This window comes from Lagopus muta, chromosome 1 (assembly GCF_023343835.1).
Source record: "Lagopus muta isolate bLagMut1 chromosome 1, bLagMut1 primary, whole genome shotgun sequence".
In the NCBI taxonomy this organism is placed as follows: domain Eukaryota; kingdom Metazoa; phylum Chordata; class Aves; order Galliformes; family Phasianidae; genus Lagopus; species Lagopus muta.
In genome coordinates this window covers 163,515,903-163,660,081 of record NC_064433.1, presented here as the reverse complement: position 1 = coordinate 163,660,081, position 144,179 = coordinate 163,515,903, and the positions used below count along the sequence as shown (strand labels likewise).

The following is a 144,179-nucleotide window of genomic DNA, read 5'->3' as shown; positions in this document are numbered from 1 at the left end:
AAGGCGCTTCAGGTCTGTCTGCAGCATCAGATTCTGCCCTACTTGATGCGCTTTGCTTCTTGCCTTGCCTGCTCACAGCAGTCGTGAACCAGAGTCTTTCAGGTTGTGGCTAAATTGAAAGAGGTGGCTGAGGATCTGTCTGTTGCATTACAGAAGAGCATTCAGTCTACTGGACCAGAATAGAGCTATTACAAAGTTAAATACTTAGAAATGTGTTTACCAGGATGTCAGCACCTCTGCACCAACTGCTAAGATCTGCAGACAAGTTTCTAGTGGTCCAACACAAATGGAAAGACCCTCAGGCCTCAATTACAAGCTTTGTCTATGGGGAAACCACATTCTCCTCTGTCTGGCTGTTGAGGTTTAACCCAGAAGGCAGCTCAGCACCACTCGCCCCTACAATGGGATGGGGGAAAGGTAGAAGTGTGAGAAACTGTGAGTTGAGATAAACACAGTTTAATAGGGAAAGAGAAAGCTGTGTGCACAAGTAAAGAATAACATGGAATTTATTCATCGCTTCCCATTGGCAGGCAGGTGTTCAGCCATTTCCAGGAAAGCAAACTTGTCGTATCTAGAGGTTTCTTGGAAGACAAATTCCATCTCCCTGTGTGTGTCCCACCCCCATCTTCAGCCTTCTTTCCTCCAGCTTTTATTGTTGAGCATGACTCCATATCATATGGAAAAATCCCTTCGGCCATTTTAGGTCAGCTGCCATGACTGTGTCCTTCCCCTCTCCTTGTGCATCCCTAGTGCATCACTGATAGTATAGCATGAGAATCTGAAGAGCCCCTGACTTTTTAAAAGCCCTGCTCAGCAGCAACTAAGCAACCAACATATTGATGTGACATTGACTCTATTTTCATCATAAATCCAAAACACAGCACCATGCTACTGTGAAGCTATCCCAGCCAACAGTATCCCAGTATGACACTGGTACTTATGCAATGTGGGTGCAAAATGTGTCCAGATCAGAATATCACAATATTACACAGAATATTACACAGAATATTACACAAAATATTACACAAAATATTACACAAAAACCTTCAGTAATAAAAATACTTCTGATACAGCAAGTAGTGGTGAGCCAAGCTTCATTTTTCCGTTGAGTCTCTAGACTGAGTTTTCCCTGACTGTGTTAACTTGCTATATTCATTCAAGCTGTCGGAGCCAACAGACTCATAGAAGATCCTGAGTTGGAAAGGACCCACAAGGATCATAAAATCATAGAATAGCTTGGGTTGGAATGGACTTTGAAGTCCATTCAGTTCTAACCCCCTGCAGTGGGCAGGCTTGCCACCCACCAATCAGGCTACCCAGGACCTGATCCAACCTGGCCTTGCTGTTTGTTAGGGCCTGACTGTGAAGCCATGCATTGCATGTCTCTCCAGATTATTTCAAAGGTATGATATTTTAACACTGCCTTCATACTTGACCTAAATTCCTCTTTTGTAAAACTGAAACAGTAAAACTGTTCTTCCCCTGCACTTTGTGCGCCAGGTCTACCTCAGTGGTAAGTGCTCCGTGACATGAGAAAAATAAAATCATCAGCCAATCTGTTCCTTTGGGATTATATACACCTGGGAAACAGTGACCCTCTGGGAATACATCCAGTTTGACAGGATGTCTGACAAGTTTTGTACACAAAGAGGAACAGCAAATTGGAAGAGAACTTTCCATAGGAAATGTAAAGATGGATAAACAAAAGAGGGAAGGAAAGAAAAGGAAAAGGAAAACAAAACGTTTTTGAGAATTCTTCATTTAATCTTTTGAACTGTGTGTTATCAGGTTTTTCCTCCTTTTTCACCAGTTCCACAAAGTCACAGTGGAGCTGGAAGAAAGAATAGAGGGTCAGCGCATGCTAAAATGCTACAGAAGTATACAGGCCCTAAAAGTAGTATCATTTACTGCATCCAATAAATGGTTCATTCAGAAAGAACTGTGGCTGACAGCATCTAGTTCTTCAAATTTATTACCTGTTTGCATAGCAAGAACAATCCAAATTGAAACCCTTTTGAGACATACAGGAATGTTTGCAAACTCCTCCTCTCTTCTTCCCGTCAGTGTTTCCTTCCTCTGTTAAATCAAAACCAAAATAATTCCCTTAGAATAGATATATATTTTAGTTTTCTCTGACAGCCTAAGCAGTCATAAAGGGCTGGGTCACTTATCATTACATACATGAAATACATTACTTCCTCATCTCCATATTTTAGAGTTGTTTAAAAATGTTGGTTTCTGGGATGCAGGAACCGATTTCTAACCTGGAAAGGACACAGTAAGGAAAACCAAACTGAAGAAAAGTTTTGTTAAGAAGGGTTGTTTATTTTTCGGGAGAGTGTAGGGGAACGCTTTGTTTTGTTAGTTTGTTTATAGGTTCTAAAAAATCAAATGGATTAAAATACATCAAAAAATCCCCAGGAACCAGGCTGAAAGTGAACAGGAATTTAATCTTTCTTCATTGCTGTCAACTGAAATTCTTTCCTCCTGATAAATGTAAGTAGATGCTGTTGCTGCTTCTTTATTGATGCTGGCGACCTCAATCCAATAGTACAGAAGAAAGAGGAAGATTAAGATGTATAGTAAAGCAGGACTGCAAGATTATTGCAATAAAATGGAAAAATTGTCAGTCCCACATTGCCTTAAGATGGAATGTTACGATGCTTTTTTTTTTTTTTTTTTTTTTTTTTTTTTTTTTGTTAGGAAAGGTTAAAACTCTTCCAAGAATATCTTTCTTACTGATAGACTTTCCCTGGAGAAGACCTTGTAGTCATTTCAGTCCTTAGTGACCTGACTGTAAATCTGATAATATCAAAACCCCCAAAATAAATTGTCTTGCTTAAGGACCTTCAGCTGTTCAAATTGTACTTGCTGTGAGTTGCATAAAAGAGGAAATTAGAATCTAGCTGAAAGCCAAAGTCCATGGTTAAAGCAGCATTCCAAAAACGTTCAATTAACAGGATGGGAAGAGAGGATGAAGAACAGGATCCATGTGTTCACCAAGAAAGCCAGCTGGAGGTCAGTGAACATTAACATAAGCCAATGTCCCAGTGAGAAGCTAGGTTATTCACACTGATCATTGGTGCACCTAATTTTAGTAAGGCCCAATAAGTATTTGGAACCTGCTCCGTGGAAATTTCACTTGTAAAATGGTAAAGATAAAAGCAGAATAGAAGGAGGCTGTGGTAATGCGGACACTCAGGTTGCCACCTGGACAGAGAGTGGGCTGTGATCACTGCAACCTGCATTTTCTGGTCAAGGAGTGAAGTAGCAGCCCAGAGTTGGAAATACGCTGCATGCACAGGGAAATCTCTTTATCACCATGGGAGAACTGAAGCGAAGCTCCTTCCCAGCACAGAATGTAGCTAGCTAGGATCTAGCACAAAAACCTTACCAGTAATATCAAGCTTGCCCACGTTTCACTGCCTATCTTTTGATTTTTTCCACACACTCTCTCCTTGGATGATTGTACTGTGAAAAGAGCTAGACATCCTTTGACACTGAGTTCAAAATATTTAAGCCTGCAGGGAGATTGCTAAGTGACCCTTCTGAATATGTTTTTATCTAAATCTTTGGTCACATGGGTAGGAAAGGAAAGAAGTCCTGACAATGTTGCATGGCATATGTCTTAACTTTTCTTAGATACAGAGAAAAAAGTAACCAAAGACAATGTTAGTCCAATGGCCTCGTATGTCAAAGCATTTCCAAAATGCCTGCACTCCCTATTTACACCCTGCTATTTACATATGAAAAGGCTGTATTTGCAGATGTCAAGATTTCACTGAGGGTCAGACTGAGCTGAAACCCTGAGTTTCAGACATTTCAGAAGGCCTGGGAAGGCTTGTTTTCACGGCTCTGGTTTATGTCATTGTTGGAGATAAGAAAGTGAGATGATTCAGTTCAGAAATAAATCCCTCCAGGGTTGGTCTGTGCTTTGGTTTTGGCCCCTTCTGTCAGATGTCATTGTTTGCTTGTCTGGTAGGGAAAGCTTCAAGTGCACACATTTGAAATAGAGCTTTCTCTACCTACATACTTCAAGGTAATTCAGATTGCTAGAGAGCTATTCTACAGATCTGCTCTGGGGCACTTCTCAGCATGATCTGCTGTGGAAAGGAATGGCAGCAGAAAAAAATTGTGCCAGGAGAGAAAGGTAAGCAAAAGAGGGACATTCTTGGTGTCACAGTGGCTAAAGCAGTGCTGAAGTTGGCTTATACTTGCTCACCCAAACCAGTAAAAATACTTTCTTATGCATAGTCCTTTCTGAACCACTGGGGATGCAGTGGCAAGTAGAGATCTGTGTCCCTTCCAGTGGGTAGCCACGATCCCATTGATTGCATAGACATCCCTATCATAAACTCCTCACTGCAACGACTCACTTGTGGCCAGCAGGCATCATCAGAAATGGGGTGGTAGGGATGGAGCATCAGAGTGCTCCTAAGAAACGGCATTTTCCTATCCAGCAATGAGGCTGTAAGAATTTGTCCTTATTCCTGGGACAGTGAAATTTGATTTTGTCTATGCTGATGTGAATCCTTGATCATTCCCTAAGGACTGTTCTTACAGAGCTTAGAATGAGACTATTATTACATTACCATTCAGAGCAGGCCTGCCGACGTAATTATTTCCTATTAGAAGTGCCTGCATCAATGCAGTTTCAGAGTATTGAATTTGCATTACGCTAAACTGTAGGTCAAGATCTTAGTTGATGTATCCCTCATAACTTTGCTGAAAACAACAGCATTGTAAGCATTTGCAATAGTTAAGAGCTCTGCCTGCATATCTATACTTATGTACATAGATCTATGCACAAAAATGTTAGAAAATACTGATGTTTGTAGGGAAAACCCTGCCACGATAAGGATAATGTATGGAGAAAAAGGTTGATTTTTCTTATAAAAAGTGGAAATTGGTCAGTTTTGCATTTTAGTAGAACTATAACCTTGAACTAGGTACCAAAAGTCTTCAAACAAATGTCTGCAATTACCTATCTATTCACTTTTCTGTTGAGAGTCTTTGAGTCAAGGAGTGCATATACAGAATGAGAAGGAAAATAATGATCAGATTTAAGCTAAGCTAAAAGGCATTTTCTCAGCTGGAGGTTAGAAAAAGGAGATTACATAAATGTAGAATTTTGTGAGGGGTCCTTGATGGTGTGTAGAAAAAACCTACATACAGTATAACATAATAATGGAAAGGGAAAATGAAAAAAAAAACAAAACAAAAACCCAACACGCCCTGCTTTAAACTTAGTTGATTCAATGCAGGTACATCTTTCATTTTGGTGGTGTTTCTATTTTACACAAAGTGTATCTTCAGGAGAACTTAGATGTTTAACTGCATTGAGATTGTGCATTATACTCTTTGTCCTTTACAGAAGAAAGTATACCTGCCAGCAGCACATAACTTAATAAAGAAAATATCATTATAACTAGATTTTGGTGACACTAGAATCATGAAACTGAGGCGAGAGGTCAGCCAGCCCGATTGTTTCTACTGGGTATTTGAAAATTGTAGGATGCTGTTATTTTCAGCTACACCATAATTTTATTTTAGTGTGGGGAATAAATCAAAGATTTAAAAGGAGGCTATTCTTTTGCTATCTAAAATCTGCGATGTTGGCGCAGAATTGCTTGTTGCCAAAACTAGCTGGGAGTATATTTAGTCTGAGAAAATGATTGGCTTGATAGCTCAGTGACACTCTGCGACAAATATGTTCAGCTTAGCATCAGTGTAGGGTTTTCTGTGCTGTCCTGTCCTCGTGCCTTCATTCTCCATTATGGCATTTTCCTGTTATTGTGTCCTTTAGGGAATTGCTTCTGCGTGCTGTTCAGTCCGTGAATGGGTTCAATCCTTGGCTTCTGCGGGGACTGCTGGGAAGGGTGTCACTTGTGAAGGCAGTTTTGTGAGGAGACAACTCCTTACTAAGACCCATACTCAGACAACTGGCCTCATGTAGGTCTCCGAACAGCTATCAGGAGCTAATTGTGATGCTTATTAAAGACAGCTTAGCAGGGATGTGAAAATGGCAGGCAGAGCTCTGCTATTATCTGCACCAGCTCCCTGTCCTCTCACTAAGCAGTGCTGCTATCCAGGTCTATTCATGGACAGAGATGCTGATTTTCTAAAGGGGGGAAAAAATAAAGGGAAAAAAAGAAAAAAAAGAGGTCCCTAACCAATGTAACTTGGCAGTTCTGTAAAAACAGCCCATCCCAGAAAGGCCGACAAAAAGCTCTTTATATTTCATTTGCATCACATGCCAGATTTTTGGTGTGGCTATAGGACCACTAAAGAGGCAGTGCATTCTGCACAGTCTGCAGGTGAGCATCACATAGATGTTCCAGAGGAAAACCCTTGGCACAGATGTGCCTTAGATCCTTTATTACCGGTGTCAACAAAGTAAAGAGAACTTCAGAGAAGAGCAGCTTAGCTCAAATATCCCAGTTTAAGAGATTCAGCGTCATCTCTTATCATTTGCAATGTCTCCTTCCCACCTCCACCCACCTCCTCCAATTTTTCCTGTGAAAACTGAGTGAATGTGGTATGGAAATCAGGCACACAAGGAATGTCAACCCAACATGCCATCTCCATAAAGTCCTTGTCACAGTAAAAACAGTTGGAGGTTTGCATCCTGTTATTCCTCATGCAAACTGCCACTGCAGACAAGCACTTTGCCTGTGGTAAATGCTCTTGTTCAGAGCAGATGTTTCCTTCAATTAGCATTTTTTTCAACTATTTAGCAAGTGCATTCTATTAAAATATTTTAATTTATGCAGAAATTATGTTATTAAATTTACAAATTCTTTTTATAGGGCACATCCTGTAGTTTCAAGCTAATAATTTTCTGTCAGTAATAGTTACCATGGGCCGGAGAGTATTCCTCTAATAAGAGATATCTGCATTCTTTTTTTTTTTTTTTTTTTTTTTTTTCAGAAGAGGCATTTGCTTCTTTCATGTATTTCTCATAAGTATGATGATTGCATTTTTTATATCCTCCATATAAAAGAGGATGCTTAACATTTAAGACACTTGACAGTCTTTTGAAAACATGGGGATATAGATTTTAGTCTTGAAAGTTTTGCATGTATTTACTAACTCTTTTGTGCTTTATTCTCTTCTACTAACTTTTTTTCCTTCCAAACCCAGAGCCTTAAAGTTTGCTAAGACAGTCTTTCTTTCCTTATCTTTCCATCTGTTCAGACCATTTTCACACACCCTGCAGATGCAGTTCTGCCCCTGGTGTTACTTTTCCCCTGAATGCTGACGGAAATGGACAGCATAGCTCAAGAAATCCATATATAGGTCAGTGTTAATTCTGACAGCTCTTTCATCTATCAATTAAAATTAGCTATCGCAAAGCCCGATGCAGTTTTCCCGTGGGAGGCTGAGTAGCTCATGTGGTTGATAACAAAATGCTGAATTTTACATGGAGGTTGTCGGCAGGAATCCAGCTCAGGTTACGAGTGACCGACAGTTGCTACCATCTACTGGTTGTTTGCAATCCTGTGAGAAACAACGGGGTATTGACACTCTTTCCTCATCCTATTGCAGGGGAAAAGGCTTCCTGTCTTGTTGGCAAGGTGACCAAAAACTTCTTGATCTTGACACCCGGCAAGAGGGTAGTCCTGTCCTTTGAGTGGGTCTTTGGCTCGTATTTCATGTATTTTTCTCCTGCTATCCAACATAGTGCTGCTTGTTTACTTTAGATGAGCACTGCTGTGTTTAGGTCTGTGCCAGCTAATCACTGCTGAAACTGATTGTATGCAAAGCAGTCCACGTCTGGCTTCAATAGGAAAATCCAGTACCCCATTAGTTAACCTGTGTTTAGCTGTCTCTTGGTAATGGCCTTTCACAGTGCTGGCAAACCCACTTAAAGACCCATTGGATTAAAAAAAACTGCATCTTTTGTAAAGGTTAGACCATAAAGACACCAAGATAACTCTGAAGACCCTAAAATGACTAGGGAGTAAGGCAGAAAATCTTTTTTAATAAACAGTGAACATATTCACTTTAAAATGAACAGAGTAAAAAGGTCTAGTGTCGTAACACTATCTGTGTTTCAGGATTTTCAGAAGACTTGGTATAATTTAATTGATTTTTGTTGTTGTTACTTTGTATAATGGGTACAGCTTAACTAAGGGGAAAAAAAAGCACAAAAATCCTATGTACGTTTATTCTTTGTACTTATAATTCTGAGGATAATTACTGGTGATGAACTGTAATTATCAGGAATTGTTTGTTTCAGTTAACTCTAGCTTTTCCTTATTGCTGGCTTTCCTAACTTAGTTTATGCCAGAGGAATAAGGAAGACAATGCAATTTGGCTTTTCCTTTCACATCTCCTGTATGTAGCTCTCCTGGACCCCAAAGTGGAGTGGCTTTGATTAGTTGCCCAATCCTTGTCAGCTGCAGTCAAATGAGAGGTTTCAAAAGTAGACTAGCAAGTGACAGTAAGCTGGCAGTGTATTTGCAAAATGTGATAGATTATAGATCTACCCATCACCTAAAGGGAAGGCAAAGAGGCAGCAATGACAGAATGACAGGAGAGTTTGCAAATGCCAGGATTCCATGTAGCAGTGAAACATTTAATGTTACCAAAAAGAGTGAACTCCAGCAAGATGGAAAGTAACCTCAGAGTTCTCATAAATTTAGGTCACAAACAAGAACAACATGAAACTTTTAGATAACCAGGGTACTCCTGTTGATTTGATGTTATGAATGATGATATTACATGGTGCTTACCCAGTCATGGGCAGTTATCTTAATAACGTAGGGACTCCAAACCAGCTGTAGTGCTCTCCTATCCAAAACACTGATAATATTCACTGCCACAACAGAAAAAGTAATTACTTCTTGACAAAAAGGACTAGGTGGAATTCTGTCTTCTTCTCTGCAAGAGGTCAGACTAAACATCTGACATATTCTTTGACTTGTTCCACGAACAAAGTTCAGGAAAACTAAGCAGACCTAGCATCCTTTCTGATTAGTCTGTTCCAACCCTCCATGCTTAAATAAAAACATACAAGCTACAGTGGAAACTGTTGTAGAGCTGAAATATTTGTTAGACATATAGTGACTTCCAACTTACGGAGTTCAATAATAAAATAATAAGGTAAGCTATGTCCTTCTGACACTTCAGCCATAAACCGATTTTATTTTTTAACCAATTTAAGATGAAAAATTATAGTGAGCCAGTCACTTTGGGCAAGCAAAAGGATTTCCTTCATTAGTTTCTCTTAGCTAAGTCGTCAGATAACCCTTCAAGTGGCTAGCCTTGTGTAGTCCCTAGGGTGATTTTCATTAGTAGTTCTGAAAAGAGCTGTCCAAGCAACTGGACATTTAGGGACTGTATTTATATCACTCTGACAGAGCTGATCTGAGGAGTGTATAGTCCTATTCTTCCCTTTCAAAGGACACCCTACATTCTAGCTTTTCAGGTATGCTGATCTCTGTAGTAGCCCGGAAGCTCTCATGAGACATGCAGACTTGCTGTTAAATGGCAGATAAGATTTGATCCTGTATCTGTTATGATTGCATCTATCTGATAAGTAAGATGAGTTTCTGCTCCAAGGAAAGATGACTAAATGTAGGTATCTAAATGAAGGTGTTGGGTACAATGCTATAGTCTTAATGCAGATATTTTCGTTAGCATTATTTGAGTTCTAGACACTACTGAATGGGATTTGGAAACTAAATTCAGATGCACGCACACACGGACACACTGATGGTTTTTTCCCTGGTTTTCAGGTACCAATATGGAAAATTATTGCTCTATTGTGGGTCCTCTGTCATATCTGTCATCTCCACGTGTCATCCACAAAATAGGGCATGTTAACTTCTTGTGTATGTGTGTGTGTAACTGCAGTGAGTCGAGATCTCTGCTGCTTGTGTTTGGAACTTAAACATACAAATCACAGGTATATATCTTAGGTATTTAAATGTAAGAGTCTATTGCCATTTGAGTTGCCTTAGGATCTGTCCTGGATACTGTCATCTGCCTCAAATGTAGTGTATTTTTGTTTAGTCAATTGCATCCTGGTCCAAAATGTAGGTGTTTTAGTCTCAAATTGAGTCGTACCTCAAAGGAGTGAAGCAGATGCCTTAAACACAGTTTTTTTTCCATGTTAGATGTCCCATACACCTGACATCTGCAGAAGTATAACAGATATTACACAGGATTTTCAGATACAAGGAATTTTGAAGCGACAGCTGGAATGATACCTTCAGTGTCTCATAGGACACCGTAAAGCTATGTTCACACGATTGAACTGAGTATTAAGTAACCAGGAACTGGGTTCTCACTGGAAAAAGTTATCAGTGGCTCCACCAGCACTATTCTCTATTCCACCACCATTTTTTTCTATTTCCCCAATGCATTAGTCATCTAATTCTCTTCTCATCCTTTTTCCATCAGAGTCTGGAAAAATAAAGAGTTCACCACCCAGAAGGAAAATAAGGCTATTGCAGCAATACTGGGTACTGCTGGGATGGCTTCCAAGCAGGCTAGTTTAAATGTGCATCCTACCTGTTTTCCAGGCAGAACCAGGATGGCTGGTGCCCCATGAAATTCTTCTTGTGTTTTATCTGGGTCACCTGTTCCATTTCAAAGGGAATATTTTGCTACTTAGACTTTTGAAGGTCAGATCTGTTTAACTCTCTTCACAGACTGAGCTGGTCCATTGGGTTAGGCAATGAACCATCAGGGATGCCAGCACTCTTATTAGAAGTGCTGCTTGGTTTTTGTATTCCTTTGATGAATTTCAATTTTCCTGAAACTGACTGACTGGGGTGAGCAAAGCAGGTAAGTCAGAAATAGGTATGGAAGTATCAGGAGAACTGGATAATGACAGTGCCTGAATCATCTGTTGGAGGCATTCTCTTCCTATTTACTGTATGGTCATCAGTTAAAAGCCGTACTTAATCTGTCATTCTGTGTCCATTTACAGATAATATTGGTAGCTCATGGTGCCTTTTGAAATCTATTTGGACAGAGGACTGAAGCATTTTTTCTTTGACAAGGGGCTTGTCACACTTATTTATGTCTTTGCAGTTCCAAGCAACATGTTCTGGGATTTATAAGTGTCTGCAAGAAAGGAAGGTCAGCAGCTCATCTTTTTGGAGTCATCACTGAATACCATTTACATAAAGCATTGCTCTCCCATGATTTCCTTCTGGCTCCCTTTTAGCATCCTGCAATACAAAAAGTTAGTCACAACTTTTAAAGCCTTGTGTATACAATAGCTCAAGAGAGAAATCTTTTTCCTTGGAGAAATCTTGATTAAAAAAAGGTTGTAACCAAAACCAGGTTTAATTTTGAAGAGAAAAATTACAGCTTTTGCTTTTCTGATGAAAATCACAGTTTTGGTGGTATTGGGGCCTGTAAGACAGGGATATTTTCCCATATGAATAATTTTGTGACACTGGAGTCATTCTCTCTACATACAAATGCAAAGTCAGCTCGATAATAAGAATTTGCTATGTGCACAAATATTTGGCTACAAAATATATTGTAGAGATATTCTAATCTCTGATGTGCTTTCTTCTTGTGAGAGAAATCCAAAGGTAGTCATAGGGAGAATTCTTGATTCTAGTTTATGAAAACAGTGCTATGTCAAACTTGAATGTCTGCCAATAAGGCAGAACATCACTGAACAACAATAACAACAAAATTCTGCACATCAGTGAGAGGTAATCAAGTGATGTGTTACTGGGTGATGCAGAGCAAATGATTTTCACCCCATGAAATTCAGGGGTAAGTTTTCCAACAAAGTTGATTTCAGAAGGAATGATCAAAAAAAAAAAAAAAAAGTTTGTGATAAGGTAAAGGAATTGGGAAGGGGAAGACGTGCTTCTTAGTGTGGAAGAAGAAATTTGGCTGTGGGAGAAACTCTACCTGGGAGAGGGAAATGTACAGTTCCGAGCAGATGTGAAGCTGTGCTTTCGAAGATCCAGACTTCAGAGGGAGAAAAATGCATACAAACAAGATTTGTCTATCTGAAGCAACCTTTTCCTTTTGGAAAATCATGTTGATGGGACATTTTGAACAAGCTCTGCCTGGTTAATTTAAGAGAGAGGAACATCAGCACCTTCTGTGCCTGCTGTTATGATACTTCTACTAGGAAGTCACAAGGAAATCATGCCAGAAATGCCTGCTCAGAAACACACATATTTCTTTCCTCTATACATCTTGAGTATGAACGATGCATTTGGAATTACTTTTACTGGAACATTTCTGGCAGAAGTTACTCTCCCTATGACACAGATATAATCTGCTCTGTCCAGGATACTATGCAGCTACTCTGGCACTCTCTGGAAACTGCTTTATACACTCCTCCATTGCAGCAATATTGTGTTCAGGCAGTATGATGCTGTGTGTCATGCTGACTGTATGTAAAAACATACAAATAGGCAATTTAATTATCCTTGGTTGTTCCCAAATTCTGCCTTTAGTTCTCCACCATTGGGGAAAAAAAAAATAGAAAAGGTTTACAGAGTTCTTTACAGAGTAAAAAATGTCCATATATTTTATGAGAAAACATTTTCCACTTCGAAAACATAAAAAAACCACACACTTGCATTAAACCTGGCTTAAGGTTTATAACATATGACAGTCTTTAAAATAGGAATATATCTGGAGGTTTTCGTGACTTCATAAAAATACCTATTACACATGCTGAAAGTGCTGCACATTAGATACTCTTGTCTTGGAATGTAATTGCCTTAAAGGTATAAAGGAAGCTGAGTCTAATAATTCCCCCAGCGTGTCTATTCTCCATTTCTGTTCCACAGAAGAAGCTAGAAGGATGTGGTATCATCAAAGAGGCATGTGTTGGGAGAGGGGAGAGCTAATCCTTTAATAGTTGTGCACTGCATCTCAACTAAGGAATGAAAACCTTGTGAAAGGATTTCCTGACATCCTACATACACTGTAGCCCTCAACCTATTAATGCTATAATTGTTGCACTAAGATAAGGGATGCCTCCAAAGTAATCCATGCTGGGTGGCCCTAGGTAAGAAATTATTTATTAATATCCCAGAGTTGTGCCATGCAGTGATAGTGATGGAAATTTGGCAAACCAACTCTGCTTCTGTCAGATGAGTGAAACAGCCACTTCACTCAAGCCTGGATGACAGATAGATGTGGAGATCACTTGGGAAAATATGAAGAGATTCCTTTTGATAAGGGTGGTGGCTGAAAGAGACAACAAAGCAAAGACAAGAGGGTGATGCAGTGTTAAAGATATAAATAAGTCTGATACGTCTTTTTCTTGCAATCCATATTCCCCTTTATATAACTGCAAAATGTTTTTAGTTCAGTTTATAAATATTTGGTGCTTGTTTAGAACTTATCTAAGTGATTTGGATTGGTGAATTTGTTTCAAAAAATCACTCCAATCTTTTTTTACATGGGCTGGTATGATTTTCCATAAAAATAGGAGAAGTATGAGTAAGAACTGAAATAACTTGCTCAAGTGGAACAAGTTGAAATTTTATATGATAAGTGGTAATTATTTTTTGTGTCTATTTAATTTTAATTTTTATTTTTGGTAAATGATGGTGTTAATTGTCCTGGCTTGGAGGAAAATGGTGCAGGAGACTCTTAGCACCTGGTGTTAAGAGTGCTGAGTGGAGATAAGACAGTTCAGGACTGTTTGCCCCTTTTGTACTCTACAGTCTGCAGGTGGATAAGTAGGCTCCCCTGTTTGTGCATGAGCGAAGCAAAATGTCTCAGGCTGGGGTACAAACCCACCCATGGAATGAGTGAAGAAACATTAAACTAAGTGATATAAATGAACTTGTGCCCTTCCCGATGCTTCCACAGCAGAGCTGCAGATTTCAGGGGATTACCCTGTGCTCACCTTGCAGTGAATGGAGCTGGAATCCCTACAGCTATAAAAACCTTATTTTTGCATTGAAAGTTAAAAAAAAAAGCCAAAAAATGTATTATCTTTTCCAATTTTCTGTGTAATAATGTAGCTGTTAGAAAACTCTCCATTTGGAGAAAGGGATATTTTCAGAGCTTGCCTCAGCATGAAAGAGTCCTACCCACATCCTCATCGATGTGGAGAGTGCAACCTGAACTGCTGATTGTTATGAATTACATCCAGGAATGATTGGGAATTCACAGTCAGTGAATAAACACCATCTAAACACATCTTGGTTGTATATGAAGAAGGAAGTCATACTGAAAACAAGGTACAATCTAGACTTGATTCTGGGTGCAAGTGAGCTGTCTACCACCTGGGTTAGAGCTCATGTCTCATTTTCCTCCCTGTTCCTTTCTCCCACCCTTCTTGAAGATTTAATTTCTTTATGAATTCAGCAGAGAAAGGAGATTTTGTGACACCTTCCCAGTGATGAGCTCATATTCTGGATCTAGAGTATTTGAAGGACGGCAGGAGACAAAGCATTGCCACTTACTTCTACACTGAATTCTTTGCTTTTATGAAGTCCCCCTGTGAGTGCTTTTCCTGCTGTTTGGAGGCAGTGCCCACTCAGGACTATAGCAGAGCATGGTAGGAGACAACTGAAACAGGCTCTAAGAATCAGCCATCCACTCTATGTCCCAGTGACTGTGCGATCCTCACCAGGGATTTGAGGGTGACATGAGCTGGTGATCGCTCTTTGAGAAGAAAGAGAGGAGACAAATCCCTGCTTCCTATTGTCTGCTGCTGTTGTCTATGAAGCAAGTGAAGGGATTTATCTTTCCCTGTCTCTCTCCACAGGCTTACTTTATCCTCAGCACTGGCTGTGCAGACCCAGCTGTGGCAGGGTAAGACAGGCTCCTTCATTTAGGCCATGGGGCAACTAGGAAGTGTAACACTTTCTATTCATGGTGTAGCAGCATGCTGTGGATCCCACAGTATACATCCAAAGAATTGGACATTACTCACTTTTGTATAGAAGTATTTACTTCATTATACATCGTGTCCTGTGCTTTCTTAATGATCCTTTCTCATGACTCTATCCTGATTCTTGTAATCAGTTCATTAGTTTAGCCCTGTGCTCAGCATACACTCAAGTGCCAGTCATTACCAGCACCATGTGTTCAGTTCAAGCTGTGTATCCTTGAGCACTCTATTTGGTTGTTTTCTGGTCTCCACATGTTGTTTGCAGAGCCCTCTGATGAAATGCAGACATACTGCTTGTTAGGCTATTGTCTAGCTGCTAATCAGTAGCAATTCCCAGGTGCCCTTCAGTGGCAGAGTTGCAATAATTGGGCTTCCAGGTCTTCAGGTTTGTGTAGTTTATAACTTCATCCTTCACTGATGCTGGCCCTTAGCCTCCTGAGGGTAACAGAACCCATGAACAAAAATTAGGGGTGAGGTTGCAAGAGACTGTTTAATGATTGTACTCTTCAGTAAAGGTTTTATACATTGACTAATGCTTCACAAGGATGAAATAAATGCTCTAATGAATAGAAACCAAATATTTATGGGAGACAAGTAATTAAATCTAGAGAACAAAAGAGCCTATTAAACCATCTGGACAGTTCAAAGGGTGTTATAAGCTTTGAAGAGTTAAGGACACCAGTTAACATCTGACTCTTGGTAATGGTGTTATTGTCACCTGACTGCTACCTGGGAAGCCAAGGTGAAATGAGTGAATGATTCTGTTTGGGTTTATGGCTAATTTTGCAGAAGAGATTTTCGATTCTTGTAATCTTTCAAATATATTCCAGCAGAAAGATGAAATTTTAGATTTTTTTTCTCTCTATCAATGTTCATTTAAATTTAAATTGGAATGTATTATATGTGAGAAAGCTTGTGTTTCTGTGGCAAGTTATACGAGGCTTCCAATGATTGAAAAGAAAGTTGAGATTCTGAAGTGGATGATTTTAAAGGAAAGGAGAAAAATCCAATGAAAAAATCACTCTGAAATCCACAGTGTTTTATATGGAGTGCAGATATAGGAGATTTTAAAAAAGAACAGAACATTAGCTGAAACCTACTTATGAGGAATCTTTAGCAACAGAAAAAAAAAAGCCTTCAAATATTTGAACTACCAGCAATTAAGAAACCAAGCACTCAAACAAGTAAGAATCTCAGAAGAAGGCAGACATTATACAATCAAATTTTATCTGAATTAGAAAGAAATAAAATTAAAGTGAGTGGAGGTTGACTCTTGCTTTGCAAAAGCTGCTGCTTACAGCTGTCATAGCTGAGAATAGATTTAAAAGCCAAAACAAGCTACATTCAGCCAGTCAAAAAGTTGCTAATATATCCAGCAGCTAAAAAAGTTCTGTATTTTGTGAGCCAATATTACACTTTGCAGAAAGTTACCCAAGCCGAGAAACGCAGAGTGCTTCTGGGTGGAATCATTCTCTTCTCTTTTTGAAGCTCTGCCATTGGTTCAGCAGGGATGTAATTAAGTAAAGGAAGTAGGTAGCACTGGGTTGCTAGAGTCTACTTTGATTTCTTGCTTTATGAAGACTGGATTTCAACTTTGAACTTCTGACAGAGTGAGATGGATGCAAAACTTCTCAGAGCAGAGTCTTTCTGCTACGTTTACCAGTGTAACACCACATATGCAGAATATTCTGAAATGTGGGGCAAAAGATGAATTAGCCTATTTTAGCTTCTTTATGGAATAGTATGTCATTTGATCTTTTATTGGACCACGTGGTTTTGGCTTACAGCCTTGTTCTGACATGAGGTATTTAAACTGGATATCCAAGAACGGAGTCCAAAGAAGACAGAAAGTTCGGTGAGGAGATGCCTGAGAGAATCACTAGGAGAGGGTTTCAGCTGGAAGGAGACTAGTTTTTCACTCCATCACATAGTGGTAAACCCCTTCCTATAATTAACTCCCTTATCCTTGATGACATTTCACTGGAAAAGAAAGCAGCAGTCTGATACGTGATAGTTAATCATCTGGAGATCTGGAGCCAGTTCATGCCTGATTTGGAAGGTCTTCAGCCCAAGCTCATTTATCTTTCTGATGAATTCTGTAACCAGGGTTCTGCAGGTACTGGCAGTTTAGTGTCTCCTCTTGAAGCTGTTCTGTTTGATACAGACTATTTAAATATTCATTGGAGCAGAGACTGCCTCAGTGCAGGTCTCCCAGGTGAGTCTTCCAACCATCAACCTACAGCATTTCTCTCTTGCTCCTGCTATGGCCTAATGAATATTTAAGATATGATAGTGATGACAGCTATAAAAAAGCCCACGAGAAAATTAATTCTGTCTTCATAGCAGAGTTTGAATAGCGTGCCGTAAATAAAGCACTGGGGCCACACACTGAATGTGGAGGATAAAAGAAAACGTTGAATAGCTCACTCGTTAAGTGAGAACCATCCAGCAAAAACACAGAATGAGGCAAAAACTGGGTAGAAAAATAGTATGTCATCAAGTAATTAAAGACTGTGGCACAATGCATATGCATAAGGGACTGAATTAATGTTTTCAGGAAATCTTAATTTTGGCATTTGCTGGTATTGGAGTGCTTGACTTTGCAATCTGGGCAATATTCTTTTAATGTATCTTTTTGTGTGGATAAGTCTGACATAAAAAAGAACTGAGGGAGCCTCACAAAGACCTTAAAAAGCCTATTCCTTTTTCCTCTACCACAATTGCCTCTGAATGAGAAATTATGGTAGCTGGCTGAGAATCATAATCAAAGAGTGAAAACTAAGCATAGTTGATAATTATTACCACTGCATTTCCTCTGAAGAAATTATTTTCCTCATTTCCATTCCAAGCATTTACTTCCTAACTTTGCAGACTAACATATAATGAATGTTACCAACAGGAGGTTTTTACAGAATCCTCTACTACAACAGTTGAAGAGGGAGGGGGCATTTTAAGGGGGAGATTTGGAAGAGACAGCTAGAATAGATGACTAAATAATAAAAAGTAATGAAGACGGCAAAATTTGCCTGCTGTTCTGCTGATGGATTTGCCCAGGAGCAGATTGAAATATTTTAAAAACATATTCGTTATTCAAAATCATTTGTCAAGGGTCAAATTCTTTCCTGTCTACTCACAGCGAAGCAAGCAAAACCTGTCTATGAAACAAGCTGCTGGTGTGTGCGAATAGATGTGGGGAAATCTGTTCCCAATTAATTTATGGAAATAATTATCAATTTTATAAGCAAGACGTGGTGTGTTTGTTATTCAGACTGTGAATAGTTTTGACTGATCTTGTAAGTAATGTGTTGTGTTGCAACATGCTACAACATATTGAAATAGATTTCTAGTACAAATATTCAGCTATATTCTATTATAATATGGTTTTTATGACTACTTTCTGATATTTAGAAGTAGTTGCCCATCTCAACATCTCTGCCTTCTTTTTCCTTTCCTGGAAACATTTCCACTACAGTAATCAGGGAAAGTAAACACAATAGGAGATAAAGTGATATGTTTTTTGGCAGTATTAGCCTAGCACCAGTGATTAATGACTGAGAAAAGGATTACATTTACGAAAACACATGAGACTAGTCAGACAAGAAAACACACACATGATATTGCTAAATTCTCTCATGGTTTTGTAGTGAAAAGATAAAGGACATATAAAAACTGTGCTTTGTAGCTAGCTAAGAAATATACTATGCTGTGTAAAACACTTTCTAGATTCATTCATTAAAAGTCTTATCTTTTGGTAGCTTGTGGAACAATATTTTTTTTAGTCTGCAATATATGTTTGCTTCCACTTTAGCAAAAGTACTTTTAAACATGATATTTGGGTGACTTGAGACACCCAATCCAATATTGCTATGAATTTTTGCTGTCCTGCAAGTGTTCTGAGAGTCTTTTGAAGTCTTTTTGAAATAGAAGAACAAAAGAGATTAAAACTGGGTACTTGTTTCATCTCACACTGAAAAGATTTACTCTAGAAGAGCAAAAACATGTCCAGTCTGTATAACGCATGGACCCTACAAGGAATCCATGACCATATTTTGTTTATTGGCTGAGTACTAGATTTCTCCTTATTTCTTTCTCAGCTGACTTTATAAAGGGGATTGCCACTCAGCAATTTTTCTTTTTTCTTTTTATTTTTTGGAAAGCAGTTGTGGGTTTAGTAGTACTATTGACTACATAAAGATGTTTTGCATGTTGAACAGTAAAATAGTTTTTGGTAGTTTTGGGATTTCAGGGCAAATTATGTTACGTGCTTGGACTTACCATTAGTGAGGAAAAAGGCAGTGAAACCCTTTTATGCCAGATCTGTCAGAACCAGCCCAGTGGTGTTGACTTTGGGCCCTTTTGATCTGTTCATCAGAGTAGTGACAGTGATGATCCTGCTGACTGAATATCTACATGGTTACTGACAGTTCTTCAGGTCAGAATGACCTGTACTTTGAAATCACTTAGGTTTTTCTGAACTATGATACATCCTCTGAAATGCCAAATCCTAAGTATCTTTTGGGGATTTATTGGCTGTGATTTTGTCTTTGTACTAGAAATCTGTTGCCGTACATATTAGCTGATGTGATAAGCTTTGCAGAGCTGGAAGTCTGGGTCTCTGTAAGTGCTTTTTTGTTCAGTTTTGAGTTTTTATTTAATTTAGAATGTTCTCTGAGTGGCTATTGTGTTTTAATAGAGAATAAAGATGCCATTTTTTTCATTCTAGAAGGCTGTTTATGACTGTCTACCTTGCTGTAGAAAGGCAACTAGAAATCAATCTATAGCCCAAGACTGATGTGCCACCATGTTCATATGGGATGAGGGGCTGTCCTTTCTCTAGTTTCTGTTTTGCTCTGTTTTCAGAGCAGCTCAGATCTGAACCAGGATGTATAAAAACCACAGGCTTCTCCATTCAAACTCATTTCCTGATTCTCTGATACTAGCAATATATATATTTACTTGTTTTGGAACTTACAATGTAAAAGGCATAGACAATGTATATTAACACCCATGAATTCAGCTTGCATAGTTGAGTCAGGCAGTAGGTTGTGTTGCCTCTCATCTCCTTTGCATCCCTGGTTTGTATAAAGAGGGTTCAAGAACTAGGCTTGTTGCTTTCACATTCATAAAAAATACAGATCAGTATTTAAGCACTGAGTCACAAATATGCTGCATTAATTAATGAACTGAAGTGTGAAATGAATAATATCCTTCTTTATTGCAATAAGTGGTTCCAGTAGAAACAGGCACCTTATCTTTATTCAGGGGGTAGGTGGAGTACAAGCAACGGAAATTCAATTTTCTCCTACAACAGTGATAACCGTAACAAAAGGAGAATATCTTTGTTGGGAAAAGATAACAGAATGGTTGAAGTTGTCAAAAAGCTCTGGGAGTTATATGTGCTCAGACAGGAACACCTAGCCACAGTTGCCCACCACTATGTCCAGATGGTTTTTGGAGATCTCCAAGGAGAGAGACTGCACAATATTTCTGGGGAACCTGTTCCAGTACTCTCTCACCTGCAAAGTACAAAGCATTTATTGATATTTAAATGGAGCATGTTTCAGCTGGTGTCCATTGCTTCTTGTCCAGTCTCTGAGCAACACAGACAAGTGCCTCTCCTATCTTCTTTGCATCCTTACCTCAGGTCTGTATATGCATCACGCTCCTTGAACCTTCTTTTCTCCACACTAAAGAGACCTAGCTCTCTCAGCCTTTTCTCATAGGACAAATGATACAGTCCCTTAATTATCTTTGGGCCCCTTAGCCAGTCTCTCTCCAGTATGTCCAGCTCTCTTGTACTAGAGAGCCCAAAACTGGACACAGTACTTCCAGGTGTGGCCTCGCCAGAGATGAGTAGAGGGGAGGTACCACTTTCCTTATTATGCTTCGCTTAATGCATCTCAGGATACCAGTCGCCTTCTTTGTGGCAAGGATACAGTGCTGGCTCACGTTCAGCTTGGTATCCATCAGGACTTAGAACTTGCCAGCTGAGTGTCCTACAGCATTTACTGATGCCTATGGCTGTTTTCCCCACGTAGAAGACTTTCCCTTCATTGAAAGGGAGCAGGATGTTCCCAATAAACCTATTTCTTCAGCCTGTCAAGGTCCCTCTGGATGGTAGCACAGCCTTCTCGTATATCTGTCAATCCTCCTGGCTTTGTGTCATCTTCAAACTGGATCAGGATATATTCAGTATCTTGCCCCAATGTCCAGAGTTTATTAATGAAGGAATAGAACTTGTTGCAATACTGACTCCAACATACACTGTTGTTGACTAGACTTCATGCCACTGATGACCATCATCTGGGCCTGGACATTCAGGCAGCTTCTTCAGTTTCTCTATGAAGATTTTATGACATATACTGTCAAAAAATCTTTCTGAATTCTAGGTTGACACTATCCAATGCTCTTCTCCTGCCTCTTAGGCCAGTCACTTCATCTTAGGAGACTGAGGTTGCTCAAGTATGTATATCAAGCATATTCACCTTTGGTGAATCCATGATGAGTATTCTTGATCTTCCTGTCACGCATGTGCTTGGAAATGGTTTCCAAGATTAGCAGTTCCATCACCTTCCAAGAGATTGATATGAAACTGACTGGCCTGTGGTTCACTAGGTCATCCTACTCTTTTGAAATATGGGAATAACTTTTTTTGCTTTCTTCTAGTCCTCTTCTAGTCCTCAGGCTCCTCTCCCATTCACCATTATCATTCAAAAATAATTAGGAATGGCCTTGCAATGACATCAGCCAGCTCCTCAAGTGCATGGGTGCATTCTGTCTGGACCTATGGATTTATGTATGCCTAGTTTGCTTATGCATTTCCTGATCTGGTGCTCTTCCACCAAGGGTGGGTACCTCTTCCTTGCTCCAGCCTTTGCTCCTGATCTCTGGAACTTGTCATTCTTGAAGGTTGGTCTTGATAGTGGAGGCACTTTCTACCTCAACCTTTTCCATGATCTTCATCACCAGCACCCATGCCTCATTCAGCAGCATGTCCATATTCTCCCTAAACTTCCTTTTGTAACCTATGTTCTTACAGAAACCTCTCTTTTCTCTGACATCCCTCATCAGATTCAATTCCACTTGGACTTTGGCTTTCCTAACTGCAGCTCTGCAGGCTTGGACAATGTCTCTGTATTTCTCCCAAGTTACACACTCACAGAATCACAGAATCACAGAATGGTGCGGGTTGGAAGGGACCTCAAGGATCATGAATCTCCAAACTCTGCATTTAATGCTAGACTAGGCTGCCCAGGTCCCCGTCCAGTCTGTGTACTCTTATTTTTACGCTTGACTTTTGCAAGGAGCTCCCTGTTCATCCATGTAGGACTTGCTGGGACAAGATTGGTCTTGAGACTGAAGATACGATTCTTAAAATATCAATTAGCTGTCTTGAGCCACATTCCCTAAGGGCCTTATGAGATCTTTTCAAGCAGGTCCTTGAATATACACTAGTATCCATGCAAGGACTAGCCTGCCTTTTAAATCATTTCTATTTAACCAAATGCAAGAATTTTCCATCATGCAATCCTCCCTGTGGTAGGGTGTGAGTGACATTTGGCACTGTTTTGCCATTCACTAAAACGTCTCCCAGCTTTCCTTACTCCAAACACTGATGTCCCAGATGTATATGTTTCTCTTTCACAGACTAATTAGCTAAATCTGCACCTGTGAATGGAACGGAACAGTGACCAGCCTTTGGCCCTACAGATGTCACATTTTGTACCCAGACAGCTAAAATTATCCTTGAGATCAAATTGGTGGTGCCCAGTTATCTATTGGGAATGGTTTTGGAGTGGTGTTAATTTCTTAATAGCTTTGCGAAAGAAAAGCTTCTCTGAGACAAAAGTGTGCCAGAGAAACTGCTTCTGGTTTAATATACTCCAGTCACTTGCCCAAGTCCACTTTATTATACATATATTTTTTCCTGGTGTTGATGTATCTGTGAAGTCCGTTGCTCTCTCCACAGAAGAGTTTCATACAAGTTTCTGCTATGTGATTTTGTATTTTGCTCCTGGCTTCATAAAAGCATTTAGGACTGTGTAACACAACACAGTAGTTAGTGCAGACAAGCATAGTTTTAAACCTTGCTCTTCCGGTGCCCCCAAGTCTGTTAATGCTGGAAGCTGCTCTAGGAATGGAGTCTGATGATATTTCTCATAGAACAAGAACAACAGTACTTAATTTTTAATTTATAAAAGAAGTGACTGTTTACTCAGGAAGAGATTTTAAGCCTTTTGTACGCTTTTTATTTTTTATTTTATGCTAGATAAAGACAGACCAGGCTGTTGTTCTTAAGCTAAGTAGTTTTACAAGCAAGATCTCACTGGAATGAAGAGTTACTCCCTGATGCTTAAGCATTATTCTGTATAATTATGAATATTTTTTCTTTCCAAAAATATATTTTTTTGAGAAGCTGACATTTCAAAGGCTTTCAATTCTATGTGTCACTATCAAATAATCTTTTTTGTACTTGGCTGTTTATTATTGGATTGCAACAACGATAAAGCTCTAGGGGTTTTGTCTCCTTTGGTATGTTAATTAGCTATTTTGCCTTTGATCTTTTACTTACTGAAAAGAGTGAAAAGCTATCTCGGTAGGGAATCTTACTGATGTACATTCATCCCCTCATCTCCATAATCTGAGGATCAGAGGGAGACAACAAATTTCACTGCTGAGTGAGGTTGCTATAGGCCTTAGTTATAATGTACTCCACTTCTAAATAATCCCACCACCATTTATATTTGGAATATTGAAGAGGAACCTCTGAGAAAAAGAAATGCAAAAATAATTAATTTTAAACTGTGAACTACCTTCATTAATTTAACTTTTTTCTTGAAGTTTTAAGCTCATGCATATGCCATAAGCTCTTTTTTTTTCTCATATGCCTCTACACATCTTAGACATTTTTTCTTTTTTTTTTTTTTATCTCCTTTTTTACCACTGGCTTCTGTTACATTTTCATTTCCCACAGAAATAGAATGCAGGCTAGGTAAAAAATAACTACTGATTGAAATTTTTAAGCATTATTGTTAGGACAGCTTTCCTATGGAAATGATGAAAATCCTGTAACCTGGGACCATTGCAGTGATGGGGCAGAACTGTGGTGTGGTAGGGAATGCACACGCAAGCCTTATGCCTGTACACATTGCAAATGTCTGTCTCTAAATTTCTGTCATCAAAAGCTGCCATCCTCATGCTGTGTTTCTTGAAAAGTCTGAATAAAAACCTATCAATGAGAGACAGATGGACTTGCTTCTTTGGACAACCCAGAGGTGATGGAAAAGTCGACAAATTCATCTACTAAAGACTTTCCAGGGTTTCTCTGAGTAACTTTATCCATTTCAACAGAAGATGCACAACGCACTTGGCAGTCTTGCTGTTGAGTTTCTTGCCTGGTGTCCCGCAGTAAGGTGAAGGACCTTGACATTCACAATCAAGTCATCTCCAGCTCAGCTAGTCATGTGGACAACCTCAACAGTTCATGGAGAGAGATTGCCGTCTGTTAGGTAAGACTGATATTCATTTTAAAGAAGCAGCTCAATATGCATCAGGTAAATTATGCCCAGATTTTCTCCATTACTCTCTAGTAACCAACTCCAATTGTTACTGGTATTTTTTGAAGACGGTCTCTTCCTTTCCCATGTGACCCTGACTGGAAAGCTACAGAGGATGGTTGAAGAGGATGTAGTCAGAGCACCCAAGATAGTCTTGCCAGTACCTACTCTACTGCTCCAGCTCTCTGTAACAATGGTTCACCTTTGTACATATGCAAGAGAAGGGGCCAGGCTGTTCATGTTCACACTGTATGTCACTTACTTGGGGATGCACAGCAGTATCGGCGCTACGCTGGTGTGAACTCTGGGGTTGGAAATTGTTCTGCAAGCTGGCAACAAGCAGCTCCGTTTACAAAACAGAGTTATGTAATGCCATCCAAGGTGCCCTGAGCATTATCAGACAACCATATGGGGCTGACTTGGTACATAAATTATGAAAGGCACATGTTTTTCTGGAGCAGCTGGAGGTGCTGTGGCATCTTTTATGGCATTTTGGCACTTCTATCTGGGCAGCTAAATCTCCCTCTAGGAGAAGTATTTAATGCCATGTTTGGACACTGAAATTTATGTGCCTACATGTGAGCAAGGTCTAATAGGCATCTATAGTCTGGACCTGACTTCCACTCCTGCTGTGTAAAAATCTGTAATTCTTTCAATGCAGTCAAGTGAATACAACTTTTGGTTTCCTGGGTTCATGTCTCTCAAAGACCTCTGGGAATCATGTTATTCCCAAGGAAGCAGTACATTGCTTGTTTTCTTAGAGTTCTTGCATGTTGTAGTCTAAACTCTGGTGCTTCCAGAGCTAAAACAAAAGAAAATAATCTTGGAGAAACTCTAGAGAAATTTCAGTGCTTATGTCTTCCTGCATGTTCCAGAACAACAGGATGTGGCTTGTCTCTGATGCAAGGTAGTGCTGTGATATCAAGAAACAGAGATACTTTCTGCCATAGTGAGATCTGTGCTGTTAATTCTCCACATCCACTGCTTGCACAGCAACATTTCCCCTCAAGCTTTTTTTCCAGTGTCTCTAAGGCTTAATCTTTTAAAACAGTGCCTGTCAACCAAAGGCAATAAGAAAAACCAGGCAGGAAGATTTATATCCTATTACTGTTTTATGCAATGAAATTCTTGTTCCCACAAGGATCAGCTGTTCTGAGCAAGGTTCAGGTGGTGTCCCCGATGGTCTGTGTAATTACAGGAGGAAGGATTACTGTTTTCTGCCTTGAGTTAAGAATCTAAGTCTGAGGTAGACTCATGACCTTCCTTTATAGTCAATGAAGAGAAATCAAAGTCTCCAGAGGAGATTCAGCATTTAAGGCCTCTCTAATAAATCACTCTCTGGATGTGCTGATTCCTGTCTATTGGCTGTAATAGGAGCCTCAAATGGTGAGCTTACCTCAACTTAGACATTTATAAAGTTAGCTAGATAAAAGCTCATATGGACCTGGGACCAGTGAAGGGTTTATTCCTGCTTTTCAGGGTGAAATGTTTTGTCAGCCCCTCCATGCATATATTGCTGTTGTATATACAACTATTATTCTCATTTTTAGAAATATTTTACAGTTATATTGCTTTTTAAATACTTGAAAAATATGGAAAGCCACCATTGTCTTTAGGAAAATTTAAAAAAATCTTCTTTCCAATCATATCTACTTTTAAGCCACAGTGACAGACAAATCAGCACTAAGTTAATGCTAACTGAATCAGATACAGTGTGAAACCCTGTGGGCATGCTGAGTGGGTTTCTATTTGTGCTGGCTGATTATCTTTTCAGGTACAGACTCTGTTGCTTTATTTATGATTTCTTATCAATCTTAAGTTTGGCCTCCTCACTCTTAAATTTGACTGTTGTTCCTCCTCTGCATTTTCCTTTTCCTCTTTTAATTTTAATGAAATTGAGATTTAACTTTCCTATTTTTTTTTCTTTTCTTTCCCCCTTGTTCTTTGTTTTACTTCTTTTCTTGGCATTTTGTTGTCAGTCAACCTGAGTTCTTCAGGCTGGGGATTATTCAAGAGATTCTAGGAGTTTCTTGACATTTTGACTCTCTTGTGTATTACTAGATCTGTAGTGGGATCAATCCTCTTCCTGAGACGTGACATCTTTATCAAAGACTTCGAGGAGGTGATAGACTTATCAAGTCTGCAGGTCACACCAGGCTAGGAGGCACTGGTCAATGCAGTTAATAAGGGTGGAGGATAGAATAATTGGCTGACAAAAAAAATTCGTGAAATTTGACTAGGACAAATGCAAAGCCCTACACTTGAGAAAAAAACAAAACAGCAACATCGACCCTTGTCATGACATAGGCTGTGCAACCAGGCTGCAGAAGCTTTATGGAGAGGACCAGGAGAAACCAGAAGACAGCAAGCCAAGAGAAGACAGAGCCAAGCTCTCCATAGTAATGTGTTGGGACAGAATGAAGGACAACAGCTGTATGATGAAACAAGGTAAGATCAGAGTAGATCTAAATAAAAACCTTTTTCCCCATAAGGACAGCTCAGCCTTGGAATAGTACGCCTGAGAAATTGTGTAGTTGCCATCCCTGGAAGTTTTCAAGAAAAAGAAACTATTAAACTAACTCCTGAGGTCTTTTCCAAACTGAATCAACCTGTAGCTCTGTAATTGAAGCTCAGTCCTTGCACTGTATTATGCCTGAGCTAAACTGTAGTTCTTATATTTTGATGATAATTATTTTTCATCTTCTGACCTTATGTTGCTGACTTGACTTCTTGGCTTGACCTTGAACTCAGCTTCATGGACTTGATGTGCAATTGCTAAACCTAGGGCAGAACTAGTCACTGTCACTAGCCTGACTCCCTTCTTCTTCCTTGGTTACTAAGGAACATTGCCTCTGGATGGTGAGGACACTGCCGACTTCCGTCATCTTTGGTTCTGGACTTGCCTTCCATATATACCTGAAACTCTGTTGATTGCAGTTTCTTCTGCATCCCTCTAGACTCAGATGTTGCAGGTTGTGTGGTCAAAGTAGGAGAAAATTTATGAAGGAGATGGAGGCTTTGTGTGTGACAAAATGTTTTGTATAGTTGAGCTGGATTTGTTCAATGTGGATACTACTGCAAAATTATGTGCTGGAAATTAACAGGAGCTTTTGTAATCAGAAAAGCTGTCTCAGGCTTTCATGTATGCAATGCTCAGTAAGCTGCAATGAGTCTTCTGATTAATCATAGAATCACAGAATGGCTCAGGTTAGAAGGGACCTTAAAGCCCAACCATTTCCAATCCCCTACCAAGTGTATGTAGGATTGCCACGCAGCATCTCAGGCTGCCCAGGGCTTCATCCAGCCTGGCCTTGAACACCTCCAGGGATGGGGCATCCACAGCTTCTCTGAGCAGCCTGTGCCAGTGTCTCAGTGCTCTCTGAGTAAAAATATATTCCTAGCATCTAGTATAAATATAAACTCTCCAGTTCAAGAGCACCATGGAGAACCTGCCCCCATGTTATTCTTCAAACTCTTGACAGCATAGACTTCTCACAAATTGTACTGCTGCAAGCTTATCTTGTTCCTTACTTGCTACCTTTTACTGTCTGCTTATCCTTGTTAAACAGTGCTATCCTTCCCATCCCTCTGCAGAGCCATAGCCCTTATGCTTTATGTGGGATGGCAAGGAAAGTGGGCTACTCCTTTTGTTTCTGACATCCCCTGAGGGTTTGGAGGCATTCATTAGGAATTTCTTCTCCTCACACTGACACAGTGTAGGAGACATTTGCAAAGTGATGACTTTCTATTGGGCTGGGTCCTGCTTTCAAGAGTACCACGGAACAAACTGTGGGTGGTGTCATAGTAGGATTTCATGCCAAATTCATTAGGTAGGAATATGATAAAAATTATAGATACACTTGGCTCCTCAAGAGAGGTTCTCAAGAGATTACTTACTGCCACTGCAGCAAGGCATGATAGGTGTACTTAAATCCGTGGTAACAGTGCATTGTCTACTCAGCCACTGTAAATCCTCAGTTGCTCAACTGTTCTACACAATGGATTTCACAGCCACTCCACACTGAAAACTCCAGTGTGGAACTGGTCTTTTGACAACCTTCTTCTGTATCCTTTAGGACTGATTAGCAAATTTCTCATTAGGAGTGGGCCCATTTTTCCAAGCCATACAAAGACACAGCAGACAGCCCCATAGTTAGCAGTATGAGGATTCTTCCCTACTCAGCTCCAGTGCGATGCTAAAGGTGACAGTGTTAGAAATGCGAAGATTAACTCTTCCTACAAAGGTTTGGTTTTCAGTAGTAAATACCAAAGTTTCAAAGTACTTTGGATTATTAATGGTTTGGCATTTTCAGTGTAGCAGATAACAGGAATAGAATCATAGAATCATAGAATCACCAAGGTTGGAAAAGACCTAAAAGATCATCCAGTCCAACCGTTCACCTATTACCAATAGCTCCCACTAAACCATGTCCCTCAACACAACATCCAGCCTTTCCTTGAACACCCCAAAATCTTTTAGTTGCAATGCCTTCTCAAACAGCTACATTAAATCACTGTTTCAAATTAAAAGTCCTTCTTTTAATTCTTGCCTTTGTGGACAAGGAGAACTGTTGTTTGGTAAGCTGCAGAAAAGACTGGCCCATTAAACAGGATGATCAGTCTCAAGAGGCTTTGTTTCTGTTTATTGTAGCACCTTGCTTGCTTTCCTTGCTTGAAGGGCAACACATCTCAGATCTCTGCTGCTCATCTGGGTTGGCTAACAAAAATGTGTCAGCAGGAGAGAGGGGTATTACCTAGTATGGCAATAAATTCTAACACGTATTTTTTTGAGGGGCAGAAACAGCAAACTTTTAAATGCAAATATCTAGTGTTGCAGACAATGTCTAGAGCATGGTAGTGCATGAGGTCTGATCACAGAATCACAGAATCACAAGGTTGGAAACGACCTGCAAGATCATCTAGTCCAACCACCCTCCCATTCCTATCAGTACCACAAGCTACTAAACCATCTCTCGTAGCTCCTCATCCAGGCGCCTCTTGAACACTGCCAGGGATGGCGACTCCACCACCTCCCTGGGCAGCCATTCCAGTGCCTGATCACCCTCTGAGAGAAAAAGTTTCTCCTAATATCCAACCTAAACCTTCTCTGGTATAACTTCTTGCCATTTCCTCGGAGAATCCTCCTTCTTGCCATTTCCTCGGATCCTGCAGAGAAAAGAGGATCTGGTTATGGCTGTAGTATTCACGCAGATGCCCTGTGTCTGGTTCAGTGTCATCATGTGAATTGAACTGGTGAGGTGGGAAAAGCAGTTTTGAGCCCCCATGTCAAGGTGTTAATGCAGTCACCTCTCCCAGATACTTCCTGACTGTATTGGTTGCACCAAATGCCATTCCATTTGTTCAGAGGCAAGCAGGCAGGAGGCTGCCAAACGTTGCAGGAGCTTCATGAGGCTGCTAATTATGAAGGCTGCCTGGAGTGGATGTGGTAAATAAATATACCACATCTGAGTCCAAATGGATGTGCTGGTGTTTATTTTTGCCTTGCAGGAGCAAACTGAGCAGGAGGGCTTGATAACATCTGATCCAAGTGTTCAGCATACAGCATCCCGTGTGATGAGCAGCGTGTCAGATGGACCATTTGGATAACAAAAGTGACCCAAACTCTCCCACAGATCATGTTTAGGCAATTTAGGGTCTATACTTAAATAAAAAACACACCCTGTATTTCCAGTATATCCAAAAGATGCTTATCCTAGGAAAGTAGCAACTATGCTTGTGTAAATACAGGAAGTTAGCTTGTTTAACACACACATTTAAAGAACAATAACAATGAAAGGTCAGCATTTAGAAAAGCCCAGCATTATTATTAAGAATATTCTTATAATTACTGCCCCTTTGCACATTTCTGATATTTATGTTTAAATTTACCCTTAGATACGGTCTTAATTCATAGCTGAGAAAAATCTAGCATCTTCTGCTGCAATGGAAGGCTGCATCCTAAGAGTGCTAGAAGGTCACAGAAGGGATTTCAGACATGGTGCTTTCAAAATTTACACAGTTATTTATTTTATACAATCTTGTTTTCAACTCATTTGTTTGTGTGTATGCCTGTGAGATAAATACATAGTTTATTCTGTATAAATTCATGTCCACACCCTCTTATTTTTTATTTCTTTCCATTATAAAAAACATAATAAGGACTATATTTCATTGTTGTTATAGCCACGCTGCAGTGTAGGAAAACAAATTAGCTGTAGCCCTCTCAATTCCTTTTCTGTAAAACTGGGATTTACAATTCAGGTCTTTGCATTCTCCTATGGAAGAAATGTGTTCAGCAGCATCTGGGTGTTGTTGTTACTGCTATGCACTCTGTTATCATTTGAAGGGCTTACTAGTTGTTTTTTTTTGCCCAGACGCTATTGAGCTGGTTCTGTGGAAGGCATCTCAGGTACAGGGATTTATTGCCTTGTATACAGCACTCTGTATGTATGACTACACAGCGTACAGGATGGGCTATGGGATGCTGGAGGAAGGGTGCTGAGACATTTAAGCAAGGCAGTGGCATCTCATATGCCACACGGCACTATGAGGCACAGTATCACTGTTGGGATGGCAGTTCACTGAGACAGGGACTTTAGCAGTGACTGCAGAGCCCCAAGCCCCTCATGGTGCTGTGGTAAGCAGCTAATCATGCCCAGGGGTCTCTGTTCTGTGGCAGGTGAATATCACTGCTTTAAAATGGTAAAATCAAAGCTGCGGCACGATTTTGCGCTGCACTTGTAATGAAATGGAGCTGTGTGTCTGTATGCTGGGCTGTGTCATTTGAGACTGCTTTCTTTGTGGTCAGTGCATGGAAACCATTTAATATAGGTCACAATATGCTGCAATGCAAATAAAGCAAAATCTGGAGTAACTGCACTCTAACATATGCGCTCTCACATGCTGTCTTAAGTCATGGCTCAGAGACTGTTTATTTGCAAAAATAATTTCCCCTCTGAGCACTTGCATGGGAGATGGCTTCTGTGTCAGTTCAGTGTTGTAGGAGGTACTAACATGACAGCCTCTGCTTCCCTTTCTAACTCTGCTGCCTCCATTTTATTGTGAGCCTTCCTGTGAAGTACATCTCATCTTTTCAGAAATACCCCCCCAGCATATTCCCTCTCTGTCTGTCAAAGAAAACCTTTTTTTTGTGAGTGCTTCAATCAAGTCTAGGTGTGGTTTTGTTTCTCCCCTTTCTCCTTCTTTTTTTTTTTTTTTTTTTATTCTTTGCTTTCTTTCTGTCATTCTGTCTTTCTTTTTCATTCTTTTTGCCAGATGATGAGCATTTTGAAAAGAAGTGTGAATGTGAATGCATGAGCAAATCCATTTGGGCACCTGCCTCTTGAAAGAGGGGAAGACAGAACAGAGTGTAAATGACAGAGGCACTGCATGATTGCAGGAAACAGCTCTTTTCACATCCGTCTTTCTACAGAGCTATCTTTTCTGGTGGGAATGGTGCCTTTATTACTTTCACTGTTTCTTTACAAAATTTGCTTTTCCAAATGGAAATTCATTGAACTTTGTTGCACTCTTGTGAGATAAGTAATATGGTCCAGTCCAGTTTGGCCTCTCTAGCAGAAAAAGCAATATATAGAAATGTGTGGAATCCATCTAGGAGTCTGATGGTATAAGATGCCTGAACTTACATTTCCAGCATTTCCATCCTATGGAACTTGTGCCTGCTTAAATATTTTATGGCATTTCTACCCATTTTAGTTTCTGTCTTTTGTTTTCTTTTTCTTCCATTTGTATCTGAGTGGCAGTGAACTGGGGAACGATGTGGAAGTTAGATAAAAGGAAAAAGTCTTTTACAGTGAGGGTGGTAAGGCATTGGAATGGCTTGCCCTGAGCTGTGATTGATACCCCATCCCTGAAGACCTTCAAGGAGAGGCTGGATCAGGCCCTGGGCGACCTGATCTAGCTATGCATGTCCCTGTGCAAGGGAGTTGGACTAGGTGACCTTGGACTAGCTGTTCCTTCTAGTTCTAGGGTTTCTATGATTCTGTGAGTTCAGAAAGCTGCAGAGGAGCCTATACCCATGGGTGAGGCATTTTCATGCTCTGGCATATCTCCTTAGAGGCAGTGGGTCAACGTTCCCCTGAGAGAAGTATGTGCAGGAAACGTCATGTCTGTGCTCTCCCACCTGTTTCGTGTTACTAGTTTTCCCATGACAATGCTTAAGCTCATTCATGACTATACACTATCATGGCTGCTCATTCATATTTCACATTGCAAGTGGTCTAGGCTGAGTCTTGGAGTCCAGGTATAGAATATACGATCCTATCTGCACTGCTGATGTGATAAGTAGTCAACATTCAGTGCTGTCATGGCAGCAGTGCCCTACTCCTCAGCTAAGGAGCAGTGCTACTCCTTCCCTCAGCAAATATTTGGATTTCTGTGATGATCAACAGCACCAAAATTCCAAGTGTTATTATAAAATGTTAGCACCAGTAATAAAGAAAAGCACTGCACCCAGATGAAACCGTAAAGAGAATTTAGATAGTGTTGCAATTATCTCATTTGTAAATTGAGTAGGACATTGCTGGTAGCAAATTTTATGTAAAGTGTCGTAGGGTTTTTAAATGACCCTAAGTAGTCAGGGCATTTGCTCTGAGTGTATTGTGCGAGATGGAATAAATGGCGGAATGATTTGGGCTTTTAAAACTAGGCTGAATAAAATGCTACAATATATCCTGCATGGGTGGGCTCAGTCTGACAGGCAGATGCATTCAGGAACATAACGTGTCTTGTATGCCTCTGATTTATACCGCTCTGTGAAGGTGCCTAAGGGCTGGTTTACACACAGGCTTGCACTGTTTTAATTAAACCTGTTTTCAGTCTAGGATTGTCAGTTCAGAATAAAAATTACTGTCATCAAGACAGCTGAAAAATGTCGGTCTGGTGGGTTCAAACTCTGCTTTAGGCATCCCACCAGAGGTGTCTGAGGGCTCTGCTGTGAGCTCTGCTAATCAGGTATATTAGCATGGAAAACAGGGAGGTAGGTTCTGCTAGAGCAAATGTCCTTAACTCCCTCAGGAAGAGCTTTAATGCTCTTCACTGACTCTAGGGCATGAGAAGATGAAGTCCCTAGCTTAGACAAACTGAAGCGAGATACCCAGAACAGATGATGCAGATTATATTTCCTCTCATTTGTGCAACCTTTTTTTCTGTCTCTGATCATTCTTTCAGTGTTTTTACCCAGCACATTGCTGGGTGGAAATCGGGACCACAGATGAAAGTGGAGAAGATGTGAAGAATAATTTGGAAAGGAAATAATGATAGTTTACTGAAATATCTATAGAGAAATTCAAGAAAAAGTGAACAAAAAAGAGAAAACAAAAGAATAATAAAAAGGTTCCAATAATGACCTCAGGAAGATATACAACTGGAGATGCTTGGAATGTATTGTAATTTTTTTTTTTTTTTTTTCTTAACACATTTATTGACTAAGCCCTAAGTTTTCAGGGAAATCTAAAGAAGCGATACAAGCAACTTAGTGGAATATTGACCCACATTTTTCTTCCAGAAAATCCTGCCTTAGGTACCAAAGTGAGAATGAGCAAATATATTCTATTCATAGGAAGGTTTATTCATGTATCACAGAATCACAGAATGGCTTGGGTTGGAAGAGGCCTCAAGGATCATGATGCACCAAGCTCCCCGCCACAGGCAGCTCCGCCAACCTCCACATTTGATCCTAGACCAGGCTGCCCAGGGCCCCATCCAACCTGACGTTGAACACCTCCATATGTATTCACATATACACAAATATACATATACACACACATGCACATATATATTTATACACGTGTATATAGTGCATGAAAGCAAATACAAAATATTTATCGATATTGCAGTATCCAACATGCCTAGAAATTGTGTATACAAATATATAGGGAAGGGAAGCATGTATTCATAAGTACAATCCTCAGATGAATACTGATTTCGAGGGTTTCTAAGAAGAAATAAATAGCAGTAAGACACCTAGCATGCCACTTGAACTATTAACACTGAACTCTTAACAAAGAGATTCAACCAGCCCTCAGTCTTCTTGGTTTGCTTAGCTTTAAGAAGCAAAATCTTTTGTTTTCCTCACTGTTTTAAATTCTTCTCACACAGATGCCCAAAGGCTCTACCTGTCCATCTCCTGCCCCAGTTTGTCTAGGAGTTGTGAATAAAGTTGTATGCCTGTGTCTGGTCTGGCCAACATTGTTTAAGCCATCAGTTTGATGAGATGGACTTCAAACAAAATACAGCCCTCAAAGTGGTGAAAGTAATCTTGACTGGAGCACTGTTCATTAGGCTTGGATTCAGTCTTGTGTTTCAGGAGACTCATATCTACGTTGCCTCATGGAAAAATGCAGCAGACAGCACTTCTGGAGGACTATCTCTGCTTCTACATCAAGGCAACACCTACAGTATATGCAGCAGCATCTGCAGTCAACAGCATCAGTGACCTGCACTCATATGGCTTAGAGCTGATCCCCTTTGCACTGACCTTCAGTCTCTTCTGATCGTTCTGCTCAGAAAACCTGGAGATAACTGGAGATATCTAAAGTAGTTCTGGGAGATTGAACTTCATGTGGTCTGATGTCATTGCCAAGATCTTAACCAGGAAACAAGGGTTCACTCCAAAGGAGAATCCCAGAAGAGACTATAAGTAGACTGTCAGTGCACTGGTCATGGGATAGTAACGATGTGTTAAATCCTCTGGCATTTGTAGCATTCATATACAAGATCTTCAGGATTAGAAAGGGGGCATAAAGCCTGAGTTTGCAATTTAATGGGTAGAACTCTTGATTGTGAGGCTTCAGTTATGGTGCTCCTTCCCCACAAATAATATCTGCTATCAACCCATAGACAAAAATATAGACACTAGAAAACATACATCTGTCTAAGGAAGAACTGACTGGGAAAAGTGTTTAGAAAAACATAAACAATGGAAAATATTGAATAAAAAAAAATAATATACAGCAAGTTGAGGGCCATCCAGTGAAGTTGTCTGGAAAACTTAAAATAAATTCATTAAGTATTTTTTACATCATTAAGTTATGGAGCTCACTGTCACTGGATACTGTGAGAGTCAGATTTAGGTAAGATGAGGGTGCAGGGCAGATTCATCAGGAAACTATTTCATAGAATCATAGAATCACAGAATCATAGAATCATAAGAATCATAGAATGGCCTGGGTTGAAAAGGACCTCAAAGATCATCTAGTTTCAACCCCCCTGCTATGTGCAGGGTCGCCAACCACCAGACCAGGCTGCCCAGAGCCACATCCAGCCTGGCCTTGAATGCCTCCAGGGATGGGGCATCCACAACTTCCTTGGGCAACCTGTTCCAGTGCATCACCACCCCTAATGTGAAAAACTTCCTCCTAATATCTAACCTAAACCTCCCCTGTCTCAGTTTAAAACAATTCCCCCTTGTCCTATCACTATCCACCCTTGTCAACAGTCATACCCCCTCCTGTTTATATGCTCCCTTCAAGTACTGAAAGGCCACAATGAAGTCTCTCCAGAGCCTTCTCTTCTCCAAGCTAAACAAGCCCAGTTCCTCAAACTTTCCTCATAGGAGAGATGCTCCAGCCCTATGATCATCCCAGTGGCCCTCCTCTGGAGCCACACCAAGAGCTCCACGTCCTTCCTGTACTGGAAGCCCCAGGCCTGGATGCAGTACTGCAGATGGGGCCTCACAAGAGCTGAGTAGAGGGGGATGATCACCTCCCTCTCCCTATTGGTCACCCCTTTTTTTATGCAGCCCAGAACACAGTTGGCCTTCTGGGCTGCAAGCACAAACTGCTGGCTCATATCCAGCTTCTCATCCACCAGGACCCCCAAGTCCTTCTCTGCAGGGCTGCTTTCAAGAAGTTCTCCCAGTTTGTTTAAATACATGGGATTGCCCTGGCCCAAGTGCAGCACCTTGCACTTGGCCTTGTTGAGCCTCATAAGGTTTTCATGGGCCCACTTCTCCAGACTGGATAATGGTCCCTTTGGATGACTTCCCTTCCCTCCAGTATATAGACTGCTCTGCTCATTACAGACCATTCAATCTTCAATCAAATATCTGTTAAACATAAGGATCTGGTACAACCCATGGCTAAGGAAGACCCTAAGCTGCTGATGGTAGGAAGCAGGAAATATTTGCTATTGATACATTTCCTTCTTTCTAATGTATTTTGCAAAGCTTCTACTATCAACTGTTGTCAAAAACAAGAACTAGGTTAAACGTGTCTTTGTTCTAAATCAGCAATGTTCCTCTTATGCACTCTTTAGCAGAAACCATAGATAATCCTGAGAACTGTTTCTTTTAATGCTTGAAAGGGAAGAATTCACATATTTTTCCTGTTACCAGAGAGCACAGCATACAGCCACATGTGGTAATAATCCCATCTAGTTCTTCTTATTCCACAGGGAGATCAAATTCAAGACAACAGCTCCAGGCACTTAAATTACCGTATTGGAAGCCTAAATGCAGGAGAGCAGTCAGAGAAAACCCCTTCTAAGCTGCTTGGGGTTGATTGAAAAGTTCCTACATATGTCCCCAGAGTGTTACTGATGTTTTGGAAATAATTCCTTAGGCGCTTATGTCTTATATTGGAAATCCAGTATTTACAATTGCTGTCTTATGGCAAATGATCAGCCACAGGCGATTTAAGCCAATCTAAGTGACACAGGAGGAAGTCTGTTCCTACTCTTACCCCTCAATCCTGAGCACGTGGTTCCATGATCTTCCTAGGCAACCACAAGCATTTTTGTGGATGGGCAGTAAGTGGATAAGCAAGATAATAACCATCCATGTGGCTACCTGAGTGCTAATGGGCAGAAGTGTAGAGCACGGCTTAAAACCAATCTTTCTGAGAGTAATAAGGCTTTACATTGGCTTAGAACACTTGTGAAAGCGGATATATCACCTCTTATAAGATCTAATTACTAAGAGTACTTGGCCCAAGATGAAGTTTTTTGAATGAAAGTGATTTCAGTTAAGAGTAAATAGCTTCCAAAGGAATTTAGTTGCATGTAAGGGCAGCTATTTACCTATAAAATTATCATAAAGGCAAATAAATTTAAAGAGCTATGCAGTTTTGTGTTAGAAATAAAACCAAACTCAGCGATGTAGTGAAGATATTCCTGTAACTCACATAGAGGAATTTTGAAGAAAAAAAAAAAAAAAGGCTTCCCTATTTGGAGAATATTTATGTACTTTAAATAATGGTAATTAAAACAGTGAGAAAAGAAGTAGTGGGAGGACATCATATACCTCCTTCTATTCCTTGGATGAGAATCACAAGCTTCAAATACTATCATCAGAGATAAAAGGCTTGTTGTGTTGGCAACTTTACAGTAACTTTTCGAGTCTGTCAGATAGTCATGCTGTGGCATCAGCCATTGTTCTTCCAGAGCCCTCCTTCTTCTCTGATTTGATGGAAAAGAATCTGTCATTGTTTAAATGATACTCCCTTCCCAAATTAAAAGGAGAGCAAGAATTGGCAGATACCTCTTTAAGTGAAAGAAATCATTTATTATTTATATGCCTCTTTTAGCCCTGCCACTGTTACATCTGACTGCAGAAAAACCCAGTGAGCTTCTACCCACCATAGATAAATAACATTGAAAATGCTGCTTTGTATTGAATTAAAATATCGAAAATGCAAAGCTCTACCTTGAAGTTGGGATCAAGGGAGATGCATTTGATTTGCTGATGTCATGAGACAGAACCCATTCTTTTCAAAGTAATTGGCTCCCTGCTGTCAGAAGTCCTGAGGAAAGTTTGGCATGTTTGTGTAGAGCTGCATTGTCTTTCTGTATTTATTTGGAATAGGATGCTCCCTACAGCTGGACCTCTTTCAATCAGAAGTAAATGTCTGCAAGCAATCTAGCTACTGAGTTTTGGGGATGTGCATGGGGTTTGCACATGTGTGCTTTCTTATACCATACAGTCATTTTTTTTCCTAGGTTTGTGTCTCCAAGATGTTTTGATTGAGATGATGACTAAAAAATTCCTCTGTGAGAAAGGAGCAAACTGAATTCTGAAAAACTTCTACTTCACAATTCAGAACAGAGTCTTCCGAAATCCTTGTATAAGAGTGTTGGAGAAGAGATGCAGCCTCAAAGCAGCTCAGATGCCTTTTCTCTGTCTAGAAGCCTAGAAATAAATTTCACATACCATCTGGCAGGAAAAAGTAGCAGACTTGGATTGTGAACAAGCAAGCCATTGACCAAGTGTTTCCCACTTATGTACTGCTCAATAGATATTTGCCCCTTTCTCACCTCGTGAGCTCAGATTCCCCAGTGAACTTCTTTGCCAGAATATGAAATAACAGAGTTTCCAAGATGCAAACCTCTAAGGACAGTTGTTGATATCCAAAAGTTTGAAAAGCAGCAACGCATTTGGTTAGATACAGTAAAGTTTCATATGGTGAACAATGCATACATTTTTAGAGCTGAAATTTTGCATAAACTCACAAAGCAATTATAATCAAAAGGAACTTGAAGAGATATGATATGAAAACCTGGCATTCCCCTGGGATAAAATAATCCTGCAGGGCTCTTCCTGACTCATGATTCTGTATTGAGTTGAAGGAGGAAAATAGGACATATCAGCTGATAAAGCAGAGATGAAGAAGTAGTAAGTTTGTAATATTATGGACCAACCTTCTTTCTGCTGTAAATGTGTTTCTGATATTGCAGGGGCATGTTCTGCCCTCATCTCCACTTCAAATCATTGCATTTCTGAAATGTAGCCTAAAAGTAAAATGAAAACCAAAGGCTATGTCTGATAGTATTAACATTCTGCTAGTATCCAAGGCCTTTGAATCAGTATTGTTTTCAAGAAAGAATACAAGTATTACTGTTTTTGTGCTTATATCTTGTCGCTTTTTTTTTCATATTGTGGAGAGTTTTTGAATTATGAGCTCTTTGAATTATGAAATTCAAGAAAAAATATATTTATCCAACTTCTTCGTATGGCAAAATTTCCCTCTTTCTGTACCTTTTACTAATTTCAAATATGTGAGAATAAATTGTCTTAACTCTGGGCTAGTAACCTGAATCCTTTCCCTATTTAATGGAGCGAATAGGGATCTTCTGAATACATCTCATACAGTGCTAACTAACATGGCTGGGTGATGCCCATCTCTGTACCAATACTTTCTAGGAATTGGATGGAGACATAAGATACTGAAGGCTGCACAGCAGACATAATAATTTTGGTTCCAAAGTCAGGACACTACTATGAGCCTAGTCTAGATCCAATTAGTGACCTGCTATAGAGGTGAAAACTTGAATAGCCCAATGGTAATTCCCTTAGTTATTTGGTCTCCCAGAGCAATTTTGTTTAGCTTGAAGCCTGCTTTTTGAAACTACTGATTTATATTTTAGCAGAGTAAAAGAAGGATTTAATCATTAAATGTAATAACAGCATTTCTTCTTATAGAGTAAAATAAAATCAATCCATATCCAGTAAAGAAGCCTGTGTAATTGAAATAGAAGCACACTACTCCATCACTTCAGGCATATAACAAGAATAGCTAATAGTAAAAGATGATATATCTCATCCCCTGAGGGGCACGTAAGTAATTTGTAGGCTGACAAAAAGATCATCCACAGGACCTATTCAAAGTGGACAAGATGGTTTTGTCTATTTGTACTTCTTGATTTATGCTTTGGATTTTGTCATGACCTCTGGTATTGAGGGTAGCTTTGCATGTACCTAGACAAACACATATTCACACAGTCTCACTTGTTTCCACATTCACACACATACTTTTTGTCTTGTAAAGACCATACTCCAACGTCTATATTTGTGATAATAATTCAAACTCTCTGGAGAAGAACATGTCAGAGCCACATGTCACATAACTTTTTGACTTCTCTGTATTGAAGCAAATGTGTTTATCCTTAAAAAAAACCCTCAGAAATCTGGTAACTGCTTCTGGGTGAATCTAGTTGATTCTTCCTTGGTAAAAATAATGAAGCTGATGTATTCAGGGAAATAAATCACTAATTACTTAGACAGTAACAGCCCCCTATAAATAAGAATAAGCTCTGTGAGACACAGCTGAAAGTTGGAATAGAATTTGCCTGATTTAGGAACTAACAGAACATGGAATTTCAAGGTAATTTTATGAGTTGTGATGCAATAGGTTTCTGAAGAGTCCTGTATATTCCAGGGACAGAGGTAGATGTCTCTGAGGGCTTTAAGGGGCAGATCCAGTCCAGCCAACTGAATTGTCTGTACCTAGGAAAGCAAGTTGTCCCTCTACAGGTCTTAACTAGCGTCTTCTCCAGAGAATGTAGAAACTTCCTATAGAAAGACTACTTCACTTGGAGATTAATATCTACATACAACAATATCTAAGTGCTGCAGATGTTCAGATCAGGTGGATTTGATCACTTTCTATGGCAGAATAAAAAAACTCTGGTGGGTCCATGACCTGCTGTGTACCTTTTATTATTCTATGTATCCATACAAGGAAAATCATTTTCTTTTGTTCACTGTGGAATATTATACTGTAATGCTTTTAGAAGATTCCTCTTCTAATTCAGAGATCTGAGCCACTTATCATCTGCTTCACTGTTATACAAAGACTTCTCTAATAGCTTAATCAGTCTGTTTCCACAGTACTTTATCACATCAGCTTGGAAGGGAAATCTGGTCAGGCAGAATGTGGACAGAGGGAAAAATTGACTGACAGGGGAAGGGAAAAAAAACACACAAAATAAACAAAATACAGAAATAAAAACTGACTACAGACTGTACAGAGTGATTAGTTTGTGGCAAAATAGAAACCATGTAGGTGATGCATTTAGGCTAATCTATGTATGAATGCATGCAAAGTAACAAATGATCCTGGTAATACTTGGTTAATGGTGGAGAGGAAAGAAGGAATTTTTATTTATTTGTTTATGTTAGGTAGCAAGCAAGAACATAAGGCTGTGGCATGGACAAAACAATCTCTGGGTGAGTTTCATGTCACCTAATTCTAGGAGCTGAGTTCATCTCCAGATTAAAGCACCTAAGTGCATGTTTATAAGCATGCCTTCTGCATACCGGTGAGTCTTGAGATTCACTACAGATAACGAAGATAATGAGTTCTCCTTAGTTTCTGTGTCACATCTGTAATCTCCATCTGAGTATCTCAGGTATCTTAGGATGACTCCAATTGCCACGGATGGTAGTTTTACGTAGATGAGAATCCTACCCAAAATGTGTTTAAGGTTGTATTTCAACAAGCATTTAGAAACAACAAGCATGACAGACTACTTGGAGGTAGCCATCTACCACCATTTTACTATGAAAGAAAGATAGGAGAAATTGGATAATTAAGAAAGTAAAAATTCTGACAAAACTGAAGAGAGAGTGCTAATACGGTTATGTAGCAGTCTTGTGAGTGGAATCACAGCAGCACCTGCTACTTTAGAATTTTGATAGCAGAAAGCAATAGCAACAATGATTTTCAACTCATTTGCATCGTAGATACCCACTTTACATAAAGGTCTTCTGCTTCCCCCTCTGATAACTGTATTTGTCCAAATTATTTATTGCAAATGAAATAGGAGATGAGTTCAACCATTTTCCCCTGTTTATGAATCATTTTCAAGCTCATCTTAATTTGTATGGAAGTATTCATTGCACATAAGTATTTGCCAACTAGTTTATGAGGACAAATTACAGATGACAACTTGTTCATGAACATTTATTTCAACTCTTTATTACTCCTGAGTTGTGATTAGTCATCCATATCACACGGTATTGAACTGACTGTTACTTTTTAATCAAGAAAACAATGATTAATGATGGCAATTAACTGATAATGAGAAACAAGAATAATGTGGACTTCAGAACTCACAAACAATTTTAAAACAAACCAGCAAGTATTCATACAGGTAAGCAGTACTGTTTTCATCAGAGTATGAGCATGGCTAGATTAATATGTTAATTAATGAAACGTGCATCTCTTCTAGGCATTATTCTTAAAAATGTGTGCTATCATTTTTCTATCCAAAGTAATTTTGGGATAAGACTTAAACAGTTTTTTCCCTTACTTTCCAGGTAAAGGATATTATAACATTGTATTTTCCCTAAGGCCTGTAGTACTCTTTGATGCACTCTTTTGGGGGCCTTTCTGAAATTTTGTTCAGCACTATACATGTTAATCCCCAGTCTTGATTATGACTTAAGCTATATCAAACAACTGAAAAAATCCAAAAAATTTAAAAGCCCAAACAAACATAACAACCACCAGAAAAGAGAAGAAAAAAAAAAAAAAAAAAGGTAAAAAAAGACAAGAAGCAGCTGTGTGGATTGCAGACAAATACTTATTTTGATTTTTCTTGATTAAAATAGCCACTGGGAATCCTCAACGACCCTTTTTCTGGGCTACAAGAAGCAGAAGGTGTCATTATTCAAAGGCTGACTGATGCTTCATGGTTATGACAGAAGTAGCTCCAAGCATTACCATTTAAGTACCACTGCACTTGCAAATACGTGGTGGAAATAAACTTGCAGCAGAATGGATGAGAGTACCTTGGATATCCTTTAACAGCTATTCTTTGCATTATTTCAGAAGTAAACAATGCATAAACCATTTAAATCTGTTAGATTTCTGTTAATTATAATTTCTACAATCTCTTACAGCCACAGAATCTTCTTTCATCAGGTAAGGTATGAAGAAAACATACACCCTGACTACACTCACTGGATGACAAAAAGTCCGTGAGTATGTGAAGCCGTACAGCAATCAACACTAAGGAAGACAAAGTTACTCCTCTCCCATTCCCTTATTGCCCTGTATATTGGGACCAAAACCCAATGATCATTGATGGATGACCTAACTGGATTATGGCTCAGCTACCAATGGAGTTAAGCTGATTACACTAACTGAAGTTTGGTTCAGCAAGTTGTAAAGGCAAACTTTTGATTACTGGCTGTTGGCTTCGAAGTAACAGTCCAAGTAACTTCAGGAGCAACAGAGCAAATGAAGCCCATTTTCCTATGAATTTGGTTCATGAAGTTGTATTCTCTGGAATCTAATAAGTAATGAACAACAACTGAAGTTTCTCCAGCAGCTAGAGCATTCATTCCCAGTATATAATTATGAATGCCTGTGCAGCAGCTTTTCCCCTGCTTTCAAGCTCTCTAGACCCTGATAGTTTTAAGAATATAATATCTGTTGACTCTCAGATGGAGTAGTAACTGATGAATCAGTTTGGAAGGGACTGGAAAGGGGGAGAAAAGAGTACACATACACACAAATTATAGACAAAGTAAACACAGAAAAACAGGCTAGACCCAAGATCAGCTTGCATGTATTTACATAGGTGAATAGTATAATAGGTTCATAAATATAAAAATTATTTGTTCACTTAGGTTAAATTTAAAAAAAAAGATACATAGACTTTATTTCTCTAGATATATCAGCATTGTGCTATGGCTGTGCAATTATTTTCACCCTAGGCTATCAGAACAGCCTTAAACACAGAAGAACCAAACCAAGCCAAAACAAAACTCTATAAGCACCCTCAATATTACTTCAATAGAGGTGTTGCTATGTAGGTGTTTGTATGGCCTGAAGAAACCCATATGAAGTACCCAAGCACCTGAGTACTTCACGTACTTCACTTGCTGATAAACTTGTAGTGACATCTTCATTACAATACTTACTCTACTTATGTAAAGTAAGTGAAATGCTGCAAACACAAAGGTCGAAACCCAATTGCAGAGTAAGTGCCATCCATCCTTAAGATAAGGAGTCAGACATACTGGTCAGAGGAGCAGATGCCCATAACCACCTCTAAGGAATGCAAAGAACATACATCAGCCTTGTCGTGGCCCTGCCCAGTCAAACCAGTGTATTGCTGAGATTGGCTGATGGCAGGAGTCCAGGGAAGATTATAGAACTGACATGAGAAATGAACTAATCTTTGTGAATGAATTCACTTAGCTGCTGCACTTTCAATTCAAAGTGCCAGGACTTCCTGCTATGAAGGTGTGAGTGCTATGTTCAGCATCTCTTAACAGTTTTTAATGAATTTTGTCTAACGTGGCCAAACTTTCACCATCTGTGCTATTGTGTGACGGGAGTTCTCAGTTTACACACGTATGGTGTGAAGAAACATTTCTCATGATCCTGGGGCAAGATCAGGACTTCTCTGATCCTGGCCTGCTGCCTTGACTTCCCAGTTTATCTCGGCCTCATCAATCTCTCTGGTATTCACTGGGCACTTGGATGACCCTTTGTCCTAAAAAATGCTCTATCAATCTTGTTTGGGCAGCAAGGGACTGTGTTCTCATCACTGTACCTGAATGCCTTGTGACCATCTTTTATTCCCAGCTTCCCTTCATTCAATTCTTATTCACTTTCCAAGGACTTTGCAGAATTCATTTCTTTTCCTACCTCCTTTCCCCTACGCATGCATTAGGAATAAAGCCTTTACTTACCTCTACAAAACCATTTAAAATTAAAAGATGAAAAGTGTTATGCAGAAGCTTGTAGGAACCTCCTAGCTTCTCCCTGAAACCAGTAGGAAGTAGACACATACCTGTGTCTGTGCAACTGGCTCTTACTATATCTATCCTATAATGATGGGGAGTTAATTTTCCCTAGCATCGGTAGTTGAAATAAGAGGTACTTAATATAAATTAGTCAACTGAGATGTGTGAATAGTTTCAGCCCACCTTTTAATTCCCATGGTGCTCACAAAGAGAACCTAAATTAATTACTTGGTCAGACCTAACTGGTTGTTTTATGCTAGGTGTAAGAAAGTTAATGGTTAATTTACTTGTGTCCAGACCGATGGATCCAGTATTAGTCTTTGCTAATAAGTAGAGTATTTGGTTATAAATCACTCGAGTAACAAATATTGTCTTTTTGTAGCCTTATTATATTGATGTAACTTATAATGCTGTTGGTTTAACGTGTCTGGAAAGAAACTAGGGTTCAAAAGGCTTAAAAGATTAGAGATAAAAGGAAGGTGATGTAATTCAAGAAATTGAATAATCAAAGAAATTGGGTGGTTGGTAGCTGAGCAGTCTCTGAGATAGTCTCTTAAAATAATAAATACTCTTGTTGTACTGTTTTCTAAGAGGAAGGAAAAGAAAAAAGACTTCATAACACAATTTTAACCCTTCCTTATTGATATCTCTGTAAATGTTTTTTTCAATAAATTTCTTGTAATTCAAGAAATTCCTGCATCTGTCTAGGTGCAGACAATTTTCTGCACCTAGTTCAGAAAATAATTAATTTGGATTCTTCCCTAATTTCCACCAGGTTAAAGAAAAGGTAGCTTTGAATTTATAAAAATGATTTGTACTACTTCATGCCTAACTAATCTTGTGGCCTTCTATGATGGAGTGACGGCATTGGTGGACGAAGGGAAGGCGACCGATGTCATTTACCTGGACCTGAGCAAGGCCTTTGACATGGTCCCCCACCACATCCTCATCTCCAAATTGGAGGGAAGTGGATTTGATGGGTGGACGACCCGATGGATAAGCAATTGGTTGAAAGGCCGCAGACAGAGGGTGGTGGTCAATGGCTCTATGTCCAGGTGGAGGCCGGTAACAAGTGGTGTCCCCCAAGGGTCTGTCTTGGGACCGGTGCTCTTTAACATCTTTATTAATGACATCGATGAGGGAATTGAGTGCACCCTCAGCAAGTTTGTTGACGACACCAAGCTGAGTGGTGCGGTTGGCACGGTGGAAGGAAGGGATGCCATTCAGAGGGACCTCGACAGGCTGGAGGGCTGGGCTCGGGTGAACCTGATGAGGTTCAACACGGCAAAGTGCAGGGTTTTGCATTTGGGCCGGAAGAACCCCAGGCACCTGTACAGGCTGGGAGGAGTGGTCCTTGAGAGCAGCTCGGCAGAGAAGGACCTGGGGGTCCTGATGGACGAGAGACTGAATATGAGCCAGCAGTGCGCTCTGGCAGCTCGAAAGGCAAATGGGATCCTGGGCTCCATCAGGAGAGGGGTGGCCAGCAGGGACAGGGAGGTGATTGTCCCTCTCTACTCGGCTCTTGTGAGGCCCCACCTGGAGTACTGTGTCCAGGTGTGGAGCCCTCAGTACAAGAAAGACATAGAGATTTTGGAAAGGGTCCAGAGGAGGGCGACTAAGATGATCAGGGGGCTGGAGCACCTCCCCTATGAGGACAGGCTGAGGGAGTTGGGCTTGTTCAGCCTGGAGAAGAGAAGGCTGCGGGGTGACCTCATTGCAGCCTATCAGTACCTGAAGGGAACCTACACCCAGGAGGGGAGTAAACTCTTCAAAAGGGCTGACAACAGCAGGACTAGGGGAAATGGTTTTAAGTTGAAGGAGGGAAGATTTAGGTTAGATGTTAGGGGGAAGTTCTTTACTAGGAGAGTGGTTAGGCCCTGGAACGGGCTGCCCAGGGAGGTTGTGGATGCCCCGTCCTTGGACGTGTTCAAGGCCAGGTTGGACGGGGTCCTGGGCAACCTGATCTGAATGTGTATGTTTGGTGGCCCTGCCAGGCAGGGGGGTTGGAACTACATGATCCTTGGGGTCCCTTCCAACCCGGGTGATTCTGTGATTCTGTGATTCTGTGATACTTGGTTATGCTTCAGTAATCTCAACAATATTTTAACCTGCCACTTGGGTACTGAATATACAGTGTATTTAGCTCTGTGTGATCCCGCTTTATCTTCTCAGACTGTATTTTATTAAGAGATGAATGCTTTTACTGATATCTTTCTTTGTAGCAGGCTATACCCCTTGGTTCTATTCACAAAAGAATGTAATATCTGAGAGCTTAATAAAAATATGAGATAACATGACATTAGAACACAACTCATTTGTATACATCTGGATTAGATTACTAACTGAGAATTGGTTGAAAGGAGTGATTATATAATTAAAACAAAACAATAACAAAAAGAAAAGAACTAACCCAAAACTCTATCCTTCAGATTTATTTATTTTTTCTCAAATATATCAATGCCTTCTCAATGGTTTCATTTCCTGGTGTTTAAATCTTGAAGTTATTGCACATGACAACACACTACCTTAAACTCCACAAAATGTGCAGAAGTGAAACGCAGATTGCTTTCAGGCTTTCCAGGAGCTTGCAGTAGGGATGAAATCAAACAGAAATATTTTACCTCGTAGGGAATACAAAGGAGTAAAAGAGCAGAAGTTTTCAAGGTCCTGTAAAAGTTTTTGCTCCCATTAAAACCAATGTCCTCACCGTTACTGTATGATATCTGGGGAATCTGAAGAAGCCTCTCCATGGATTCATTTGAAAAACATGCTTATAATGGCTTCACTGTTCAATATAGCAATTATGAAATGTGTAGAATGAGATCTGGGGAAGACTTGGGAAGGCAACTTGATATGCACAGCATCACCAAGAACTCACTGCTTCCTCCTGCCTCTTTCATAGGGCAGTCTTGCCCTATTATTTTTATTTTTGCTTTTATTTTTATTTTTCTTCTTTCACGGAGAGGAGGAGAAAGCAGCCTGACCGTTCCCAGGGGTTGGGTCGCCCCTGGGCCGGGCTTTAGCCCCCGTTAACCGCCGGTGTCCCGTTCCGTAGGGCCGCCCAGGGCGCTCTGCTCGGTACCCAGCTCACGTCGCCTCCGCTCCTCCAAAGCAGAGCCCGGGGCTCCCTCTGTAGTTCAAGAGCGGAATTGAAATCACCTCCGGGAGCTGTCTCGTCCTCGAAAAGGGAACGGCGAGGAGTTGGGTCCGGCCCCGGGGGAGCACGCACCACCAGCATCACTTTTCCCCCTGCTTCCCACTGCATCTTGGGGGGTCTTATTTATTTATTCATTCCCCGTTTTCTCCAGGACTCTGATGGGTAGAACCACTCTGAAGTGTACAGCAGGCCTGGCGAGTTCTAGGGTCTGTGAGCCTCAACAAGTCACTGCCCCAGGGGACTCATCTGCTGTGTCTCTGCTGGCCTGCCTGTCAATCTGTGGGTGTAGTGCTGATCTTGCCTAAGAAAATGTCTCTCTTTAAACTCCAGATGTCCTTCATTAGCACAAGCTGCCTTGCTCTAAGATGAAGGATCACAGCACATCTGAAGAACTAACAAGATGTCTGTGCACCTACAGCCCTGTGGGGTTCTTGCATGATGCTCAGAGCAAGTGTGGTCCTGCACAAAATCAAAGAAATTACCAGAACAGTTAACTGAAAACATTGCTACCTCGGGCTTAATGCCTTAAGTTTATGAAAAAGTAAGACCAAGAGATAAGTCATGCACTGCTGGTCCCTAATTGCTAAAACAACATTGTCAAAAGCATATCTCGAAATGCCACAGTAGTTGTCAGTCCTGGTGAGCTAAAAGAACCATCCTGTCTCTGTCGAGTAAAAAAGACGTATTGGAAAATCAAATCATTCACAGATGGGAGATTTTCTGTACAGAGCTTATAAGATAAAGAAATATTCATGATTCCTATAAAAAGGATTTGTTCAAAGATAATTTTGCTACTGTTGCTAGGACCGGAGACCAGCAAGTGGAGCAGAGCAACTGTTTCCCTGTGAGTGCACCAGTGCATAAAATAAGACTCAGAAACAGGCAGAAAAATACGGAGGGGCTGAACAACTCCTTCTGGCTTCACTTCATAAAACAAAGTTTCTGCCACTTTCTGGCTTCGGCTGATCTCCTCAGTCTCCTTGGTCACCGATGGGGTGTGTCTCAGTTCAAATATAAGGAGAGCTTTCTCTGAAATCAGGGAAGAAAGCTTCTCTGCAGTTTTCATGCTCCTTCTGTGGGTAAAACTAGGTGTTGAACTTAGAAACAGGCCACCTGCACCTGCACATGCCATTTGGGTGGTTGGTAGCTGAGCAGTCTCTGAGATAGTCTCTTAAAATAATAAATACTCTTGGCATTGTACTGTTTTCTAAGAGGAAGGAAAAGAAACAAGACTTCATAACACAATTTTAACCCTTCCTTATTGATATCTCTGTAAATGTTTTTTTTTTTTTTTCAAATGCAGTACTGGCAGTACTAATTGATGTCTTTCAATCATGCAAAATTTAGCAGAGATTCTCACTGATTGATGACACAGAGGGGAAAAGAAAGGTTGGTCATTCATGCCTTCTTTTCACAACACATACAGCTGGTGCAGTCTGGTATGCCAGGGGTAGCTGAGAGTCACCCATAACTCATGAAATCACAGAATGCCTTGGGTTGGAAGAGACCTTAAAGCCCATCAAGCTCCAGCCCCCTGACACGGGCAGGGTTATCACCATCTATGTCAGGCTGCCCAAGGCCCTATCCAGTCAACCCTTAACCATGTTTCCCTCTCCCCATATGGCACTGAGTGATTTCTCTGAGCTTCAGTTTCTCAACTTGTAAAGCGAGAAAAACAGATTTGTTCCTCCTTTACATATGCAGGTTATGCTGCAGCTGAGTATTATGCACACGTTTCTGATGCATTTACATTCTCTATTGAACATTTATTTATTCCCTGTGCTACAGTCTGGGTTTTTTTTTTGTTTGCTTTGTTTTTGTGTAAATCTGAAACGCTTGTGGCACACTGGTAGCTAAAACTATGCAAAAGAATAAAATAATTTTCTTTTATAACAAAGTCAAGCTCTTTTTTCTTTCCATCCTTCATCTCTTCAGATGGAGGCAAACTTGTCTATTTTTCCAAATTAACAGTTGGAAATATTGTACTTCGTATTCGTGTGGTGCCTGGAAAAGAAAGACTTAATAGTCTCCTTTTGTTTTAGTGCCCATTCAGCTTCAGATCAATTGAGTGTGAAGGACAGTGGGAGACAAGACAGTGAATTTAATGACTACGAGTTCAATATCACTGGAGAAAGGCTAAAGAAACCACCGTCAGAGGTGATGGAAAAACAGGTTGGAAAGTATAAAGCTAACATCTCAATTTCAGAATGCAAGACATAAATGAAGGCAATGATCTGAAACAGACCTTATTACTGTCCTTTCCAAAGCCTCTAGATGAAGAAAGGTAGGAGCAGATTGAAAAGTAGGGATGCCTGAACCCCTAGATCTCAGCATCTCTGACTCACTGTGAAATATCTCAGCAATGCTACGCGGGCACAAAATCATGGAGGAGGCTGCATTCCATGTTAAGCACTGTCAGACCCCTGAGTGACTGTTTTCTGAGTACTCTGTTCTTGGAGGCTCAGTTAGACATAGCAGAGACAGGCCTGAAAGTGAGCAACTGCTGAGCAACGCTTTGTTAAGATCTCTTGAAGTTGTGCAGCAGAAATTGCAGACATTTAAATCATAGAATCACAGAATCCTAAAATCATTAAAGTTGAAAAAGACCACTAAAACCACCTAATCCAACTGTCAACCCATTACTACCATGCAGACTAAATCATGTCTCATCAAGTGTTCCTGAAATGTTTGTCCTATGTCTGTCCATGTATGTTGCAAAGAGCCTACCATATGGATGCACTGCAAAAAAAAATACATGTTCTATGAGCAATTGAACTGCTGAATGTTGAATCATAAGTTTTACACTGATATATTTTTATTACAACTCATTCCATCGAGGTGTTTATAGAATCCTAGCACTATTTTAGGACATGATCTTACTTCCTGCAAAGTCAGCACAAAGAAATGTTGACATGCTTATTTGTAGATATAATAGATAGTTTTTTGGTAGAGTAAGCACACCAAAGGTCTTCCTGCAGTAAGAGTGATACTGCTGATCCAAGCATAAGGTTGCTAAAAATAAACCATTTCTATGAGAATATTTTATCTGTAATTTAGTAAAACATAACGGATTGTAGCTTTCTAGAGAAATACTTATTTAATTTAAAAGTTTTTAGAATATTGTTTCCCTTCCAGGTACTATGGACTCTACAGAAGAAAAAAAATAAATAGATGCAGAGAGCTCTCGTGGTTCTTATGACCAAAAGCTGAAAACAAGCAAAACACTTTCCCTGTATTGCAAAAAATGGTTATATGACTGCATATTCTATGATGCCAATTAATCAGCGCATACATTGGTTTGGAAAGTCTGGTTTTAATCCCCAGCAGCCAAAGTTGAATTACTGTTTTTATCACATGAATATTCCCAAATGAAAAGGCTGCTGAACGTGCATGAAAGATTTCTAAATTACACGCACACAAACCCAGGGTCAGGGCAAGACAGAGGATTTAATAACCCTTCTTGTTACCCTAAATGGCTCCAAAATAGCATTACTATGAAAGAACAGTGAAAAGATATTGCAGATTATCATAAGAATGCACTTGGTACTTTTGTCTGCATTCTTGAGAAAATATTTCTAACTGGGATGCATAAACAAAACCGCAGCAGTGGCAAATATTACTTTAAATTACATCAAAACCTATCAGTGTTTTAAAAAAATCACTTTTAAAAATCATCCTCTGTACTCTGTCAAAGAATGCAAGTGAAAAATATACTAAGACATAAACTTAATGCTACTAACAATGAAAAAGTAAACAAAGCCAATTGCATCTTTGTTCTGACAAGATTACATATGCAAATAAAAAGATTTCAGTGTAAAACTACAGTTAAACATATTCTTTTTTTATTCTATTTCTTGTGAATTACTTCTTGTCTGATACATAGTAGTAGGACAGTAGTTAATGGAGTTAAGTCCAGATAGCGCCCCATTACAAGTGGTGTCCCCCAGGGGTCAGTACTGGGGCCCATTTTAATATAAGTTTAATATCTTTACTGATGACCTAGATAAGGGGATCAAGTGCACTCTCAGTAAGTTTGCAGATGACATCAAGTTGGGAGGTGGTGTTGATCTGCCTGAAGGTAGGGAGGCCCTTCAGAGGGATCTGGATAAGCTGGATCACGGGGCTGAGGTGAATGGGATGAGGTTCAACAAGGCCAAGTGCTGGGTCCTGAACTTTGGCCACAACAACCCCATGCAGCATTACAGGCTTGGGGATGAGTGGTTGGATGACTGTGAAGAGGAAAGGGACCTGGGGGTGTTGGTTGATGCTCGGCTGAACATGAGCCGACAGTGTGCCCAGGTGGCCAAGAGGGCCAACGGCATCCTGGCCTGCATTAGAAATAGTGTGGCCAGCAGGAGCAGGGAGGTGATCATCCCCCTGTACTCAGCACTGGTGAAGCTGCACCTTGGGTACTGTGTTCAGTTTTGGGCCCCTCACTACAAAAAAGACATGGAGGCCCTGGAACGTGTCCAGAGAAGGGCAATGAAATGGTGAGGGGTCTGAAGCACAAGTCTTACGAGGAGCAGCTGAGGGAGCTGGGATTGTTCAGTCTGGAGAAGAGGAGACTCAGAGGAGACCTCACTGCACTCTACAACATCTTGAAGGGAGGTTGTGATGAGGAGGGGTTTGGCCTCTTCTCCCAGGCAACAAACAGGACCCAAGGAAATGTCTGCAAATTGTACCAGAAGAGGTTTAGATTAGACAAAAGGAAAAACTTTTTTTTCAGAGAGTGGTCAGGCACTGGAATGGCTGCCCAGGGAGGTGGTGGAGTCGCCTTCCCTGGCAGTGTTCAAGAGGCATCTGGATGAGGAGCTACAAGATATGGTTTAGTGGCCTGTGGTAGCAATGGTAATTGGACTAGATGAGATTGTAGGCCATTTCCAATCTTATGATTCTATAATTCTATGATTCTATATTTGGTGGTCTATTTCTTTGCTTTTTAAAATTTAACATAAAACTGGTCTCAGTTCTGCATTTGAAACAATGAAGGCAGACTTTTAAGCCCATGTGGCTAGGTAAGTTCTGTGCTTTTGTATGAGTAAAAGCTCCTCCATTAGGACTCTTAGAAAATCATAAAAATAGCTGTTCAAGAGGGATGACGAATCACAGAATGGCCTGGGTTGGAAGGGACCTCAGGAATCATGAAGCTCCAACCTCCCTGCCACAGGCAGGGCCATCAACCTCTCCATTTAATATTACGCCAGGCTACCCAGGTCCTCCATCCAAGCTGGCCTTGAACACCTCTGGGGAAGGGGCATCCACAACCTCTCTGGGCAGCCTGTTCCAGTACCTGCACCTCACCACTCTCTCAGTGAAGAACTTCCCCCTGACCAACCTAAATCTTCCCACCCTCAACTTAAAACCATTTACCCTGGTAAAGAGTTGACTCCCTTCCTGTTCATAGGCTCCCTTTTGGTACTGAAAGGCTGCAGTGAGGTCTTCTTGCAGCCTTCTTCTCTCCAGGCTGAACAAGCACAGTTCCCTCAGCCTGTCTTTGTAGGGGAGGTGCTCCAGCCCCCTGATCATCTTTGCAGCTCTCCTCTGGACCCTCTCCACTCTCTGTCTTTCTTGTACTGGGGGCTCCAGACCTGGACACAGTACTCCAGATGGGGCTTCACAAGAGGAAAGTACAGAGGTAGAATCGCCTCCCTGTCCCTGCTGGCCACCTCTCTTCTGATGGAAATGAATGTAGTTTATTTAGAGGACTATTACAAACATATATTTATATGCATGCATCTCTATATGCATACAGATACAATCTTCTCTTTTTTTTTAATGGATTATACTGATTCTGGCTGGAATGGAGTTAACATTCTTCATAGCGGTCTGTACAGTGCTGTACTTGGGATTTATGACCAAATCAGAGTTGATATCACACTGGTGCTTTGCTGCATAAAACTTGCACAGTGTCAGAGCTTTCTCTTTTTCCCACTTTGTGCCCTAAGTGAGCTGAGATAGCTTACCTGAACTGGTCAAAGTGATGTTCTCTATTCCATAACCTTGGGCTCAGCAGCAAGAACTGGAGGTCTAACTAAGAAGTGCAAGTGGGATGGTCTTTCAGGTTGACCATTGCTTAGAGGCTGACTGGACATTGGTATACTTGTGAGATGGTGATGAGAGACTGCCTTTGTGTTGCTTATTTTCTTCTTCCTTTTTCCTTCACTTACTAAGATGTCTCAATCTTGATCTACAAGTCAATACCTACAAGCTTTTGCATATTGTATTCTGTCCTCTATTCCACTGGAGATGGGAGAGTGAATGAGCAGCTGCATGCATGCTTGGCTGTTGGCTAGGTCAATCCTCTCTGACAAATAGGAATTTTGTTAAGGATAACACAGATTTAATTTTCAGAGGACATAATTAATGCTTTGGTAATTCAGTATAAACATCTTCTTATTGAGTTATACACTCTTGGAATAATAATGCCCACAAATAAAGGAGGAATATGAAGCTTCATCAGCATTGGAGCTCCCCATAATGGTGATATTAAGCCTGGAAAGATGTTCCCTGAATATGGGTGAAGAGCGGCCACAGAAGGTAGGTGTAATTGAATGAATACTTCAAAAGGGGAAATCCTACTTCAAAAATGTTTGCTCTCAGAGAATGCTGAAGGAATGACTTATCACATGTTTGTATTCATTTCAGATAATATCAATTCAATTTCCAATCAAAAGCAAAATTTGAGAGCTGTTTAATAGAGGCTTCAGTTAAAGATTTTTTAATTAAAGTTGAATAGTAGGTAACAAACTACTATTATTAGGGCTGCTGACCCAGGTGAAGATAATTTAAGGACAGGCATGGGGATGACAATTTATACAGGCTAACTAAAGAAGGAATAGAGCAAATTTTTTCTGATTAAAAATACATGTATTCTCCTGTATAATTCTGTAAGAAATTGCTTTTCACAGCAGAAAGACAGTAATTCAAGCAGCTTAGAACAACAAAAAAAGAGAAAAATATACAGAGTGCAATATAAATGAACAGTATCTGAAACCAGTAAGTTATTTTAGTGGATGAGTTAGGATGCTCTTTATCCACTACTTGGATAGCTAAAAGCACTGCAAAATGGAGCTATATTTTACCTGCAAATTCTTCTAAATGATATTCTTTTTCAGCTTTTAGTTACATTATGTGTACTTACTTGAAACAGGCACTTTAGATTTGCTCTTTTGAAAACTGAGATGATTTTTGAATTAAAATCATGGGAGCAAATGCTGGCTCTTAATTTCAGATGTGCTTAGTGGAAAGATGCACTACTTCAGAAGTTCTGAGATTCCACATCCAATCAGAACCTCCCTGAAAGCCAAGGCATTTTGAAGTCTGCTTTTTGGATAAAATACATTTGTGCATGAATTTTAGTCTAGAGTCAGAAGGTTGGCCCATGTCATTCACTGAGCATCGCTTTCCAAAGTCACTGTGAAAGTTAGATTGCTGTTAAATTGACTGTTATTTTTTTTTTTTCCACGCTTTCAGTCTGCTTCCAACTGTGTATATAGATACAGCTGAGACCAGAGCAAGGATAATGGAACTCGGTTGTTACCTGTGTTCTACCACAGTATCAATCATACATAGTATTTGATTGTTGCAGGTGACAGCATATTTCATTAAGGGAAGTCAGTTCACCTGAACAAGCCAGTCTGTGAAGTATGACAGGTGAGTGGCTGCATCATTTGCAGTTGCAACATTCCAGCTGAGACTTTCATTCACTGAGGGAAGGGTGGGTAAGTAACTGGGATTAAAGAGCCACTAGCATCATCCCTGAGGAAGTGGCTGTCACCTTGGAACAAAACCCTTGGCTTGTTTGAAGCATATACATAACATTTACTTTAGGCTGCTGTTGTAAATTATCTTAGCTATGTTTCAGAGACCAAAGGTAACAAGTGAGGCTGGCAATTTCTGTATACAGCCAATGACAAGCAGTAGGATCCTCTAAGGGGCAATTCCGAGCATGCAGCTAAATTGGCTGAAAATGGATGATGTAGTTACCTCCTTCTGTGCTCATTTTCTTTATCCATTAAAGGGAAATAATAGTATTTTTTTTTTTTTTTTTTCTCTTTCTCCACTCTTCCCTTGCAACAGATTTCTTTTTTCAGGTATGACTTCCTCTGTCTGCACAAAGGCAATTTTAAATCCTGCATTTCCTATATGTGCACTGTGTTCTACAAGCCAACATATCCTGTAAGCAATATGTGCTAGAAAGGAATAACACTCTAGTATTCATAACTTTGTATATCTTAGCATTGCTAACACAGAATAGAAAATTATTTTCTGCTGTCTATTGTTGTACTGATATGTCAGCTATCCTGTTTGACCTTAATGATTGAACCAATCTCTATAGAGATTGAACTGATCTCTATAGAGGAAGAGTTTATTTCTGAGATTTGCTATCCATGCATATAACATATAAAGAACCAAAAGAAAAACTCCTGTATCAAATCCACACCACAAAGCCCATATCAGTGAGCTCATCATAGGGGTGGAGGAATCCATTCTTAACAAGCTATACCAATGTAAAACGGGCTCAGAGTAGGCATGCTAGGTACTATGGCAACAATCTAATGAAAGCTGGGAATCACCTGCTGCCTAGCCTGTCGGCTGGCTTGAATGCAAGGCACTAATTGCTAAACGACTCTGCTTTCACCAGATGCTCAAAGGCTCATTAACGTCAATGGGATAACAGAGCCATTAGCAGGCTTGTCTATGGATTGACCACTCAAGGTTTATGGAAACCTATATTCACTCAGAGCAGGTTAAATTATTTCCATACCTTAACATTAGCTGTGTGTTTTAGAGAACCCAAAGAGTGTTTGGGAAAACATTTTTCTAACTTCTCTCCTATCACAGCTCAAACAGGTTTTATGAGGCTCGCAAAGAACTTTACTGTGGCTTAGTATGTCAAGAATGAGGTCAAAGTGCATTTCTCTGGGGTGACAACAAAAAGGGGGATGCAAATTGCAGTTTGGTGGTTTTTCTTCTTTTGATATATTACTTTTCATTTTTATATCGGTTTGTTTGACGTATTGGCTGAAATTCCAATGAGATCCTAGAAATGCATGAGATTGCTCTTCTATCATTTCTCAGATGTAGAGTTGGCCAGGCTGAGTTAGGAGAGGACAAACTGAGGGTTAACTATTGTATAGGAATGTGAGTAAGAAGAAGACAAGATAAGGGTTAACTATTGTACAGGAATGCAGGTAAACAGGATGTGAGGCCAGATAAGAAAAGAACATCTCAAAACTCTACTGTAAACTTGACGATGTTTACGTAACAAACATTACACACATTTCACAGCGAATGGTCAGGATAAGATTACTTCTGTTGAAGACAATGAGCCTTCATCCCACGACCAGCAGGAGATCCCCAAGGCGCACGTGCAAGAGGGAGGGACCATATGCTGATGGATTCTTGGAAATATAATGAATATGTATATGAATTCCGGGAAAATAATTGATTATGTATTAGTTCGGCCTCTATCTGTACCAAGCTTTTGCCCTATGGGGTGCAAATTAGGTGGATCTATCCCCCTTGCACACAGTATCTGTGCAGCACTGAATAAACCATACCTACTTTGTAATCTTACTTGGGTTACAGAGTTTGATTGTGCATGTCAAGGCAAATTTACTTTAAAGCCTATCATGAGGTATCTTTGTTTATTGACACTTAGGATAGAAGCTGAAATGGAGGCAGGATTGAAAAGAATCTTAGACCAGCTTAAAATGATGATGTAATTCTATTCATCATGGTCTCTGTCTGTCCTGATTCTTTTCCTCCCAAAGGATACCAAGATTGTAGTTCTCAGAGGTTGAAATAAATTTGGGCTGTGTGAGCAGCAAGAGAGAATAGTTTTAAACTGAGACATGGGAAAGTTTAGGTTAGATATTAGGAGGAAGTTTTTCACATAGAGGGTGGTGATGCACTGGAACAGGTTGCCCAAGGAGGCTGTGGATGCCCCATCCCTGGAGGCATTCAAGGCCAGGCTGGATGTGGCTCTGGGCAGCCTGGTCTGGTGGTTGGCGACCCTGCACATAGCAGGAAGGTTGAAACTGGATGATCTTTGTGGTCCTTTTCAACCCAGGCCGTTCTATGAACTGAGAAAGAATATATTGGTGCATCTGCAGGTAGGGCCTGAGGCTTAAGCCTGTTTTTGGTTGCTAATTTTGATGCAAGTCTGAAAAATGAGCAATAGTCAATTCATTATAGAAAAGAGGATTGTTTAACTAGAAAAGTAAATTGGCAAATTCCTACTACTTGCTGCAAATGACCATTAAAACAAATATTAAAATAAAACTTGCATGAACTCTATTTTTTTCCTTTAATATTTAGAAAAAGCTCTTTTTAACTGATGTCATTTTTGCTGTCTTTACTGTCACTTTGCACAGAACGTTATGGAGAAGGGCTAAGCTGAGCAATCAGTGCAGCTGCATGTTCAGAGTTTCTTTTGGGGAAAATGGAATCTCTTCCTCAGTTACTGAATTCTTGAATATGTTTTGGCTGCTTCAAAAAAATAAAACAACAAAAAAGTTCTGGAAGCAGCTGTTTTTTAAAAGCTTTATAGAGAGAAAGATCTCATCTGCTTAATTTTGGATGTCTTAATCAACCATGTATGCTTGGTTTGGAAGCTTTCAGAAGTACCTGCCATTCTCTGGTGAATGTATATGCAACTTAGGCACAAGCTTAGTAGCACTCCCTTCACTAAGCTCTTGGAGCTAGGGAGTGGATAAGACATTTAAAGTGGGCAGATTGGCTCTCAGCAGCTATTATCTGCTGCAGTCGTCTTTTGGACACCTGGATAGAGCCACCGGTAATCCCAGAAGCCCAAGGTCAAGTTATGATTTATAACTGAATGTATCCTAATGTAGCATGTTCCATTGCTTTTTTTCCCCACTATCTGTTAATCACATCAGTAAATCCAATGCAAGTAGGAGGTGCAGACTCCTTCCAAGGGTGTTATAGAAGATGATATCTGTTGAAGACTGTTGAACTGACAGACTTAAGGTGAGTGCCTTGAAGTTAAAGGGAAGCTGTTTAGAGGCAACCCCCCCCTGCAAAAACCCAGCGTAGGTGTGTGGTATGTTATAGGTGGAAACCATTAGCTATCTATATACTGCTAAGATACGTGGTGACTTGGTATTTATGATATTTTCCTAGTCTTGACACTTGACCACCATCGTCAGAGTAGTCTCATGAACAGTTTTTGTCCCTATCTAAGAGCATCCTCTCACATAATTCCTAGGGGAATTAACATGTACTGGATGTCATTTCCAAGAAGCATTTTGTATGCTATGTTTGGGAGAGTCAGAGAGCACAACTGTGGATGCAGGCCTTTTCACACCAGCCAACCTCTATACCTGAGACCAATCTTGATTTATTGGAGCAGACATGGGCTCTCAGCAACTCCAAGTTCTGTTGTTGATCTCTGTCACTGAAATGGTGCTGTGCTGTAGTCCAAAGAACTGTACTGCTACCAAAGTGACTCTCTAATTTCGCAATAAATTTCAGAGCCCTTCAGCTCTAACGCTTGGTTAATTTGTATTTTGTGTTCATGCATTGGTATACTGGTAGAGCATTTACTGAAAAAAGTCTCCCTGGGACTGTCCACTGGTTAAAATGGACATTTAAGATCAAAAAAATGAAACAAAGCAAAAAACGAGTTAGCTAAAATGATAAATTTTGAAACAGAAAATAAATAGTACTTCAGTCAGCTGATGTTGCTTACGAGAAGAACAGTCACTTTGGAAAAACTGTTAGTCATTTCTCCTATTACATTTTCTGGTTGACACCTGACCAAGTCTGTTGTTTGAAAAAGATAGCTATATATTTCTTATATTAAGATATTTGTTTAAATGTACCTGGTAGGAAAGTTGACGAGGAGTTTCATTCTCAATCTTATGCAAAAGCAAATACATATAGGTAAGATTACTTGTGAATGTTGCCATCTTCACTGAATAAGACAAGAGGAGCCCTATGTATTAAGAAATGTCTCTGCAATAGTCCCCAAAGTACAAACAATGGCTGTGCTCTACCCTTTTAAGGAGATGGCTTGTCAACCCATTGATTTTTCTCAGCTCCTTGAATGATGGCGTGAGAGGTTTTGCTGTATTGTAATTAACCAGGGAAAAAGCAAATCACTTTTAAAGTTAGCCCATGCACACACTTGCTATTTGTGATATGCATGAAAATTAATTACAGTTTGAATTTACTCAACACAAAGAGAAGCTAGTGAATCACAATTTGCAGTTCATTGAATAAATGTCAGTTATTGATTTCTGTGGTTGAGCACTAGTGAGGTAATGCCATGTTTGCTACTCATTAGAGGTGGCACAGCACAATATATCATAAAATGTAATTAGGGGAACATCAATCATTTAAAATATGCAGCTAAGATTAAATATATTGCTATGCACAGAGAAATGAAAGGGCTCATTAACAACATACTGTAATATGACGAGAAGAGAGCGCTTGATTTTCAAAAAAGGAATCTTCCACTGTGTTGAAGATCATGACAAGCCTCTTCTTCATATTTTAATTAAGGTTTTAATCTGATTTTCTTGTGCTGCTAGAACAGATGAACTTTCATGCTTAACATTTTGTCAAAAATATTTATGATAATGTTCGTTAAATGTTGATTAGTAGAGCTTCTCATTAAAGCTCTTTTAAGGCTGGGCAAATGTCTTTTTGAATAGGGTATTCAGTTCATCTTTGCCAAGATCTGAAATGCAATTGCTTGATCACAACTTACTCCAGCTTGTCAAGTGGTTTTTGGTATCTTGCATATGTGAAGAGGCATCAAGATGGGACAACGAGAAGCAGGGAGGGAGAGAAAAATCAAAGCTTTCCTTTGCTGTGAGGAAACTTCTTTAAGGTGCTGGTGGCGAGGTGAAAAAATAAAAGAAAAGCTAACATTCTAACACTCTCCTTCTTCTTTCTTTAGCAATGCTAGTAAAATTTCAGTCAAGGTGGTTCTTGCAGCTCTGTAAAGCGCGATTCTACTTTGTGAGCTGTTAGGAATGCTTGAAAAGTTGAAGGCCTGTAGAGAAGGCTAATTTTAGCTCCCCATGCAGTGGAAGGATTCAGTTCTTGTGAATGGTGTGAAAATGATCTTTTTACCCCTTCCTGCAGAGTCCCTCATCAGTTCTGTCCAAGGCTGCTCTTTCATCTGAGCTGCCAGGCTGAAGCAACAGCTGAGAAGAGAAGTCTCACAGGAGGAGGAACACTACCAAATAGCTTGGTTAATTCTGCCACTTCAAAAGCTTTAAACATTTCCTTACCTGAGGGAGCACTGGATTTTATAAGTAATCTAGTTTAGAAAGTGTGACTCTTTGAGAAAGGGCCTCATTATGCCATGTGCTGAGTAGGAGGCAGAGCTTCTGTCTAGCGGAGACTTTCTGTGTTTTTAATGATTACCAGGTATTGAGACCCTGGTTGTGAAGCAAACCATACTAGCCTTTCTATTCACATTGGAAGGTTTTATCTTTCAAATATCTTTATTTGTCATCCACCTTTCTAATATTAAGGAAAAAGAAAAAGAAATCTGGAACAAATCAGCTAAAACATCAATTCTAGTTATGTATGGATTTCTTCTCTTCTTCTGTTTCTCTTTTTTTTCTTTTTTTTTTCTTCCTCTCTCAGGGCTGACACCTTAAATTATTGAACATCAAAGAGGTTCTTAAAAGGTTTTTGTGACTGCTTTAATGTCCCTACCCCCAGAGTCCTTTACCCAATTAGTATATAAAGCCAGTGCTAGGACTCCAGCATTCTAGAAGTTCTTGATCTTTCAGGGGAATTCAGGCCCCCTTTCAGACTTCTTATGTAGATATAAAAGAAGCTGGAGCTTTAGTCCTAAAGCAACTTATCTCTAGATCATGTTTTGCTTGCATGGAATTCAGTCTTAGAAGCTGTATTTGTGCGAATACATTTTCCATTAATTCACCATGCCTTTTCTTCTCCATCATTTTAAATGAGCAATTTTCCCATCTCTTCTGCAATAGGTTTTCCAGAACTATGCTGATTTCCAGTGATATACCTACGCTTCTGAAAAGGGTATTAACCTGGTGTGGGAGCAGGACTGTAAATTGTAGAGGGCTACAGACTGTAGGATCATAGGTATTTTCAGTTCATTCCTGGCCCAGCAGTTCTGTCTTGCGTATAGACACACAGAGGATGATATGTTGATTCACCTCAATGCACCTTAATTATGTTGATTTAGTTAGCTTAGGTACTCTGCCTGATTTCCACCTGTCGCTCCAGGTAGTAGATATCTTGTAACTTTCCTATGTCATGTCTGCCTGTTCCTTGCAACTATCTATGATATCTATGAGGCCTCCAAATTGGCAGAAGATGCCTATCTATGGAGAATCAATTTCCTTGAGTCAGGATGACCTGAACCATAGCCAGCTCTCTACTGTATTAACATATCCATCTCAACTTTAGTCTTCCATTATAGTCACAGGAGAAAATCATCTCAGTCATTTGAGTTTTAGATGTTTACTTGGAGTAAACTTTGGAAAAGATAAGTCATATTCTAGCAGTGCCTGTTTTCCACTAGAGCCCAAATGCCTGGCTTATGTATATGGTCCTGTGCGGAGCCAGGAGTTGGATACAAAGATCCTTACAGGTCCCTTCTAACTTGGACCATTGTATAATTTTGTGGTAAAGCTTATGGAACACCTGCATTCAGTGAGGGGAGTCCTGTGCCAAGTGCTTCAAGTATTGGTTGTATGGGACAAGGTTTTGGTAGTGGGGTTGAGGGAAGCTCCGTCTTTGAGTTCCAACTGGCTCTAAAAGTGGAAACTCCTTCCTCGTTTCCACTTCTTCTTAGAACTTACTTCATGCGTGTTCATATCCTTTTATACAAAGGAAAAATAGAAGAACAGAAGTAAATTCCAAATTCTGGAAAGTTTGTTTCTACTTGGCCAATCTTATCTTGTGATAAGACATACACTAGTGACATTTTGTCCTACATAAAGTCAGAGCTCAGCTTTTTGTGACTCTTGTTATAAGATTACACATAAATGATTTTCCCTGATTGTAGTTCGTTTGTTTATTTGGCTGTATTTCTGTTTGTTTTTTTTTCTTTGTTTGTTTTTTTTTGGTCAGATTTTCTGGAATATGTGATACTAAGGCACTAGAGAAAATTTTAAACAATTTTCAAGTTGAATGGAGTAGTAAGTTTTAATATTATAAAGTGCTTTAGAAAAAAAAAATGATGTAGACTGTGTTGGTAATGTATCTACAATAGTATTTTATGTGCATGTGTAATCAGTGGTGTTTTGGTCAATAATGGGGCAGAAAGGACTAAGTAAATTGATTGCCTACATAAAGTCAGACCCAAGACAGTAATTGTATAATTAATGTGTATTGCACAGCTTTAGCCGAAAGCTTACAAACCTCATCTACTTAGCAATATACATTTAAATAATGTTTCAGAATTCCAGAGAGAGACTACACTGTATGAATAAAATAGCATTAATCCACGTCTAGTTGAGCAGAAAGCACAGCCAGAATATATGAATTTGTATAAAGCAATCCATGGATGTGCCCCAATGCTTTCTTACAAAGTTAGCCATGTAGGCAGCCTTTGTTAGTTTCCTTTTTATCTTTATTTTCAAATAAAAGGAACAATTAAAGCATTTAGCTAAACAAAGAAGAAAAGGCAAGGTAAAAAGAAAAAAAAAAAAAGATTGTGAGTCAGCCAGACTTTCTGTATCATTCAACAGGCAGCATACAGAAATTGGTAGCAGGCCATCTTTCTCTGTAGGTAAAGGCAACAGTCTGAGCTCCACTGAACAATGACTTTTTCCTAATGCATCACAATTACAGTGACAACTGTGCTAAATAACTTTCTATTGGAAAAGTGTGGAAGCTTCAAATGTGTTATTAGCTTGCACAATTGTTCATTTGGTGAGGTAGTCTGCTGGTTGAATGTTGAGCTGCAGTGCAGTGGAATGTATGCAGTTGGTCATGGACTTGAAAGAGATTTTTAAATATATAGCATGACTTTCTGAAGGTTTAGTATTTCTTAATGCCTGCTTCCTGTATTGACAAGTAGAAAAAATTTAAAGCGTTCATTCCAGTGATATGTATAAATCCAAAAAGTGAGAAGTGTCAAAAAGAGGATTTTCCAAAGTGCAGTGTTAACTTTGATCTAAGACCAAGAGCTAAAAATGTGCCAGTGTCATAAAAACAGAGTTCATAGGATGATTCCACTTGGGAGTGACCTCCGGACATCTCTAGTTCAATGAGGTTGGTGACTGGGGGCTGCACTATCTTTAAAAGCCACTTCTAGTTGTATTCAAAACACTTGAAAATCACCTTTTTGTGCTCTACGCTCTTCAACTGTTGCACCTGTACTGCTGTTGTCTATTCATACAGCAGAGTTTTGACCTCTTAAGCATTTCAGGATTTCCGAAGACAGAAAAAATATTTATATGCACATAGGCACACTAACAAACATTCCTATGGTAAATGTGACTTCAGAAATGGATGGACACATTTTGAGGGTAAAGGTGACTGGATTCCACCTTCTACATCAGGGTGAGATACCAGATTTCAGAGCTTCACTGAATGCTGTTGTTGCCTCTAATGGAATCTTAGACAATAACTCATATTTAAATGTCAGTAATAATCCAGAATGAAATCCAACACTTTATAATTAATCCATCGTCTAAATGTAGGTTTAGGTGCCATCTGATATGTTAGTGCATGTTCTATGTGCCACCTAGCTGCTAAGTCTCCTATGAGTCCTGTGTCATATCTGGCAGCTCCATGTAGATATTGTGGATATAAGACCCATCAGATGACATCATCTACTATGTTCAGGTGGCTAAATCAAGACCTTAGTGTCTTCAAACAAACCAGCTGGATAGCAATTTCTGTGTGTGCAGTGAGAGTAAAGAGACAGAAGAAAAGAATTATTGACATGCAGGTTGTCAACATTTGGATATTTAGTGTCTAATTACTAATTATTCTTTTCTTGTTCGCAATGTTGAAGTTTCAGAACAGCTAGATTTGAGACACAAATCAATAAGTCTTGCAATTGTATTCTACAGTCTCTCTCCTATTCTAGTCAAAGTGAATTTGGCAATACATACACATGCTTGAAATGTGTTAAAAAGACTACAGTGAATGGAAATAGTAATCTATGTACTTTCTCCATTTTTAGGGCACCAGTGCAAGAGAGTATTCATTCTGAGCTGAACCTGAAGATGCAAGCTTTATGATCATGTGTCAGATTTGCTGAGTACCGTGCTGAGTTGCAGACAATTATTTCTGTTATATGATGGAACATAGAGGGCTGAGGTGAGAGTTTTTGTCTCACTGATATATTGCAATCTGAGCTCAGTGACAAGCAAGCAATGTTTGCATATCTTCCTTCTCAGCATGTGGATTTTCTTTTTTTTTTCTTTCTTTCTTTGTTTCTTTCTCTCCTTCTTTATTTGTTTATTTTTTTTTAATTTACTTTTAGCTTTATTTTCCCTTCCAGCTTCTCAACAATTACTAATAACACATTGTTTGTTTTACTTAAACTGAATGACAATTTGCCATTAGGAGATGTTGATATCATCACCTTCAAAAATTAAGAAGAATAATTCACAAGCTGAGCTTCAAAACCCACAAGAATTCATTAGAGGAAAGTTTTCTTGTCATTGAGAAAGCCTAGGGTGACAGGCTTGAATAAACGGGTCTGTACTGCAGATGTATAAAGACAAATGTTATTGATACCACCTCTGCAACTTCCAGGGTTTTTAAATCATTTTTCTTATGGCACTGGATGTAGAGTGAAGGCACCAGGAATGATCAGATGAGTTCATTGTTTTTATGAGAGAGGTGAGAGGAAGAATCAATAAAACTGTGATGTTTGTCTAAAGAAAAAATGTAAGAACTTTGAAGTGGTTAAGCTAGATTCTGAACTGATAGGGGAATAAATGGTCAGCTCCTTTAGAACCAGAGGCAGGTAGCAAATACACATGGGAGTCTGGAAGCTGGATTTGCTGAGAACAGCAGTCTTGATGTCTTATCTGGAAGTGCTAAATAACTAAGATCTGATATGATCGACCCAAAGGAAATAAGAAATGCTCTTGCCTTTAAGCATAATTAATGAAGATAAGCAATCATGTTATACTGGTGATTGCAGTAGCAATAGATGTAAGCAATGGGCTTACATCTGAAGAAATTGCAGATGATTTACTTCTTGGCTGAACCTGGGAGAAATCACAGGCATATATTCTCATTATTTACTCAGCTTAGCATTGAAATGAGTAAAAACTTCAATGTTTTTCAGCCCTTCAGGAATGTGGACATTTAGCAACTTACCAGTAGAATTGCAGCTCCAGTTCCAGAAAGATAAGAAAAGTGGGGTACAGATCTGGTTAATCTAGTGTGGAAGAATTTCTTCTTTCCTTTGCGCTTTCTAAGAAGTGATCCATGGACATCAGAGCTCTGGAGAAGGAGACAACCAATGTAACAGCTTGAGTGGACTGCTTACAGGTTTACCTCAAAAATGATGTCATGAATGTGCAGCTTTAAGATGTTTTCACACCAGAGTTTTAAGTTTCATACTGTTTCAGTCTATTTAAATCAGGACATGTGACTCATGGTCTAGAACAATAAAGAATGCAGTGAAGTGAGATAATATCACAAAATAGAAAAAATAGTTCTCAAGGATGTAGGAGGAAGCTATGCTATTTTCTTTTTCCGTAGAATCATAGAATCATAAAATAGATTGAGTTGAAAGGGACCTTTAGGTCACTGAGCTCCAACCCCCTTGCCATAGGCAGGGCTGCCGCCCAGCAGCTCAGGCTGCTCAGGACCCCATCCAACCTGGCCTTGAGTACTTCCAGGGATGTGGCTCCCACAACTGTTCTGGACAACCTGTGCCAGTGCCTCACTGTCCTCTGAGGAAAAAAAAATTCCTTCTAGTATGTAATCTAAATCTCCCTTTTAGTTTAAAGTCATCCCCTCTGGTCCTATCACTGTTAGAGTGTGTAAAAACTCAGTCAGCCTCCCATTTATAATAAGTTCCCTTCAACTACTGGAAGTTCACAATGAGGTCTCCCAGGAGCCTTCTCTTCTCCAAGTTAAACAAGCCCGTCTCCTTCAACCTGTCTTTGTAGGAGAATTGTTTTTTCTTTCTTTCTTTTTCTTTAAATATATTTTCTCTCTTGTCATGCACTTAAATGTATGGGATTATTTTTTTATGACCACGCATATGTTCTTCATCCCCAGATCTACAAACATATGAACAACAATGGACAAACCCTAGTCCTCTCATATTATGCCTGACATAACAGATCATGATGAAGTCCAGTGATAACTGTCCTGGAAAACTCCAGGACAGAAGCCGTAGGCTCTTATGTCCCTTTGCTCATAGCATTGGTTAGTTAGACAACTATATGTACTTACATTTGAGAGGCATCACAGAAGTATTTAAAAGAATTAAGATGAATTATTAGACAGGCAAGTATGAGAATATGTAACTGATGAGTCTCAGCCATGCTGAAAATGCAGGAGCCGTCAAATCTCCATGGAAATCTTGTAGCTGCATTTTGAAGCTTATGCACCTCTCTCATGAATGCAATTATTTAGGTTTTACTTTAAAATAACTGGAAAACTTACAAGCATGACTTCCAAAACAAACCTGGCAGGTACTCTCAGCAGCTGGGAGGGCGAATATAAAATAGCATATTTTCAAATCAATAAATTGTGTGAAATTCAAGTGCTGAGGAGAAAAACAGGGCCTGATGATTAAATGTAGAGAGCTGTCATTGCTGCATTATATTAAAATAACTTGCTTCTAGCAAACCACACACTATTTCTTTCTTTAAATCTGTCAGTTTTTCAGGAGTCTGTTACTCCGGCTGGCTGCATCAATAGCTTTGGAGCTATGTAAGTTTCACAGTGAAGAGGGCACTTACAGAAGGACTTTGCATGAACGGTGGGGGACCCTTTAACCACTGAATATCCACTGCCATGTGCAGGTCATATTGTGCTTTAATGAGACTCGGTACAACCAGAAATTGGAAGTAGAAATAATTTTCAGATGCATTTTTAAGTCTCAGCAAAGGTCTGGGCAGAACAGAACTCATTTGTTTATGGATTGTTATCATTAATAAACAGATCAGAGACTTATTACTGCCTCAAGCACAGCACTTTTAATAATGTCCAAGGCAGATAGCTGTTAAAGCTGCAAACAGCAGCACAATGGAGCTGGCCTGAACGAGCAGAAGAAAGAGAAATAGCACGTCAATGGCAAAGTCCCTGACACTCAGAGAATGAACAGAGGTTTCTCATTATAAAGACTGCTCTTTCTTTGCACCCTTTTCTCCCTGAAACAGACTGGTGTCCTCCAATAGATCTCCATTAAGTTTGTGCTTTTTCTTGAAGCTAGAGGCATATTCTCTTCTACTTGACCTCTGGGATTTTTCTTTACTCCACAAAGGGCAGCTTTAATATGTCTTTGTGAGAAGTGATTTTCCTGCCCCGTGAAATTCTGTGTCTTAAAAATCGAACAGAACTGCCTTTTCTTTCCACAATGATTTATTTTATTGGTGTGTTTTTCCCAACCAGACTATCAGGTATTTTGGAGATAAATATCTGTATGGTTTTAAATAGGTGTGTAATAGCATAATATATACATCTCTTTTTTTCCCTGGTTATAGGGCTCCCCAAAATTACAGAGGACTATAGCTTTTTTTTTTTTTTTTTTTTTTTTTTTTTTTTTTTTTTTTTAAGTGGATCACAGGAATGGTTTCAGTTGCCAGGTTAACTTAGGGATCAAAGGGATTCAAACTCTCTCTCCATCAACTAATCAGACCCATTTATGTGGCATGGAGACTGAGACAGACATCCTCTGTACAGATTCTCTCAATTTCCAGAGATTTCTTGCATCTCATCCCCAGAAACAACCTGCTCCCAATGGTGTTCTGCCTCTGCCTATGTTTTCCGTTGAACTGGTGGGTGTACAAGAAGCACGTCTCTCCTTCCAAGCGTGCAGATTTCTTCACAGCCTGGAGCTGGCTGAATGGCTTTGAAAACCATGCAGGTAAAATTGAGTCAATGTAGAAACCATTTGTGTGCATTCTGAGGGCATTTACATGCTTGATGTGTATTTGTGCTTGTGTGAATGTTTGTTGCATGGATAGGCATGTCACATTCATTTAGGTAGCTCTTCTTTCGGAGGCAGCTGTGAAATTAAGAGCTTTTAGATTTTACCAGTCCAGTTAAGGAAGGGCTAAAGAAGGTAAATGCAGGAAAAAGGGACCTGAAATGAGAAATAAGGGGAAAAGAAGAGGCAGCTCTTGAAAATGTGTAGGATTGTATGGTAATGAATAAAGCTTGTGCAAGCTTTATGACAGGGCCAAGGAGTGAGGTGAGAAAGTCTGTGAATTTATCATCTTGTAAAAGAAATGAGGTGAAGGCTTTTATCAGGGAGAAACTGCACCTCCTTTTTTTATGGCCTCCTCAGGTGAGAGTGTGCACAGATGCACAGATGAGATGTGGAGCAGCAGAGAGGTCTGAACCATAGGCCAGCTGCTTCTTTTTCTAGACACCCTTCTGTATGTATTTTCCTCTTGTGAGAAAAGGTGGTCTGAGTAGGGTAAAGCAGGAATTGTAAATACTGAGGGTATGGTATCTTACCCTCAGATTATGTAGGTAGAAGTAGATGAAAAAATGCATCCTCTTATAGTCTATTTCTCTGGGAAGCTGTAAGTAGTCCCAGCTACTTTGCAGTGTCTGAGCAGCAGGCTGTCCCAAAATTCTGGAGGAATAAACATAAGGAATTAGGGATGGGTACAAAATGAAAGGATTTGATAAGTTCTTCTTGTCAACAGCAATGCTATTAATGACTTAAAGTGGGGGGAGAAAAGGAAGCATCCCAGAAAATGCTGAAGGGTGTATGGTATTACTTGTCTTAAAATAGAGTGTATGTGAAATATACGTAATACTTTTCCTACATTTTTAAAAACAATTATATCTGAGGGCATTTCTCATTACATTTGATCTTCTCAACTATTTGAGTGCTTTGCTTGCAATTGTTTTCTTTGCAGTAGATATAATTGCACAGCACATGCCTTAGCCCACATTACATAACTCACTGGATGATGCTAGTAGTGGTTTGCAACTAATTGATGTATCTGTGTTGTATTTTCTGTAAAATCATATCCATCTGTGCAGACGATTTCAGTGAGTTTTAACAGGGTCTCTATAAGATGTTATTACTTCTGTCATGCAGAGACAACTATATAATGATTTGCATAATTATAGATGGAAGAAAATGTTAGCCTGCATATTTAAAACTGTTATATACATTTCCACCTTATTAAAGAAAATCACTGGAGCTAGGTAGTACACTCAGGTTGGAGATCAGGTGGCAAAGCATATAGATAACATAATCAAATTTTCTAGTGCTAAAGAGTTCCAGCTGAACAAAACCAATAGAACTGTCCTTGCTAGCTAAAAAGTTGCAGAGGAAAACTCATTTAAAGAGTGCTTCTGTGAACACACCCATTTCTTTCTGTCACAGTATCTCTAACCTTGGGGATCAGTCACTTTGGATGTGCTAAAGAGATGCTTTCATGAATAAGTGATGATAGGCTTTAATATAATTAGGGACCTTAATGGGCGAAGTGGAAAGAAGGTTACAGTACTTGTGGTGTGAAAGCAAGGGGTTTCAATCTGCAATTCAGATATTTTCTTCCTCTGTCTAAATCTGATACTGTGTAAATTTTTGCTGGTGAGCATCCATGGAGTTGCTCAAGCCTATAAATATGTCTCAGTCCTTTTACATGCCATGACCATAGCAGATATGAAAGGAGGCAAATTCTTCTCACATCGTGCTTGTACTTTTACCCTTATCTTCCAAACGCCTCAAATCATTTCTGAAGATGGTCCTACCTATGAGAAAATATGTGTTCTTCTGCTGTGTTTATTCAAACTGAATGGTTAGAATGCAAAATTAATTTAGGTAAGATGCTTGCCTTTTCTCCATTTTCGCTCAATAACATCATTTGGGGGTGGATCTAAATTAGTATATAGGAGAATGACTGGGAAGAAGTGTAAGAAGTAAACATTGATATTTGTTAGCTTGCTCCTAAATCTGTCCCAGATTGTTTCAGCCAGTTTTTTTTGAAGGAGTGATCTCTTGCAAGAGATTGACCTGAAGTTGTGTGAATGTCATCCTTAGTCTTGGAACAAAGCATGTTTCATGCACAGATTCAATTTAGAATCCCTGGAAAATTACACTGTAGAAAGAACTCTAGGATATACAGCCCACTTATTCTCATAAAGTGGAGTGGGGCTTATAGCCATTGAGGAGATTCTGACCTGTGTGAGGTTCTGTGAGACATCCCTAGCAATATCCTGATTTAGATAGGATTATCTAAACTCTGCTGGGGTTTTTCCAATTCTCTCCATGATTGTTTTCATTGGATCAGTAAGATGGAGAAGATCCTTAGAAGCAGAGAACTCTAGGATAAAGTAACACAGTGTACCTCAAGGCTGGAAATCAGTGCTAAACAGAGATACGTGCTCTGGTATCAGAACTGTAGCTTTTTGAAGATGGTTGTCTATCTGGGGTTTTGTTTGGTTGTCTACCAGCAGTAACTCAGGGTACTGCATTTCTGTTTGGTGCCTCCGTCTTCTGATCACTAAGATCTCATAAATGTTTCTAAATGTCACGTCCTTCATACAGTTCTACTTACATCAGATGGATTTGATCTGAGTGCTACAACAAGTGTTTTTGAAATTTGCAATTTTTGTTGTGGGGGTGTAACTGGTATTCAAATAAGCAGTGCCATGCAAATGAATATTATATAAACTTGGTGAATCATACCAAGGTGTGAACTGCACAACACCTAACTCATTATACCAGGAAAAAAAAAAAAGAAAGAAAAAAAAGAAAAAGAAAGAAAAAAAGAGTCAGAAATCTTTGAACATGAATAATTTCTTTCAAAATACCCAATTATATTTTCTAACCAGTTAGTTTACTTTGTGTATGCATCATTTAAGTATTCTCTTATATCCTGCTAGGTTTTCAATTACGGAACTGTAAATGGAAGATTTTGTAATAACTGTTCACATGGGAAATGTAGCAAACACCAGAGCAACATATTGATGCAGAGAAAATCCAAGAAGTGGGGTAACATTAAATTGGTCCTAGACCCCTTTTTTTTCTAGTAGCAGTTTCCCTGGTGATTTTAGCAAAGATGTGGAAAAATCATGTCACTGGAAGGCAGTGGTAATTTTGTCACTGATTCAGTACCATGAGATTTTCTCTGTGATACTTATCATTAGATAAAAGCACTGAGTAGTGGCAAACTGATTGATCAAGGTCATTGTAAAAGTACTTTTTGAAATGCAGGCAGCAATGTCCCAAAATGGCAAGCAAGTTCTAGTTCTGTCATTTAGATGCATGAGCAAAGCTTCAATAAACAGAAGGAACTGTGAACATTTATAAAACTCCTGCTCTGGGTCTGCTGAATGTAGCCTCGTTTGTCAATCTGAGGCCCCGAAAACTCAACGCTGAGATGCTTCCCAATGAATTTTGATTCTGCAAGGAGCTACTCACCACAGGAACAATTTGTCTTTAGTCTGACTTGCTCGGATTTGTAATGCTTTACCTTTTCATTTTGTATGCTGGCCCCAAGCAAAAATGTGAGCAATCCATTGCTGAATCACCCTATCTCATGCAAAACCTGTTTGAAGACAAAAGAGATGATAACACATATTTCTGGGAGAAGACTATGTGCATTGTTAGTTGTATGCCAACCTCCTTTTCATTTCAGAATATTCAACAGATATCGAGGAATTTGATGTTTCCATAATGTCCAGAATGACAATTTTATATCTGTTGATTCATCAAATGCTCCCCTTCTGGCTATTTCTGTTTAATATTAATGTTTGGAACCTTTTCAGGGTTATGGCTTCACGTACACTGCCTATAACACAAACACTTTTCTATCTAAGAAGGCAAAAGGAGTTGGATAAAGTCAAATGGGAAGTATGACATGAAAATGTGATAAACTTGAGATCTTGAAGATGATTCACAAAAGGTGCCTTGGTAGAGCTTCTGAGAATTATTTCCCAGTCATGGAGAAGAGCAAAGATGAAGATGTAACAGCTCCTCCTTGAAAGTGCAGAAAATGTATGGTGGAAGCTCCGAGGTCAGATATTTGGCAGGATGGTGGTCAAAAAGGAAGTAGTGAGGGATGAAGAATGCATTTTACTCACGTTATGCCTTGTCTTAGATGAGACTCAAGCTCTTCATTCCTTCTTCCTCTAATCTTCTTTTAAACCTGAAGCTTTCTTGCGTATCTAGTGGTGCAACAATAATTAAGGAGCCTAATTCCTTGTGTTTAATCCTCACTGCCAGAAAGTTGCTAATGTCGCCAGATTTGCCAGTTTGAGGGTGTTTTTACCCCTAGGTGGTGCAAAGACCTGTTTCTGTGAACACACTGGTTTTATGAAAGCTCTGGTTCTAGTGGGTCATTGAAGAGAGGCAGGAATTGCCATGTCTACCTGAATGAATCTTTAAGAAAGGCGTCTCTTGTTGATCTGTTTGCAACAGGAAGCAAGCATTTTGGAATTTCTGGATCATTTCCTCCCTATAAGCCAAGGATCTACATCTGATTTAAGAGTCTCAATTAGTTGCATGGCATCTGGACTATCACTTTCTGATGAAACACTGTGTGAGATACTGAAGGGAAAATTAATGTGTGTTATCATCCCATTTTTGGCATTGCTTACTACTGTGTGTACAAATAGGTTGCCTCCTCAAACAGTGAGTTACTGATGCAGTTCACCTCTCTTATTACTTGATCATAAAGTTCCTACAGTCCACTTTGAACTTTTTTTCCATTTGAGACCACGGTTTAAATGACTCCGCTATGTTACCAGTTCAATAGCTGCATGACAAACTTCAAATTTGTGTATATCAATCAGAGTGAAAACATTTCCAGGGATAGGAGTAGTAAAGTGGATGAAGAGCCCTTAGACCAATCCTGCAGTGTTGATAGATTGACTGTTTTTGTTGTGAGATTGGTGCAGAATTGTTTTTTACAAGTTTGTCTTTGGAAGATCTTTGCTGCACTGAGGTAGAGAAAACTAATTCCTTTTCAGCTTGAATTCTGCGAAAGCTGGTGAGTTTTCCATGGGAATGGAGACAACAAACCACATAAATTTTTGTCTTATCCCACACCCTGCATTATTTAGGTGTCAGAGTTTTTTAAATGACAGTTCTGTCAAGCCCGGTGAGTTTGTAATGTCTTTCTTTTTGATGGTGGAATTAAAGACGTACGTTAGCTTTATGTTGCATGAAAGTAATTTTTAACGCTAAGACAAAAAATGCATTTTTTATTTTTCTTTGTCTTTCTCAGTGAGCTTCTACAGACATTTAGTGCATTGGATAATTCCTGCTGAGGGAGCTATCTTGTTTTATACTGCGTGCATCCAGACAAACTTATTCCAAAATCAGTTTGATTGAGATTTAAGACTTTAGACTTTTCTTTCTTTCTTTAGTCGTTCTTTCTTTCTTTCCTTTAGGATGAAGTTTTTCACTCAGCAGGTGGTGACACACTGGAACAGGTTGCCCAAGGAGGCTGTGGATGCCCCATCCCTGCAGGCATTCACGGCCAGGCTGGATGGGGCTCTGGGCAGCCTGGTCTGGTGGTTGGTGACCCTGCACATAGCAGGGGGTTGAAATTAGATGAACACTGTGGCCCTTTTCAACACAGACCATTCTATAATTCTATGATTCTCTGATTTTTCTAGCATTTAACTGTAACAGTTTTCTCAAAACAAACCTCATCACCTCAGATCCCTGAGTCCAGCTCTGAAAGAATTTGGAAAGCAGTACAACTATTTCAGGCTTATGCTGAAAATTTGTTAAGAGCAGAATTAGTGTCACTGTTTCCAGGCAACAATTAGGACAATGCCCAACTGTATCAAGAAAGGGAGAACTTTGCCCGATGAGCTGTGACTGTGTTTGCTAGCTTCTGGGGGACTTTTCTCTGTCCTCTCTCTGATTTTAATGGCAGGTAGCATGCACTTTTGAGGCTCTATTCACTTCACTTTAAAGGACACTAACACTATCTCAGCTATAAATGAAAAAATGCCTGAAAAGCATGTTTCATTAACTACAAGAAGAACCATGAATGAATAGGATCAGCTGAGAGTTCTTTGCAAGTCTAAAGCTAAGGAAGATGAACCCAGTGAAGAAGAGCCCCCTATTCTCTCAAATTTTAAATGGAACTCACACAATTCTTTTGTAAGCAATGAGAGCAATGAGCCTCTTTCTTATTAAAGCATGCAACAGAATAATGTGAACTCTTCATGTAACTCTAAATCAATGCATGTATAAAAGGCTGTCTTCAAATTTGATTCTACAAGGAAACATTTCCAAACTACATTTGAAAGGCCTGTATCATGAGACGTGCATCTGAATTTGCTTGCCCTTAAGCTAGTTGGCCCAAGCTTTAAAAACGATTTTGAAGATGAGTATCTGAAAATCCCAGCGATTACCTCGCTAATTCTTTGGGCACTTAGATGTCCAATACCAGAGGCAGTCCTTGTCTGCAGTGATGCCTCTTTTTCCCTGTCTTTAACAGGGAAAACAAGGAGGGTGTGGGACTTCAGTATAAAGAAAGATTAATCTCAACAGTATAAATTTGTGATTTGCAAGCAACATTCACCAAGAAGTGTAAGAAATATGAAGTTAGGCACAGCAGTGGCCACTTTTTAAGTCATTTCATTTTTTTTTTGGTTGTTGTTATTGTGAGATACTGCAAAGGATCATTTGACTTCACAAAACATATTTGCTCTGTAAAAAATAGAACAGCTATCCTTTTAACGCAAGCTTAATAAAAATCAAAGTTTAGAGGATCCAGGAAGCGACTGGTTAAAATAGAAACAAACAAATGGTATTAAAATGAGAACGAATGAAGGGTGCGTTTAACCTCAAAAGTAATTTGCACAGTGCCTTGTCTGTTGGTGATGTTAAAATAAACAACGACGCATCTAGGTTTATATGTCACCTCGTAGGACAGCTGCAAAGATTGGTGTGAAGTCACAGGATGCTCAGCCTATTGAACCCATTCCAAAAATAGCTAGTTCCACAGCCAGCAGCAATAGATATTCTGGTAAATATTTGAAAGATTCTTTTCTTTTTGTTTTTGCCCTCATGGTCCTGGAAAAAGCCACTAGATGGCACTGGCTTTTCATAGCTGGAAAATGAGCGCTGTTTTGCCAGAAGAAAATGGAAAGCTCTAGTTCCTCTGAATTCTGCTTCATATCAGTAGGTGGCAGATTTGCACTATTTATGAAAAAAAAAAAAGAAAAGAATCAACACCAAAGGTTTAATGTTCTCTGTTGTATCTTGCAAAACTGTTTTCCTTTCTTTTTCTGAAGCCTTCTGCGTGTAAAAAATAATAAAAAATAAAAATTATGAGTGAAATGAAAAGGGACTGTTATTTAAAACATTTGTTTCGTCTTTTCAAATTAAGGGCAGAAATATACTAGAAAATAAGAACCTATTAGAGCCATTAATAAAAAGGAAATCAAAACATAAATGAATGAGAACACAATTCTAAAAACAATTCCTAGTTAAAATTTCAGAGCTATTCTAACGAAAAGTTATCTAAAGTTCTAAAACATATGGATTATTGTAAGGCAAAATAGAGAAATGTCTCTTGGTTTAAGAATGCATGACAGGGATACTTTTCACTTCTACGATGCTTCCAGTCTATCTCAAAGCTATCCTTGTGTGTGTCTGTGTGTGTGTGTTTGTGACTTTTTAAATAAATCTACGGAGCTGAGTAAGAAAGGGTGCAAAAAAATGGTAACCTCATTATTGGCTTCATTTTTGGATGTTTGCACTCTCTGTAGTGAAAGAAATCTGGTAAAGAGGTGTGGCTCCCCTCAAATAAATACTGAATTTCATCACAAAGGAACAGTTTTCAGCTTAGCTGTACTGAGAAGCCTGACGATCAGATCCCAGATGAGATGCTGGGAAGGAGTATGCCTACATGGGACAGGTACAGCTCCAACTGAGACCTGGGCTTGCTACAAGACAGAAGTAGAGTTGCTACATTTGATGTGATTCTTTGTCTGGAAATTAGCTTTCGAAGGGTTTGAGATGATGCTATTTGCAGGATCTGAGGTTTTATATCTTCAAGAAGGATTCTGTGAACCAGCAGAGACAATCTGAGGCTATGAATGAATCTTCTCTCTCCATCCCCCTGACACCCTACTACAGCATGAGGAGCCTCCTTCTACTTGGAGCTGAGAACTCAGTGCACTTTTACATTTTTCTCCTAAAAGTGGTGTGCAGTGACTGCCTCTTTTTATTTTTGTCCTTTTGCTTTAATCCAGAAATGCTGTTGGAACTGTTCCACCCTCTTATGTAACAGGCCAGTGCAGTCACCCAAGCAGCAACAGCCGGTGCTCAGCTTCCACTTTCCCTGGGGAGGCTGCAATCTGTGTCTCATAGCTCCCAAGAAACACCACACTGTGGGTTGCTGGTGTGCAGGAGCTCTCTTTTTACTCATCCTACTGATGGTGCACAGAAAAGACATTATTGTGGTCAGAGCAGAAACATGAGTGCATCCCTGGAGGGATGTGGGCTTGGTGCTCCCTGTTGCTTTGAAGTGGGTGCATGCAAGGCTATCTGGTGAGGCTGCTTTGTGCTTTCACTTGCTTTCTGCTCCCAGCAGCAGCAAAATTATCTCTTTCCTATGCCATGGAAAAACTTCATAAAGATGCTGAGGAAAAGAAGCAGTCAAACATCTGAGTATAAAAACCTGCTTATTTTCAGAGCCTCTTTTGGGAGATATCTGTAGCCTCAAAACTCCTCAGATGGCACTGGGGATTGAATGCAGGTCTCTCTGTGGTGCTGTAACAGGACTGCTGTTGTCACTGCATGAGGGCAGGGGCAAAGCCACCTCCTCAGTCTGCCTTTCCCAAGAAAGCTGTGCAGACCACGGTGTGCAATGAAGGCCCTGATTATGTAGGTGTTTTGGGCAAAGAACATGAAATTGAAGGGGAGTTAGTGGGTTTCTGGATGCTGATTGGACTTGGGCATTAAGGTTTTCCTGTGCACATTCAGAAGGTCTTTAGGCAGTGAGGGAAGTATGAGATACCTTCGGGACCAGGTGCATCTGAACAAAGGTTTCATTTCTGCACCCTAAATCCCATATTTTGCTCTTTGTTCTCTTCTAGAGGTTCCTAAATAGCCCGCAAAAGAACTCAGAACAAATCAATCGATATGCTTGAACAGAACTGAGCAGATATATTTCATTCCCTGCTATAACTCTGGAAGCTCAACAAGCTTCTGTAAACTCCGCTGGGGCCTGAGTTGAATAGTCTGGCAGAAGGATAGCAGAGATTAGACCATTGTATTGCACCTAGAGCAGATATAGTCCCTCAGGGATGTGTGTGTAGGACGGATTGGGGAAAACTGGATCAGAAACATAGAGTGCACAACAACTCCAGGCACATTACACCGATGCCTGCTGCTTGGGCAGGATAAATGCAATTAGTTCTACCTGCTGTGCTAATCCTGCAAATCTCATCCCAGCCAATTCATTGAAATTGCATTCTCTAGCTTTCCCTTTGTTTGTCACGTAGACGTTCTCGTGCCTAATTCTGTGAGTTTAACCAGGGCACTGCTCTGCTCACCATTGCTGGAGGGGATCATAGCAGGAGTTGTGCTCTCACATGTTCTGCTTTTTAAACTTCCAGCTGACACCATCCCCATCTCAGAACAGCTATGAGCTCCTGCAATTCCTGTCAAAGCTAGTTCAGTATCCTGATTAACACAGAATGAGATTAGCCAGCATCTCTCTCAGACTTAGCATAGGAGTAATTTCTTTCAGCTTTAGCTGCATAAAAAGAACGTACTCAAGCTATTCTTCTGGGCAGCCTTACTCTGAACAAGAGAAACTGTCACTTCCAAGTGATAGTGTCTATCCATTCCCCCACCACTGACCTCATCTTACGACAACATGAATTTCCCATTCTTTCCTTTGATTATAGAGGGAACTGTCAGAGCTGGCTGAGACTGGAAGTGTAAATTGGAGGGTCCCAGTACTAAATTAGGTGAATACCTTATCTCTAAGAATGAATCCAAAAAAATCCTGGAGCTGATAGCTATACTCCAGGGCTGCAGGCATTTCTCTAGTGCAGCCCTCTTCTTCCTAAATCACCACAAGAGAGAATCCTTCTGGAATTTGATAGGTAGGCTATGAAATCATAGAATTGGTCAGATTGGGACTGGCCTCAGAAGGTGTCTTGTTCAACGTATAGCTCAAAACATGTCAAAATGGGGGGTCAGAATAGATTTCTCAGGGCTTTTTACACTTGAGTTTTGAAAAATGACATGCTCCACTGCATGTAACTGTGAAAACTGTTTTCCTTATACCCAGTGAGATCTTCTTGTACTTATGTCAGGTACTGCTGTGAACAGCCTGGCTCTGTCTTCACAATTTACCTCCTCAAAGACACTGGGATCTGCTGCATAGTCTCTCTCATGCTACCTCATCTCCAGGCTGAACAAATCCTAATCCCTCAGTCCCTCCTCACAGGGCTCCAGTCCCAGACATCATGGTGGTCTTCACTAAACTTGTTGTACCAGAACAGATTTCAGTTAGTTCTCCCACACCAGACTGCAGAATATCACTCATACACCCCATTAGGATCTGCCTCAATGCTGGACTCCTAGTAACTCCAACTGTGAGGACCATCTTGGTTTCATGGAAAAGCTGTGGAAGAACAGAAACTGACAGATTAATTATTAAGATGAGAATTTCAAGTCTGTTTTGTAAGACTTCATATATTTCTGCCCAAAATGTTCAGGCATGTAAAAGAAGGCCAGCTGCTCTCTTGTTGCTGTGTGTCCCAGTTGAGAGGAATCACGACTTTGGCCTTGAGCAAGATGAAGGTTTGGGAGCTTTCTAGTGTCAGGCATCCAAAACAGTTAAGAAAAAAAAAAGGTATAAGTGTACCTTGTGAGCTCTTTGACAGATATCCATGCCTAATCCCACTCAACTCTAACTCTGATGAGTCCAAATTCCATCGTTCAATGAACTGTATGCCCATGTACATACTCTCATGTTTTTTGATTCTGGATAGCCTCAGATACTTAGAAACTATTATCTGTAGAAGAGTTTGAAATTCATGGCATCTCTTCTGTGGTTCAACAAGCTGATATTTTCTCCTGCAGCTGATCTCATTTCAGTAAATGGAAGTATTGTGCCGCCTCTGCGGGTAAAGTCACTAATTCAAATTCACAGTTGCACTGATCTCACGTTGTTCTGTTCTAGACTATCCTACCTCCATCTTCAGTTATAAATTCACACACAAGCTCTAGGCTTTTTGAGAAGTGCTGTATGCCTCTGTGTATGTCCTGTCTTGGCTGGGGCAAAAAGGCAACAGTGAATTTGGCTTTTCTACTTGTCTCCACAAGCCTCTTACCATCAGAGGACAAATTCCTCTCCTCCTCTCCTTCATCTACTATTTAAGCAATCTCAGAGTAGGATGTTAACAAGGACTGGATCTCATTTCAGTTTACTTTTTTGACAAAAATGGGATTCCTTTACTGCCTTGGCATTAAGCACTTTTTAAAATGTAAATTTCTCAGCTGCAAGGAATCACATTAAAAAAAATATTCAAAAAGCAACTGTCTAAATCAAAGACTAATTGGCTGCCAAATTATGGGTTTATGCAACTCCCTTGTGCAGCTTGTTTTGCCTTTTTTTTTTTATTTTTTTTTTACCAGAGGTAAGTAAGAAAGCATTAGAAAACACACAAAAAATATTTTTGTTTTCCTTTCATAATAAAACATGTGATGTCAACCCATTTACTTTGAAAACTGCTGCTGCCTGCGGTGAAATTCCTGTCCACCTGAGATTGTCTGTCCACCTTCGGTTTGCTTCCACATGGAAATTGAAACCACTCCCACTATCAAATCCTGGCCAAGAGGAAACCAAGAGGAAACCATAATCACCAGCAAGATACAGGGTGAGTCTGGATTGTATGTAGACACCTCAAAGACCTGGCCATTATGTATTTTTTGCACAGAGGGTTCAGAGAATCATAGATTCATAGAACCATTTAAGTTGGAAAAGACTTCTAAGATCATCTAGTTCTACCATCCACCTACCGACAATATTGCCTATATCAACCGTGTCCCTAAGTACTATATCTAGCCTTTCCTTAAACAACTTCAGGGGCCGTGCTTCCACCAGCCCTCTGGGCAGTCTGTTCCAGTACTTCACCAGTCTTTCTGAGAAGAAATTCTTCCCAACAGCCAACCCGAATCCCCCTCTGGCTCAACTCATGGCCATTCCCCCTAGTCTATTGCTGTTACCTGGGAGAAGAAGCTGACCCTCACTTCACTGGAAACTCCTTTCAGGTAGTTGCTGAGAGCAATTATTTCTCCCCTGATCCTCCTCTTCTCCAGGCTAAACAATCTCAGTTCCCTCAGCTGCTCCTCATAAGACTTGTGCTCCAGAACCTTTGCCCTTCTCCTGACACACGCCAGGGCCTTGGCGTTGCTAAGATAACCTTCCTCCCATGGCTATGGCAAGGGACGTGAAAACATATAGTCTTCTGTAACTCAGATTTTTTTGATTCCATCTCTCTCTGATAGGGCTGTTTAGGAGCTGAATATGCAACTGAAAACTTGAAGTGCAGCAGTTGGTTAGCTTTATTGTGCAGGTCTGCATGGTGGCCTCAATCTTACACCCAGGGGACTTAATGGGAGGGTAAAATTACTTCCTTTGCAAATGTTTGCACGTAAGTAGAATGCTCTGAACTAAGACCCACAGGGCTCAGGAGTTAATGCAGTACTTGAGGTACATTATTTTGGGTCAGTCTCTTTGCATTTGACCCACAACAGGCATGAAATTCAGAGATGGTTGGATGGTCTCCCTGGGATGTAACAAGAGTCAGATCACATTTTCCTTTCTCCTTTCTTTCTCTCTGTGACAGCTCCTCATCCTGCCTAAAGCTCTATTCGTGCCAGCCTTTCAGAAACATCATATGCAGCAGACTACCTGGATGCAGCGATCTTCTCTATATGACCTTGCAAAGATGCTATTCTTCTCTGACTCTGTGCCAGGATTTTAACTTAATCCTTTGTTGCAATCTCAGTATGAGAATTCACACTTGCAATGAAGAACAAGGATTTCAGGCAAATTGCAATGAAGCAATGGGAGTTTCTAGTAAAGCACTTGCCTTATTTCTTCAGCTATAATGCTTACCTTTTCCTCTAAGTTTTCCCACTAATCTGTGTTTAGCAGGATAACCAACCCATGGCCACTGGGGAACTGTACACCCAACACTATGCTGCAGACTGATTAGACAGGAATTACCATTAGCAGTGGAAACACAGATCTGATTCTTCTGCTTCAGCTATATGGTACCTCATTAGTGGATTAGGGGAGGTTGGGGTGGAGTGGTGAATAGTGTGTCCCTATTTTAACAGTATATGTATGCTGAGAAGTAATGAGGATTTTATCTAGGAAAGGGCTTATGCTGTGTATGTACATACACTAACCAGGGTGGTGACATACCTTCACCTTTGAAATATACTCTCCAGTAAATAATAACTTAGAAAGAGAAGGATACAAATACTATTCCAAGAGCTTTTCGAACCGTACTGCATCTTTGCTGTGTGAAAAATAAACTGCAAAATGAAAAGATGAAGAATGAGCCTACCATTTTGCATCCTCACCTTTTAAAATAAAAAAGTGGTTTTAAAATGCATAAAAATGTTCTGCCATGATGAATTGCACATTTATAACCCTATTTAGTGAAGTATTTTACCTTTGTAATTTTAGAACTGTCATTTCGACAAAAAATATAGATGAGCAAGTTGGCCTTTCACATTTAATGTTTTCGTTCTTATTTGCAATTCACCAGGTTCAGCTTTGATTAAAGAAGTGGTATAAATGGAATGCATAATGGTCAGGACTTGAAGAACATATTACTCTGACACTGCAGGATAAGACTTTTTTTCTTTGTATAAGCAGATTTGGATTCTTCACCTGAGAAACTTCTTGAGCCCGGGCTGCTGCTGGCTTTATCACATCTGAAATGCATCTCGTCTTTGACTTCAAATTTACATAGAAAAAGACTCTTGATTTAAAGTGGAAAAGACAAAAGTCAGTGGATAGGCATATTTATAAACCCACACTTTATTTTAGCAGACTTTCAGTGAGTGAATCATCTGACTTTGACCTGAGATGGGCTGTGGCTGCTGCAAAAGATCTTGAGGCCAAGACTAGCTGGTGATTTAATAAAGAGGTTCTCCTCTGAACTTGGAATCTCCTGTTGATGGGGAATTTCCTCCACACTGGCTTCCATGGATGTTAAGGATAATGTGATCCTGAATTAGCTTACAGGAAATGATCCTTTCTCTACTCCACAACTCAGAGAGTTGTTTACTGCCTTCAACTCATTTTCTTTGAGAGCTTCAGTTCTTCCAGGTTAAATTTCAGTTTGTAGAATAAAACAGCAACATAATCTGCTAGCAAAGTTTGCCTTTTAAATACTCAAATGCATTCGTGACTGTTGTTTGGGTAAACACACGTTAAACACAAATTCTATCCCCTGTGTCTTACTCCAATTAATATAATTTGTATTACAGTTTAACATGTAAATATATATATATGTTTCTAATGGAACCACTCTGTACTCATATCCACCAATTGAGATCCGAAAATCCAGATGATCCTTTTGAAAAGACCTTAGCTATGTAAATAATTTAGTGATCGTTAAGGCCAAGTACCAAGTAATAAATTAGGCAGCCATTTAGTGGCTAGTAGCAACATCATGAATTTATCTACCAAGAGTATGATACTACCTTTGCTATGTGCTAGAATTAGTTCTGATTTGTGCCTTTTGTTTTGTTGGGTTTAATCAGATGAGCTTCCCCTCCTCAAGAGTCTGTGAGAGAAGAATTTGTTTTAGGGTCCATATCAGTTTGGATGAGAAGAATATAAATAAATAACTACAGAGGAAGACAGATGTGAGAAACAAAGGAGATAACGGAATTCAATTACAGTATTTGGAGAAGGGCCTGACAGAAGGCATGAAACATCTACGTATCTAGGAAGGCCAATTTTAGGAACTATAGTACTGGTACACTGAAGCATTCACTCTTCGTTTTTAATTTCATTCTTTGGATGCTAGTTTGCAACAGACCACTCATCAGCATCTTTGAGCCAGCAAAAGATCTGACACCTGGCTTCCCACTCCTATTCCAGGGAATTCATAACTGGTTTAGGCAAAGCTGAACAATCTTGAGATAGCCTATCATTTTAGATCATTTACCCTGTATTGTTTAAGAATCTTTCTTCACAGGTAGAAACTGGAGATCTGAATCTCTTTTAAGAGAAATTCAACATTTTCTGTAGTTGGTTTGGTGACAACTGAGGGAAAGATGGAGCTCTTTCAGGTATTTTTTATGCCAGTCTAGGTTTGTGAAAGTTTCCCAGCCAAAACTATTTGTCAAATTAATATTGAATTCACAAATTGTTTTGGAATGGATGAAATTGCTTTTTGGGGATATGAATAGTTCATTCACAAGAAGAAAAATGTGCCCAGCTCTGGTGTATTATATTGGCAGAGATGCACCCAAATATTGCTAGAAATAACTTCCTGACTGAGAAAGGGTGACGAATCCCACACTTAACCTTAAACACTCACTTAAAAGCTTTCCTGAATGCAAACTATACTCATCTTAATGCAAATGCTGAGCCTTAATTTTCCACTGCTTTATGTGCTCCTGTATGTCTGGGAAGGCTAAGTGCTAAAAGAATGCAATATGCAAGTTGTTTGCAGAAGTGTTCACCACATCCTCACCTTTTTTCCAGAAGTATTTATGCTTATGCAGCTTTCTTTGACAGCAGAGAAGCAGGTCCACTTTGTTAAAATGCCACATTTTTGTATTGCTCTGTCTCATTTGGTTTGCCTGTGAAGATTATTAAATGAAGAGTCTCAAAAGAGATAAGTGAAATCTTTTGCTAACTGCACCTTTTCACATCAGGGCAGTGAAAGCATTTAAGTCAAATACAGCTCTTCCAGGCTGAGTGTGACACCTCTGCTGCACCTTTTCTTCCTTCATTGCCACTTATCCCACTTAACAGTGGCTTGATTAGCTGACTAAGTGGAAATACTGAACTGTAGCTGAAATTCTCTTTCCCTATCAGTTCTTGAAAGGCCAAAATGATAAATGGAATTCAAATCTCAGAGCCTCACTTGCATCACAAAATGTCAAACCAACCGCTTTGTCTGGGTTCAGTGTTTCTTAAACTCTGTTCCCTGCCTACTGCATTCATCTTCTTATGTGTTTGTATATGTGCATACGACAGCACACGTACATATATTGCAAGGTCAGAATTTGTTTGTGTTGAGTTGTAGGTGTATTACAGATTTTAATGTGCATCTTCAGTCTTTCCTGCTCATTAATTTTCAGCAATACAAAGGTCTGAAGAATAAGGCAAGAAAATAAAAGGATGGAAAAAAATAAAGGAAAATATTTGGAAACTCCAGAACGATCTGAGTTTGTCCCTATTTAGAACATATGGAATTCAAGGTTTCTGTGAAACAGAAGCACAGCCTAAGTCTGTGAAGGAGTCTTATGTCCTTTTAAAATCAGAAAGACTTCTTATTACCTTTTTCATAGCGTGATGGGACTACAGGCAAGTCTGAGGTTGGCATTCTGGGCTGGGAGGAACTCATTGAATTTCCAAGCCTTTTTTGAATACCTTTCCTTGGAGAAGGCCCTTTTTTCTGACAAAAAATTATGTTCAAGGTACAATTTGAAGATTTTTGACCTCTATTTATTACAAGCTTCTGATTATCTCTGTGATAGATATAAAAAATATGCAGAAGGCTTGACATGGCATCAAGTCCACTTGAACCTTTTGCTGAGGATAGCCAAAAAGCCATTTCCATAACAGAAAACATCAATGCTCACTTCCATATCAAACTATGAACCTATAATAAAAGATCAAGAGATCAAACTTGGTATAATGTGCCTCTGGAGAAACCAAGTAAGACCATGTTCAAATGTCCCAAGATCCTTTTCAGTCCTGGGAAGCAAAACTTTTCTCACCATGATGACAAAGGCAAGGAGCCTTAAATAGCTTCAGACTATCAGTTTTGGACAGATGTGCCTACCTGCCCCTGAATATGTGATTGTTTGCAGTCTGAATATGTGAATGAGACACAGTTGCATAGCAACTAAAACAGATTAGTATTACAAAGAGCACTAGTGTGTCTGTAGCTGCAGAATCTACTATCCTGGACATTACAATGCTGTTGTATCTTACAATTACCATTTTATCACCTTGTGTGTTGTGCACCTGTTTCAGGCTTCTAATTGTACAAAGCTCATTCTGGTGAAAGGATCATGAGCATTTTCAAGCAGTTTATAATGAGGATGTCATTGCTTTTCATAGTGTTAACAAGATTACCATCATGTGTTCATGAATTCTTAAGCACATTCAATAAAAAGGATGGGAAGTGAAGAGGATGAACTATTGCAGCTATGAGACTGTTAATCAAGGCTGTAAATTATCTATATCCTTTAAATTCATGGCGGGACAGCATCATCAAAGCACTGTTTCTCCAACTGGCTGCAGTCTGAAAACAAACTCTCCTTTTATTTATTTATTTATTTGTTTATTTGTTTGTTTGTTTATTTTCAAGAACATACCATTTTCTTCAAGCTTTCTAGATGGGATTTTTCACTCAGAGTCCCAAAGCACATCTCTTCATGAGCAGTGCCAGAACTCAAAGGAATACTACTCAATGTATTGGATCTGGGGGAGGATGTGACACTGGTCTGATGCTTTGCTATTCAGGCCATCAAATGTGCAGCTTTCTTTCCAGGCAGCTCCATCCATTCATTTACTGATTTTTCTATCAAACCTCCTTCCGCCACCTCATTCATTATTGTTACTGCTCTAGAATCTGCTCATTCACACTCCCTTTATGACATGGAAAATTCCCACTACAGCACTACTCTGGGGATGCAGGACCCTGAATTCATAGCACTGATGGGTACTGTATGTGATGTAAGAACACGCTAAATTCCTTGGATATATCAAAAGGGACAAAAGAGAGTGAGGATCTGATTTCTGGCCCAGAGATTGAGTGACATTGACCAGTCCCTGCCAACACGACTTAGGACTACCCCATTAGTAGAAAATTCCTGTTAGGATAGTTGTGGTCCAGCAGCAAGGGATGACTAATAGCTAAATAGTGTGGACTAATTGCTGTTCTCTCAGACTCAGACATATTTTTATCAGTGGTGTGGGCAAAGTTTCTGAATAACAGCCATATTTACAGCTTCATTCTTGGGTCTCTATCATGAGAGCAAATTGTCTGTTAGAATCTCTATAGGGCTACAGTGGTTTCTGGTGAACTCTTCAGCTCTGAGTAGTACAAAACTGCCAAAATTCTCACTTGTTCCTTACCTTTTCACTTCACAAGAATAGCTCTGAAAGATTTTCTGTCATTCTTAAAACTAAAATACATTGTTGCATAATTAATTATTGTTGCTGTGATATTGTGATAATTCCCAGAGTCCAATTATTAACTGGAAGTTATTGCTAGCTTTTAAATGTCTGCTTAAGTGCTTTGGATACATAGAGGGTGTTTTAAGTTCTGGGCTCCAGTGAATAATCCATTTTTAAACTTCAGTGTGAAACGTCAGAGGAAGTGGAGGCAAGGAGTTCCCACCTATTGCATGTCTCTAGTCTTTATGTTAGAGTTTAATGACCATTTCATCTTTTAGTTTCTTTATATTCCTTGAATCTTTCCTCCTATCTATATGGTGGGTCACTGTGGCAAGGGGAAAGGCCAGTGGTGTCAGTCCTTCTCAGCATATTATGTCACTCAGTGATTAGTACACTCCTGTAAAATGTAGAAGAAAGAGGTGATTCTGAGTCTTCTCTGGCAGAGAAGCAAATTAAAACTGGGTTCCCGTGTGGCAGCTAAAATGACCAGAATATTGAATAAAAGGTTCCCACATAGCTGGTGATGTTTGTTCAGTGTGTCAGAGACTGTTAGTCATGTTCTCTCTAACTATGCTTAATTTGCTATTGAGCAGGATGTTGGAAGGCACATTGACCTTGTTGTGCCCCGAGGTACTGCGTTGAATTTAAACCTATGCAAGACTCAATTAATATAGGCTTATTTGTAACCATCTCAGAGACATGTCTTTCATATGACACTCTACCTGATACTGGGGAATACTGTCTCTAAACCACTTATCTGCTGTCTCAATCAGGTTGGGTGTCAATGTCAAGTGGCCACATGAGAAGGAGATGTTTTTTGAGCTTTTGTCTTTGTTCCTGATGCTTCCAACATTTCAGCTGATACAAACAGCAATGAAAATATTGGACTCTAGCATTTAGACTAGTTTCCTCTAAGTCGTGATAGCCAGTGGTTGGTCTAAGGATGACTTATCACATCTGTTGATATGTCAGGAGTTGGATTCTTGTTGTTTGCCTTTAAGGAGTAGAGGGAAACAATAAAGTAAGCAATATTTGCAATTAATATGATGGAGTTATACAATGCAAACCTTTGACAAACTTTAACAGACTCTGTTGGAAACAGGCTTCGTACATAATTTCTCCTAAAGTTGCCATGAAAGCACACTTCTAATCAGAAGGCTAGAGAAAAATATTCTTTCATGTTATTATTACACTATGTCTTTTTAATCTTTTTTACTTTATTTTTTACCTTGAAAAAACCTAACCAAAACAAAACAAAATGCTGTGCTGAGCTTCTAGTACCACAGTTGAATAGAACAAATATTTTTCATTAAATACCATGTATCCTTTCTGTTCCCATCCTTAGGTCCCTTTGAAATTCTCAGGAGTAGCAATCTCATTTGCCTCATATTCAAATCTTCCATCTTGAGAGGACAGTAAAAATAGGTATGATTGCTTTTAACCTTAGTTGAGGTAAATGGAAGGTTCAATAACTTCATCAAATAAAGCTTGAATTTTATGGTGCAAATGCCAGTCTTCACAGTTCAGTGAACTTTTTCAAATAGTACACAGCCTGCCTATATCAAATTTGTAGAAAGGGATTGATTTTGTTGTTATTGTTGGAATAAGGCCATTTAAGTCTCGTTGCATGCTTTCCTGAAATAATAATGCCATATTAAAAGATAAATGATAAACAGATTACTGTTTTTAAGGATTATTCAGAATGTTAACAACAAATATGACAGACTTTCTGCTGTAAACTTAAATGGCAAGCCACAACCTGATTATTAAAGTTCTGGTTTCCACAGTCATAGGATTATAGGGCAGGCATTTTTGTCTGCTAGACAGAAGCATTATGCTTTCAACTATAACTATAGATTGTTGTGATTATTATTTTTTTCCCCATCTATTTCCTTAGTTTTGTGGTGGTATTGATAAGATAGCTATGAGAGACTGCAGAATGCTTTCTGTGCATAGCTAATGTTAACAACTGTGGTAGCAGGAGTGTATGCAATGAAAGCAGACACATTTAGAACATTATCCATTTCCAGACTGATAGTCAGTGACAGGACAAGTGGTAGCTGTTTAATGAATTATTTTGAAACCTGTATAGTAGAATGAATTCCCCTCAGATTTTTATATCCATATTTTCTAAGGCCATTTATATGTAGCTTTATTTTTTTTTTTCCTGTATTTGTTTGCTTTTCTCTATAGTTGGGTAATGAAAGGACTGCCTTTAGCAAACACATGCAGCATTACATTTAACTGCATCTAAAATGCAAATACACCTCAAATTTGGGTTAGGAAGTGTGTAGTAACAGCTCCTTAACTGGTGTCAATGTGCATAACTCCAAAAAAGCCACTGGCATAGCACTAATGCGCCCAAGCTGAGCTCATGACTGTCCTTAAATCCCTTTCAAAGCAATACATCAAAGCCTTTTTTGTTTCTTCTCCCAAATAATTTGCAATCCAGCATTCATTTCTAATTGGTTTGTCGTAATTTCCTTTTTGCTGGTGCCTTTTGGTGGCACTGACAATTTTAAGAGATGTGCATCTTGGGACGGAACAGGCAAAATTTATGCCAATAGTAACATCTCACTGAGGCCCTGGACCCAGTGGTGCATAGATTCACCTAATGAATGTAAGAGCAGAATTATCTGAACCTTTCAGTATAGTCTGAGCCCTAAAGGTGAGGTAGCAGGTAGTCTTGTAGTTTGCAGTTACCCAAAGAATAGGTAATAACTGAGGGTTTTCTTGCATTAGCGTGGGAAGGGCCAAAACCAGATAAAATAAATGTAGTGCTATAAGACGATAGAAATGAAAAATAAAATCTGTGATGGTGGTAAATCACTCAGCATGTGTTTGGGTAAAATGGAGAAAATAGCTGCAATCTGGGGAAAACTGCAAACAGAAGCTTTTATCTTTTACTTGGAGACAGTAACTTGGGGCTAAAACTAATAGATACAGTAGGAAATGGGTACATACTTTGCAGAGGAATATGCACTGGACATATTTTCTCCTCCTTACTCCTTACATGTGGCACTGTTAGGCAAATCATCTGTGATCATTACCTGTAATGATGATTATTACTCTCTAACGTGTTTTCCTTGCGATCTTGAGGGCTTTAAATGCCCCTGTCTGTAATGTCGTCTTTGGGACAGTGGTTCAATTTTCTTGTTTCCTTTCAAAGTCCGTAACAGTGAGGCCTTAGAATTTGCATTGTCTTAATGAAAGTAAAGCAGCATCAGATGAGAAAGAGGAATTGCACAACAGCTAGAGAAATCCAGGGTGCTGAACTCATGTTGCAAGAGTCGGATATTTTTTTAGCTATCGGTGGACAGATTAGTTCATTGAATCCTGCTGTACATCTACATGATATGAGAACTTAATGCCCTTAGACTGCTTTGAAAAGCCTCATCTTAGGGTATGCTTAGTGTAGTAGGAATGTGATTTGTTCTGTTAAAATATCCATTAAGTCCTTGCAAACTTGATATCCTAGTCCTGACAGGTAATTGGCTTTGGCCTGCTCAGAAAGTAACCTGACTGTAAAAACTAAGTCAGTACTCAATATGCATTGTCAAGGAAGAGGTAGATAAATATGAGGGAGTTAGAGAAAGCACTTCATTAAAAACACAATATTCAGACAAGGTTAGAAGTAAATTATAGATTCTACTTGCCTCTAGGTTTGCAGGGAACAAGGGCCTATGTGCTGAAATCTCTTGGGTATGGTTGTCATCAGTCATAAAATAAAATGTATAACCAAGGACTTATGTGGATAGCTTTTGTCAGACAAGAAGGGTAGGGGAAAAAGAATGATGGGAAAGCTTAAACAAAAAAGAACAGAATAGAGTAAGAAAGACTGGTAAATATTAGTTAAAACAGCAGGAAATCGAACTTTGACCCATGTGGAAGGTTGTCAAGGTGAAATTGGCATTGCACGTTAGAATGTTTAACATATTCTGTGCGTCAATATTTTGATTTCATATTCATTTGATAAATAATGCAGTGAGAACAGGAAAAGGTGCATATGAACCTTCTCTGACATTGGTTGTAACAGTGGAAAGAAATAGGCTTTCAGTGCCTGCAATGTCAGTTGCCACACATACTAACAATTACACAGAAAAAAATCCTCAGACAGCAAAATGCAAAATTATCTCTTTACAAGTTACCCTACTGCTGTACTGGAAAGGCTTAAATAAACTCGCATTTCATTTACACATGCTGCAAAGTGAGAAATGTATCTCTAGTCTCTGTTTTTTTGTAGCATTGGAACTGGGCATTTTCAAAACTAATACAAATGAAGGATGATCCTCAAACTGAGTCAAAATTTGTGTTTCTTATGTGTGTACACAGACAGAGAGAGGGAGGGAAAGAAAGAGAGATTGGAAATAAGAGCTGAATATCTGTAGCTTATCCAGGTCCCTGGGAAGAATCTCACTGGAGATGTGAATTCTCATCAACCACAAAAAATTGAGAGCACCTTCCCTGACCCCACAAAAAGCTCTGTTTGAGTGTCTTTACTCCCTCCCTTTGGATGTGCTTTGCCGCTTATTTTCTGAATGGAAGCAGCCAGTACTGTGAGAGATAAAAGAATTAAATCCATATTCAATATAATGATGAATCAATCTTTTAAAAATACGAATGAAACCCCACCCTTAGTTTTATAAAGAAATATGGTTGAAGTCAAGCCCAGCTTAATCAAAAGCTGATTTTCTATGCTGTTTTCATAATATATGTAGATAAGAGGAGTTGGAAATAGTTAATGGTAATACTGCTTTTTGCAAGGTAATGACTCTGATTGTTACTTCTGGCTTTTATTACAACTGGCAATCTGATTTAATGAGCAATCAGATATAGTATCTTGAATTCTATTATTTATTGCTTTGTTCACTATTCACTCTGCAATCTGGCCTTAGATAGCTATCATTTCAAATTATTTGGTTCAATGCTGCAATTAGGTAGTCTCCTAAGCAATACTTTCTTCTGGCACATGGTAATAGTTGAAGAATAATTCTGTTCTCTCCATCAAGACAAAGTTGCCTGGTATTCAGTTTTCTCCTGCTACAGGTCGGCTATTGGAGTTAATGTAGCTCCTGAAATTATGCAGTTTCAGCTGCTTACTTAACTGCAACAAAACTATTACAACTAAAGAGCATCTGAAAGCTCTTCTGATTAAGAGACCTGTTATTGCATTACTACTATGGGAAGAGCTCTATGGGAACATGCAAGCCTACCAGCCTTGGAGTCTCATCAATATGGAGCAAAAATAAAGTTCCTTTGGTTCATTTGTGCTTGAATGGGATTTGGAACTGCAAAATGCATTTTTTGTACTCGTTATATGAGGTAGGCCTGCCATTGAATAAAAGGTATGCTGTGTCAGATAACTAAATATTCAGGGCGTTTAAAGGCTTTTACAGAAGGGAAACAGACTGTAAAACAAAAAGCAGTATTCAGATGATGTTAGCCTGCTGCCTGTTTCCATTTTTTCTATGGTCCTTCTGCCAAATCTAAGGGAAAAAAAAAAAAGAAAAAAAAAAAGAAAAAAAGACGTTGTCAGATTCTATATTTGTTACAATTTTTTTTCCGCAGTAATGAAATATCAACATTTTCATGGTTTGTACGCTACATGAAATATAATATTTTGCTGGAATCTTTTGACCTTTTCAAAAACCTGTATTGTGATTGTCTGGCAATTCTGCTATTTCCCTGCAGGTTAAAGAAGAAAACTGTGTTTTGTGGAGGAGGTGAATTTACAATAGCATTGCACTGAGTTCCGTGGCAGGTATTCAGAAACAGACTGGATAGTCTATTGGATATAGGGATGCTGGTGATTTGTAATGATTAGTCCTGCAAAAGGCAGTGACCTGGACAGATTTCTTTTTTTTTCTGACTGTCATTGCAATAGGACCTTCTCTGATGGAAAAAAAAAAAAAAGAAAAAATTCTTCTCAGAAAATGTTCAATTACTGAAGATGAAACTCAAGTCAGGGCTGCAGGAGTGATACCCAATACTGTTTTGCCCCTAAAGCCATCTTGTTTTTTTCCCAACAACATAGATAAACACTACTTTATTCTCCAGCATAGACGCTTCGGGCTGACAAAATCCCCTGCATACAATTTCAGGAAAAATGTCAGGGTTTTGAAAACTGTGTTATATGTAAGAATGAAAACACAACTTTTCAAAATATTTTATTAAAAATAAAAAGCCAGGTCCTTTATTCCTTAGGGTGATATTAAGTAAGCAAGAAAAATATACATGAGATTGAGACAAGATGTAGAGCTGAGCTGTCTTTTCATCTTCCTTTACAACTTCATGCTTCCACCTATTCCACCCAGACTAGTGACAGAATGAAACTAATTTCTCCTGCCTGCTATTACAGCCCCTTCATACACCTGGCTGGGTCTTCTTGCCTGCTTCCCTGTTTGTCCTTTCACACTCCAGATTGTTTTATGTTGTTTACTCAGCTGAAGCATTCTCTCTTCATGTGTCCACTCTTCTCTTTTAAATTCCCCCATAAAAGCAGCTTATTTTCCTTTTTGGTCTTGAGCATAGCATACACTCATATTTCCCACTGCATAAAGGCCAGCCTCAAATCTATGGAAAATCTTCCTTTGCATGAAAGCCTTTGACTGAAATCCTACAGGCTTTGTTGGCCTTCTGGTAGGGTTTGAGGCAAACAACAGCAGTAATATTATAATCAGAGTGTTCTGGAAGCACAAATAGTAGGGTGTTTTTTTCCAAATGAATTTAAGTTGCAGGAGATGGCAAAATACACATATTGCCTTTATAGTTCCCAGCTCCAGTATCACCGCTTTCAGACCTTTAACGTTAGCAGTGGCAACCTGGGCACAACCTATGGAGAATGAATTTCTTCTTAACTACCATATGTGATTCAAACTGCCATCACACAATTTTTGAATAATAATTTTCCTGCTTTGTTATTTTCACATTTGACACTCACTTCAACCTTCCTATATTGTAAAGAAAATAACTCTGATTCAGGTAGTTATAAAGTAATTTAATGTTTGTGTCTTCATCACTTGGGCATTTCAGTTGTATAATATGTTGCCTTGCTTTATCCACCTGATCCCTCCTTCCCATCAATAACATTTCAGTAAAGCTATTGGAATGAGTGAACGTTTGTCTTATCATTCTTATTATGAACAGACACAAGATTTTCAGGATCACACGCTACCTGTTTTGATGATATTATTAAGTATAACAATGTGACTGATCTTAGAGACTTTGTAATAGATATTTCCCCTGTTAAATCAACCCTTTGGTTAGATTTAATAATTTAACTTTGTTGCAGTGAGGAGAGACAATCTGTTATTTATTTATTTATTTTTTTCCCTAGAAAATACTGAGTATATATGTGCAAACTTTAGTTTTAGATTCTTCACTTTCTCTGAGGTAAATTCTGTTATTCTGGGTTACTCGTGTCAGGAGATATTTATCTAAAATGCTATTTCCTAAACGAAATATTCAACATTAGAATTTAGAGATTGTAATCTTGTTCAGAGGCAGAACTTCACAAATCCAGGCTTTACCATAATAAGAGTAAAAGTTACACTGGATACTCGCTAAGATTTCATTGTCCATTGCTCTTACATGATCTGCCATTAATCTCTTGTATAAAAATGCATTATTGAGTGCTGATCAAGCAGTGAATCTTCTGGGTTTTCTTTCAGGAATTAATTGCTGGATCAGATTATATGGGGTCTAAAACAAGAATTGTTTCCCTCTCTCCCTCTGGGAAAAACAGAACATAGATTTCTCTCGCTGTACTGTGCTCAGTGAGAACACAGTATTCACATGAAAAATATTCCTGTAAGCCTTGCTATTACTGCCTGACCTCTTCCTAACATTTGTGGAAGTGCTGTAAAAAGAAGAAATGCAATCGGTTTAGTCAATAAAAAAGAAATAAAGTCTTCCATGAGAAATTGCATAGCAAGCCTGTGTTTCCATTGCTTGTGCTTAGAAGCTGCTTCATGCAGGAACGTTAGCAAGCTCAATTGCTGCAGCAGCTTGCTAGAGCTGCTCAGTACAAGCTTGGACACTATTTTTAAATAGTGCAGAGTAAACTCTTTCCTAATTTTGCTTAAGTCTTCTGTAATTACCACATAGATAATTGGTACAATGTTAACAAGACTCAAAATAAAATAATGGATAGCATTCACTACATAATTACATGAATTTCAAACTCTAATTATTAATTGGAATAGATTCACACACAAGTTTTAGTCTTGGTTCTGTGATAGCATTTCCAAAGACATAAGGATTTTTTTACAAGATTTTATTTCTTGAACCGTGCCTTGGCACAAATGAGTTTTTAGTTTACTGAATATTTCAGCATTTTCTTAATTTTCTTGGAGACTCATTTTCAGGTCCTTATACTCTTAAAACCCTTTACGGTTGTTTTCCCAGTGCCAAAACTGACTGAGACTTGAAGATTTTACCCAAAACGTATTTAATTATTAGAGTCAAATTGCTGCAAATATTGTAATGAAAATGTAGTTAAATGCCTCCCTCCTCTGTTTTTTAATTTTAATTCTTATTTTCTGGGAAACTCTTGAACAGTGAAGGTCTGATTACAGGTAAAAGACAGCTGAGGTGGGAAGGATGAGCTAGTAGAGAACAGCAGTCACAGAAAATTCCTCTCCAGAACCATCTCTGCCTGTTCAATTTCTATTCTGTCCAGAGGAGCTATAAAACTGGAGAAAGGTGAGTAATAGATTTTAGAGACATCAGAAATACAAATTATAGCTAGATGTTTCCTATCAGGATTCCATGCCGTTAATGATAAACAGTCAATGAGATGTATGCACTCCTAACATTTTTATAATGAATCTATTGCTTCTATGATGGTTTGTTGTCAAACATTATGCTTAGGAATTTATAAATTTTGATACCATATTAATAGATAGCCCAGACATTCTAAAATTTATCTTCTTTTTATGAGCATGACACTTTCACATGCAATGTACAAAATAGCTCTGCAAACACATGTATATATAGAATTGCTGTCTACGTTAAGAAGTGGGTAGATTGAAAAGAGCTGCCTCTAGAAAACAACCATGACCAGATTGTTAGCTTGTGGACTAAAATTAGGGACCAGACCTATAAAGGACATCTGGTGGTTGGAGTCTGCTACAGGCCACAAGATCAAGGGGATCCTGTTGGCAAGGCCTTCTTGCTTCAGCTGCAAGAAGCATTACGCTTACATAATGGGGGATTTAATCCTCATGGGGGATTTCAACCACCCAGATATCTGCTGGGAAAACAGCACAGTGAGCTGCAAGCAGACCAGGAGACTCATGGTATCCAATATCCAATATCCAGACTTCCTGGACACTGGACAGAGATGAAATGTTACTGGACCTGGTGCTCAGCAATGTGGAAAAGAGCATTAAAGAGGTCAAGACTGGAGTCAGTCTGAGCTGTAGTGGCCAAGGCCTGATAAAGTCTGTGATTTTGTGGAATATGAGCTATGTAAGGAGCGGAATCAGGACCCTGAACTTCAGGAGATCTAACTTCAGGCTGTTTAAGGAACTGTTGGATGAGATACCCTGGGAAATTGTCCTTGGGGACACAGGGACAGAACAGAGCTGGCAGCTCTTTAAGGACATCTTTCTGAGAGCACAAGATCTCTCCATCTCTCAGCATAAAAAATCAAGCAGAGGCAGAAAGACAGCATGGCTGAGCAAGGATTCTGCCTTTCCTCTTTTTTTTTCTTATTCTCCCTTTGTCTCTCTTTTTTTCTTTTTCTCTTTCTCTCTCTTTCTCTTATTTATATGTTTACAGTGTTATATACTAGATGTCCTCAAAAGCACTGAAATGATGTCTGTTCTGCAAGTGTGATTTTGCTTTGCATCAATTCGGAATTATTTGCCCAAGAATGAGAGATCAGACCAGATTCAAGACTCAGAAAAATGCAGTTTCTGCTCACTGTTGCCAGGAAAACAGGTTTACCTTTGAAATTATGCTTGAATATCAACCTTTTCACTCATCAATGTTTGATTCTGATTGTTTGTAGAGGAAATATTTGCATTAAAGCTTTCCTGCCCTTTGCACCTTGCTTAGCCCTAAGGATGCCATGATTTTAGATGACAAGAAATGTATCAGCTTTCATAAGGTTAAACACAATTTTATTTCTGCAGAGGTCTGGTTCTCCCCATGCCGCTTTTATTTCAGTTTAACTCCACTGATTTTATTAGCTGCCAAGTCAGGAGAACTGTGCATGAAACTCTTTCCTTTCCCTGCACTGCCTGCCTGGCAGTCTCTGTCTCCTCGCCCTCAGACTTCTCTATAGTGATGGCTTTCAAAGGTGGGTCAGGCTCTTTTTCCTCGCTTTGTTACTGGCCTGCTTCTTTCTTACAGGCTCTTACTTTTGTTGCTGTGGGAGGGATGAGGCCTCCCTTGTAGCAGAGATGTTTTGGAAATGATGCATGACATATTCAAGTCATGTCTGGCGGTGAGTTGCTTATTGCAAGATAAATAGCACTGAAGATCAAAATGTATGAGAATGGCAGACTAGGACTTTTGTTTACTTTAGTATCTTATAATTTGAATATTAATCTCTTCATTTTCAACAATACCAATGGCTCACTCATTTTCTACAAATACAGTGAGTGTATTTTAAACACTGCTTTATATCAAAAGTCTGAGGAATTGAGAATAAACCTGGTGTTTTTTAACTGAATCTGTGCTGAGGGTGAAACAAAAAAAGTTTTCCTTTGTTTTCTAACAGAATACTGGACAGTTCGGTAGCATCTTGTTGTATATGCAGGCTTCATGTATGTTCATTATTTGGAATCTAGGAAGGGATGCCAAATAGTGTAATTAGGACAGCAGTTGTAGAGGAATTGGTAGCTAATATCCAGCCCTCCAGCTGCATATGGTGTTTGCATATAAATGTGACAGCTGTGTGTGTGTGGTTATCCTACTTACTGAAGTCAGGATGTGAACAAATGAGAACGTGAAGGGAGACCTTCACAGAAGGAGATAAAAAGCAGTATAATGCACAGGGTAAACAGCAGGGGTGGTAATGTGGCAGCTTAAAGGTAGGAGGGGGGTGAGATGAATTTATGATGAATGTTATGGAGTCTATAATCAGATTTTAAATATTATGGAGCACTGCGAGCAGGGATGGGAAGAACTAATAACAGCTGTGAGCAAATTAGGATGGAGAGTCCACTGGTGTATGAATGTTGTGAGACAGACTGCTTCTCCAAGAGATGCTTTTCCAAGCTGATGCTACCTTTCTTAAAGACTGGTATAGGCAAGATGATTGTGAATGGGTATTTTGAAAAGGAAGCTGCTAACAAAGACACAAGTATGGGTAACAGAGAGTATGGAAAGAGAGAAGACGAAATGGAGAAGACTATGTTAGCTGTTTGGAGAGAGGTGAGGGAGTGTAAGGAAGTCCAGAGTATGTCCTACGTATCCGTACATGACAGAAAGAGAACAGACATCTGTCCCTAATTCACTCACAGGGAGCAGGCTGAGTTCTGTAATTTTGTCTTTTGCTATATTCTCCTGAAACAAATTATTTTAAAGTCTTCCTTCTGGTGAGTATCTGAACACTTCATAACAAATCATCTCTTCTAGGACATCACTCATTATTAGACATAGTGATGGCATGTTTGAATCTCTAAAGCGGTAATTTATGCTATTAGCTGAGTTGTCTTGATGACCTTCACTACACTAGTATTTTACTCTCTCTTTCATATTCCTGCACTTCATACATACCAGAGAATAATTCATATCCTTGGTAACCTTTGTAAATGATTTCCCCAGAGGTTTTTCTTCATCAATACCAGAGAAAACTAACCCATTGTCATCATCCTCTAAAAAGTAATTAGCCATGAATAATTGCTCCTTCCTGACATCTTTCTAACTTTAAACTGAATTGATTTTTTTTTTTTTAAAGTAGATCTATTAATTGTGGAAGCATTAGGCAGCTTTCACACTTTTATTCTCCCATTTCTTATTCTCTGCTTTTGTTACAAGTGCTCTGGATTATATTTGCTTGTCTGGTTTAATGTTTCTTGCACAGTTTCCTAGCTTTACGATACTTTGAATTCCAGACTGATAGAATAGATTTTTCTATACAGTGTTATTAGATTCGATTTTGGAATACTTTTACTTTGTGAGTTATTTTCACGAAAGTCTTAGGCTAGTTTTACAGGATGCTTTTTCTCCTACTCACCCAATAGGATTCCCAGTGTGTCTCTGCCAAGTTAGATTCATGGTCGAAATATTTATCAGAAGTGTGGTTCACTATCTTTCTGTAACTGATCACTTGATGTACCTTGCACAGTATGTGCTGCATGGGGTCTTCTGGGTCTTCTGCTGCTCAGGATATGGCAGTGTGGCACACCTGGGATGTATTTATGTCTCACCAGTGAAGCCAAGAAATACATACCAGCTCCGCATGTGTGTGACTGAACAACTATCTTGTTTGTGCTATAAACGAACATTCTTAAAGAAGCTGTCTGAAAAATAAAAATGAGGAAGGGTAAAACATGCTCACATGTATCCTCAAGCAATTCCCCTGAAGGGAGACCATTTTTTCATCAGCTATGTCTGTGCTCCTCCGCTTCCCATGGAAGCCATTTTATAAAGGTAGTTTATAGTGGAAATGTTTCTTCAATGGACTATGAGGGAGAAATGTGCTCTCCTTCAGCATAAGGGAACCCTTCAACTGTACAGCTACACAGGGACAAAAACTCAGTTGTTTTAAACTGCTACAGCTCCATTGACTTTAATAACAAGCAATGACGGGAGCAATGTTGTATTTTGTGATTTCATGCATCTATTCCCATGCTTCTGCATAGGAGCAGAAAATCTCGCTGTTTTTCCCTAAAGGTCTGTCTGCAATCATCCTGATGTTGTTTGAGAACTGCTGTATCTCCACCTTTCTTTCAGGTAATGCAATGGGGCTCAAAATATGCTTCAGAAAACTTTGCATCTACCATGATATATTTTTTTTAATCTTTCTTTTAGTTTTTTTTTAAGAAATGTCTTCTTGGACATTTCTACACATTGTTTGACTTTTGGTATTTGTAGGCATCTTTATTTGCAATATATCTTCATCCGTCCTCAGTATATTTGTATAGGTCCCCTATTTGTCTGATCAGTTCTCTTATTTTACTCTGATTTGTTTGTTCAATTATCTGACTAAATGACTAGATCTGTGTTAGTTTACTTTCCCATCTCTAATACAATAGATTTTTTAAAAACCTTCCACCATTGCTTGGTCTCTCTTAATTTTCCCTGGTAGCTTCTTGTTTTTGTTAGCCTTCTACATACCAGGTCCTTCTTGATTTCCATTAAAGTTCTGGCTTAGGATTGAACACTTGCTTACTTAAATCCCCCAAGTGAAATTTTCCAGAACTGAAAATCTTTGCAGTGCTCATTTTTTATTCCGTTGGAGAGAAGCATCCAGTAGTCACTATATTCAGGTTTCTCTCTCTCACTCTTTTTTTTTTCTTTTTTTTTTTTCTTTTTTTTTCCACTCTGTAAACTTTACTGTAGACTGAGGACATCTTAGCTGCTGACTTTGACTGCATCATGAATCCTAATGTTGCCTTCAAAATGATTTAGATATTTGTCTCTGCACACATTTCAGTGGAAATTCCTCCAGAAGTATGGCAACTTAGCATATTAGTCCAAGAATATTTTATACTTCTCTGTTGTGTGCCTTGAGTATATTTTCCTTTTCTGTGTTTATATCCCAACTTCTATCTTTGCTGTAGAACTATAGCTTGGTGGGGTAGTAAATATTTTCATGGACTACAACACCATGCAGTTTGTCCCTGCTTTTCTATTTCAGCCTTGGACTGCAATGCTTAGATTGAAAAGATGACTGTTTAGATCGAAATGATAACCGCCAGGGAGATCCCCAGGGATAGAGAATATTATTCTATAGGGAAATTCTAGCTATATATAAGGGTTCTGGTTATACAGCTGCCACCCTAAAAGGGCTTCTCTATATTAGTTACGATTTGTCACATTTATTTACTTTTCTATACTTGAGTAGGACTTGCTGAATTTGGAGAACATTCAGATTATATAAACTCCACGAATACATACAGTGGGGAATGGAACTTGTCTCAAACAATTTAAAAAATTAAATATGTTTTTTTTGTTTGTTTATTTTATTGTTATAACAATATACTGGACTGTATTAATAATGGACTCAAATACAGCTGCAGCATCTTCATTGATTTGTATCCCTCTGGCATAGCTCAATCTACAGATGTCAACAAACAGAATGTAAAGATTTTTCCAAATGCATGATCCTTTCATGCCACCACAGACTCAGAGAGACTTATTATTATTATTTTTGATCTCTGTGGTTCTTGATACTATTAAATCCTTCTGTAAACTCAGCTGCATGCACATTTCATCAGTACAGAAAACACTTAGGTTGACTTTACATTTTTTCCACCTTCAAAACTCTTTGTTCCTGTCCATAAGAAATTAAATTTCTCAGGGGAAGAAGGATTGAAGCCTCAGTAGAAGATGAAATTGGGAGGAAAATCCCCTATTGACTGTACTGGGTAACAAAAAGATTCACAGGCATCTCGCCGGGAGTGTAATTTAACCCCAAATGCTTCTATGTTGCCTTCTATGTGAGCTGATATTTTCCACTTGGACTAAGTATACATAATTATTCCTACAGAATTGTAAAATAAATGTGCATATAAATTATTGATTAGGAATGAGGATACTCTGGTAAGTATTTCATAGTCATAGACTATAATCATAGAATGGCCTGGGTTGAAAAGGACTACAATGATCATCTAGTTCCAACCCCCTGCTATGTGCAGGGTCGCCAACCACCAGACCAGGCTGCCCAGAGCCACATCCAGCCTGGCCTTGCATGCCTCCAGGGATGGGGCATCCACAGCCTCCTTGGGCAACCTGTTCCAGTGCGCCACCACCCTCTGTGTGAAAAACTTCTTAATATCCAACCTAAACCTCCCCTGTTTCGGTTTAAGATCATTCCCCCTTGTCCTATCACTATCCACCCTTGTAAACAGCTGTTTCCCCTCCTGTTTATATGCTCCCTTCAAGTATTGGAAGGCCACAATGAGGTCTCCCTGGAACCTTCTCTTCTCCAAGCTAAACAAGACCAGTTCCTTCAAATTTTCCACATAGGGCTCCAGCCTTCTTATCATCTTTGTAGCCCTCCTCTAAACCCACTCCAAGACTCCACGTTCTTCCTGTATTTGTGGCCCCAGTCGTGGATACAGTACTGAAGATGGGTCCTCTCAAGAGCCTAGTAGAAGGGGACAATCACCTCCCTCTCCCTGCTGGCCAGCCCTTTTTTAATGTAGCCCAGAATACAGTTGCCCTTATGGGCTGCAAGCGCACACTGCTGGCTCATGTCCAACTTCTCATCCACCAGGACTCCCAAATCCTTCTCCACAGGCATGCTCTCAAGGGGTTCTTTGCCCAGCCTATACGAACATCTGGGATTTCTCTGACCCAAGTGCAGCACCATGCATTTAGCCTTGTTGAACCTCATTAGGTTTTCATGGGCCTGCTTCTCCAGCCTGTCCAAGTCCATCTGGATGGCTTCCCTTCCTTTCAATTTATCGACTGCACTGCTCAGCTGGGTGTCATCCACTAACTTGCTGAGGGTGCAATTGATGCCATTGTCTATGTCACTGAATATAGTTCAGCTTTTATTTTTTCTTCCTATTATGTTATTGGTTGAAGTTTGAAGTGATATAATCATTTTTAAAACTTCTTTTAGAATGGCTTGTATTATTTCTTCTTTGCTCCTTCTGAAGCATCCGTATATGCAAGGCTATTTATTACACTATCACTTGCTAAAACTTAATAGGAAAAACTCTTGTGTCACCAGGGTATCTATAATGGGTGCAAGTCATAATTTTGTTCCCAAAATTTGTCTGCTTCTTCTTTTTGTTCTTTTTTTTTTTTTTTTTTTCAGAAGATATATCCTAGTGATATGAAATTGCATGTGCTCCATTCAGATGAACAGAGAAAAAACACACATAACCAAACTAGTTCACCAGATAAAATTCCTTACACAGTTCAATTTTCAGCTTATTCAGGTGAAATTATTTCTGTCAGCAATTAACTTGCCCTCCATATTGTTCTGGAAGGCATTTCAAAAGCTAACAATGTGAATCTCACTGAATCTAGAAACAGTGCCGACTCTTCCATGTTACTTCTGAGTCACAGTGTTGTCAGCTCCTGCTTTTAATGGAGCCTCATGGTATTTGTTGTTTTAAACTTGAGGCCCCAGGTTCTGGGGACATGCCTCATATTTTGTTTTTAAAAGCACAGGCTTATAGTTTTCGTGGTGCCTTGGAAATCTTTGATAACTTGACCTGTGTGAACCCAACAGTCTTAGAAACTTAGAGTTAAGAACAAAAACAAACACAACATTTGGGAGACTTAAAATTTCAAGGTTTTTTTCTGGCTAGTTTCAGTCCTTGGAAACTGCTGTGGAGAAAATTCACGAGCTTTGAAAGCTTGCGGTTAGCAGTGTGGAATCATTAGTAGAAAAGAACAGCTTCCCTTTATTTGCATGAAAACATACCTCTGACTGTGTGGTTTGTGCTCAAAGCTCAGCAAAGCCCAAGTAGGTATTCTCCCTTGCAGCTTTTCAGCATAAAAGCTCCTTAGGCCATCTAGGCATGGCAGTGGGCAAATGACGGACGGAGGTTCAAACCACAGACATCCTCTTGGTTCTCTTTGTATCTACAGGCAAAGCATACATGACTTCATTTTTGCCATAAAAAAAAATGGGCTGATATTATTTTGCCCTTTTCAAAGCTGTTTCAAGGATTGATTCATTAATATTTGAAGCGTGTTACTGTGAATGGGAAGGAAAGTAGAGATAGGTAGAAATTGGTGAGCAGAGTATGCACTGAAGCAGAATGAAATATTACTAGTTACACTTGCTGAAACTGTGGGTAAAACTGTCTTTTACAGTACTTCCAGCCACATAGGAATGCACTTATAAAATATTTATGTTTTACATGTTTCCATATTTTCAAATGCATTGCAAATCCCGTGGAGTTCAGGTGTAGTTCCCACAACAATGTGACAGGTGGCAGGGCTATAGCTGTTATTAATTGCTGAGGGTTAATCCAGTTCTATAAGCAGGATTATGTAAATCAGAGTGGGCTGCATAGACAAGCATTGCCATGCGTTCCCCTGGCATGGTCTGATGAGATCTGGGGGTCTTTTGCGGCCGCCATCAGCGGTTAAACCCAAGCAGCTGCACACACTGGAAGAATGGATCACATGCTGACTTACCTTCTGTTTGAGTGAATTTAAGAAGATAGACCCCAGGGGAAAAGCTATATGCTCTCCTCTAATCGCAGGCGCATTCCTAAGAATCCACTGTTCTCCACCTGGGCCACCTTGCCAGTAAGCAAGGGACTTCTCACACGCAGCAACAGCTGTGTTTTCTCCAAGGGGTTTTGATACAAAATTCTTCTTCAAGATGATGTGATGATTGCATGACTTTCTTAAAAAAACAAAACAAAACAAAACAATATTACTTAAATGTGGAAGAGAGAAAGTAACACAAAGAGGACTTAAACAACAAAGGCTTGTATGCATGTCTTCCTTACTTGGGTTGCAGCCAAATGCTGATAGAGATACTAAATAGGCTTCCTGTTAGCTGTCAGTCCTAATGGTTGTGGTTAGGGCTACAATCTCTGTCTGTCTCCCTTATGCACCTGTGAAACACCTACCACCTTCTGCACAAAAAGTCATATTTTATCGTAGACTTCTTCTGTCTCCCCTTCCTGTATTTGTAAAACCCCCATAAGTCTACTGAGAAGTGTCTTGTCTGAGGTTGATTCTTGGTTTTCCTCCTGGTTTCCTAGTTTCCTTGTTGATCTTATACAATAACTTTTAATGCTAAGTCACAGGCCGACTGGGTAAAAATGTGGTATTTGGGAATTAACCAGAGCAAATCAATTTCTACCACTATCTGTTTCAGTTTTATGAATAATCTTCCCTTCCCTTCCCTTCCCTTCCCTTCCCTTCCCTTCCCTTCCCTTCCCTTCCCTTCCCTTCCCTTCCCTTCCCTTCCCTTCCCTTCCCTTCCCTTCCCTTCCCTTCCCTTCCCTTCCCTTCCCTTCCCTTCCCTTCCCTTCCCTTCCCTTCCCTTCCCTTCCCTTCCCTTCCCTTCCCTTCCCTTCCCTTCCCTTCCCTTCCCTTCCATCTGTCTTTCTCTCGTGAATCCTCACATCATAATTTATGGCATCTGATGAAAAAGAGTGGCTTTAACTGTTAAAGCCTTGTAGCATGGTACAGCAAAATAACATTTCGCGAAACAAAGGGCAAAGTTGCTAAAAGTTTTGAAATAGCATGTTTGCACTTCTCCAATATGCACGATCTCTTCTCTTATACTGAGAAATGTTTAGCCAAAAGTTTTACTGCAGCTATGCCCTGTTTGCAGTTTTGTGAGGCTATGCTGCTGCTGGAATCAGAAGCAAGTATGATGGGGGAAATTCAAGTCTGGTTAAAGTGCTGCCATGGACTTAAATTAAGCCAGGGCTTTGGCTGAAGTTTTTTCATAGCAGAAACCCTTCTATAGGAAGAGAGGAAAGGATTCCGCTGTAGCCTCTTTTTGACTGGGGCTGGAAGTCAGTTCATCTAACTTAAGCTGCCTGTAAGTCCGGTACCTAGTCTAAACCAGTTTTCCAGGCTACCTTTATAATTAACGGAAGGAGATAAGCTCCAGAGGGCAATTCATGCTGCTTGTCTGAGACATCTGCTTTAGGACTGGATCAATCAGTCTCTTCAGTGCTTTTCTTTCTTTGCTGACTATAGGTGGACGCCAGACAACTAGCTTCAGCCAGAAGTTTCTAGTTAGGGAGGTGAATAGCATGCTTATTATCTGCAGGGTGTCATGCCTGTGGAGTAGGAGTACAAAGTCTTTCAGGACTCCTGCCCTCTTGCTTTTTCTGATTAAAAAAGAAGTCAATGTTTGGGAGTGATTTTGCCCTTTGCTGTTTGCAAAATACTATCCTTAGCTGCGAAGCTGTAACGTCAGGCTTGATGTGGAATAAGACAGAAATTAAAGCAGACTGCAGACATGAAACACAAACACACAGCTTGTAACTAGCAATTCCTCTTGCAGTGCTTACCAAATATTCCTCTCAGGCACTGTGACTATTACAATAGCCACGCTCAGTGCGCAAATCAGACTGCCAACCACTGTTAACAAGGAGACATAAATACAGCATCTTTAAAAGAGATGATTTTTGTGCAGCCCAGGTGAAATCGGGGAGGTGAAGCAGTGGCCATGATGACAACTTGCCCACTGTAGATGCACAGTAATAATGAGTTTGTAAGGGAAGACATCACTTCGTGCGTTACCGCGTTTGGTAGCAGTGGCATTTCTGGGCAGTTGTTTTTCTCCATCTTGCTATTTAAAGCAGAAGAACTAAAAAAGAAGAATCACAATAGCGATATAAACCCTTGTAAGTTGTGAGGGGGCAGAGGCAGTGTCTACAAATGGCAGTTTTTGAGTTTGACAGGCTAAAGCAAAGTTAAAAACAACAAAACAACCAAGACTCTAAGTAGTGTTTGTCTAACTGTTTTCAAAGATGGCATTTTGAGCTTTATGTTGCTTTAGTCAGTGATGTGCTTTAGCAGGAAAACAACAGGAATCGCACTGAGCTCATCTCAAACACACATAAAATATTTTAGTATCTTTTCTTTTATCTCCTTTTTCAGATACAGCTCAGGAGAAATGTGTTCCAAGTGACAGCATCTTTGACAACCTGTACTTTTTGTTCTACCTTTTGTTCTTCTTGCTGTGAGAAGCCATGTGATGAAGATTGCTGGAGAGCATTGATACTTTCCCTGCTTATGTTAAAAAAAATAAAATAATAATAATAAAAAAGCAGAAATACACAGAAATAACTGTACTTCCCAAAGGGTCAGATTGAGTCTTCAACAGCAACGTACACTGAAAGGCTCTACATCTCTGAAACAGCCTGGGGAAGGTCTTATCCTTGTCAGGATGTATCAGAACCAAGCAGCAGAGCACTGAACAGTATTCCTTATTCTAGCGCTAACAAAATTTTTCACTGTAAGCTAATAAACCTATACAGCACCGTACAGATGCCTTATGCTGTTTTTGTATTTCAGTATTTCTCCCATATTCACCAGGAAATGATACTGTGATGTAGAGAAAGGCATATTCCAAGAGTATAGACCGTGCTTCTTTAACACCATAGCTGTTGTTTTCTTGAACTGGAACAACATTTTCATTTTAAGAATTTCAAACTTTTGAGCTTTGCCTTAATTGTACCTACATCCAAAGCCAGCAGGCACTTATGATTGTATTTAACTTTACTCATGTGACCAAATGATAAGCTCAAATGCAAATAATTTTCGGGAGGCTTTTCCACTGCCCTTATCTCTGGTAGTGGAAGTTCTTACAATAATAATGAATTTTCTTCACGTATACCCAGTGTGATAAAGCAGTGCTATTATTTCACTGTACACTAGGAGAAATGACACAAAAATTAAGTACTTTTCTGAAAGTTCTCTTTACAATAAAAAAAAAAAAAAAAAGAAGGCTACACATCCAAAAATGTTCATTGTATTATTTTAAATTAATTGCTCTTGCTTTCCCAAAGATTTTTCTTACTCCATACATAGAGTAAGTAGTGCTTATAAGTGCTGGCAATCATTTATGATGAGAGGACTTTGCTTGAAAATGAATAAAAACTGTCTCACGATGTAAGCACTTGTGTCTGTGTGTGTCTGTTTAAGTGCTTATATTGGAGTTTATAGTTCATAAAATAAACTTTAGATACCCTAGGTTTTCTGTCAGGGCAAGCATTTACAAGAACACCAAAAGCACTAGACAAATAAACAGAGATCATTGAGAGGCACTGAAGAAATACACACTATATTTTCAAAGCAAGGTCATTGTTCATTAATATTTCTATGGAGAGCTTAGCTGCACACTGAATTCTTCACAAGCTCTACTTATCAAAATGCTTGATGCTCAAAATCGTTGTCTGCATGTAGAGAAGCAAAACCAGCCATTCACTTACAGAAGTGAGAAAACTGGCTAAGAATGTAAACTCTGCCCTCATCCTGATTCTGTTTTTCTTGTAGGAAGTAAAATGGCAGTTTTGGGGGTTGTATCCCACTAAATGCAAAAGATCAGATATGAGCTGTCTAGTGCGTCTCTGGGCAGAATCCAATGGATTTTGATAGCAAACAACTGGAAAACAGAATGAGGAGCCCACCATCCACTTGACATCAACTACACCAACTGCTCTCAGACAAAATTTTCTACAGATCAGGAAGACGTTCTGTAGAGAAGTGCCTTCTTACATAAAAGAAACATCATTCTCAACAAAAGAATTAAAAATTCAAAAAAATTCATCATAAATAGGAAAGGGATAGTGAGGGATATGGAGGAAGAGGAAAATGAATTCTAAATGAAACACAGAAGTCACAATAGTCTCTGATGTAGGAGGAGCAGAGGAAGAAAGAGATCCAGAAAGGTGTTGGAACTGGGGGAGATGGAGAAGGTGAATGAGTATGCCAAGGGAGAACAGGGAATCTTGATAGAGAAGAGTGGAGATAAAGAAGCCATTACTTGCTAGGAGGAGAGCAATTCAGATCCTTAGTGTAATGGAAGGAGAACTGCAATAAGTTATTTGAAGTACATAGGAAAAATAGCATATAGAAGGTTTCAGGAGAGGTGAAGGAAACAAAGACTGCTGGTGCCTACAGTAAATCTGGGCTGTAGCTATAATAAAATGTTCACCAGTTTATGGAGCAGAGTATCCTTGAACATGCCTCTGCAATTTCTCATCTGATGGAGTGTCCAGACTATCTTCAGGAGAAAGAGACCTTTGTTATGCCTTCTCACTATACAGGTACCAACACTGAGTGGGACTCAATTTCAGTACCTTTACTGAGAGGAGCCTCAAAGGTAAGACTAGCTGGTAAATTTGGTGTTAGGTGCTGGGATCAGCTCTCAAAAACACGAGAATGCATACAGTATTTTTATCTCAGTGCCCAGGAGTGATGATGAAGTAGTATCATAGTTCAGTTGAGAAATGAGCATTAAAACTGAACAGACTTAAGCTCTAAAGACAGCAAAACTTCTGTAAAACTGTAAGATCAAGTGCTAGGTTACAAAAATTCCAAGATATTTGTTTATTCAGTTAGTCAAGAGCACCTGAATGGATTGCACAAGTCCTTTCTAGCTATTTAGTTAAACTTAATACCTGAAGCTTTCCAGCTGTAGATTCATTTCATTACCAGCTCTTGAATGAAAACCACTTCAGAACAGACAAGAATCCATGATAGTTAAATAGTTTGCAGGAGCTGTTGAGTTTTTTTCTTTCAGATGAAACCTTACCTATCGAAACAGTACAAACATGAGAAAGAAGATAAAGGTGATGTGGATGACTTGGGAAGGCCAAGGAGGATATTTTCTTTCTCAGTACTCTGAACCTTATTTAAAACACAGCTTTCAGCTACAAGAAAAAAAGAAAGAAAGATACAGACTATTAAGCTATAATGGAGATACATCTTCAGATCTCTTTGAAGTACAGGAGAAGATATATATAAAAACAATAGTTAGCATTTTTTTTAGTGCTTTGTATCAGAGACCTTCAAAGAAATTTGAAAAATTAGACCTCACAGTCTCTCTGTGATTTCTGTATGAGCTGCCATTATCATTTTACAGAAGATTAAAAGGAGTCCTAGGAAGAACTCAGAATACCTCTCCGTTTCTAAGACTATGCTTCAACTGCATGACAATCTTTGTGTTACTGTGCAATTAAACAGAAGTTTAAAATAACAGACACATTGCTACATATGCATTAAAAATACTTTAAAAATACATTTAAGTGTATGCTAATGACAAAGTTCTACTTTGAATGCTTTTGTGTACTTCACACAGCCAAAATGGGGTTGATATATTGGCACGTTTTTAAATAGATAACATTACGTAGCACAAAAAATTGTTTTCTGTTTGTTACAGTTGCTGAAATTGTCAGAAACCCCACTGAAGTTGTTTGCTTTTGTAGCCCTCAAATTCTCATCTTACTCACTACTGCTGCACATTTCATGGATACTGTGGATTTACATGGATGCTGTGGATTAGGATACTCTGGGCTAAAAGAGTTTCACATGCTTACACTTGAACTGATTTTTGGCCTAAACAGCTCTTTGACCACTTTTCAGAAGAAGAAATAATCAGTAGAACATGCAGCTGCTGTGTAAAGGCCAGGGGAAATTAAAACGTTTCCCATAAGGAAACAAATGAGCAAAATACATATGCAGCTTGATTAGAATTTGCACTGTAACATCATTAATTACTAGAAATTCACAGGTGGAAATGACATGAGGCATGAAAATATGATTATGAAGGGGGAAATGATGACTCTGTGTCAATAGTACAGTCCTTACAAAGGAACTTAAAACTGGTGAACGGACGAAGTTGTCCAAACAACTTCTAACAGAGTAAATGTTTCATAAGAAAAAAGTATGAAACAATAGATTTTTCTAACACTTACTGCTTTTTAGTCCTTTGCAAATATAATTTATTATTTTTTTTTAAATGAGTTTAACACTTAGCAATCTACTGGTCTTTTGATGACAGTAACTTATCTTGACAGACTGTAATTTTACAGAAATGCTCAGGATAAGAAAACAAGTTTTAATTGCAAGTGAGATTGACAGCATAGGGATGTTCTGGGCTCTCTTTGATTGTGATTCATCTTATGCTACCCCATCTCTTTTTGGCAATTCTGTTTAGGCTCCTCTGTCTGGAAGCTTTTCCATAGGGCTTGGCTACTGGCATAGTCCAGGTTTTAAAATATTGTTGCAATCTTAACGGAACTATTCTGGGGTCTTGTCATAATATTTTCTTGCCACAAATGAAAAAAAAAGTAAGATTTTTCTAGACTTCTGAATACAAAGATCTGTCACCTTTCAAAGAATTCAGTAGTGGAATTGATAAATGAATTAAATCTTCCTTCAAATGGCTGTGTTGCTAGCAAAATGAGTAATATTCAGAAAAAGAAGCCTTGCCAACCTTGAGGCTATGTTGAAAGTCTCCTCAAAGCACAGGTCTGACACAGAGATCAGTGATAAAGCATGCAGTACTGATTCTTATGACTGAGTTGTGGCCACGAGGCCAAAGAACCATCATTAAATGGGGTCCCATCCTTCACCTGCTTGTGACATATGAGGTACAAAAACAGAAATTTTGTGAATAGGGTAATTTGGGTAGCTGACTCCAATGAACACAAAGCTCTGCTCTCTATTCCTGCAGGATATCTTGCATTAATTTTATGATGGAAAGTGTTTTTTTCTGGAACAGCCATAGATATCTCTACGTAATTGACTTGGAATGCAAACTCTTAAATGGGATGAGTTAAGAGCATAAACAGAAGACAAAATGATACTCATCAGTAGTAGTATATGTTCAGGAATACGAGTCCTTGTATGTAAATAGCAGCATAGGTTAAAACACAGCCTCTAAGGCTCAGTATATCAGCATGAGCCTCAGCCTGTCTATAGTGCATCCAAGTCTTTTCCTGCCTTTCCCCACAAAACAGAATAAAAATTGTTTTCTACCCTTTTCAATATTCCCTGAGAGGAAAAGCTACCTCACTGTGCTCGAACCAAACAGTTAAAAGTAAAACAAACAATCTGAAACAAAACCCAACAACTTTTGTTGTTATAGGATTGTTTCCTATCTCAAGTAAAGCAATAAAAATATTGATTGGTGGAAGAAAGCCTGAAAATCAAAATGATTTGTCTCAGTAGTGGTTCCTAGAAGAATGAGCTCCTCAGCTGCTGTAAATTGTCCAGCTTCCATGGATTTAGGCTTTAGTGCAATCATCACATGTGTGTGAAATGTCACAAGAAGTATTAAGCATCAGATATTTGGTGATAAAAGTAAATAGAAACTAACAATGTTTGTATTTGAACTCAAGTCCTTCTGTCATTTTCTGCCCTGCTTTTCTAACCTAAATAAAACTGAAGGACTTCACTTTATTCCTGCTACCACAAGTCACAGATCGCTTATAGCCATGGAATGATTTTGTCCACCAAGCTTCTCTCCATCACCACTGGAATTTGGATCAATCAACCTTGTAAAGCAGAACCCTCAGTATGGTCAGTATTATCATCAACAGCCAGTTTTCTCTCCCTGCTATGAGCTGTACCTCAAAAAGAGGTGCTCTGAAAACCTTATGTGTCAAACATAAATTGTCACCCCTTCTGAAGAAAATGCAGATTCAGAGAAATTCGTTTTACTGGGGTTTGAGGAACCATGACAGTACTGCCACAATTTTGCTACAGGGATTTGGGCAATCAGAGGCCAGCTGGGTGGGTTAATTGGGATTTTTCACTAAAAAGTACTGCAGGACTGCAGCTACTCATTTTAATTCTTCATCCTCAGGTAAGTTTGTCCTCACTGGATTTTCTGTCTCATAATATTTTCATATGCACCATTTTCTCTTCTGTCTCTGTATTTCCTCCTGTCATTTTATATGCTCTTTCTGTGTTGTGTGTCCTCTGTTTTTCACTGTTGCTGCTTTAGCATTCTGATTCCAAACTCAGTAAGCATTGCCTGTGGTCTAATCATTGTGCCTGCTATGTCTTGCTATTACAATTTGCCCTCTCTCTTCTCATCTGTTTCAGTAATTGACCTCTTTATTTGTTAGTTTAACATTTTCATTCCTTGCTGTAGTTATTGTCATTATTCTACTTATATAGACTCACTAGTGTTTAGCTCCATAATCATTATATAGAGAGAAAAGCTGCAAGCAATTTGGAATAGTAAGTCCCTCTAAAAAGAGAAAATACTTTAGAACAGTTTTTTTTTTTTTTTTTTTTTTTCTCTTCAAAAGATTGTTTTTCAAAGCTAATCAACTAATGCACCAGAATAAACTGCTCTGTCTAGAGAATGAACACAGGCTCTCTGTCCTGTGAGCAAGAATGAAATGCCTCAAGGAGAATGAAGTTTTCTGCATTATCCACATTCAGAACAGAGATGGTGGCCAAAATATTGACTAAGAATAGCTATTAATTAGCTATTCTTGATGGCTGAACTGGGTAATTTGTTTTAACATAGGCCAAATGTCCAAATCTGTTTCCTATTCATGCTGCCCCTACAGTTTTAATTGGAGAAGTTATGCTTTTCCTCTTAAACTCTGTAGTACAGTTTTAAAATAAATCTGTCATATTTCACTTCAGAGACAGTGGCTTGACTCATAAATCTAGACTCAAATGACCTAGACAGGCAATATCAGCCATCCTTAGTCTCAAGGCAGGATCAGCTACGAATAAACTCTTTTCTCTATCATGTATTCCTTTTAAAAAGCCTACTCAACAAGACTCTTCTATAAACCTAACATTAGGAAGGTTTTCTTATTGGTGGTATAAATCTTGCTTGAAACAGGGTAAACGAGTAATCTTTTGTTCTACCTATAATAAGCACAGAGATCAGCTTATCTGTTTGTTACTTTTTGCAGCAAATTTTTACATATTGGAAAACAGTGGCCTTTTATGTCCTTCCCTTTGACTAAATGGACCCAATCCTTTCAATTTTTCTTGCTGTATTGTGTTTTATAGGCCTCTGGTAATTTTTATTTTCCTGTGGAATCTTTCCTGTTAGCCCACCCTTGCTTTGTACTCTAAAGACCACTGACATGCCATCATTTTGGGGTTTTCTTTTATGAGTACTGAGCAGAATATGAGGTTTACCTCCTATGCTTTACCTATAATTCTGTTATACATACCATGAGGCCTACTCTAAAAGTAATGCCTTCTATTTTATTGTGTTGGCCCACAACATCAAAGATGGATGCTGGTAGTATGGCAGTAGAGGCCAAGTCTTCCCACAAATATTCCATTACATTCTGTTGTTGTGTGACAGATGGCAGCAGAGGGGCAGTCTGACAAAATGGTATCTGACATGGAAGTGTGTATGAAGCAAAGGTGTGACACTGAATTTCTCCACGTGGAAAACATGGCACCCATTAGCATTCATTGACACTTGCTGAACGCTTGTGGAGACCAAACAGTGGATGTGAGCACAGTGAGGTGGTGAGTGGTGCATTTCAGCAGTGGTGACAGTGATGTGAAAGACAAGCCATGTTCTGGATGGCCATGCACAGCTGTCACACTGTGAAACGAAGAATGTCTCAATCAGCTCAGTCATGCAAGTTGGCTAATGGTGGTGACTATGTTAAAAATAGTACTGTGTATATAAGGATATGTTCTATCAAATAGTATTATTGTGGTGTTGGTATATGTTATAGTATCCAATAAAAATAAATAGGAGACATTACTTTTGGAGCAATCTACATAACATAACACATATGGTGTGTTGTTTTTTTTTCCAGTTACTATTTTTTTTTTTAAATATGTTAGGATTGTTCCTTAATGGCAGCACTAACAACAACAACAACAAAATGGGTGGTTATCTCAAATGCAGAAAATGTTGTAGAGTATTATAAAACATGCATTTTAATGCTTGTCCTTCATTCCTTCCCATCTCCTCATTCAGGTGTTGCACAGTCTTTGACTAGGAAGAGACTTCGAGAGCTAACATCTTGTTTAATTGTTACCACTGAGCTACTGAAAGAGAATTCCTCTTTCAACAAGGAATTAGCAGTACTGATCCTTATGAAACTTACTCATTCTGCCTTCTGTGTACAAGGTTAAATTTTATGTTCTTCTGCCTCTCAGAGAGGAGTGGACTTATGCTTCTCTAGCAATTCTAAAGCCCTTTTGCATAGAAGTAGCTACTTTCAGAATACTATAAAGCCTTAGCTTTGTTAAAAATAGGCTTGATCTCCAAAGCTTGTGAGCTAATACAGTGTAAAGAAGGACAGTACAGAAAGATATTTTTCTTTGCATATATCTTCCTTGTCTTCAAGCAACTCACTTTGTTATCTTAACTCTCATCTTTCTGGTTCTCTTCACGCCGAACTCTAGCTGAAGTTAATGGGAGCACTGCATGCAAACTTCCAGGTTCAAGCCCCCTCTCAAAATAATCTCTCCTACACTTGCAGATTCTTTGATATCATGAAAGCTTTACCGTAAGGTTGCTTTCCTCTTGTAAACAGGATCAAAGACAGCGTGTCATTTTATTTTATTTTATTTTATTTTGTGACTGCTGTCTGGTTGCTGTCATCTCTTTCTTTTCTGGCTCATCGTGTATTGTACCTTGAACATTATACCTCACAGCACTTCACAGTTTGGTTCCACCCTCTTTGTGTGGTACATGACACATTTAAGTGCTTTTTCCTATCAATATGGCATTTTGTACAATATACACAACTCTGCTAAGCTAATTGTGATGTTGTGCTTCTAGATCCAGTACAAATGTCCTTTTTTTCAAGTTTTCTCTTATGCTTACATATCTTTTACTTTCTAAGCATGTAAGAACTGTTTTCCTAATTGATCTATTTGTGTATCAATTTCATAATGTAAACTGTTGCCATTTTCCTAGGGCAAAAAAATAAAACCTTTTCTAGATAATACCTCAAAACTGTCTTGAATATGTCATATGGATGATGAGCTTGCAGGTTGTAAGTTTCCTAAGTGTCTCAGTCTTGCAGCGTTGCAATGTATTCAAATGATACTTTTGTCTTTTAAACCTTTTTTCATAACCCTTTCGCAACACTAAGCAGCTGAGCAGAAAGAAAACTCTTCTGAGCAGAGAAAATCTCTCTCAAATTCCGAATTACACTAAAGAAGATCATTCTTGCCCTTCTCAGGAACTCCAGGAAAGTAATTGCATCCCTTCAGTCAAAAAGGAATCCTCAAAACCAAGGGTATGCTGTGGGGTTGGTTTTATTTTTGCTGGCATTTTAGTTTTTATTTATTATTTTTATTTATTTTATAGTTTTATTTATTTTATATATACATATATATATATATAAATAAAGGAATAATTGAGCAGATGTGATGGAGTGATTGTTCCTCTGTACACAGCACTGCTAGGGGTATTATGAAAAGATGCCATTAACTCAAGGAGAATGTGGAAAATCTAACAAGGAGAATAGCTTCTTCTATTCACTGAAAAAATGATTGAGAAGCAATCATTGCATTTATTTATTTACTTTTCACTGGATTCAGCCACTCCTCTACAAACAGGATTTCTAATAGGCAGAGATTTTTAATAGGCAGAGAAGGGCTACATCGAATGAAGCATTGTGCCCAAATGTCAAAGTTAGGAGAGCTTGTTTGTAAATGACAAAGTGTAACTCCGTAGCAAAGAGCTTTAAATAAGATAAAGGCAATTTCTAACAACACAGAAGGAAACAAGAATTCTAGACCAGTTTCACACAGGAAGAACACCAAGTCATAAAGCATGGCAAATTCCCAGCCATTTCATCTCTGCTCAGCCTACAGGGAGATGGCATGCATTGCCACTAATGAGTGCAGGCCTGTGTTCGCTTATGTGAATGTGATGACATGCAAACAGAGTTTCATCTTCAAGATCTTGAAAGCTTTCCCAGAACGGGACAGATGGATTTGTAATTTTGCTGTCCTTTGCACCTTCAGGCAACTAGGTGAATTGGGAAGAGCACATCTTTGCCTTCGTGGGGGTATAAACAACCCTTGTGGATTGGTCCTTGGCCACTTTGCCAGATTTGTGCACTCAGACGCAAGGGTGAGCTCTTCTCAATTCAGAGAGGGACTCCAGGTTTTTACTGCTATACAAGAGCATGTCTTTGTTTTGTAGCATTGCAAAGGGCCTTGGGCATTTGTTAGAGCTCTGTTTCAGATATCTCTTTCTGATGCGCTTACCAGTTAGATCTCAAGGGGGCTGAATTGTTTTAATTTGAGCAAAGTTAGTGGATTTACTTACAAAGAAGAAATGCAACAGTCTGTGATACAAAAGAGGTGACCTTCAGCTCTGATTTTAAATCCTGTTATGAATTCCTATGCATAGATATTGCTGAGGGAAAACTTTGGCACAATATGCATTTAATTTAAAAAGTGGTGTTTATTCCAATTGTACAGAGGTGTTCTAGCATGTATGAAGAGTTAAATCCAGAGAAAATCATTTTAACCAAAGATAAGATGAAAAGCCAAGTTACATTATAAAGATACTTAAGAAAATGTACCATATTTAATCTGCTCTCACATTAAAGCAACTTTTAATTTGCACTTTCACTTACATTTCTAATGCAGTGGTATTTATTACCTTTTGTCTACCTTACCAAATGAGCAACAATCTCTAGAGATCTCTCCTCTCTGATTAGAAAACACTTGCTGCAAAATAATAGATTTATGAAATATACATGAAGAAACTTTTATTAAAATTACATTAATAGCTAAATTCTGCGCACAATTACACTTGGCCATTGCAAAATCAATGAATTGCACCAGGATAATAGAGAGCAGAATTTGCCCCAACTGAATAATTTTAGCCGATTAAATACAGTGAAATGAGATATTGGCACTCTGTTTGAAATATCCTGCTCCTGTGGACCCTGGATTCATGATTTAGGACTCTGTCTGGAGGATCAAAGCCACCTCTGTCAGCCTGTCCTGTCAGCAAGACAATATATGCTCAGACAAATAGTCTCATACATAACTCCACTTCTGGGAGGTAAAAGGAGGAGAACCATATTCTCTCCTTCTTTGCACCAGGTCAGAATTAATATTCACCCACAGCACATGATGATACATATCTGAGTAAATTTTATACTGCCTAGCTCAGGCATTGAGAGCAACAGAGCTGCAGCAGCATGGAGTTCAACAGAGGCCAAGAGCCCAAATATTTATTCAGACTACTTTGTCACTAGCTTGCTTTGGTACCTCTTTTAGGTTAGCAACAATATGAGATTGGCCGAGGTCCAAGCAGCAGGTTTATTACCTCCAAATGCAGAGTAGGGTTTATTAGCCTTGGTAGAGTACTGTGCTAATATAGTATATATGATGTTGTATATATAGGGAAGTAGAGTGTCTTTAATTCTTCTGGTCTGCAAGCTAGCTCATAGATCTGAATTGTGTTTTGTACTCTAAGGAAATTATATTCCCCATCTGAGGGAATGTCTGGCCTGGGGAAGGAAAAAAACATTTGGGGCTAATGACTGTGCTGAACTGCGTGGATGTTTAGTCAGGGCTTTGTTGCTAGAGTGCAGACTTGCAGGCAAAGGAACAAGATGGTGCCCATGAGAGATGCAGGCTTATACAAGGACTCAAAGAACAAGGGTGGTGTGGGAAGACGTAATTGCTCAAGGGGATGGAGCTGTGCAGCCTCCCAGTGGAGTGATCTCAGTGTTAGACTCCTCAGAGTCACTCCACTCTCCATTTGCACTGAACTGGAGAATTGTTTTTGAGAGGTTTCTGAACTAAGTGCTGCTTAACAGCTGTGAGATTCCAGTGTAATTTAGAGATGCCCAAGGGTTTTGCACTGCTACTTTGGGTGGACTGTCTGCCACCCCATTCACTAGATCTCAACAATTATGACAGGGAAGGTTCAGTTAAGGTATTAGGAACAATTTTTTTTTTCTCAGAAACAGTGATGCATTGGAGCAGACTGTCTGGAGAAATGGTGGAGTCACCTTTCCTGGAGGTGTTCAAGAACAGTGTAGGTGTAGCACTGAGGGACATGGTTAGCAGAGATGGTGGTGATGGGCTGACAGATGGACTAGATGATCTTAGCGGTTTTTCCAACCTTAATGATTCTATGATTCTGCTTACCAGTGCTGGTGGATAGGAGCAGCACAGAAACCACTGTAATTAAAAGGAGATGTAAAGGTGATGTTTGAAAAACTGCTCACAGCTTCAAGGGTGTTAAATGTCTGCTTCTAAATGAGCTATCTGACTGAAGACAAATACAGCAATAAAGAACTAAAACATAAATTAAAAAAAAAGTAAAAAAAAAAAGTAAAAAAAAGTGTGGGTATACTGACAGGCTGGGAAGACCCACACAGAAGTAAATTAATTACACTTCAAGTAAGGTAGGTTGTTCTTCCTGACTAAAGTGTGAAGAACCTGGAGAGAGGAAGGAACTGTAATCCCAGAACAGAATCATAGCATCATTTAGGTTGGAAAAGACCTTAAAGGTCATCAAGTCCAAATGTCAGTTGACTTACCAAGTCCAATCACTAAATCCTGTCTCTCTGTGCTATGTCCATGTGTCTCTTCTACCTGCAGTACTCTCCTGGACAGCCTATTCCAATGCTTGACCACTTTTTTTTTTTTTTTTTTTTTTTTTTTTTTCAAATGAATAAGTTCTTCCTATTTAATCCAAACCTCCCAATTGCATGCTGAGAGCTTTTCATCATGTCCTGTCACTTGACACCTGAGAACAGAGACCGACACCTTCAATCACTGCAGCCTCCTGCCAGGTAGTTGTAGATAGCAGTGAGGTCTCCCCTCAGTCTCTTCTCCACACGAAGCACTGACATCTTCAAGCAATCTTTATAAATCTTATTTTCTTGTCCCTTTACCAGATTAATTGTTCTTCTCTGTGTAGGCTCAGTCAACCCAATACTCTTCTTCTAGTGAAGTGACCAAATCTGAACGCAGTATTTGTGGTGCAGTCTCACCAGTGCTGTGTACAGAGGGACAGATGTGATACATGCCTACTCCCTTTCTTCTCTGTTTTGCACTATAGTTTCAGGTACTTTTTTTTCTTGCAGTGGATGAAAAAGCTGTGTCTTTACCTGAGGAATCTAATAGCTTCACCTAATTTGGCTTTGGTCACCGATCCCATATAAGAACACTTTTACTGCTGCATTTGTTAAAAAAGGACCTGTAGGTTGCAATCCCCAAAGCCTGGCTTGGGAGTAGATGATCTGCAGAGTGTGAAGATTGTGACACCAGAGGTGTCACTGTGGTCAGCCACAAACTGAGCACTTGCTACCATGGTAGGCTGGCAGAGAGTTATCTTCTCCTGGCATTTTCACACAGCTTACAACACGATGGCAGAATGGGGCTGGGGAACAAGACCCCGCATCCCTCTCATTGTGTATGCTGAAAAGAACAGCTGGATTAAGATGCCTCCTTCCCTCTGCAGCCCTTCTTATCCACACTGAAATCACCAAGGCAATAATATGTTGGATGTCTGAGGACTTCAGAATGGATGCCCTATTATTTCTCCCTTTTGTTTTGTTATAATACGTGTGACCTTCAACTGCTTTCAAACACTTTTCACTCCACAGAGAAAATACCATGCTGAATGGCTTAACCGTGATTTCAGTACAAAACTAACCAACAAAAAAGCGTCTGGGACAAAAGCAATAATGCGGGCAACGACATTCAGAAGTGTTAGAAGTAAATCTAACTGCACACAAAGCAGAGTTCAGCTAAGTGTCACTGCCGAAAAACATCCTCTGTTCTCTGCGAAATGAAGTTAGAAAAGAGCTAAATCGAGTACTAAAACTCATTGAATGCATTTAAAGAGCTGGAAGATAGGGGATATGCCTGCTGTGAGGGACTGTGGGCACCAGTTTTACATCTCTGCATATTTTACAGGTGGGACAGAGAAGGACTGGTGTAAAAGCATGCAGAGATTTGCTTACACATGAATCTGCACCATGGCCTATGCTTATTTCTCCCAGGTAACTCTTTAGGTAGTCCCTGGGGTTGCTCAGCCCAGAGCAGAGGAGCTGATGGGAGGCCTGATGGCAGCTGCAGCTCCTTATGGGGAGCAGAGGGCAGTGCTGAGCTCTGCTCTGTGTGATGGGGACAGGGAACAGCAGGGAGCTGCGTCAGGGGAGGGCAGCTGGGGACTGGGGACAGGCTCTGCACCAGAGGGCGGTGGGCATGGAACAGCCTGCCCAGGGCAGTGGGCACAGCCCTGAGCTGTTGGCCTTCAAGGAATGTCTGGAAACCGCTCTGGAATATATGGTCTGATTTTTGGGTGATCCTGTGTGGAACCAGGAGTTTGAATGGGTACAGAGGAGGGCCACAAAGATGATGAGAGGGCTGGAGCACTTCCCTTATGGAGACTGGCCGAGAGAGTTGGGCTCTTCATCCTGGTAAAAAAAGAAGGCTCTGGGAAGACCTTATAGCAGCCTTCCACTACCTGAAGGGGCCATATGGGAAAGCTGAGGAGAGACTTTTCATACGGGCATATAGCAACATGATGAGGGAAAATGGCTTTAAACTGGAAGATGGCAGATTTAAACTAGACATCAGGAAGAAATTCTTTTCTGTAAGGGTGGTGAGACACTGGAACAGGTTGCCCAGTGAGGCTGTGGATGCTCCCTACCTGGAAGCATTCAAGGCCAGGCTGGATGGGGCTGCGAGCAACCTGCTCTAGAGGGAGGTGCCCCTGCCTACTGCAGGGGGCTGGAACTAGATAATCTTAAAGCATCCTATGGTTCTATGATCCTTGTGGATCCCTTCTGACTTGGGATATTCTACGATTCTATCTTCTGTGATTCTGTAATCAGTCAGATAGTCTTTCTTATCTGATTTTGAGCGGTGGGGAAAGTTTGAGGGAACTGGGTTTGCTTAGCTTGGAGAAGAGAAGGCTCCAGGGAGACCTCACTGTGACTTTCCAGTATTTGAAAGGAGCATATAAACAGGAAGGGGTATGACTGTTTACAAGGGTAGATAGCGATAAGACAAGGAGGAATGGTTTTATACTAAGACAGGGGAGATTTAGGTAAAATATCAGGAGGAAGTTTTTCACTCAGAGGGTGGTGAGGCGCTGGAACAGGTTGCCCAAGGAGGCTGTGGCTGCCCCATCCCTGGAGGCATTCAAGGCCAGGCTGGATGTGGCTCTGGGCAGCCTGGTCTGGTGGTTGGCAACCCTGCACACAGCAGGGGGTTGAAACTAGATGATCATTGTTGTCCTTTTCAACCCAGGTATTTCTATGATTTTATGATTTTATTTCCAAATCAATAAAATAATAATCTGTTGTCATATGCTTCCCTATCTTCACCCACTCTTTTCTCACAGTTTTACTGTCATTCAGATTAGGTTTAGTCCCACATGTCAGGGATGGAAAATGTGTCCCGGTTGTGTTGAAGGAACAGGGAAAGATGTACAATTTATTTAACAAAGTTATGCTGCAGCACATGAGTTCTTTCAGATGCAGGGGGTAATGCATAAGCTGATGTTTCATTTGCATGCTAAGAAAGGTCTGAATATCTGCTCATTCTCTGCTTGGATCACAGTAATATGCATGAGTGAGAAAGGAGGATAATAACCAGTGGAAGGAGTTGCTTTTATTAACATACTTTTGCATTTCTTTTTTTTAGATGAAAACTTTGGAGGCAAATATTTTCTTCCTTTACTTAGGTGTAAAAGTACACGGGTTTGTGCGTTCCAAATATTACAAATGGGAAGAAAAAGGTGTCAGTCTTGTTTATTTTTAATTAGATTAAAAAAAAAAAAAGAGAATGTTCACATGGGTTTGATAAGAGATGTAAAATACTCCCACAGAAAATGCTGTTTTCCTGTCAGCTGCAGTGAACGAGAACTTTGATATTTAGCATCAATTGAAATGGGCTTGTACTGAGATCTTAGCCATAATTACAGAATCACAGGGGTTGTAAGGGACCTTTGGGGATCACCTAGTCCACCCTCTGGCTACAGGAGGTTCCCTACAGCAGGTCACACAGGAAAGTGCTCAGGTGGCTTTTGAGTACCTCCAGAGAAGGAGACCACAACCTCTCTGGGCAGCGTGTACCAGTGCTCTGTCACCCTCACAGCTCTGGTTGTATGGCCTCTACACCAGCTTGCTTTTGAGCATGTCAGTCTCACTGATATCTGTTGCTTATGTTATCGAGGTTTTTGGCAGTCAACCAGTCAAACAAACAATTAAGGAACTGGTATTTATCTAAGGAGGCTGATTTCTTTTTTTTTCTTTTTTTTTTTTTCTTTTTTTTTTTTTTTTTTAATTTACTACATTGTTTTAAAAGATCTGTCTCTTTATTTAATTATTTATTTACCTTTTATAAGCTTCAGGAATTCTGAAATGTTTTAATCACACCGAAGATTTCAGATTCTCAAAGACAGGTATGATTCAACTATATTGTCCTCTGCAACCTTTATATGCTTTCAGCACTGCATATTTTCCTTCCTCAAATCCAGGAAACTTATTGCAAAGGAAGCATTTTGCTTGACACTAAAAACTTGGGATCAAGGAACAACAGATTGGAGAAGTAAACCATAAGAATCATAAGGAATTAGAATACCTTGTTCATCTTGCTCATCTATAGTCTGCAGCAGGAAATGCATATTTATGTCTCAGATGTTATATTAAAACATTCTTCCTTAATATGTATTTATATACAACCTTCCACAAGAAGTCTGCCTTCAAAAGCAGCAGACACTGACATCCTGTCTTGCCACAAACACAGCATCTCATCAGATGCTCAGAAAGAATTTATACAAGACTTTGTGAAGTGCCTTACAAATAGCACACGTTCTATTGAAGAAAGCATCGCCATTTCAAGATGAAGAAGTAAATCTGTTCAGTGCTTTAGGAGTTTGAAGCGGCTTTAGGAGTTCAAAATGATTTCTTTAAAAAATGTAGGTTCCCTGCTTAATGTTTCCCCTGGACCCCTCTGGCTAACAAATGACTTGTTTATAACATTTCTAAATATAGATCCAGGTAACAGATTAAATCTCATTCAAAGATCGTTTCTCTTCTAAAACAAAAGTAATGAAAATCTTTTTGTCCTTTGTTATATTTCTTCGCTTGTAAAGAAAGCCTCTGAAAAATTCCTTGTTAAACTGAATGTACTTATCATTTTCCTATAATCTGAATATATTTAATCCTTTTTTTCCAAATAAACAACGGAAATATTTTCGAGCCCTTTTTTTCTTTTCTGTTTTGTTACTGAAAGCTTTACCCTATTCGTCTAGAAAAGAACCAGCACCTCTGGCAGGATTACTTATGTTCATATATTTTATTACCTGTGACAGCTACATCCTTTGCTTTTTACTTGATTATTTTTGTTTCCTTTCTTAATCAGTTTCCTGAACTTTCTAGCTTCTAAATTTATACCCTTTTCTGTCATGTTGCCTTTTTTTTTTTCTTATTACAAACACACTCACATGCACACACACAGATGACAAAAATATTTTAGCTTTTGCAGGTGCTTTTGTTCTCTCTGCTCAAGTTGAGTTGTTTTATAACTATAATCACCTCATTCTTCATTTTATTCAGATGTGGGATGGTAGTTTTTTGGCCATCAAATGAAGTAATTAATAAGTTTCCAACATTATTCATAACTGTTACATCAGTTGCATCAGCCTGTAGTTGTTTTCAGCTCTATGAACATCTCTCTTTTAAATCACCAATCATTACTTATTTGAACTTTCTGTTCTGACTGCATATAATGAATGTAATTAACTCATGATAACTTGCTCCTAAAACAATATTTGCTTTTAAATTTTAGATCAGTGCCCTTTTATCTGCCAAAGTGCAATCAAATTTATCTTTGCATGACATTATTGAGTTAGAAAATTGTAAATTTTTTTTTTATTATTTTATTTAAGAAATTCTGAAGTTCTTTCTCTACTGATATATCTCTAATATGTATCACTAATGTTGAGATGTCCGCTTCTTGTTTTTTTTCCTTATGTAGGACAGGCAGGTTTTTAAAAAGCTATTCATGACGTTCTGAAATGTGAAATGATGATCTGAACCACTGGCTTGTGCCCTACCTTGTACTATATTGGCTAGGAAATTGATCCATAAACCTTCCAGATCACTTGTACAGCACTTTGTCAGTGGCTCATACATAAGTATTTTGTGGAATGTAAAACAGCTTCCTTATCCTTTCTGTTGCAGACCCTGATTTGCACTAGAGCTTGTTCCTTAGTGACAAGTTCTTCCTCTGATTCTGCAACAGTAATTTTTTCCAAATGTGTTTTCTCCAAATATCCTTTCTGTATGCTACATGGTTTCTTTTCCTCTGTTCCTCCTTCGTGTGTCTGCCTTCAAATCTTCGCTGGAAAATTGTTTATATAAAAATTCTTGCTGCAGAGTCTCATTCCCTCAGTAATCTGAGAAGGCTTAGCTACTTGATGATTTCAAGCACTGATTCTGATCAAAGATCTGCTAAGCACAGCCAGATGGGTCCCACCGAAACACCAACAAGCCGATCAGGAGGCTGGATAGGAGATTGAGAGACTACCCTCACAGACTTCCCAAAGGATGAAACTTGAGTAGGAAATAGACATACACACGCATGCAAATGCTCTCCCAGCTCACCTTTTCACACTGTGCTACCAGTGAGCATGGACTCTGCAGCTAGCCTTTCAGAAACTCCCTGGTTAGCTGCTCTCTGTTTGCCAGGCTCAGCTGTTTCATTCAGCTTTTTGATTCTGAGTAAAGTTATTTCAATGGCTAAGCAGAAGGAATGATGCATGCAATGCCCTTATGGATTATTCCAAGTTATGAACTGTGTGTGGTGGTGCAAATAGTAATATACATGTATCACGCTGAAGTGAGAGATGGTCCCAGTGATCACAACAGAAGGGCAAAGAATAAACAAGCACCGGAATTTGCCTTGCTCGTTAAAAAATATTTGATTTCTATTAAAGCTGAAAGTGCCAAAGAATATTTTCAAACTTTCTGACAGACAGATGGAAATGTCTTAGGGAACCTGACGCAGAGCAATTATGGATGCTCAAACACAACAAAGATTTTGAACATGAAAAGAGAATACTAAAAGGATTTTTATACTTGACAGTTCATTTCATTGTATTCTCTTTTTATATTAAATTATTAAAGAGAGACGCATCAACGTGTATATTTTCAGTCCCTTCTTGCCAGTTTGGCTTATTGGAAAAGTTTTAACATAACCCAACAAAATATTTTCATAATATTTAAAAAATGTTACAATTTGCTGATTTTTCTTCAAAAAATTATCGGTTGTACCATCTGACAGGCTATTCTTCCTCTCTCAAAAGAAGCTTACATAATAGAGTATTGAGAGTGGGATATGGATAAGAGACTTTGCTTATCATCTTTTAAATGTATTTGAACTCTCATCTATATTATGCCACTGAATTTAACAGCACCATGATTTTTGGAGTATTTGTGTCTGCAAGAACTGTAATAGTATATTAGAATAAAATAGACACCTAATTCAGGTACCAATGATTCTTTCATGGCACTGAGACAAAAATGCTAGAGTTTTGGGTGTTATTTTTATGCTGCTTAATAATTAGCATGTTTTTAAGTTTTTACAGAGAAGTTTCTATCATACACTGTATAGACCACAGGCATCTATTCTGAACTGTTCATATGGGCACTGCTATAACGTTGAGTCAGGTTCCTTTTTAGAGAAGGTAAGTTATCCCATCTCAGAATAAGTATCTAAGTTGAGTACACTAACATATACTTGGAAATACTCATCTCTCTTCATTGAATGTAGAAGCAGCTTGGAGACTAGCTCAGCCAAGTATTGAACATTTAGATTGCTAAAATTAGGTGAGATATATCCCACTGCAGAAGCTCAGGCTCGTTGCTCAGTCAATGAAGGGGCAGGAGACAAGAGTCTGAATTAGAAGTCAGTGTCTCTCCATCTGCTCTATGAGGACTTTGCAAGTGTAACTTGTGCATCTACACGAGAAGGTGCAATCTAAATGCCTGGACTGGGATACCTATGTGATCAAAGCACTTTATCCACTCTACTAGGAATTACAAAGAGGTTTACAATGGCACACTGTGCTGAAGTTATCCAATTCCAGAGGATCCACATTGTGCTTACAAGAGGGGTTTGCTGTACATAAGTACAGAGCCACAACAGTTAAAGTCAACTCAAGTTTTCATGTGATGCCATTGGGGGAACAATTATCTTCATTTCCTCACTCCATGTGTTATTATCTTCTGCCTAAATGTAGATTATGTGCAGAAACCAGAACTTTTATTTGTCTCAAAGGTGCCATGTACTTTCCTGGCACTATGATAATATACAGGACTTGCACGTAGCCAAAATGTTTTGATACTGCTAATCAATATTTTAAATTCTCTGTAGGAAGTCTGTATGTACCTTCTTCTCATCAGCACTCTCATCCCTGTCATACAGACCCCTTCACAGTTAACGTGGCTTTAAGCAAGAACGAAAAAAAGCCTTGTTCTAAATTTATGTTTTCTTCTTCTAGCTTCTTGGCCAGCTGCAGCTTCTGTTTACTGTTCAACAAACCCTTGGAGTACTGGAGTAGTTGCCAAGCTATCAGCAAGAGCTGGGAAAGCTGGACATTACTGTAACTCACAATTTGACGTGTGCTCCCTGTGGACGGCTGCTCACTAAAGAAATTTTGGGTGAGATCTGTTCTATTTGCAGAAATCTTACCAAGGAAAAAAAGGAAGTCTACGGCATAAAAGTCAAAATCTCATTGACTGCTTTTCCAAAGGAGTTCTTGTAGCTTTACTAGGAATTGAGTAATATACTGAGCAGAATCTGGCCTTGTTTATTTGTTTGTTTCTAAGTAACTAATTTTCAAAAGGCTATATGTTATGGGCAATATTTTTGTAGGAAAGAGCTGTAAATGAGCTTTCTTCACAGCTAGAGTGTTGGATGGCAATTTATGTCATATATTACTACTAATTTTACTTTGGATTCTTTTATCAATATTTGGCCAGTATAGTCTGAAGAACTGAAGAGAGTAAAAGAGAAGAAAGAGAAGGCAGGAAGAGTTAATAAATGACTATTTTTGGAGACTGAGGTGCAAGTAAAATTACACCTTCTGTGCCTGTCACCTAGGTAACCTTTTGCAAAGCATTTCACTTTTCTAAAACTAGATGTGTGAATTATTATGCAGGATCACAGTTATCTGTGAGGGGCATCCTCTTCCCACCTGTTCCTTTTTCTCTTTCAACGATGGGTACTCTGCAACATCTAGGCAACCTGTGCCTATATTTGATCATCTTCAGAACAAAAATGTGTTTTCTTATGTTTGCATGGACTTTTATGGTATTTCAGTTTATGTCCATTGCCTGTACTGTCACTAGACTCCACTGTGAAGAGCCTTGCTTTGTCTTCTCCAGTCTCCCTAAGAGGTAAGGATTATCTCCTTCAATCTACTGGTAATAGTCTTCTTGCAGTCTAGTATGGCATTGTCTTTCTTATTTTTTTTGCAAAGGCACAATACAGGCTTATGATCTACTCATTGCACACCAGATGTATATGCCCTTCTCTGTAAATCTGCTTTTCAACTTGTCAGTTCTCAGTGTGTACAGATTCAGAGGGATATTTTGCTCTACATGCAGTATTTGGCAATTGCCTTTGGATCTTCAGGAGGTTCAGGACGGTCGGTCTACTATTCCATTTTGGCAAGGTTCTTTTGAATAGCAACACAACTATCTTGTGCATCAGCAACTCTTCCCAGCTTTGCACCCCTACAATTTTTGCTGAGGGTGCATTCTCTCCCACTGTTCTAGACAAGATGTCCCAAACCTGTGCACAATTCTACAGTTTTGGAAATATTACTGTCCCCTTGGATATACTGCTTATGACTGGCCTCCAAATAGACCTTGTATGAGTGATCACACCAATTTAAAGCAATTAGTTTGGTCTTTCAGTCTGCCCCATTTTCCAATTATAAAACCTGTTCTGCATTATTTTATCAGTAAGTATATTATGATAGCCAGTCTTGAATGCCTTACTGAAGTCCAAACAGGCAACAAATGCTGCAGGGACCCCATCTATCAAAAACAAGTCATCTGTTGGTAAAAGGCTTGGTAAGATGTAAATTCCCCTTCATATAATCATGCTGACTGTTCTGAGACACCTTAAATTATTTTTTGGAAAATATTTCTGGGATTATTTTCTCCATCCCCTCTCCAAACATTGGGATGAAGCTGACAAGTTTACAGTACTGTGGACCTTCCGTCTTGCCCTTGTTGAAGTGACATTTATCTTGTTTCAGGCCTCAGAAACTTCTGCCAATCACTGTATCATATTCAAATCTAAATGTGCTTCTGTGTTTTCATGATTTCACAATATCTTTAAGTTCCCGCTGGGTCACTTGCCACTGATTCTATGCCCTTTATGTTTTCCCTGTGTATCTGTATTTTGTTAGGAGCTACTTGATCCCTCATGCAGGCCTCCTACTGCCTTTACTTGATTTTATTCTCATTAGAATTGACCATTCTTTCCTAGACCCTTCTTCTCTCCAGGATGATGTCCCATGATTCTTCCAAGCATATCTCTGAGCAGGTCAAAGTCTTTTCTCCTGAAGTCCAGTATTATGATTTGGCTATTTGTTTTGCTCCCTCCTGTCAGGATTCTGAACTCCTCTATTTCATGGTCGCTGTAGACAATGCTGATTCTGACCATCATGAACCTTTACTTTCTTGTTTGTAATTCTCTGCAGAAATTTCCCCTCACCTCCTTGATTCCTTTTTTGTCTGTGTCAAGAAATTACCAGTGCACTCCAGAAACTCCCTGGATTACTTTTGTGTTGCTTTAGTAGATCTTACGTAGTACCTTTAGTAGATATTAGGATGGTTAAAATCCTCCATGAAGACCAAGGTCTTCAAATAGGATGCAGCTTCCATTTTTTTGGAAGCTTCCTATAATTTTTTTCCCAGTTAAGCAGCCTGTGGCAGGTATCAGCGCTGTTCCTCTTGGTTTGGCCTCTACTTCTAAATCATAAGCTCTCACTTTGCTCATCACCTGTCCCCAGGAAGAGCCCCATGCATTTAACAAAAGGGCAATTCTCCTTGCTGTCCCACCCTGTTTATTTTAAAAAGCCTATATCCACTCATTGCAACACTCCAGTCACGTGAACTATCTCACCACCTCTCTCTGATCCCTGTGAAACTGCATGGAGAGGAGAACTGTAACTTCATGCAGATATCTAATCCTTCCAGTTTATTCCCTATTTTGTGTGTATTAATGTACAGGCATTTTGGAGTGGCAGGGACTGTTCTGTGGTTGAGGCTCAGCGAACTCAGAGGCTTCTTTGGACACAGTCTCAGTTGCTACTGCATAGTTCCATATCTGCTGGCAGAGTGCAAGCCGTCTTCTTGGTGCCATAAGCCATGAACGGCCAGCCTTTTTCATTTTGAGAGTCTCCATTTCCCTGACTGATAAGCTCAGACTTGGCTGTCCCTCCTTCAGTACTGCTGAGGGTTCAGGCTCTTGAAGCTGCAGGATTTTGGAGACAATCTGTTTAATCTGCTTTGAGCAGAGTGTTGGACTAAGTGATCTCCAATACTACCTTCCAACATCAAATATTCCGTGATACTATAAAACTGCTGCACAGACTGCTGTGTCTCTTAGTTGCTTGTACTGGCTGTGGTTCCTATCTTTCCTTCTCTTCCTGCTTCTCCTGGATTTGGAGGCTATATCTCATCTGATGCACTGTTTTGTTTCATTTTGCAAATTAAATGAACAATGGAACTATTTGGTCCAAGGATTTCTCCATCTGTCTCAATCTGAAGCAGACTCGAGTATAAGGGGCTATGAACAGCCACTTCTTACTGAATGATTGGTGCATTAATCTATATTTACTGTTATTATTTTATGAATTTTGAAATCTGTAGTCATATCTCATTCAGATAAATCTTCTACTAAAGTGAGTGGAAGTTTAGCTGTGTAACAAATGGGTAATAAATGAATAAGACCTCCAGGATTTGGCATGCTAATGATTATAATTTAACACTACTATAGCTCTTTCCAACTTCAAAGTGCTTCACGAACATTAACCATTCTAATTAATTTCATTTAGAGATGTTCCTACTGTATCTTTTCCTCTACTGAGCACTGTAGTACACTTACTGCTGTATTGTAATTCAAAGGTTGTTATGGTAAAGATTTTGACAAGAACAGAGAATCCCTTGTGAAAATTTGCAATTGTGCTAATTACATCAGAGATCAGATGTCAAGATTATCCTTGAAAAAGATCCCAGCGCATACCACAGGTATACCGAGTCTCTCAATAGAAGAGCTAGACTTGGCCAATCTACCACTTCCTCTGGCATTTCCCTGCTTAGGGATAAACAGATTTAATAACTTGCAAAATTGATTGAAAGCCATGTTAACATTCATACTCAGGCTCAGAAAATGCAGATGAGAAAACAAAGAACCAATGTAACTATCCTACCACTTACCAGTCAACTTGTCAAAGCCAAATAAAGTAGGACAGAAGAATGACATATGATTGTAAGACAGTGAGGCATCTGTGTTTCATAATTTTCTATCCTGAGATACATTATTCAAAGTGTTATCTTGTTAGACTATCTTACTGGGAGTTACAAAAGACAATGTAATAGATATTTACCAGTAATTTGACAGATTGGTCCAACTTCTTCACTATGGGGAGCTGGCTGTCAGTTTTGGGATGTCTCTTCACAGGCCTTGTATATATAGCTAGAGTAGACTGTGAGCATAAACACTTGGCCACCCAGAGGTACAAGAGGGGTTGCCCTTCTGCTGTGCTTCACTGGCTGTCTGAACAGATTTCCTTCTTGCTGTTTTGCTTTTTTTTTTTAGTGGAGAATCTCGGACTGTGGCAATGTTACTACCTGAAAGCAGTCCCGAGACCAATGGACTTCTACTGCTTCTCAGTCACACTGTTCAGTACTAGCCTCCTTCATAGCCCTCCTAGTTGGCGTGTTCCAAAATGGAGCAGTGGGATGAGCTAACAACCTGGGGGCAATCACAAGCCGAATGCTGAGTTTCCCTCCCAACTTTCTTATCTATAACAGCTTCAGCAACTTTTTCTAAGTCCTCCCATACTTTTTCTGACAAGCCCAAATTGAGAACTATGTTTCAGGCTGGAAGATATCATGAACCTTTGAGGGAAATTTATGCCTTGTAGAAATCACAGCTCTGGTGGACACAAATTCATTTCAACACTGTATAATTCAGACATCTGTTTCCGTGGTAGTGAGCTGGTATGTATCTGAAATGACCGAATGCAGAATCAGATTCTGTTTATTTGTATATCATTGAATATCTGATCCTCAGCTGCATATAACTGGAATTCATAGTGGCTCCTATAACAGTGCTTCTGATTTCCCTTTGAAAGATGGTTAGAGATTCACTGAGATGTTCCTGTAGAAAAAAATCTGATTTTAACGTTACTTTGAAATCATACAGTGGTATTTAACAGAATATTATATTCCTGGAATAGTCAATTCAAAATAAGAAAAATCCATTTAATTATTCATTACTTTTAATAAATGATAGATGTTTTCCAGAAGAAAAATCTTATTACATTTCTAGAGAATCCCATTATTTTAATTGCCATTCATTTTCTTTCTTTCCCATCACTGTTGAACTCCTTAACTAATGGTAGTCCCTGTTGCCAAGGGTTTTAGGCTTCTTCATCTGGGACCTGAACAATACTTTGTTTGTTTATGACTTAACACCACAGTGCATTTTTCCTTTCTCATGTATTGATACTCCTCTGTTTGCAAAATATTACTCAGTTCCAGTCATTTGTATAATAAACTATCTACTAAAAGTCTATCTACTCTTTCTCCTGAGTTACTGGGTGCCTCTTAAGTGTGATTTTAAAGAAATGAGGTTTTAACCTCGAGGCTGCGTAGCCCTTTTTCACTGAAATTTTTCTACGTGCATTTTTTCCAAAAAAACACTATCACAGAATCACAGAATCACAGAATTGTAGGGGTTGGAAGGGACCTCCAGAGGTCATCGAGTCCAACCCCCCTGCCAAAGCAGGTTCCCTACACCAGGTCACACAGGTCGGCATCCAGGCAGGTCTTGAACATCTCCAGAGAAGGAGACTCCACCACCTCCCTGGGCAGCCTGTTCCAGTGCTCCGTCACCTCACTGTAAAGAAGTTCTTGCGCATGTTTGTGTGGAACTTCCTATGCTCCAGTTTCTGGCCATTTCTCCTTGTCGTGCCTCCACTCACCACTGAAAAGAGTCCAGCCTCGCCATTCTGCCCCCCACAGCTTAGATATTTATAGACCTGGATCAGGTCCCCTCTCAGTCTTCTTTTCTCAAGGCTGAACAGACCCAGTTCACTCAGCCTTTCCTCATAGGAGAGATGCTCCAGGCCCTTCACCATCTTCATGGCCCTCCGCTGGACTCTTTCCAAGAGATCCCTGTCTTTTTTGTACTGGGGAGCCCAGAACTGGACGCAGTACTCCAGATGAGGCCTTACCAGGGCAGAGTAGAGGGGGAGGATCACCTCCCTCGACCTGCTGGCCACGCTCTTTTTAATGCACCCCAGGATGCCATTGGCCCTCTTGGCCACAAGGGCACACTGCTGGCTCATGGCCAACCTGTCGTCCACCAGCACACCCAGGTCCCTCTCTGCAGAGCTCCTCTCCAGCAGCTCATCCCCCAACCTGTACTGGTGCATGCAATTATTCCTCCCCAGATGCAAGACTCTACACTTGCTTTTGTTAAACCTCATCCGGTTTTTTTCTGCCCAGCTCCCCAGCCTGTCCAGGTCTTGCTGAATGGCAGCACAGCCTTCAGGCATGTCAGCCAATCCTCCCAACTTCGTATCATCGGCAAACTTGCTGAGGGTGGCCATTATTCCCTCATCAAGGTCACTGATGAAGATGTTGAACAAGACTGGACCCAGCACCGACCCCTGAGGAACACTGCTGGTTACAGGCCTCCAACCAGACTCTGCACCACCAACAACGACCCTCTGTGCTCTGCCAGTCAGCCAGTTCTCAACCCACCTCACTGTCCACTCATCTATCCCACACTTCCTATCACTATCACATATCAAAATCAAATAGCACAGTGAAGGCTAATGTTTAATCAGAGACATATGCAGTTTTACGAATCTCATGACTTTTCTGTCCCTAGATAGCAGTGACCACGGTTGGTAGGGAGATGAGATGGGTTGGCACAGCTGTCACAGCTGTGTGAGGCACGGTGCTAGTGCCAGGCTGTAGGGTCCCCAGAGTTTCCCAGATGTCTCTAAGGTTCTTTTTCCCAGGTTCCATCTTGAATCTCCATTCCTGGAGTATCTCTGAAAGTTATTTATTTCCACTTGTAGTGTTGTGTAAAAAATACCTTCCTGGTGACCTGTCTCTACAAAACTCTCTTTTTCTGACTTGCTGTAGTCACTGTTGGTGCTCACAGTCAGCTCCTGTTGTCGATTCTTACTGAGGATGTTTATAACAAATTTGGACAAATTCCCACTTGATGGTCAACAGGTTTTTTCACAGCTTGATTTTTTATTTTTCAGGAGCACATAAATCATTCAAAGATAGGATTTATTTTATTTTATTTATTTATTTATTTATTTATTTTCAACAAGAGATTTGCCATATTTCATCTATTTTTGAAACAAAATGTCAGTTACAGTTCGTGAGCTTATGCTAACAGCTCTGCTAATTATGTCCAACTCATATTAACTACTTCATGCTCTCAGAACAAGACTTGTTGCCAAATTGTATGCTGACAAATTGTATGACTTATCTGATGCCATGGGATAATAAGGTGATAAAAAAATGGAATTCAGGGTTTATGTTCTGCAATTTAGAAAGTACAGACCAAAGAGAGAAAAAGTTTCAAAAGGTTACAAACTTTCTGCATGCTCTGGAGATCTCGTGATGCTGGAGGAAATTTGTGCTCTGGAATAAAACACAGAGATCAAATTCTAGTCTATTCTGTTGAGTGACTTGAAAGCAATGAATTTTGTCTATGTTATCATTTTCCCCAACCACCTGTATTTGCTTGCACCAAGAATTTATCCTTAGCTTATTGAAGGTTGCTCTCATATCCTACAGTGCAACTTGAGCAAGGGGAGTGCCATCCTGAGGGATCGACTGATCAATCCTAGCTCTAAGCTCAGTCCCCATTTTAATGTTTCATTCTGATTCTTCTGAAGCTGTGATTTAGCGTGTAGAAAATATAGTGCAAAATCATCCTAAAACTGTAATAAAAGAGGTTTACTACATTTAATTGTCATCAGTCATTCTATTAAACTGTTGAGGAATATTAACAAGGGATATGATAATATCACCATATAAAGTTCATATGCATTTTTAGCAGTTGTAAAACGTGTTAGAATTATTTAATACCTTTGCAACTATTTGTGTTCGATAATTAATGTGGGGTAAGGAGCTGTCTGTTATTTCAACTATCTGAAAAAGGCAGAACAGCCTCAGTTTAACCTGATAGTTACTAATGAGCAAGAAGCAAAAAAGTCAGATGACCTTTGCCCAAAAGCAAACGCTAATGCAGAAGTAGTCTACATCTTCCAAATGTACTTGTTTGTTTTGTCTCTACAAGCATATGGATTAGACTACCAAAGTGTTTTCTGCTCAGGGACTGCATTAAAAAAAAAAAAAGCAACTTTCAGAAACAGAAGAAGCAGGCTTTCTAATCCACACTACTTGCCAGCTATTTGCAAAATTTGTGTAGGAGAGAATAAGTAGCTGGAATTGTAATGGTTATGACCTACAAATCACATTTTCTAAGACATTTAGACAAGTGCTTAGGTGTGAGGCCCCATCATGGGCAGTGAACCTCCCTGCTTTTACATCCTTCAAATCAAAAGTACTTCAGTACCTCTGTGGAGAAAAGGGGGGAAATGTGGCATCAGAATGTCCAAGATGAAAATCGCTGCTCAGCTCTCACTCCAAACCTGAAAAGCCTCAGAAGCTGCCTCCATCAGTTTCTCAATATTTAACTTTTAAACACTCCAAGAAGCTCACATTCTGCTTCTGTGCCTGTCCAGAAGTACTCAGTATAGAAAGTGCATGTGAAAAGTTTTAGTTCTACTCTAATGATGAATATGACAAAAATACACTGGTGGTTCTTGTGTTCTTTGAAAAACGTGCAAAGGATGGCCTCATGTCTGAACATTCATTTAAGTATGGAAGACATGAATTAAACTCACTTCTTTACCCAAAAATGTTCTGGATCACCTTCATCCCCCTGCCCCTGAAAGAATAACAGAACTCCTATGTGTCACCATTAGCAGTCATATAATCTAAATCCCATTTTCAGATACCAAATTCTTATCTTGAGTGTAGGGTTGAATGTTGAAATCAGTAATAAGTAAAAGTAGAGAAATGTCTGATAATCACTTGTAAATTTATGCTGAATTCATTTCTACAACTCATTTAAAATTGTTAAAGAGCTGCCTGAATGGAAGACTGTTTCTCTTGTGGTATCATCTCATTCCAGTTACTTTTGATTTCAAGTTCTCTCTTCCAAGCTAAAAAAGACTTCTGAAGGTAGGTATCTCAGTTATGGGCTCTTGGCACCTTAGAAATACTGACATTCAGAACTTAAGATCACTTTGCTATGTTTGGTGTGTAGAGGGGATGTGTGTGTATTTGAGAGAGGGATATTTAAAGATAACAAACTCCCTTATTTTTACTGTGAGAGCCAATGCTTAATGGCTAAACAAGATGGAAGTGATTTTTGCCTTTGTGTGTACTCCTTGTGTTCTCTGAGCCATTGTGCAAGTCCTCTAGTATGCAGAGGTATCTGTTTTATTTCATTATTATGTATGAAATAATTAAATAAAATAAGCAATACCAGATTACACAAGAACATTTGTCAGTAAATGGTCATTCTAAAAACCTACTCCATTACTTTATACCTGTTTTTTTTCCCACCAATGATGTGTTACAACAGATCAAGTCAAAAAATAAGAACTGCTCATTTTTTCTTTAGGGGCTCTTTCTGAAAGGACTGACTTTTGCCTTGTATATCTCACTTGCTACTTGTCCATGGCCAGTGAATTCAAGACAGAATTTGACCAAATGAATAAAAGATGATTAAGGAAAGAGAGAGAGACTTTCTATGTGATCTGACAGTGGTAGGACAAGGGGAAATGGTTTTAAACTAAAAGAGGGGAGATTTAGGTCAGATGTTAATGGGAATTGTTTACTGAGAGGGTGGTGACACACTGGCACAGGCTGCCCAGAGAAGCTGTGGTTGCCCTCATCCCTGTAGGTATACAAGGCCAGGTTAGATGGGGCGCTGGGCAGCCTGAACTGGTAGGTGGAACACTGCCCAAGCAAGGGACTGGGACTGAATAGGTTTTAAGGTCCTTTCCAACCCGAGGCATTCTGTGATTCTATAAAAGATGGGACTAAAGTCATCCTCCAGCCACCACCATCAGGGTCTTTCCTTTGCATGACATTTATCTTGGAGATGCTTTGCTTATCCTGACACATCTTTCTCTTCCAGTTTGCCAGCTTGCCTGTTATTCAGCCCTGTAATCCAAAACCGAATCTTTAAAGCATCTGATAGAGCCCTTTGTAACAGAAGAGGGAGCTCTCACAACACCGATGGAAAATCTTTGAGGGTGCTGTTTACCCAAGGAAAGCAGGTAAGGATAGAGACCTGTCTTTTTTTTGTAGCAAAGAGGAAGAAGGTGCATGGACATGTATTAACTCATGGAAGGCAGCTATAGCTTAGGCTGCCAATGCCACAAACAAGCAAACAAAAGAACAAAAATCCAAACAAAAAACTTGGAATTTCAATGCATTTGGCAACTACAGATTTTCACAAAACTTGTAACAGCTTGGCCCCTGTCTGTGCCACAGAGCATGGGAAGATATCCACATATGAGAGGAGAAATCCCATGGCCTTTCTCCCAAGGCTGGTTGAGCTGCTTTGTTGCTGTTGGTCACAGTGGTACAATGTAATGCCTAGCACATGAACATCCAAAGTGAGCATCAAGAGAGCAGTGAAACACGAATGAATTTGTTATCTCACTGATTTTGCTTTAGGAAAATTTACTGATATGATACTGGAAGAACTGTCAGTTCTGATCTCTGGTTTCACCAAGGTCCAGGAAGTTAATTTTGCCTGTCCAGAATTATGTCACGTACATTTTACAAAAGTGGAGATTTAACCTAAATAATTAATATTTCCAGTGCAATGTTCTAATATCTTTTAAAGAAAAATAAAAACAGAAGTACTTTATCTAGTAAAAACATTGTAGAAAAACTGATATAAAACACATTGTAGATTTTATTTCTGGAAATTTGCAAGGAAACAACAACAAAAAAAAACAATCCAGAACAATTCCTGACTTATGTGCTTTGAAGCATTGACAGAAGCTTTTCTGAAATCAGAAACCTCTATGTCTTTAAAACCACATCAGTAATGAACTACATTTGGTGTCCAATTACTGCTGTAAAGTTAGTAAGAAACAGTATATTTTTTATTGTTTAGTAATTTTTTATAATACATAGTAGTTGGTACTGTTATATAACTTCCTAGAAATTGTCAGTCTTTCCATAAAACTTTATTAATTTCCTGGATACATATGTTAGATCTCCTATGTGATTTGGTAACCTGCACGAAAACAGATGTGTACCTCTTCTCTGTTCTTTATTCTGCAGAAATGCTCTTGCACAATATAGACATTTTTCTTTTAGTTTTCTATTTGTGTCTTGAAATGGCAGAGACAATAATGATAGCACAACTATAGCATAAAAATACGTATGAACAGATCTGCTTTTGTTTTCTATGATGTAAATGCCAAGATGCTTCATTTGCTGCAGTGAGCAGACCATCGAGTTAGGCCTTCAGCCTGCGCCGAATTCAGAACATGTTAGACTGTGCCAAAGGACATCATTATCAGTGTCAATGAGGCTTTCTTTGGTTACCAATGTTTTATCATGAGGAAACTCAGTATAATTTCCAGAGGCCAAGGAACGTGTCGCTAGAAAAAGAATGAAACTAATTTGAGCTATCCCTTTTCTCTTATCTTTATAGATGACAGGGAGAGTAGTGACTCATAGTCTGTCATAAATCTGAGGAATGTCAAGAGAATTCAGAGGAATTCTTCAAATGGAGATCAAAAGCAGAAACTTTGTAGACTTACGAAGTGCCCAGAAACATGATGAAAATGGCTTATGACTTTATGAAGAACAGAGCCACATTTAAACAAGGACTTGAAGAAACAGAACATTGTTGATATGAGTAATGCTAATTCTCAGGTAGTTTTGGAAAAAAAAAAATGGAGAAAACCTGATTCAAGTTTCCTCTCTCATTTCTTCACAGGAAAAAGATTTGAATCAAGGAGAGATCTACATTGCTGCATACTGAAGACAAATTTCAATATTGTCACATATTCTTAACAAATTACTGGGATAATTCTCTAGCAAGGAGAGGAAGACATTCACCTGAGAAGGAAAGTAGAGCCCTATGCTAGTATTAGATTACTTGGCTCTACAAGGACAACAAGATTGTTAGGCATACTTCAATTTCTCGGCCAATCTCATGGGTGATGCAAAATATTGATTCATGTTTTTTCAGGTGTAGAAGGGATCTGAATCTCAATCACCAACACTCTTGACCTATACTCATATAATTTGCGCTTGAACTAAAACAGAGAAGATTTTTTTTTCTGATCATTTTCTAGATGTAGGCCATCATTTACCTTAATTTCTCAAAAGCTGTGGGAACGAGGTATTAGATGTTGTGAAATGAACATTGGATAAAACAAAACTAAACACGCTGTAAATCTGTTTCCTCTGGAATACTTCTGATTCTTAAATTTGCCTTCCAAATAGGCAAATAGAGAAGCTGGTGATTTCTATGGCTTTAGCTTTGATGAGATTATCAATTCTTCCATGCAGATTCTCTTTGAGAAATGGAGTTTATCCTGTTACTTTGTCTTAAAATTGATGTCTAGTCTTAAAGTAGAGAGCAGAGCAAAATGTAGAGCAGGTGAAAGATTAGAATTTACGTAGGCTTAAAACTGATTGTTAAGAGGGAATTTATTGAACCTTATAAAATCCTCAATTGCATGCATAATGTCCCTATACTTTACTGTTTCCTTTAATATAAACCAAGGAATTATAAGTATGGAACAGATGGTAAGAAACACGTTTTCCATACGGAGAATTGTAAGTGCATCTTTCTGCAGAAAGGTTGTTGAAACAGTTCCTAGGACTAAAAATTCTAACCTGTATTTAATCTGTGTGAAAAAATATAGGTGTGAAGTTTTGATAACTGATCGTAGTATTAGTTTATGAAATGCAAAGCCTAAGACAATCTACTAGTCCACCAGTAAATGGAGAAGAAATAAGGAATTGCTCTAGAATTATTGCTACAGAAGAAATAAGGAATTGCTCTAGAATTATTGCAGAATTTGACTATGGTGAATGTTGATGCCCTGTGATAGCAAGAGAAAGGGAAAACATGCATAACAGAACCCAGTGAGTAATCTTTTGACAGTCTTTTTGGTTTCTCTTTGTTTGTATTTTTTTCACCTACATGATTAGTGGTCCTGAAATCCTTTCTATCACTAGCATCCATGCATTTGCAGATCCTATTGGTATTCTCATTATGGCATATTCTACACATATGGAGCTGTCTCTGAGCTGCCTGCCTATACCTCTCCCTCAAAAACCATCTTCAGGACTAGTTTTGAAGAGATTTACTGAAGAATTCTGCTGATCGATGAACTCTACAACATGTTCATAGGGCATAAAGAGAGGAAGAACATTTTGGGAAGAACCTAAAGATCTACAAGATAGAAATTAATTCACTCTCAAAAACTGTGAAGATAGGTAAACGATTCTTAAGGTTTATTTGTTCCTCTTAGGAGTTAAATTCTTCTCTGGAGGTGTCATTTTCTCTCGCAACGTGTGGAGCCAAATGGCACAAAAATCTGTCAAGAAGCCAAATCCTTAACTTATTTACACTAAAGTCATTTCAGAGTTGTGTTATGGTAACCAAAACTGAAGAGTTAATAATCAGTACAACACTTCCAGATTAAATTACAATCTAATGCTGTTTCTTCTGTTATGTCTGGGTGAGTCAGGAAGGTTTTGATAGTGACTTTGGTGTCATTGGCATGGATTTCAAATGGTTTAATTAAGATTAATTGGAGCCTATATTTCTGAAATGGGTGTTGCACATGTATTTTGAATAAAGAAGTATAAAGAGGTATATCTCAAAGTCATATCCTTGTTGAGGATTCAATGACCATGTAATTAGACTTAGATATCACATTTTCCTTTACTTAAATCATTCTTTACTGAGTAATTTCTTCTTTATTGTCAGTGGCATTGGACTATTTCCCAGAAGCTTGCTTTACAGATACTGTGCCCAGTGGTACAAAACAGTTCTGGTGTAGTGCAAAAAGCATGGCACCAGAGAAAAAAAAAATAGTGCAATCTATATATTGGTAGATGTTAGAGATACGTAGATACTAATATCCCTTTTCATCCTTTGAAATGATTTAATATAATACTGTTCCAGTCCAGACAAATAAAACAATGTTCAGATAATGCCAGAGGATGTATTGACAGTGCATAGTCGTTTGGATAGTGCTGTACTAACAGGTTTACATCTCTTTTATGGCCAGCTGCCTATTTGGAGCAAGGGCAAAGCACACAGGATCTATGTACCCATTCATAAGAGGCACACACAGTGTGGCAAAAGAACTCAGAATGGAAAAAAAGAGGTGCTCTCCATCTCTATTAAAAGATGGAAGAAAAGGATCATCTTCACAAGGAAAAAAGACTGAATAGTGTCATCATTCTTAAGATGATGATCTAAGAATGATCAATGGCAAAAGCAAAATTCCTTATTCTTATATACTTCATACTACAAAAATCCCCTGCCATTCTTCCTTAATGAAAATGCTATTTACTTCCATGATATATTCCTCTTTTTAATTCCACTCATATTAGGCAGATTATCCATCTCTGCCTTACAGCCAGTGCCATAATTGCAAATCCTACAGGTTCTCGAACTGGCTATAAAGTAAAACTCTTTTTAAGAGTTTCAGGATGGTGACTGGTTGCATAAAGCAGATTATTCCTGTCTAGGGTTTCCAGGAAATTGTTGTATTCTACTTATTACCTGTCTTTGAAATGAAAACATCAAGATAGTTTATCTCTGAAATTCTATACTCCACAGTATATGAGACCAAAAACTTAATAGCATCATGAATTTCATATAAAATAACAATACATTCATCCAAGATAGCTTTCTCTCTATTCCACATCATGTAATCACAGTCAATAAACTTATACACCACTGCACCATATAAATGTATTAAAATCTCTGATTGACTGAACTAATCTTTTTTTCAGAATAGGCTGTAAATAAGTAAGCATGGTGCTGGATACAAACTTTGGCTATATCCCTCTTGTGAAGAGGTGAATCCAGACGTGTTCTGATATTCAAGAATAGTTTAAGTGAAATGTTAATGGAGAGAATGTACTCTTGAATTGCCTTGCAAAACATGAGTAATCCAAGCAGTCCTTAATGGTCTTCCTATCTATTGACTATCTTTTGCTGTCACTTAGGTCCCAGCAATTACTTGGTCTGCAGCACGGTTGCAGAGAGGTGTGCATTTAAATTATGCATAGGTATAGAAGTATGGACTCAATTCTACTCAATTTAGGTACCTTGCTGAAATGCTGGAATTAGGAATCTGGTCATGGTAACTCCATACTCAATGGAAATAGACAGAAACCTCCAGACGGTGATTCAGCTCTTATGTGGTCAGAATTACCCTCTGGAGGTCATTGTCACTCTAAGTTTACTATAGAGAGAATCTTGGGCAAAGCTGCATTTTGCATGTAAACCTCAGTTAGGTTGATTTAATCTGGTCACATAGCTGTTCTCATATAGTCAAAATCATTGAGTTTGCACTGATTTAAAATGCACAAGAGAGAAAACTAGCACCATGTATTTTAGAAACTAGACTTAACCATGAAAAAGTATTTCCTTTTAGCTCATAGAATCATAGAATATTTGTGTTGGAAGGGACTTTTAGAAGTTGTCTGATCTAACTGCCCTGCAATGAACAGGGACACCTACAGTTAGATCAGGGTGCTCGGAGCCCTGTCCAGACTGACTTCGACTGTCACTAGGGGACAAAACATTCACTGACTCTCCGAGCAACTTGTTCCAGTGCTTCATTACCCTTATTATAAAGAACTTTCTCCTTATATCCAGTCTAAATCTCCCTTTTTTTAGTTTGAAAACATTTCCCCTTGTCTTATTTCAACTGATGCTGCTAAGAGCATCAGATAAGAGTCTGTTCCCTTCTTTTATACAGTCTCCCTTCAAATATCCAAAGGCTGCTCTCTCAGGTCTCCCTGGAGCCTTCTCTTTTCCAGTCTGAACAGCCCCAGCTCTCTCAGCCTGTGCTCGTAGGAGAGGTGTTCCATTCCTGGGATCATTTTTGTGGCCCTCCTCTTGATGCTCTCCAGCAGGTCCATGTCTCTCCTGTAATGGGGACTCCATATCTGGATGCAGTACTGCAGGTGAGGTCTCACTGACACAGAGTAGAGGGGAAGGTTCACCTCCCTTAACCTGGTAGCCTTGCTTCATTTGATGCAGCCCAGGGTGTGGTTGGCTTTCTGGGCTAGGACAGTTTGGACAGAGGATGAAAAAAGCACATTTGAACATGGTAATTTAGGTGTTCCAATAATTGGGTATTTGGTTTAATATGGGTATTCCATTAATTGACAACTTTTTTTCCATGCTTATCTTCATGTCCTTCCAAAGTTCATTTCTGCCAAAATGTTGTGCCCCTGACCCATGTGCTTTGAAGTCACATCTCATTTCACTGACCTTTAACTTAGCTGATGCTGCAATGGCATTTGAAGACATAAACAAGCACAATGTCTCTCCAGTGAACCAGCAAGAACTGCGCTCCCTGTGAAGTAACACTAAACAGCAAACTCCTGAGCCTCTGTACTAGACAGCAAAGTTCCTATGGACTCCCCTG

The 144,179-nt window shown here is 39.3% G+C and overlaps 1 long non-coding RNA gene across 1 annotated transcript; it reads left to right on the top strand.

Annotated features, from left to right (window-relative positions):
* The first annotated feature begins 68,872 nt into the window (after positions 1 to 68,872).
* Positions 68,873 to 141,544, top strand: LOC125687689 (uncharacterized). The gene is made up of 4 exons (XR_007374319.1): positions 68,873 to 69,099; positions 127,668 to 127,827; positions 137,657 to 137,798; positions 139,484 to 141,544. It is a non-coding gene; the product is annotated as an uncharacterized LOC125687689 (long non-coding RNA).
* Positions 141,545 to 144,179: the final 2,635 nt, after the last annotated feature.